General features: G+C 40.1%; 1 protein-coding gene across 2 annotated transcripts; it reads right to left on the bottom strand.

Annotated features, from left to right (window-relative positions):
* Window positions 1-50,725: 50,725 nt before the first annotated feature.
* HACE1 (HECT domain and ankyrin repeat containing E3 ubiquitin protein ligase 1) lies at window positions 50,726-129,332 on the bottom strand. Of its 2 annotated transcripts, none has more exons than XM_063443549.1 (24): window positions 129,073-129,332; window positions 123,918-123,972; window positions 123,298-123,387; window positions 118,524-118,628; window positions 113,313-113,388; window positions 112,596-112,727; window positions 109,966-110,048; window positions 108,724-108,820; window positions 106,976-107,077; window positions 105,464-105,570; window positions 99,693-99,939; window positions 89,891-90,234; window positions 89,095-89,163; window positions 87,918-88,005; window positions 86,836-86,947; window positions 86,658-86,755; window positions 82,924-83,011; window positions 82,367-82,516; window positions 76,398-76,594; window positions 66,957-67,088; window positions 62,669-62,767; window positions 60,963-61,033; window positions 54,592-54,705; window positions 50,726-51,461 (listed from the first exon to the last, which is right to left on the bottom strand). In XM_063443549.1, exons 1-24 carry the CDS (start codon window positions 129,146-129,148, stop codon window positions 51,359-51,361), a joined length of 2,835 nt encoding a protein of 944 aa, XP_063299619.1. In that variant the 5' UTR covers window positions 129,149-129,332; the 3' UTR covers window positions 50,726-51,358. The 2 variants fall into 2 exon arrangements, with proteins under 2 accessions (XP_063299619.1, XP_063299618.1); XM_063443548.1 differs by having other exon boundaries at window positions 99,789-99,939; window positions 129,073-129,243.
* Window positions 129,333-144,179: the final 14,847 nt, after the last annotated feature.

Raw genomic sequence — 144,179 nt, 5'->3', positions numbered from 1 at the left:
GTCTAAATAGCGCTCAGACCCAACGAATACAGCCGAATCGCCACCGGGGTAAAGTTTTGACTGATCACACACATTATGGCTGCCCAAATTAGTTCCAGAAGAAAAGTAGTAGCAGTCAGTCACTTTCGGGAGTTCAAAAACGAACAAAATATCGAGCGATTCCCCTGGCTCATAGGTAGCGATTATTTGTCTAGTTATAGCTCATACCTTTTCACCAAATAGTGCTCTCCTGGCTTGTCGGGAATAGAAGCAGGCGGCGGTACAAAGTTACGGGGTTCACAAGTTAGAGTGTCCGGCTTGGAATTTTAGACGCTTGATGACCAAGTACCGCTGCCTGTGTTCAGGAGACAAGATGCACGCCGTTTGCCAGTGCACAGGTCTTTCGGTAATATGAACGGCGGCTGCCCAGAGACCACTTAACTTTGTGGTAACTCTGAAGATAAAAAGCCAGGGGGTGGTCTGCATTCAGTAGACAAAACTACTGAATAAAGGGGAAAATAACTTGGGCTTAGGAGATTCATAGGGTTTCAGCGTAATTTGTTACAAGTGTGCACTAAAACAGGACTCTACTCGATCGATAAATACCTCCCCTTCAACACACAATTCCTCTCTAGCAAGAGGGAGAGCATACACCAAAGTTACTCAATGTTACTTAAGCAAAAAAAACTAAAAAACAAGAGATATCAAATGACAGGGGTTTTTTTAAGGGAGGGAGCTATGCGAAAATTTCCAGTTTTTTTACCCCCAAAGAATGTTCCTTCGTAGCAGCCGAATCATTATGCAGATCTACAGACTGACTCACCAGGCAAAAGAAAGAGTGTGGACGATTGGAATGCTGAACAAGAACATGTGGAAAAAAATTAAATCAGAACCCAAAATACCAAAAGGAGGGCCAGCATCTTTAATGAACCTGGCATTTCATTAACACAGGGTGAAATAAATATATTACAGAAACTGAGAAAGACATGAAGTTTTATACTACAATTTTGATTTATGCATTGACTTGAACAAATTTGTCAGAAAACTAACAATTAAAAGGCACTTTTTAAAGGCTAAGAAGAGTAATGCTAATAATCAGCAGGTTAATACATTAATATTATATAAATATGAGGAGGATTTGAGGAAAGAAAAATGTAAATAAAGAAAAAGAACTAAAACTATTTTTTTAAATAGGAAAGATATTGATTTTCAGGAGGCACACAAGGATAGGTTTGTTATCATGTCTACAGAATACTATAAACAACAATACAATATATTGGAAGATGGGGAAACTTACAGTCTATTAAAAAGGGATCCTACAAATGGATATCAAAAGGACTTAATAATTTTATTTAAAAAAGCTGTTACAAATAATTTAATCTCTCACAATAATTTCACATTTCTATATAAGGATGAGAGGAAGCCTTCAGGGAGATGCATCAAAAGTGGTGTTAATTTGCTCACAGCTAATCTCTCTGCATTTGTACATATTCATTTACAAAAATATGATACATTTTCGTACATCAAAGATGAAAAGCATGTACTACAAGATCTCAATAATATAGCAGTTAGGGTTAATTATAGGTGGGACTGATTGGATATCTCCTCTCTGTAATCTGCCAGAGAGTATGTAGGAGGATGAGGAAGGATAAGGATATAAAAGAGAAAAGTAGCAAGTTTATTTTGAATTTAATTAATGTAATCTTGGAACACATTTTTTTTGTTTTTGCTAGTCATTAATATTTAGAGGTGATGGGCACCACCATGAGTACCAGATTTGCCCCAAAATATGCTAACCTCTACATGGGTGGTTTGGGGACCCCTTGTCACCTGGGGGGGCTTAAATTATTATTTGGGGCCCCCACCCGCCGCTCAGGGGTGGGGGCCAAGGGGAGGACATTAGGTCCCCCCCTTATTGGTATTTAGTGCCCCCACCCACCGCTGAGGGGTGGGGTCAGGGGGAGGATATTAGGTCCCCCCTATTCTAATTTAGGGCCCCCATCCACCGCTCAGGGGTGAGGGTCAGGGGGGAGGATATTAGGTCCCCCCGTTATTGGTATTTAGGGCCCCCAACCACCGCTCAGGGGTGGGGGCCAGGTAGGATGACATTAGGTCCCCCTCTTTATTCTGATTTAGGGCCCCCACCCACCTCTCAGGGGTGGGGGCCAGGGAAGAGGACATTAGTTCCACCCCTTATTGGTATTTAGGGCCCCCACCCACCGCTCAGGGGTGGGGCCCAGGGGGAGGACATTAGGTCCACCCTATTCTAATTTAGGGCCCCCACCTGCAGTTCAGGGGTGGAGGCCGGGGGTAAGCAATAGGTCCCCCCTTCAGGTTAGAAGCCCCCACTCGCGTGGCACGGGTGGAGGCTCAGGAGGGGGGAATTTTTTGTGGGGTTTTTTTTACAGTGAGCAGCCACAGGCGGTATAGCGAGTAGGGGCATAATTTACGAATACTAAGGAATCTTTACTTAGTATTAGTAAATTTGGCTTAAAGACCAATTTAGGTCTTTCAGTCTTTTAGTAGATAGCTCCCTAATACCGTGGGAATTAGGGAGTTATCTACTTATTCTTTCCTGTCATTCCACTGACTGGCTAAGTAACTTACATTTTATATGAATGTGTGTTACTTGATTGTTGCAAGTGTTGCAAATGCTTACAGCTGAATCTTGGCTATGTTTGTATACTTTTTATTTAAACTTGTATGCAGTGTAACATTCTTCATTCTTTCACTAGGTAAGTATATTAGAACTTAGGCAATACTGTGCTTCGGAACTTCGGAACTTTGACACTTCAGAGCTTCAGCAACTTCGGAAATTCTGCAATTTTGGAACTTCGGCAATTCAGCTTTTCGGACATTCGGAAGTACCCGAATGTCCGAATTGCCCGAAATTCGTCCGAATTCACATTCGGACCGAAACGAATTGCACATGTCTATTATAGAGGAATAATTACAAAACACTATGAGAATAATATTATGAGTTGTATAAAAAAACATGATGAATTTAAGGAATAGTATAAAATCTAATACTGGCATGAAAGTTTTTTGTTTTTTTAAATATTCACTTGTGAAGATATGGCAATAATAAAGTTATAGGGCAGGCTTGATTGAAGTGGGTAAAAGAACTGCAAATAAACTGTAAAAAAATTTTAAACGCTAATAATGAGAGTGACTTAAAAAATATATGTAGAAAAGCCAGACCTTTCAGATATTAGAAGATGCCCACCTGAGATGAGTGAATATTAGAGAATGGAGAAATAGAATGTACCTAGTCAATTGACTAGGTACACATGTGCGTTGCGGGGTTATTCAGGGGACAAGTTGAGGCGTGCATAGCCTTAGTCGCGAGGGCATTCAGCAACGGCTGTTGCAATGTCCTAGTGAACTTTCCATACAGGGGTCCGCGTGGACAGTGCTCTGATTGGAGTGCTTGTCCGCGAGGGTGCTCTGGAGCAGGAATTCTTTTATATATAAGGTGCCTGAGGTGATATTTGGCGCCAAGAAAAAAGAAGAAATAATCAACTGTGGAGCTGTTTTTCTTTTGTTCTCTTTACAGCAAGTTATTTTTATTTTATGTGTGAATAGCTATGGAGCATTTGATGGAGGAAGTTAAGAGGAGGGCATTCAGCAGTGGAGGTGCTGAATTGCTCATGCAGTGTCTTTTGACTGCCCCTTCCTCTCAAATGGATTCACGTCCACAGGATTCTTTATTGGACATTATAGAGCCTGAGGAGGAGAAAGCTGCTAAAGGGGAAGACTCTGAGGAGGAGCATCAAACATCTGTATGTTTGAGTGACAGAAGTTTACTTCATGGAAGAAAGAAGAGGATTTGTAAATCAAGAGTGATTTATTCCCCATCATCCACCAGAGGGAGCAAGAAATATAAAGCTGCAGGAAAAAGAAAGAAGAAATCTTGTCAGGTGGCTGAAATGGGGCAAGTAGCGGTCATTGAAGTCCGTGAGCAAGCTGGCACCTTGCATACTACGCCCTTGGAGGGAATGGACAATTCGACTGGGGAGTTCTGCTATAGGGTTTCTCTTGGGGGTTTTATTTCAGGCTATTCAAGGTAAAGCTGGTAGTCCAGCTATGGCTTGGCTGCATGATAGTTTAAAGTTGTCAAATTCACCTGCAGGTGTTAGTTTAGTTAATAGGTCTGACAAGAGCAGTACGCCTGTTAATGAGTCTTGTTTGAAGGAAGCTTTGGCATGCGAAGCTTCACCCCTTGGTTTTCATTTATGTAATTGCATGAAACAAAAAATATGGAATGATGAATATATCGATTTTCTTTATTGCCAGCCTCTAAGGAATTTTTTTTAAGGCAAGAAAGAGATAAGGACTGGAAGCCACCTGTACCCTGTTCCTTTAATAATTGTCTTCAGGTGTTTTGTATTTTTGCTAGTGTTTACTGTGAACGTCATCCAGATAAATCTAGCGATCTTTTTCATCATTTAGACGCTATATTAGAGGCTTTCAAAAAATTTCAGTAGTTTGGCTTGGTTTACCTATGACAAAATATTTCGTCAGAAATTATCAGTGCATAAGAATTTGAAATGGGGTATGAAGGATGTTGGTTCTTGGGTAATCATTATGCTACCAAGCAGGATTCCTCAGAATCAATAGAGACCGCAGACTCAGGCGAGTGGGTTGCAAATATGCCCGAGAGGTGTTTGTTGGTCTTTCAATGAGTCACAGTGTAAATGGACGAATTCTTGCAGGTTCAGACATGAATGCTTTAATTGTGCTGGGAGTCATCCGTCCTTTCGGTGCTTTAAGAGGCAGGGTGCTACTGCCAGGGAACAGATTTCTAAAAGCATGGACCCCAGTGATCGTGCAAAAGCTGCTTCCTTTATTTAAAATGTTATCCAGACCAACAGACAGCACAGCTAATTAAAGAAGGTTTTTTTATTTGGTGTTAGAATTCCTGTTTGTAGTTCATCTGTTCAGTTTGTTGAAAATCTTAGTTCAGTTAAGTTGAATAGTAGTATAGTTAGAGATAAAATTGATAGAGAAATAGCTTTACGGAGAATTGAAGGCTCGTTTTCAGTTCTGTCTTTTTCTTATTTTAGGGTGTCTCTGCTTGGTTTCGTTCCCAAGAAAGAACCTATAGACTAATTTACTACCTATCTTACCCGAAGGGTACATCATTGAATGATGAGGTGGATACCTCCATTATTTCTGTGTCTTACACTTCCTTTGATGATGCGCTGCAATGGGTAAGGAAGTGTGGTCAGAATGCCCTTATGTCAAAGGTCAGCTTTTAGGTTACTTCCTATACACCCTGACTGTTTTGGTTCATTGGGTTTTCAATTCGAAGGAGTATTTTACTTTGACAAATGTATGCCTATGGGTTGTTCTACTTCTTGTTTTTATTTTGAAAGTTTTTCAGGTTTTCTGAAATGGGTCCTTAAACAGGTTTCGGGTTTACAGTCAGTTATTCATTATTTGGATGATTTCCTTTTTATAGGGAAAGCTGAATCTTCAGATTGCTTTCATTTACTACATATTTTCATGTCCAAATACAAAAAGAGAAGTCCTGCGCTTAAGCAGCAAGGACTACAACACACATCAGCCCCAATACATAGTAAAAACCAAAGAAAAGAAAAACGTTACCTGCGCTTTCTCCTTAATCCCTATGTATATTTAGACAAATGGAGGTCATTTAGTTGCTCCAATGGCCATTGGAGGGAATGCCCGCCTGCCAACGTCAAGGCAGACCCCCCTAAGCGGGTCCTAACACTGACCCTTCAGCCTGCTTCCTTGAGCTTCTGGCAAAGATATCTCTAATGAGACAGAAAGGGGTATTTTTTATATACACCCCTATACTTATTAACCCTTAATAGGGAACACATGGGATGGGTAGCAGCATTGTAACCAGGCTGTGAGATACAAAGTAAATACAAATACAAAAAGAGAAGTCCTGCGCTTAAGCAGCAAGGACTACAACACACATCAGCCCCAATATATAGTAAAAACCAAAGAAAAGAAAAACGTTACCTGCGCTTTCTCCTTAATCCCTATGTATATTTAGACAAATGGAGGTCATTTAGTTGCTCCAATGGCCATTGGAGGGAATGCCCGCCTGCCAACGTCAAGGCAGACCAATGATGTAGATTAATTTAGAAATAAACAAATATGTTTAAATGTCTATCTGTTCCTGTCCAAATCTGAGATGATTAAATTGCGTATACGCAGAAGTAAGTTCACACTGACACATGGAGTTCAGGTTAAAAGCACTTCAGAAAATTTAATGGCATCTGGTTAGAAAACGGGTATGCAGACCCTTTTAAAGGCAAAATGACATCATCATTGAATATCAGATAATAACAAATAAACATCATTAATTGGATTAAATGTTAAGTGGCTATATCAGTGTCCACCCATCAATATTATTAATTGGCTCAGGGATTTGAGTGACTAGCTAGGTGTCCTCCCACCGGGAGGTGGTATTGTTCTGGACACGGGTGTGGACAGATGGCTCAAGCGCCATCTTTCCCAGCATGAGGTTTACTTGGTGGAAAGGGGGGCTTGGGCGTCATTTTACGTAGTTAGTGATGTCAGTCTTGTGGTCAGGTGCAAGGTTCTTTTATGAATAGAACATTTCATTAGTACAGTGTTCTCATGGCCTTGGCTCTGGCCTTGGTTATACTTTGTTGCATGTTACAGGAGATTCAATAATTCCGGAGTCAGCTATGTCTTTTTAGAAAATACAGTCTCTATTCATTATACTAAATGCTGTTAGGAAATTCTGTCATGTAATGTAGACAAAATGGAGGGTTTGTCATAATGTGAGGTTATGTGAGATTAAAATGGAGTTAGTACAATAATTCAATACAGGTGCAATAAAGATTTTTAGATAATTCTACATCAGTCCCCCCTATGAAATGTTAGATTCTAAAAAAGATAAACTTTATTGGTTAGTTCCAGAAGACAGGTTAGCCCAAAGGCACAAAACCCTATGAAGTAACGGTTCTTAAAGTCTTCTTAGTTCTTCAGAGGGACATCATAAAATAGACAAGCTTACATTACCATATGGACCTGTGTTATCTGGAGTATAGGCACAACAAGTCATGGTGACAGGTAAACGTTGTTGGTTGCAATAGATATAATAAATGCAAATCAAAATATTATTATTATTAGCAGTGACGGTTGGGAAAATGGACTCAAACTTTCCTTTTACTGCAAAATCATCTGGTACCCCCCTTGGCACACCTATGGCATCAATATATATGTGTCAAACTTTCCCTTTAGAGGGGTGCTCCTCTTTGTGTTCTGAAGCATGAATGTGGTGTGTCAAGAGTACCTTGTCATGTATTATGTGTATGGACATAATAACCTTGGCTAGGGCACATTTGCTTATGCATTGTAGTATTAAACCTGTCCCACGCTACATCAGCGTAGGTGGACTCGGATCATTTAGTCAATATTAATATCACCACAAACTCAGGATGGGCAAATAATCCTGAGGAAGCTTGCCGTTTGGATCTTTTTAGCTTCACGAGGTCTCCTTTTGGGGTCCTCGGCTTTCCATCGATGGCAGTTGGTAAGTCATTTTTCCTTTAGAGTCAAAAGTGTGTCAAAATCAACGAATGTTACTTCCCATGTTGCAGAGAGTCTTGAATCTGGAACAATGAATCCACTGAGTGATCTCTGCAACTTTCACAATGCACTATTGGGTATATGGTCTTGGTTGTCACATTGATGACCGGCTAGTGCATATTTGACCCAGCAGCTCTTTGGCACCTGGATATAGTCACTTGGATTCTTGAAAGGGGTAGTGAGAGTTAGCTAGGTGCTTTGGATTCTCCTTCTCTTCTGCCTGAGCTGTCCTTGGCACAAATGACACAGGATCGGCAGTAACTGATGATTAGAGGAGTAATTCTAGGTGCTTTAGAGTATTTAGAGATCAAAGAGTTCATGAGGGTCTTGGATAGGTATAAAGTTCCATGGGCCCACTGCCCAGTACATGTTTTTGGGTAAACAGAACTTGAGAGTGTTGGAGTACAGCCCGTCTTCAAGGGTTGCCCCTTTCTGTTTTTCCAGCTTTGTATTTCTTCAGGGTCAGCAGCTGCTTGTCATTCTTTCAGAAGCTTGAGATCTGTGGGTAGGATCTACATGGTGAGTATAGAAGTTTCTTCAGCGGACACCCTTCTGTCCACTTCCCTTGGTGCACTTGTGGCTTGGTTGGCAGCTTTTGGTCAGCTGAGTGGTGCTTCTTATCTTCCAGATTGATCCAAAATAATGTGCTGCACCCAGGGCATATCTTGAGTCAGTGTAGGTATTGGCATGTCTTCCTTCAGGCATTTTGTATGCCACTGAGAAGGCTGTCAATTCAGCGTCTTGAGCAGATGTGGGTGAGGAAAGTGAAGATGCTTGACGTACCTGATCTTCTGTAGCAACAGCAAATCCAGTATGGTACCTTTCCTCTTTATCCGCAAACAGAGTGGAGTCAGGATCTGGTAAAGCTACTGCATGCTCTGTTGAAAGGTGTCTTGTTTCTTCTTTCATCTGTTCAAAGCAACCATGAGGAGCAGTAGAAGAGGTTTCCTCACCTATTTCTGTGTGAGATTGGGGGGTATTTGTCTTTCTATTTACAGTTCTCTTGCTGACCCCCCTCTGTAGAGAGTTGTAAATTGATTGTTCATGTTTTGTTCTAATGAGTCAGGTTCCTTTCATGAGATTTCTGGGGACTTAGTGAAGAAAAAACATGAGGGACAGCCACCTCCCTTACAGGTGTCTTACTTCCATGGGAATCTGGGTCAGGACCGCACTATTTCCTTGAGAGTGCCCAAAACAGTTCTTTCATGATGAAGTGCACCTCCACCAGTCTGAATAATGTGTGGTATTCCCCCCTGGGAAGTGGCGGAAGAGTGGCCAGAGCAACTTTTCTTTAAAATATAATGTTGTCAGGTAGAGGCAGAGTTGTCTATGAGCGGAGGAAATTGGTAAGGAATAAGAAGGGAGGAAGCATATAAAGGATATAGATATGGTAGTGGGGGGATGGAAGAATGAGTAGTGGATAGAGCGAGAGGGGAAGAAGGTGGAGTAGGAGGAGGAGGAGGTGGAGTAGAGGGAGGAGTAGAAAGAGGAGAGAGGAGTAAGAGCAGGAAGAAGGAGTAGGAGGAGGAGAAGGAGGAATAGAGGAGAAGTAGGAGGAGAGAGGAGAAGGTGGAGTAGAGGGAGGAGTAGGAGGAGGAGAAGGAGGAATAGAGGGAGGAGTAGGAAGAGGAGGGAGGAGTAAGAGCAGGAGGAAGGAGTAGGAGGAGTAGAGGAGAAGTAGGAGGAAAGAGGAGAAGGTGGAGTAGAGGGAGGAGTAGGAGGAGGAGTAGAGGAGAAGTAGGAGGAGAGAGGAGAAGGTGGAGTAGAGGGAGGAGTAGGAGGAGAAAGTGGGAGGAATAGAGGGAGGAGTAGGAAGAGGAGAGAGGAGAAGGTGGAGTAGAGGAAGGAGTAGGAGGAGAAAGTGGAGGAGAAGTAGGAGGAGAGAGGAGAAGGTGGAGTAGAGGGAGGAGTAGGAGGAGAAAGTGGAGAAGTAGGAGGAGAGAGGAGAAGGTGGAGTAGAGGGAGGAGTAGGAGGAGAAAGTGGAGAAGTAGGAGGAGAGAGGAGAAGGTGGAGTAGAGGGAGGAGTAGGAGGAGAAAGTGGAGTAGAGGGAGGAGTAGGAAGAGGAGGGAGGAGTAAGAGCAGGAGGAAGGAGTAGGAGGAGTAGAGGAGAAGTAGGAGGAAAGAGGAGAAGGTGGAGTAGAGGGAGGAGTAGGAGGAGGAGTAGAGGAGAAGTAGGAGGAGAGAGGAGAAGGTGGAGTAGAGGGAGGAGTAGGAGGAGAAAGTGGAAGACTGTAGGTGAAGGGGAGGGATCGGTGGAAGGAGTAAGTGGGGGTGGGCAGGTAAGGGAGCAGACAGGTGATGTAGCAATGGAGGATACATCAGAAATCAAGACTAGGTAGAAATGCAATGGAGGCTGCGAATAGCCCATGTACAACAACTATTAACTGGCCCTATGCTTTCCCTAGAGAAAAATAATAAAAGGCTAACATGCTCATCTTGTCTGCACAGGCCTCGAACGTTTCACTCCGTGGGTGTCCCGCAGTGGCTAGCCCACCACATCTCCCACACCAGACTTGTGCCCGTGGAGACAGACGCTATCCCTGACTCTCGTTCTTTATTTTATTAATTTATATCTAACATCTCAAAATGTAATTCCTACTTATATCACAAATATACATTATCACAATTTTATGTCTCGCAAATGGGATAAAATTTATTCTACTCTTCACTGATAATGTATTTTTAAAACATACAAAATAGACAAATAACATTGTCTTCTGCAAAATAAATGGAAAAGATAATGGAGATTTTGTTAAGCTTATAATTGGCTATACATTAATTCACATTTCTTGTTCTCCAGTTTCTGGCTGTTAATGACAATGTACAATGTAATAGAGCTAGCAGAATGCTTGGTTGCATAGGGAGAGGTATTAGCAGTAGGAAGAGGGAAATGCTCATGCCATTGTACAGAACACTGGTGAGACCTCACTTACAGTACTGGATACAGTACTGGAGACCATATCTTCAGAAGGATATGGATACCTTAGAGAGAGTTCAAAGAAGGGCTACTAAACTGGTTCATGGATTGCAGGATAAAATTCACCAGGAAAGGTTAAAGGATCTTAACAGGTATAGCTTGGTGAAAAGACGAGACAGGGGAAATATGATAAAAGCATTTTAAGTACATAAAGGGAAACAACACAGTGAAAGTGGAGACTATATTTAAAAGAAGGAAAACTACCATAATAAGAGGACATAGTCTCAAAAATAGAGGGACAAAGGTTTAAAAATAATATCAGGAAGTATTACATTACTGAGAGGGTAGTGGATGCATGGAATAGCCTTCCAACTGTAGTGGTAGAGGTTAACTCAGTAGAAGTGTTTAACCCCTTAAGGACCAAACTTCTGAAATAAAAGGGAATCATGACATGTCACACATGTCATGTGTCCTTAAGGGGTTAAGCATGCGTGGGATAGGCATAAGGCTAAGCACTTGCTGCTAGTAACAGATCTAGAATTAATACACTATAATGCCCAAAAGTCTCAATTCCTATGCATATGCAATAATAAAATATCTGGGCTTACAACAAAAATTATGTTAGTCAGTCTTTTAATCTTGGAGGCAAACATTATCCAGTAAAAAAAACAGATTGGAACACACTCCCACCTTATTCATTTGTTAATAGTTATGCTTATAATGTTAACTGGTTCCTTTTCAATTAGATCAAAACATTTTGAAACCAATCCTTAATTGTATTACCATTTGTTCAAGAAATCTTGGTTTATTAGAACTTTCTTTTAGTAAATGTTCTTTAAGATAACCCTTCTTCCAGCATGTTATCAATCTTTGTATACAAAGGTCAAACACACTTGTTACTTACACGTGAATCGATACACATATATATTCTATCTACATATTAACCATCACTTGTCACAGACACTTTCCTGATATAGGGAAACTAATAGCAGGATTATTTTAGTAATTGTAACTTTTTTGTTCATAATATGTGGGAATTAAGGAAGACAGCATGTCTTTAAGATAGGATGAGCATGACACAATACATGGGCGGATATGACCTCACTAATATGGTAAGGGCAGAGTGAGGGCAGGAGGAGGCGTGGGTACTAAGGACAACCTTCTTTTGTTCTAGGGGCCATCTTCTTTTAGGGCATTTCAGCTTGCAGTAGCTTAATAAAAAATAAATCAGAGAAGCAACATTCTGTTAGGCAAAATGAAATACTAAACTATGGACAGACTTGACGGATTAAATAAGACAAATGAAAACATTATACATTTAACAGCCCGTGAAGCTTTGAAATAACATGGTGCAAAAATAAACTCACGGGATGCAACTAACCTCCCCCATCATTCACCAGCTATTAATCACCCAACACGTCCAAATACATATACAACGCCACGGAACCTGCTGGCGTCACACAAATGGCAACAACAACAACAACACACAAACCCTAGAAACCTCCTATACGACACATCACTCCTATGTAAGTAGCAAAATACACAATTAGAATATTTTCTAGCAAAAATTCCATTGCTAAGTCTTATCAGTAGTTCTGAATAACTCCCTTCCCCCCCGAACCTCCGTCTCACAGAAGGCAAGGAGAGAGAGGCGGGGGAAGTGGGAGTGAGACTGCCAGCAGAATCTCTTTAACCATGTCAATGCTGTACAGTAACAAGACAGAAGGATAGCCACGTTACAGTTATTGCAAAAGCAAAGAGACACAAAAACACAACATTTAGTAATACTCTCAGTGAAACTCAATACAAAACCCCCACCCTCTACCAGGGTAATGGCTAACACAAAATACAAAAACCCCACAGCATTTAAGATTGGATGGGGATGGTGACCGTGGTCAGTTACATTTCGGTCATTACTGACGGGATGATGGGAGTGGTCACCTCCTGGACGCCATGACAGGGCTCTGGCTGGGAGAGCTTCCCAGTAACACAATTATTATAATATACATACATTCTTAACCCTTTGTGATCTAGTTCTTCCTCAACCCAACCTTCCTGCTGAATAGCTCTTGCTACTCTGTACCAGCATTATCTGTAAGCTTGCTTTCTTCCCTGTCAGCAATCCACGCCAGCTTTCTGGCTGCAATCTACCACATGAAGGCACAGCAATTTTACACACTTTAGCAATCTCTATCTTCAACTAGATCACACGCGCTAGCCAGCCCTTATTGGGCTTTTCTAATCCCTGTTCCCCTCCCCCTATAAAAGGCGTCCCAGATATAGAGGAAAAAGGTTTTAAACAGAGTGTCTACAATGGTGGACTGCCACTCGAGAGGGGTGGGTCCCCCCAAGTGCGTCTTCCCAAAACGTAGACTAGTCACTAATTGGAGCGAGGTGAGAAGTGTGTGACCAATCACTTCTCTCACAATAGAAATAGGAGAGGATAGTGTATATAACTCAGGAAGTATAGAAAAGGTAAAAAAGTAAAGTGAAATTTTAGAGACAGACACAGGAGTTTGAATGACTCCCAATTTAAACAAAAACAACAATACAATTGAAATACAGTGCATGCATCACAGTTCAAATAAAATCAACAGTAATCCCTTTCCTTTACTCGTGTGACCAAAGTCACCTCCCTCAACCTCGTAGTGTCCCCGCTCGGAGAACAACTTTCGTAAGTTTCACTACCAGCGGCCAAGGATAACGACTGACACCGTCCCGAAATCCATATGCCTCCCTCGTTACAGCAGTCCACTAAGTGTGGCCACCTCTATCCTCACCCTCGTAGTGCCCCTATGAACCCACTCATAAGTCTCACTACCCCGTGGTGATGGAGACAGCAATGCCTGCCCGAATCCACACACCACAAATAACAATTGGAATGGCTCCAGCTCAGCGCTCAAAGCTGGAGGGTACCACCTCTCTGCAAGCAGAGCTATGTGCACAATGAGGCTAGCTAGGCTATCAAAGTGACACCAGAAGGATCCCCAGGAAACTATGAGTCTACACAATCTCCACAGATCCAACACCCCTCTTTTTCCTTACAGCCACAGCCACGAGGCTCCTAAAAGAGGTAAACAGGCAAAGAAGACCCCCAGGAAAACTTCCACAGGTCCACCCCCCTTTTTCCCTACAGCCACAGCCACGTGGCTCCTAAAAGGAGTAAACAGGCAACAGAGGACCCCAGGCAAAACCCCCACAGGTCCACCCCCCTTTATCCCAAAAGGGGTAAACAGACAAACAGACAAACAGAGGACCCCAGGCAAAACCCCCGCAGGTCCACCCCCCTTTATCCCAAAAGGGGTAAACAGACAAACAGACAAACAGAGGACCCCAGGCAAAACCCCCGCAGGCCCACCCCCCTTTATCCCAAAAGGGGTAAACAGACAAACACTCTACCCGGGCACTTAAGCTAAAATAGGCCAATACAAACACACCCAGGCAACACATAGACTAAATGCAGGTAAACAAGTGAGTAACAAGACACCGGGCAAGATATTACCTGTCTTTGATGTCCTCCCGGGAAGCAGTCACAGACACGTGGACGGGTCAATCAAAGGGGCCGGAACATACCGGTTAGGCTCTGCAGAAGTCTCTACCGTGTAATCGGAGGTGATCAGTCTCCCTTTCCTTCCCCCAGGATTCCCCCGTCCAACAGCATCTTCCTTAGGACGGCTTACCGGCCAGAGGCCATAGCCCGATGCCCCACGTTCTGGGCACCAAATTGATGTAGATTAATTTAGAAATAAACAAATATGTTTAAATGTCTATCTGTTCCTGTCCAAATCTGAGATGATTAAATTGCGTATACGCAGAAGTAAGTTCACACTGACACATGGAGTTCAGGTTAAAAGCACTTCAGAAAATTTAATGGCATCTGGTTAGAAAACGGGTATGCAGACCCTTTTAAAGGCAAAATGACATCATCATTGAATATCAGATAATAACAAATAAACATCATTAATTGGATTAAATGTTAAGTGGCTATATCAGTGTCCACCCATCAATATTATTAATTGGCTCAGGGATTTGAGTGACTAGCTAGGTGTCCTCCCACCGGGAGGTGGTATTGTTCTGGACACGGGTGTGGACAGATGGCTCAAGCGCCATCTTTCCCAGCATGGGGTTTACTCGGTGGAAAGGGGGGCTTGGGCGTCATTTTACGTAGTTAGTGATGTCAGTCTTGTGGTCAGGTGCAAGGTTCTTTTATGAATAGAACATTTCATTAGTACAGTGTTCTCATGGCCTTGGCTCTGGCCTTGGTTATACTTTGTTGCATGTTACAGGAGATTCAATAATTCCGGAGTCAGCTTTGTCTTTTTAGAAAATACAGTCTCTATTCATTATACTAAATGCTGTTAGGAAATTCTGTCATGTAATGTAGACAAAATGGAGGGTTTGTCATAATGTGAGGTTATGTGAGATTAAAATGGAGTTAGTACAATAATTCAATACAGGTGCAATAAAGATTTCACCCCCCTAAGCGGGTCCTAACACTGACCCTTCAGCCTGCTTCCTTGAGCTTCTGGCAAAGATATCTCTAATGAGACAGAAAGGGGTATTTTTTATATACACCCATATACTTATTAACCCTTAATAGGGAACACATGGGATGGGTAGCAGCATTGTAACCAGGCTGTGTGATACAAAGTAAATACAAATACAAAAAGAGAAGTCCTGCGCTTAAGCAGCAAGGACTACAACACACATCAGCCCCAATATATAGTAAAAACCAAAGAAAAGAAAAACTTTACCTGCGCTTTCTCCTTAATCCCTATGTATATTTAGACAAATGGAGGTCATTTAGTTGCTCCAATGGCCATTGGAGGGAATGCCCACCTGCCAACTTCAAGGCAGACCCCCCTAAGCGGGTCCTAACACTGACCCTTCAGCCTGCTTCCTTGAGCTTCTGGCAAAGATATCTCTAATGAGACAGAAAGGGGTATTTTTTATATACACCCCTATACTTATTAACCCTTAATAGGGAACACATGGGATGGGTAGCAGCATTGTAACCAGGCTGTGTGATACAAAGTAAATACAAATACAAAAAGAGAAGTCCTGCGCTTAAGCAGCAAGGACTACAACACACATCAGCCTCAATATATAGTAAAAACCAAAGAAAAGAAAAACGTTACCTGCGCTTTCTCCTTAATCCCTATGTATATTTAGACAAATGGAGGTCATTTAGTTGCTCCAATGGCCATTGGAGGGAATGCCCGCCTGCCAACATCAAGGCAGACCCCCCTAAGTGGGTCCTAACACTGACCCTTCAGCCTGCTTCCTTGAGCTTCTGGCAAAGATATCTCTAATGAGACAGAAAGGGGTATTTTTTATATACACCCCTATACTTATTAACCCTTAATAGGGAACACATGGGATGGGTAGCAGCATTGTAACCAGGCTGTGTGATACAAAGTAAATACAAATACAAAAAGAGAAGTCCTGCGCTTAAGCAGCAAGGACTACAACACACATCAGCCCCAATATATAGTAAAAACCAAAGAAAAGAAAAACGCTACCTGTGCTTTCTCCTTAATCCCTATGTATATTTAGACAAATGGAGGTCATTTAGTTGCTCTAATGGCCATTTAGTTGCTCCAATGGCCATTGGAGGGAATGCCCGCCTGCCAACGTCAAGGCAGATATTTTCATGTCCATTGCTCAACAATTTGGCATTCCCTTGGCAAAAGAAAAGACAGTTTGGCCTGGCACATGTTTGCAATATTTAGGAATAATTATTGATTCTGAGCGAATGGAGTTTTAATTGCCTGAAGATAAGATTGTCAGAATGAAACACAAAATTTCTCATTTATTAGATGTTAACAAAACATCAGTAAGTAAATTGCAATTTGTTTTAGCTTTACTAAATTTTGCTTCAAAAGTAATGCCAATGGCTAGAGCTTTTTCCAGACATATGTCAAGAGCTATAAGTGGTTTTAAAAATCCACATCACCATGTTAGAGTTTCTAGACTGATTAACGAAGATTTACATGTATGGAATTACTTATTATGCTACTTTAATTGTTCCACGATTTGGCAAAGTGATTTTGTATCCAATTGGGATTTGGATATTTTCGCGGATGCAGCTGGGTCTCAAGGCTATGATATATATTTTCATGGTAGATGGGCAGCAGCTGGCTGGCCTCAGTCGTGGGTTAATTATGGTTGGACAAGAATGATTACTCTTTTGGAACTATCTCCGATAGTCATAGCCCTTGAAGTTTGGGGCTCTGAATTAGCTAACAGGAGGATTACTTTTCATTGTGACAATTTAGGGGTGGTTTGGGTAATCAATTATCTTAGGGCAAAATGTATCCCGGTGATCAATTTATTATACGTGTGATTTTTATTTGGTTGATAAATAATATATGGGTAAATGCAAAGCATGTAAGTGGAAAAAGTAATTGTATAGCTGATGCCTTGTCCCATTTTGACTTCAAGTCTTTCAGATCCCTTGCACCTATAGCGGACGAAGTTGGAACAAGGTTGCCAGAACGCAACGGGGAGCTAACTTCACCCAGAAAAGCCAATTGCTGGGTTTATGGTTATCTACAACCACTGGGGGCGAATACTTGAAGGAGTGGGAAGAATGGCAGCAGTTTACAGTTAATTTAAATAGGGACGCTACTGACCCCACTATACAGGATGCAATTCAATTTTCTTTTAAAAGAGCCCTATTACGCATTTCCTTTTTTCTTAAAGTATAAGGGAAGAAGTCTGTTTTTAAGGTATTCATTATTCAGCAAATGTTAAAAGGGGCCTGGTTAAAGAAAGCACCAGTCCAAGATGACAGGTCCCCTATCCATTTTCAATTATTGGGTGATTTGCTAAATAATTTGTGCTCCATTTGTAAAGATGCATTTGAGACCCAACTTTTTACTACTGTTTTCCTTTCTGTTTCTGCTAACAAGTCTTGCCATTCGGGCATCCAATTTAAGGGCATTCATTTGCAAGATTAATTTTTAAGAATTTTATTAAGAAGATCGAAAACTGACCAGCAGGGGAAAGGTCAGTGGGTTCAGTTATGAGCTATACATCATTCGTTATGCCCAGTTAAGGCAGTCAGGGTTTATTTAAGTATTCATCCAAAAGGTCAAGGTAGTCTTTTGATACACCGATTAGGGGTCCCTCTTTCTAACTTTCAATTTCGAAAAGTTCTTCAGTTATCATGTAAAGCAGTGCTCCCCAACCTTTTTATCGCCGCGGACCGGTAAACGTTTGATAATTTTTCCGTGGCCCGCTTGTTTTGATTTAATAATTTTAATTTAATTGTATTTAAACATGCCTTTAAAATAAAATACAGCTACACCAAAAAATTACTATAAAGTGATTTATTTTATTTAACTCACTAGAATGCCAAATCAATAAGAACCCTGAGCTTGTTTCTTTGCAGACGGTGTGTGTATGGGGGCAGTGTTTGTAGTGTGTGTGTGTGGGGCAGTGTGTGTAGTGTGTGTATGGGGGGCAGTGTGTATAGTGTGTGTATGGGGGCAGTGTGTATAGTGTGTGTATGGGGCAGTGTGTATAGTGTGTGTATGGGGGGCAGTGTGTGTATGGGGCAGTGTGTATAGTGTGTGTATGGGGGGCAGTGTGTATAGTGTGTGTATGGGGGGCAGTGTGTATAGTGTGTATATGGGGGGCAGTGTGTATAGTGTGTGTATGGGGGCAGTGTGTATAGTGTATGTATATGGGGGGGAAGGAGGGTAGGGAGGCTTTTTTTTTTAAAAAAATTAATAAAATAAATATATCCTTTATGTCCCCCCTCCCTTCTTACCTTTACTGGGAGGAGGGGGGACATCTTTCGTTCCCTGGTGGTCCCAGTGGGGATTCCCTGGTGGTCCTGGTGGTTAGAGTGAACTCTAGCCCGAGCTCCTGGGCTAGAGTTCACTCTCGCGAGATTTGGAGCGTTGCCGTGGTAACCGCGGCAACGCTCCGTGCTCGCGAGAGGAGGACCCGGAGGAGCTGCAAACTCCTTATGAAAACTCAAGTTCTGAGCTCTGATCTCCCTCCCAGTTCCGCAGGCACATTGCAGGGCTGGCACTTGGGCAATGTCAGCCCTGCACTAGCCGGCAGGGGGAGAATCTTGGGGGGGGCAAGTGCCCCGCTTTCCCCCCCCCCCGGCGGCCCGGTACCGTTTGATCCACGGACCGGTACCGGTCCGCGGCCCGGGGGTTGGGGAACACTGATGTAAAGGGCTGGGTATTAATGATAAGAGGATTACATCTCATTCGTTTAGTATAGGTGCTGCAACAGAGGCTGTATCACATGGTCTCTCGAATGAGGCGGTTAAAAAAGTTGGTCGATGGTCAGGGCCGGCCTTAGGCATTTAGACGCCCTGTGCGAAAAATCTTCACAGCGCCCCCCCCGTCATCCATGTATGCTGTAATGTTTGTGTTGTCTGTGTATGTGATAGTAGGTGTGATGACTGTGTGTGATATGTATGCTATGTGTGATATTTGTAATGGGTGTATTAACAGTGTGTGATATGCGTGTATTGGTTGTATGTGACACACACAGAGTCAGACGGCCATACACACACACACACACACACACAGACACACAAAGGCAGACAGTCTCACACACACACACACAGACACACACAGGCAGACAGTCTCACACACACACAGACACACACAGGCAGACAGTCAGTCATACACACAGACACAGACAGTAATACACACAGATACACACAGAGGCAGTCAGTCATACAGACAGTAATACACACAGACACACACAGAGGCAGACAGTAATACACACAGACACACACAGTCATACACACAGACACACACAGAGGCAGACAGTCATACACACACACACACGCAGACAGTCATACACACAGACACACACAGGCAGACATAGGCGTGCGCAGCCTATTGCATTAGGGTGTGCACCCTAAAGCACAAACACACGCCGCGTGTATATGTATGTGTGTATTTATATATATATATATATATATATATATATATATATATATATATTTATTTATACACACACACACACTGCTGTGTGTGTGTGTGTGTGTGTGTGTGTGCGCGCGTGTAAGGGCGCTGTGTGTGTGTGCTGTATGTGTGTGGGTGTGGGTGCTGTGTGTGTGTGTAGGTGCTGTGTGGGTGCTGTGTGTGTGTGGGTGCTGTGTGTGTGTGGGTGCTGTATGTGTGTGTGCTGTATGTGTGTAGGTGCTGTATGTGTGTAGGTGCTGTATGTGTGTAGGTGCTGTATGTGTGTAGGTGCTGTATGTGTGTGTTTGCGCTGTGTGAGGGTGCTGTATGTGTGTGGGTGCTGTATGTGTGTGGGTGCTGTATGTGTGTGGGTGCTGTATGTGTGTGGGTGCTGTATGTGTGTGGGTGCTGTGTGTGTGTGGGTGCTGTGTGTGTGTGGGTGCTGTGTGTGTGTGGGTGCTGTGTGTGTGTGGGTGCTGTGTGTGTGTGGGTGCTGTGTGTGTGTGGGTCCTGTGTGTGCTGTGTGTGTGGGTGCTGTATGTGTGTGCTGTATGTGTGAAGGTGCTGTATGTGTGTGTGTGCTGTGTGAGGGTACTGTATGTGTGAAGGTGCTGTATGTGTGTGTGTGCTGTGTGAGGGTGCTGTATGTGTGTAGGTGCTGTATGTGTGTGGGTGATTGTGGGGGGTGGAGGTGGGGGTACATGACTCAATATCCCCCCTCCCTTCTTACCTTATGTAGGGAGGGGGGATTCTTGTTCCTGCTGCCTTCCCTGGTGGTCCAGTGGAGGTGAGGTGAGGTGCCGTTTAGTTAATATCCCCCCTCCCTTGTTACCTTATGTAGGGAGGGGGGACCATGCTACCGCCATCCCTGGTGGTCCAGTGGAGAGTGAACTCTACCCTGCGGGGCTAGAGTTCACTCTCGCGAGATTTGAGCGTTGCTGCGGCAACGCTCAAATCTCGCGAGAGGAACCCGGCGGAGCTGCTGGCAAGAGCTCCGCCGGTCCTCTCCTGCCTCCCTCCCTGCCTGTGGGTCGGTGGGGAGGGAGGCTGAGAGCAGAGCCGGCGCTCGGACAGCGCCGGCTCTGCATGAGCCGACAGCGGAGATCCTGAGATCTCCCCTGCCGGTCTCAATACATAGGCGTGCTGCGGGGATTAGGGTGTGCCCAGGCACACCCGGCACACCCCGTGCGCACGCCTATGCAGGCAGACAGTCATACACACAGACACACAGAGGCAGACAGTCATACACACACACACAGACAGTAATACACACACAGAGGCAGACAGTCATACACACAGACACACACAGGCAGACAGTCATACACACAGACACACACAGGCAGACAGTCATACACACAGACACACACAGGCAGACAGTCATACACAGACACACAGAGGCAGACAGTCATACACACACACACAGACACACACAGAGGCAGACAGTCATACACACACACACACACAGAGGCAGACAGTCATACACACACACACAGAGGCAGACAGTCATACACACACACACAGACAGTAATACACACACAGAGGCAGACAGTCATACACACACACACACACACACACACAGACAGTAATACACACAGGCAGAGAGTCACACTCACCTGACAATCACAGTTACCTGTGGAGGCAGTGCAGCTCCTGGTGACTGTTTGGTGGGGAAGCAGGGACTCCTTCCTGCTTCCCCTGCATCAGTTTTCCGGCGCTTTTAGCTCCGCCCCCGCCGCACGTTAAGCTCCGCCCCCGCTGCAAATTTAAAAAAAAAAAAAAAAAATTTTTTTTTTTTTTTTTTTTTAAATCCCGGCCGGCTGTGCGGCCGCACGGCGCCCCCTGCTCCATGGCGCCCTGTGCGGCCGCACAGCTCGCACACCCCTAAGGCCGGCCCTGTCGATGGTCCTCGAGCAGATTTAAAATTTATGTTAGACCTTAATGATTTTTTTATACTGACTTGTTTCTTTCTGTTTCAGATACGAGACCTGTGATTATATGGATAGTAGGCCATTCTTTCATCCACTGGGCACATAGAAGAGCTGTGGAAAGGTCATATGGCGAGAACTTGAGTTTTCATAAGGAGTTTGTTTTAATTTATTGGGTTGGTGTAAGGGGTCTATTAAGGGACGATGTTTTTAAAATTTTACAAGGCTGTTTTGGCCAAATTCCTTGGCCACATGTTATTATTTTTTATTATGGTGGTAATGATGTGGGCCAGGTTAAGTCAGTAGTTTTGTTTCATCAACTTAAGGATGATGTGCTTCATTTTAAGCAAATGCTCCCAGACTCACTAATTATTTGGTCTGAAATAGTCCCAAGGTTAATTTGGTTGTGCAATGCTAAGCTTAAAGCGTTAGAGAGAGTTTGGCGCAAGCTTAATAAAGCCATGGAGAAATTTATGCCATCAGTCTGTGTTTTTTCTTTTCGCCATGTTGACATTGAGGGGCAGTGCAAAGGCTTGTTCATAAGAGATGGTATTCATTTATCTGATGTCAGGTTGGATATTTTTGATAACTATTTACAGTACATGATTGATAAGGCTGTGGTCTGGTGGGGTGGGCTGCAGCATTAGTTGCATGCTGCAGCGTGTGGGGTTGAGGTCACCTGCCTAATTTAACCCCTTAAGGACACATGACATGTGTGACATGTCATGATTCCCTTTTATTCCAGAAGTTTGGTCCTTAAGGGGTTAAAGGGGGTGGACTAGCTGAGTTTCGTTTTCATTATGGTTAAGTTCTGGCTAATAGGGCGAAACTATTAGTTTAATCTGTGTTTAATCTCTGGGGATTTAAAGACCAGAGATGTTTGGTTAAATCTCTGGGGGTTTAAAGACCGGAGATGTTTGGTTACAATTACATGTTTTAAAGTAAATACGTTATGTTTATATCATTTGTAAACTCAATAAAATACCACAGCCTTTTCAGCACACATCTGAGTCTGTGTTTTATTATTATGTTTCTGTGCCTTATTATGTTATGTATTACTTACTGTTATTATGTGTCAGTCAGAATTAACACCTACTGAGCACATGCAAGTTAACCCTCCCCCCTATGTAGCACTTTCAGGGCCATAAATGTGCCCACCTCCTGGACTCAAAAGGGTTAACAGAAGGATCCAAATTTGAATAAACAAAAATTAATTCATAATGAAAATCCAACAAACTATACTGCCTCACCAAAAAATATTTTGGATGAACTGAAATAAAAAAGAAATTTGAAACTAAAGATTGCCATTTAAAAGAGCTGTTTTAAATGTATACTGTTTTTTATGCAATGAAAATGTCACTGGTGTAATATAATTTTTGCAACTGAAAATATATCCTTTTTTTTTCAGTGGTGACTAGTGTGCAAAACAGATGGCAATCAATCTGTTTTGTATTATCATTTTTATTATTTTTACTGTCATTTTTTTTTATACAGCCAACAACAACAGTGCTTTAAATATTTGAATGGGAATATACACATAAACATCAAGTAATTAAAGGGACACTATAGTCACCAGTGCAACTACATGTATTCCTGACCCTATAGTGTTAACACTAGCCCCCCTGGGCCCCTCATGCCCCCTCATGCCTCCATAAATATAGTAAAAATCTTACTGTTAGACTCAGGAAAAACAAGCAGTCTGCTGACATGTGATAGCCTGATCCAATCACAGTGCTTCCCCATGGGATTTGCTGAGACTGACAAGGAGGCAGATCAGGGGCAGAGACAGCATGATTCAAACACAGCCCTGGCCAATCAGCATCTCCTCATAGAGATGAATTGAATCAATGAATGTCTATGAGGAAAGTTCAGTGTCTACATGCAGTGGGAGGAGATACTGAATCACAGGATGCTCGTGCACAGCAGATCTGAGTGGATGGAGGCATATTATGCCTCCAACTCCGAAGTCCCTCTGGTTCACTGTGAGTGACTGCAACTGGAGGTGTTCCTAGCTTTCAATATAAACACTGTATTTTCCCAGAAAATACAGTGTTTACATGAGAGAGGCTGCAGGGAGCTATAGTTATCACCTGAACAACCTCATTAAGGTAAAGTTGTTCAGGTGACTATAGTGTCCCTTTAATGTCTTCAGAGTCAAGAGGTAAAGAAAGCACTGCTCAAATAAGCTTACAATCTAGAAGGAAGAGGGATATAAGAAGTCAAGAAGAATATGTCAGAGTTGAGAGGAGGTTGATGTGTGCATGTAGTTGAAACAACACTGTGGGCACGAGAAACAGTACAGCTTAATGTAGTGGTTCTCGGACATTAAACCTGTCCTTGTAGGCTTAGCATTTTAAATTATGCTTTTTCTGAAAAAAGGCAATGTTTACACTGCTGCCTAAGGCCACCTCTCTTGGCTGTCACTCCAGCTGCCACTAAAGGGACTTCCTGGGTTTGGTCCTGCAAAGTCTGAAGGACTGATATTCATCGTCTCCACGCTCAGAAATCCTCATTGAGCTGTCTCAATGTATCTCAATGAAGAGATACTGATTTGACACACATGCGCATTAGCTTCCCAATGCTCTCAGCATTGGATTGCTGAGATCATGAGGACTGATGATCTCAGCTGGGGAGGCAGGGTTGCGATGGCGTGGCCAGAGCGTCATGGGCTAAAGAGTGAGTAAATCTCTTTATTTCTTTCATTTAGCGGGGTCAAGGAATCTAAATAGTTATTGGAACTCTATAGTGTTTGGATTACACATTTGCATTCCTAATGCTATAGTGTTCATTTTAACTTGTGAAACAAAAAGGAGTGTGGAAAAAAAAAGGTAGACTGGAAAATTAAACAGTGACGCAAAGTGTAGAAGCACTTTTTCTTTAAAAAAGTACAGGAGGGGGGCGTGGCCTGGCAGCGCGCGAACCTGGGTGCGTAAGCTCCCAGCTCTGACGAGGGTGACTACTTACACCGCAAATAGACGAGCATAAACTGCCTTACCCAGCATGAAAACTGAGCGGTAAGCTGCACAGACCAACAATGTCCATACGGACGGCCAAAAAAACTAAATTGCGCCCGGCAGAGCTACAGATTACATCGCTCACACCACCCAGGAACCGGGCCCAAGATGGCGGCGGAGGCCCCACATCACCAGCAGCATGCTCCGATCGGCGCGACAGCACCTCTATCTCCCTGGGGAATTCAGCACCAGGCTCTGAATCCTCACTGCACAGAATGCTGCAGGAGCTGCAACACAATCTACAAAATGAATTCAGCAAGCTTGCCCGAGATGTTAGGGCTGATATCAAAGCCATAGGGGAGTGTACAACTATATTGGAAGAAAAAACTGAAGAAATCATAGAGACCCATAATAACCTAGTAGAGGCCTATGACTCCTTTGGAGCTAAAATCGGAGGATATTAAGCCAGCGGAATTAAAAGACTTCACCATAAAATTATTTAAAGCACTGTGCCCGGATCTTCCAGAGGCAGACCTGCATCTGGATCGTATACACAGGCTTCCCAAGCCACGATTCCTTGCAGCCTCCGTGCCGAGAGATGTACTCACTAGAGTACACTATTTCACTTCTAAAGAAAGTGTCATGAGAGCAGCAAGACACAGGGATAACATCCCAGAGGAATACGATGGCATACAACTCTTCACAGATCTGTCGGCAATGACATTAGCTAAACGCAAAGAGATGGCACCGGTCACCAAAGCGTTAAGGGATGCTGATATGCCTTACAAATGGGGCTACCCCACTCGGATTATTGTCAGGAAGAACGGAGTGGAGCACCAAATCCATACTGCCAGTGAAGGCGTCCAACTTCTCAAAGATTGGAACCTGCCCGTCGCACCCCAAGAGATCGCAGACCCGCCTAGCAAGCAACGCAAATAGCCTACAAAAGTGTCCAAAGACTGGATATCAATGTCTAAACACAAATGACAAGGACTGAGTTACAAAAAAGGAAAACAACAAAAAAAAAATAATAAGAAACGAACATCCTTGCGGTTGCCGTTCTCTACCATAGACCTGGTTCACAGACATAGAGATGCGTGAGCATATACATACATGATTGCAGATGTTGTTTTGTTATGAGTAGAGATTATGTCTTGTTTTTATTATTTTATTATTGTAATGTCATCTTACCAGACAGGAATGTTATAGGTAAGCGTAGCATTGTATGTAGCCAACCAGCCTAACATTCTCACCCCCAGCTTACCACAAGAATGTGAGATATCACAAGGGTATTGGGCAGTTTCTCAAGCCTCACGAACACCCCCCCCCTCTTTGGCTCTATAGAGCCGCGAGATCAGTTCTCGTTCACAGACGGAAACCGTCTGTACTCCATGTTGTATATAGTTGCCACTTGGCTATCTACCCTTCCCCCCCCTCCTCCCTCCTCAAAGCTCACCTATTTCAGGCTACCCACCAGAAAAGTCCTTGACTGGTAGGGTAAACGCGCAAAAAAAGATAAGACAATACGCCTTGCCTCTTTCTGTACAAATGCCAAAAAAAGGTTATAAATATACACTAATAACTTCCAAATTGGTGCGATATACGCATAAAAGGATTAGGGATACCATCAATGTATCACATAAATGGCTCTAACTATTCTCTCACTCCACACCAAGGGGCTTAATTCACCTCATAAAAGGAGATTAGCTCTAGCCGAAGCAAAGAAAGTACAAGTTCAAGTAGCTTTCTACCAAGAAACTCATTTTCTCAGGAACAAAATGCCTAGATTCTCGTCTAAATTCTATCCTATTGGGTACCATGTAGGATACTCAAAAAAGAAGAGAGGCGTATCAATATTGGTCAGTAAGGATGTCTCCTTCACGCTTCACAAGAAAGTAGTGGACAAAGAAGGGAGATACCTTTTAGTACAATGTCAGATTAATAACGAACCGAACACGCTTCTGAATATCTATGGCCCTCACGATAACCAATGTACATATTTAGACAAAATAATTCTGCTCATCCAAACACATACATATGGTAAACTGATTATAGGGGGAGACAGAAATTTCTTCTAGATAGTAACCTAGAAACTACATCAGACACCACAGTGTCACACGCCACTGCTAAGAAACGATCCGCCATTACACACCATGTTAGGAGCCACATACACAAAGCAGGCCTATTAGACATCTGGAGAGTGCTACATCCTTCGGAAAAAGACTTCACTTTCCACTCCCAGGCGCACAACTCATATTCTACGATCGATAGATTCCTGATCCCTCACTCCTTAACTCCGATAGTACAGAAAACAAGCATTGGACAGATAACATGGTCAGACCATGCACCCATAACCCTGACGATAACAGAGAAATTCCCAAACAAGGGCCAAGGATCCTGGAGACTTAAAGAATCCTTATTAAAAGACCCCCAAATTGTTCAACACATTAGAGATGACATTAAAACGTACTTCAACATAAATTGCTCAGGAGACTCAACTGTTGACACGATATGGCAAGCCCATAAGGCGGTCATCAGGGGTTCGCTGATCAAATACGGCAGTTATGCCAAAAAGCTGAGAATGGCTAATTACGATAACCTTCTCCAACAAATCATGGTCATCACACACGCCAATAAACAAAACCCCACACAAACACAATATGACAAGCTTCGAACACTACAAACCCAGCTCAATGAGGTGGAACTAAACAAAACCAATCATATCCTACAAAGATACAGACACAATTTTTTTGCACAAGGCAACAAATCAGGGAAAATCCTCGCCTCCAAACTTAAAATACGTACTTCCCACTCACGAGTGGAATTTATTTTATCCTCAGATAAGCGCAAACTGATGAACCCCCAAGACATTGTGGAAGAATTTGCAAACTATTATAGCTCCCTTTACAATTTAGAGAAACAAAAGTCTACTCACGTCCCCTCGGGAACTCAAATTCAACACTTCCTGGCTGACATTGACTTACCTAAACTCACGGAAGCAGAAATAGAGACCCTTACTCGCCCCATCACTAGCACAGAAATACTAAACATCATAAATAAATTGCCCACACACAAATCCCCAGGACCGGATGGCTTTACCAATGTATATTATCAGACTTTCTCCGACCTACTGTTACCTCACTTAACAGACCTCTTAAATCACTGTTTTAAAACAGGGTCTATGCCTCCAGACATGATGCTAGCACACATTTCCACACTACCCAAACCTGGTAAACCAGCAAATTTATGCCAAAACTTCCGCCCAATCTCTCTCCTCAATAGCGATACGAAAATCTACGCTAAAGCTCTAGCCGAACGTTTGAAAGACATTCTCACCCGAATAACACATAACGACCAATCGGGTTTCGTTAAGAACAGACAGGGGTCGGACAACACTAGGAAAATCCTCAACATACTGGCCCATATGGAAACACATAAAATGGAAGGTCTTCTACTGGCGCTGGACGCAGAGAAGGCCTTCGATAGATTGAATTGGAGGTACATGGAGCAAGTTCTCCTAAAATTTGGCTTCCCCGTAACATTCATTACGGGCGTACTGGCCCTGTATTCCAGCCCGGCAGCTAAAGTCTCCAGTGGCGGCTTCTTATCGAACCCCTTTAAAATCACAAACGGCACGCACCAGGGGTGTCCGCTGTCCCACTTGTTGTTTGTGTTATCCCTTGAACCGCTAGCATACACAATCCGCAAGAACACAAACATCAGGGGAATACAGATAAAGCACGAGGAATACAAATTGGCCATGTTTGCGGATGATGTCCTAATATCCATGACTCAGCCTATGCAATCCCTACCACATCTCATGCGCACTTTACATAACTTTGGACGAATCTCGTATTGCAAACTGAATCAAGCTAAGACCCAAGCACTCCCAATCCGACTGCCAACCACAACTGCGGCTACATTGAAAACCCACTTCTCCTTCGACTGGAGACACTCTCACATCACATACCTAGGGGTCAAATTTGCTACTACTCCTAGGAGAACAGCCATGCATAACATATCCACACTCCCTCAAATGTGTAAGCAACTTTTACATAAATGGAAAGATGTGCAGATCACATGGCTAGGCAGGATTAATACTGTCAAAATGATGATACTACCGAAATTACTATATGTTTTCAGAATGTTGCCACTACCTCTCTCACCCTCGCTGAGCACTCAAATTCAGAAATTGTTATCGTTTTTTGTGTGGGAAAATAAAAAAAACTCCCTATCCCTGCTGCAAACCCCGGTTAGCTTAGGAGGACTGGGCTTCCCTAATGTTCTACAGTACCATAAGGCTGCAGTACTAGAAGCAGCTATTAAATGACATGCTCCAAAAAATACACTACAGTGGGTTGACATGGAGAATGAATACGGTAACGGAAGCTCAGCTATACACTATATGTGGACGCCTAAATGCCTACGAGACAAATCCCAAGCACTATTACCCCTTACCAGGGCCACCATCCAAGTTTGGGATCAGTTACACCGCTTGCAAGCGACTAATAACAAATTCCTAAAATGGGCACCTATAGGGGCGCTACAATCTATATCTCCATGGTTATCGTTAGTAAAATGGTCGGAACTGGGAATTACCCATATTAATTACCTATGTTCACAGAGGGACATCATACCCTTTCCAGTTTTACAAGCCACATATAGTCTCCCACCATCCTTCATCTTCCCATATGTTCAACTAAAGAGCATAATCAAAGAGCGAGTAATACTTACACCACAACTTGCAGATAACTCCAGCAAAGAGAGGTTGGCGCTGTATGACAGATGCCGTAAGGCCCCAGTCAAGGCCCGCTCCCTATCCCTCAGTTATGCAGCCCTAAGACATAATAACACGATGCCAGACTTCTCCTTTATGGCACAGTGGAATAAGGAACAAGCTATTCGCTTTACTAAAGATCAGTGGTTGCAATCAATCTTAGCGCTAAAAGGTATCACATCCTGCTACTCACATGTAGAAGCACACAAAAAATTGATTTATAGATGGTATCTCACACCTGATAAACTTAACAAAATATATCCACTGTCCTCAGCACAATGCTGGAGGTGCGAACAGAACAGAGGTACAATTATTTATTTTATTTATTATTGCCATTTATATAGCGCCAACAGATTCCGTAGCGCTTTACAATATTATGAGAGGGGGATTTAACTATAAATAGGACAGTTACAAATAAACTTACAGGAACAATAGGTTGAAGAGGACCCTGCTCAAACGAGCTTACATTCTATAGGAGGTGGGGTGTAAAACACATTAGGACAGGAATTTACAATCAAATAAGGTGGGCTGCCCTTTTGGAGAGGGCAAGAGACAGGTATGTGAGGTAAGGGTTAGTCTTGGAGGCCATAAGCTTTCCTAAAGAGATGGGTTTTAAGGCACTTCTTAAAAGATGCAAGACTAGGGGAGAGTCTGATGGCGGTAGGCAGGCTATTCCATAGGAAGGGAGCCGCCCGCGAGAAGTCCTGCAAGCGCGAGTTGGCCGTACGAGTGCGGACAACGGACAGGAGGTGGTCACGGGCAGAACGGAGAGACCGAGAAGGGACATACCTATGGATCTGTGAGGAGATATAAGAGGGGCTAGAGTTGTTCAGTGCTTTATAGGTGTGAGTTAGTACCTTGAATTGACTCCTATAGCATACAGGAAGCCAATGTAAGGACTGGCAGAGGGGTGAGGTGTGAGAGAAACGACTAGAGAGGAAAATCAATCTAGCAGCAGCATTCATTACGGACTGTAAGGGTGCAGTACGGCTATTGGGGAGACCAATCAGGAGAGGGTTACAATAATCCATGCGGGAAATTACTAGAGCATGGACAAGCTCCTTGGTAGTATCTGGTGCAAGAAAGGGGCGGATGCGGGCTATGTTTTTAAGATGGAATCTACAGGATTTGGCAACATGCTGGATGTGAGGCTCAAAGGTGAGACCAGAGTCAAGTATGACGCCAAGACAGCGCGCTTGCAAGGATGGACTGATGTTGGTACCACAAACTTGGAGGGAGAGCGAAAGAGGAGGATCAGTATTAGGAGGAGGAAAGACAAGGAGCTCAGTTTTTGAGAGATTGAGTTTCAGAAAGCGGGAGGACATCCAGTCAGAGATGGAAGAAAGGCAAGCAGTGACACGTTGCAGGACGGCAGGGGAGAGGTCCGGGGAGGAGAGATATAGCTGGGTGTCATCAGCGTACAGGTGGTAGTGAAATCCAAAAGAGGTAATAAGTTTGCCAAGAGAGGCAGTATAAAGAGAAAATAGAAGGGGACCAAGGACGGAGCCTTGGGGAACTCCAACTGAGACAGGGCAAGGGGAGGAGGTATCATTAGAAAAGGAGACACTGAATGAGCGTTGGGAGAGATAAGAGGAAAACCATGAGAGGACAGAGTCACAGAGACCAAGCGATTGAAGAGTTTGAAGAAGGAGAGCATGATCAACGGTGTCAAAGGCCGCTGAGAGGTCAAGAAGAATTAGTATGGAGTAGTGGCCTTTGGATTTAGCTGCGATTAGGTCGTTAGTAACTTTGATAAGGGCAGTCTCTGTAGAGTGGAGAGGGCGGAAGCCAGATTGAAGAGGGTCAAGGAGAGAGTTGGAATTGAGGAAATGAGACACACGGGTGAAGACAAGTCTTTCCAGAAGCTTTGAGGAAAAAGGGAGCAGGGATATGGGACGGTAGTTAGAGGGGGTGGATGGGTCGAGGGATGGTTTTTTTAGTATAGGTACTACAGTGGCATGTTTAAGGTCAGCAGGGACGATGCCAGAGGAGAGCGAGCAGTTGAAGATGTGTGTTAGAGAAGGCACGAGACAAGTGGAGAGAGATCTAATAAGGTGAGATGGGACAGGATCGAGCGGGCAAGTGGTGGGGCGAGAGGAGCAAAGAAGAGCAGCCACCTCTTGGTCAGTAGCTGGGGAGAATGTCTGAAGGGTAGGAAAGGCATGATCTATGTGTGATTGAGAAACAGAAAGGCAAGGAGGGGAGAATTCTTTCCTTAGCTGTTCAATCTTGTCAGTGAAGTAACATGCGAAGTTATCAGCAGTAAGGTTAGTTTTGGGGGTGGCCACAGCAGGGCGAAGAAGAGAATTAAAGGTGTGAAAGAGACGCCTGGGGTTGCGGGAACATGAACTAATGAGAGTGGAAAAATAGGACTGTTTGGCAAGGGCAAGGGCTGCACTGTATGAACACAATATGAATCTATAATGGAGAAAGTCTGATTGTGTACGAGACTTCCTCCAGGAGCGTTCAGCACAACGGGAGCATCTTTGCAGGTAGCGCGTTGATTTAGTATGCCATGGTTGGGGGCGGGTCCTCCTCGAGGTGCTTGTTTGGAGTGGCGCTGCAGTGTTCAAGGCAGATGTAAGAGTAGAGTTATATATGGAGATGGCCTGTGAAGGACAGGAGAGGGAAGGGATGGACAGCAGTTGTGAATCAATGTCAGCTGACAACTGTTGGAGATCAAGAGAATTAAGGTCCCTCCTGAGTTGAGGGGGGTTAGGCTGAGGTTTTTGGGTGAGGGGGTATGTGAGAGCAAATGATAAGAGGTGGTGATCAGAGAGTGGATATGGAGTGTTGCAGATATTAGATACTGTACATGCATAAGTGAAGATTAGGTCAAGGGTATTACAATGAGTCACATATGGTGGCACTGCCACCAGACGATCTGTAACTCCTTAGGGGTCCTCCGGGGTAAGATCACACCTGAGATAGGTCTATTTCTGCTAATACCTATGACCACCCCTTACCAAGATGGACAGCTAATGATCATTGTAATCATGGCAGCACGTAATCTCCTAGCATATCACTGGAAGCAGAAAGAATGCCCACCGTCACAACTATTGTATAGTAAAATACGACAATACCTTAGGTATGAGCAATTATCTACAGCTACGCCTAAACATAGGAATGCCACACACAATAATTGGCACAAATGGATAACTTTTGACCCACTGTCAGTACCATAGCCTAGAACTTACATCCCACATAGGCGCTGGACAACCAGATAGAAGGGAGGAGCAGTATAGAAGACCTCACGATAATAGGGAGCAGCACAAGTAAACATATGTATACTCAGCAGCAACAATGACCAAAGGGCGACCACCCTCGATTGTAGGGTCGAATTGTCCAACCTTCGATGGAGGAATAACCTGCAGGCAATCCTGCAGCTGTGCTCTTTAGACAGGAGTCGTTCCTCAATAACACATTCACCTGTAACACTATACTGTTAGGTATGGTATATAACTAGAATGCCACTAAATACAAAGTCAGGACTTGCAAGTTCTGAAATATACTGACATTGTGAATTGAAATGTATTGGAGTATCATTTCTTTGTTGGTGTGTACTTACCTGTTACCTTTTGTCCCCCACCCCTCTTCCTTTCTATACCCCAATTGTTATGAAAAATTCAATAAAAGTACAAATTGAAAAATATATATATAAAAAAAAAAGTACAGGAGGACTGGTGTAAACAGATCCCAGGGGATGACTAGGTTTTAAGGAACATCTTAAAAGATAGATGGAAAAGATAATTAAAAGACCACATTCAAGCTGGAAATAAACTTCTACATCGTCTTTTAACCAATAGTGTCTCGCTTTATAATATGCAAGTCAAATACAGATTGCAAAAAAAAGGGAATAGATCCTACGTTGGTATAAAATACAACCTATACCAGTATATACAGGGATGGGAAAATAATTATCGCTGGATGCATTTTTTGCCATCTTCAATGGTGTTTCAACAAAAGTGTAAATACATTGACTTATATATGGCAGTGTTCTAGTGTCAAAAAATTAAGAATGTGCTTTGAGAAGGAACTGGAGTCCTTACATTTCCCTTGTACCATTTTTTTGTTAGGTCATGTGTTATTAATCTTCCTAGGTGTATGAAATATATATTATGTTTCTAAGCACCAAGCCAGATATTATAAAATGTTCAATACACTATTATTGTTTAGAAAGAAACAGATAGAGAGAGTATGTCAGATTGCTAATAGATGGGGGGTAACCCCTACTGAATAACAATGGGAAAAAAGGGGGAGTAGAAGTATACCTGGAGGGTACACTAAATTGAAAAGTGCACCTTCAGATCACTAGTACAATAGTAGCAATCCATATTTAAATAAAATATAACTTTTAATAATCAATAAAAGTGAAAAAGATAAGCACAATAGCGCAATGGACGGAAGTTAATAGTAAAAGGAGAAGGGAAAAGTGATAGAAATATTAATCAGAAAATGCCATATTCATCCAATTCTGGCAAATGTAATTAGAGGAATGGGGGGTTAAAACGTGTTTAGCAGATTTGCCCAGCGTTTCCACCTCATTCCTATTGTTCAGTATCCAACTCACCCCCAACTCCTCTAAACTAAAAGTAATAATAAATAAAAATCTGACGTAAAATAGTGATTGCTACCTAAACGTCTAAACTTCCATCCTACCGAAGTCAAAGTAAAATAAACTAAATAAGATTTAAGAAGGTGGCTGTATAAATATCGAGAAGTCACAACTGCAGCATCGTCCCTGTCTGATACCTCCACCCTCCACTAAGCTAGTCCCGACGCGCGTTTCGCCGAAAGTCGGCTCTTCCAAGGGAGTTGGATATCAAGTGATACTGAACAATAGGAAAGAGGTGGAAACGCTGGGCAAATCTGCTAAACACGTTTTAACCCCCCATTCCACTAATTACATTTGCCAGAATTGGATGTATATGGCATTTTCTGATTAATATTTCTATCACTTTTCCCTTCTCCTTTTACTACTAACTTCCGTCCATTGAGCTATTGTGCTTATCTTTTTCGCTTTTAAAATTGATTATTAAAAGTATTATTTTATTTAAATATGGATTGCTACTATTGTACTAGTGATCTGAAGGTGCACTTTTCAATTTAGTGTACCCTCCAAGTATACTTGTACTCCCCCTTTTTTCCATTGTTCAGTACACTATGTTACAAACTTTGGAAATTACATTAACAATGTGCACTTGCCAGAATTTTTTATTATTATTATTTCTGTATCTGTGCTGGCAATGCTACTTAGGAAAGAACATTTAACATAGGGTTATTCTTTAAACTATACAAAGAATATAATATATTGAGCTTTGTATGTGCTTCCGTGTACTACCCATGGATTGCAGTGAGATGTAGAGGGCTTCTTTATTTCTTTCCTATTTTCTTACCTGTCTAGTTCAGGAATTGCAAACAATAATTTGTCAACAAAGAGCTATAGGATAACCAAGTGAGGTCCCCGGCATCTACCAATGAACAATGGAGCCGTTTAATTATAGATCCCCAACCTTCAAGATGACTTTTTGTTTTTTGTCATTTTTGTTTTCTTATATATATTCGTTGTTTTATAGTTGTAGCCTTCAAGTGTTTTATTTATGAGTCTAATTGCATAGGCAGAACATAAGGAATTAAAGTGTTACTCCTACCAGCATGACCAATTCTGCTTATAGAAGTTGTTATAGAGGTAAGAATTTGTATGTGCAGAGTTTGTGCTGGAAATTATGCATATGTAGTAATATTTGACTTTGTGCTCGGAGCTAGTTATACCCTCGGCACACGTGATTTAGGCGGCCCGGAACTGGTTGCCTAATCTCAGTTCTGAGCAAAAATTATGTCTTGTCACCAGGCATGAATTCCATGAAATCTTTCAGACCTCCCCACCATTTTTACTGGACCATGAGAGGGTATCTGTGAATCCAATGAGGGGAGTTTTGCCTTGCTATGGATTCTTCCATGTACGTTTATTGTAATTTATTAAGGATTTTAAAAAATAGACATATAAAGGCCAACTAGGGCCCAATAGGACATTATTAAGTAAAAATAACAATTAGCTGAAAAGGTTTAGAGTAATCCTTTAAGGTTATCAGAAACAATAATTTAGCATAATAGAATCCGTATATGGTAGCTGTATGTCATGCACCATTTTATAGTTTTTATCAACAAAGTGAGGGGAACACTAACAAAATGTGTCTGTAGCGGAGAGCTGATTTCTCACAGCTTAACTCCACTAATATATCCAGAGGATGCAGGAACAAGTAATAAATCCAACAGGGTAACCAGCACAATCAGCAATATAATCCAAGGATATCCCATCACCTTTTCCCAATAACTGGACGACACACAGTATCAGGAGTAGAACTGGCATTTATTGGCAACATTCCTGCTTTTATGAGATTCTCCCATGCAAGGGAGGGATTTACAGTAATTACCCATTGCACCAATCATAGAGTCGTTACCTCCCACACATCTCCTCCCCTTGGCTTAACAGATGATACAATACTGTACATATTTTTCCACACTTTCTGGATGTACCCCAAATATGTATGCTATACCTTTAAATATGGTACCCCATATGGTAGCCCTGATCTGGGTGAGAAACATATCCAAAAATCACCCAGATCAGACCAGGGGTTCGGGAGTTATATGAAGGTAAAGTTTTGCCCGACCGCATGGAAAAAGATGCCTAAAATAGTTCCATAAAATCTGGCCCTGCGGTCGATCTCTGTTCGTGCCCCAAAACTCCTGAAATGCTATATCACACATAATGGGGTCGGTAACCGGATGAATCCCCTAGTTCGTGGGATTCATCCTACCGAACGACGGGCCGTTCGTGGGTTTCTTTCGGTACTTTCTGCCGTCCTGGAGGTCTTAGCGGTATTCGGCTAGTCGAGTGTCCGTTTTGAGTTCCAGACACTCGACGACCAAACACCGCTGTTCGGGAGTTTAAGATGGCCGCCACCACGTGTTCGGCTAACGAAATGGCGGCCACCCAGGAGACATGCAGTACATTCGTATGAACCAAGGGAATAAGAGAACCGATCAGGGAGGTAAATTACATGCATAATGTACATCAGGGTGGTCCGGGTGTTCGGTACTTTGTTCGTATACCGAACAAAGTATGTCCATAGATAGTGCAATGTAACTCTGTGTGATACAGGCATGAAAAACTCTCTGCAGTGCCAACAAATAAAACAATAGGGGGGGACAGCCAAAAAGGGGTTCCGCTACAGTGTCTTAGTCCTAAAGAAGATCATACATGTGATCATTTACTCCAGCTGTGACTTAGTCATTGTGTATGCACTCAAAATATGAGCAAAACAAATAAATATATATAATTAAATGAAAAACTTAAGAAATGTATATATATTTATACACAATAATTATGTTCAATGAGGCTTATTGAAAAAAAAGTTGAATCAATAGAAGAAATGCTTTATTCCCAAACAGTATAACAAACCCCAACAAGTACTGAAAGATGTCCACTGTCCACTCTGGTCTATGTGTCTTCAAGCCATCCTTAATTGGGGAATCAAATAGGGAGAACTCCTCTATGAGGGTGTGGGATGTAAGAAGAATGTTGCTCAGAAATAATTAAAACATAAATAAAATAATTTCACTCATGCAGCAGAAAACCTTTTACCAACTCTGTAGAAAAAAAAAAAAAAAGCATTGCCTTAACAGCCATGTAATAATGAGTAGAAGTATAACTAGCCCCACTTGTGCAGTAAATATAAATCTGGCTATGCCTATCCACTATAACAATAAGGGTGCAATCAAGTCAGAGCTTGTGGTTATTTGGTAATGGGACAGAGATTGTGGAGATTTTGGTAGGTATTTATGGAAGAGGAAAATGTGATTAGATGAAGAATAGCCCCATGGTACAGTGCCATTAAACAACAACTATTTTGTGAACAACCAGCACAATTAGGCTTACAGCAAATTAGCAACCAGGGGTATTCAGATTCAGGAGGGGAATTGGGAGATGGAAGATGAGAAGGGAAAATTTGGAAAGAATGGGTGGGGAGCACAGGTAGGGTAGAATAAGCAGAAGTATCACATTGATCTCAAAATACACTTAAATAGTCCAGCTGAAGTTGTTCATCATCAGCCTTGAGGCTTAATCAAGATGAAGGGAAAAACACAATGTATGTCGTATTTTCCCATTTAGTAAAGTTGGATGTTTCCACCTGTAATTTCTCGCAAAGTAGACGGTGCACAGGTGTGTATACCATTACCTCATCAGTAAAGGATTAAGGTGCAGAGAACCAATAAACATTTACGGTGATATATCCTCATATATCAATATGTAGGGAGTTTGTCTTCTAACCACCAATTTGATTTTCATATGGAAAAGTGAAGATACAAATCTTTATGTAAACATAATAAGGGGCAAGTAGCAGGTCCTCCTTTTAAAATAGCAGGGAGTCATCAGTGTGCAGAACTAATACGCATATTATGGAAGGGGCACTCCCCCTGGGAAAAGACAGACACTATATTATACCATTTCCACATGGTAAAAATGGCGAGGTCAATTGAGATGGAAACACTTATGTGGAGTAGTATTGAGTAGGGCTGCAGTAGGTAGCTTCACTCCTTGGGGGACTGTAAACTGTGGCTTTTTTCGGCCTCTCCAGCTAAGTGACTGTGGCCATGGATTGGACCGTTGGGGTAAAGGTAAAGGGCTCTATGGGTTCTGAATTTATATCTCCATTACAAACTCTCATTTATCCCTACCTTCTCCTGTCCGTCTCTGGCTATCTCCTCATATAATGCTACCCTCACCTTTGCCCTGGAAGCTGCAGCCCCACTCCAAACATGCACCACAAAGAAGACGTGCCTCCAACCTTGGCACACTAAGTCGACTTGCTACCTGCAGAGATGCCCCCATTCAGCTGAACAATGCTGGAGGAAGTACCGCACCTTGTCAGACTTCCTACATTATAAACTAATATTGTGTTCATACATCACAGCCCTCATCCTTGCTAAACAATCCTTCTTTGCCTCCCTTGTTAGTTGATGATCACAAAATCCAAGGCATCTCTTTAATACCTTCAACTCTTTCCTTCGCCCACCTCAAGCCACCCCCCAAACTAACCTTTAAGCCGATAGCCTTGCATGCTACTTTACTGACAAGATTGAACAGCTAAGGAAATAATTCTCCCCCCATTGCTCCTCTCTCTCTTGCAACCACACCTGAATCATACCTTCCCTACCCTAAAGGCCTTCGCCCCGGCTACAGAACAGGAGATGGCTGCGCTTCTCTTCTCCTCTCCCCTCGACCCAACCACCACCTGTCCGTTTGATCCATTACCTTCCCACCTTATCAGATCTCTATATCCCCTTGTACTATCCTTAACACACATCCTAAACAACTCTCTTTCATCTGGGGTTGTCCCTGCTCCCCTTAAGCATGCTACTGTTGTACCCATCCTAAAAAAGCGGTCTTCCCCTTTCAACTATCGTCCCATATCCCTGTTTAATTTTTCCTCAAAGCTTCTAGAGAGACTGGTCTTTATTCATATGACTCACTTCCTAAATTACAACTCCCTCCTCAATCCTCATATGGCTTTCACCCCCTCCACTCTACAAATGACTTAATCGCAGCTAAATCCAAAGGCCACTACCCCATACTAAGGCTTCTTGACCTTTCTCCTGCCTTTGACACTGTTGACAATGTCTTCCTTCTCCAAACTCTTCAATCCCTCGGCCTCTGTGACACTGTGGTTCGCCTCCTATCTCTCCTTTCCTTTCGCCCTGTCTCAGTTGGAGTTCCCAAGGGTCTGTTCTTGGTCCCCTTCTGTTCTCACTTTATATTGCCTGTCTTGACAAACTCATTAACTCCTTTGGATTCCGCTACCATCTGTATGCAGACGACACCCATACTGCTAACTCGCGCTTGCAGAAGTTCTCGCGGGTGGCTCCCTTCCTTTAGAACAGTCTGTCTACCCCATCAGACTCTCCTAGCCTTCAATTGTTTAAAAAGTCCCTCAAAATACATCTGTTCAGAAATGCTCCCAGTGTAATTTATCTATACCTATCCTTATCTGTCTCTTGCTCTCCTAAAAAGCAACACTTCACTCTCACCTCCAGTTATGCCATGTTGTGTATTTGTACCCCACCTCCTCTAGACTGTAAGCTCATTTTAGCAGGGCTGTCTACCTTTTGTTCCTGTGTCACTGTTTAATTGTTTCATTTATTGTAAATGTCCCCCCTTTCATAATATTGTAAAGTGCTGTGAAATTAGTAGTCGCGATGATCTCTCACATAGGTCCTACTGGAAGTGGGGATGGTTCTTAGTAACACACTATATCCCCACTTCCTGTGGGGCCAATGTCTCCGATCTCAGTGCTCAAGGGCAGGAAAGGTCTTATTAGTTGAACATTGAACAGTTGAACACTTGTTTTTGGGAATAAATCAGGCAGTTTATGTGTGCAATTATAATTGGACTTAAAAGTCCACAAAAAAGTTCCATGGTGGGGGGAAGGTCGTTGTCTCATATTAGTGAGCCCTATATTAGTAAGACACAAATGTCTGGGACCACTCAATATTTGATTTAAGAGGGTTAATAGGCATGTAGATATAACTTCTGCTTATGAAACTTGGGGTGGTCTAACCCTCAAATTAAAGCCACCTGATAGGTAAGAGAGGGTGTGTGTCGTGCAGAGGTACCTAACCTCTAAGTCACTCAAGAGTCTAAGATTGGAATGTGGGCCCTTACTTGTGACAGTAAATCCCAATGAAGGAGTGACTACACAATATATAGACAGCAGAGTCCCTAACGTGTTAAAGCAAAATGCTGTCCATGGTGATCAGAGGCTGTGTGTGCAGAATGCCTGCTTGAAACACTGCACATTTAGAGATATATGCACTTTTAGTTGTACCCCCACCACACATGATTTTTGTAGACTGGAATTCTATTCAGGACTGCCAAAAGTCAAGTTAAGTAACCCTTTAAAGGAACACTCCAAGAACCACAAACACAACAGCATTCTGAGCTTAGTTGAGGGAGAGAGCTTACAGGTATCACTGAGCGGTAGCAGAGCCTAGGTAAGAAGTTTCAATCTTTCTAAAATAGTGTGACTACTTACAATTCTTGTGTTGCCAAGCACTTTAGGCACTATAACCACTATAATGTAATGTAGTGGTTATGGTGCTTGAAGTGTTCCTTTAAGAATATACTTTCCAAAACTCTGGGAAGAGGTAAAGATGAAAATAATATGAATTCATTAATGGTGTAATGATGCCAACCTCCAAATGATAAAACAAATAGGAAATAAGTGATGATATCCTATAAATTAAACTTGTTAACAAAGCCGTATTAGTTAAAAGCAATAAAATTTATAATGCACAATGGTTAGGAGGAAACTAAAAGAAAACTGTGTGTATATAATAGACACGTAGGTAAAGGAGTGGCATGCTCAGTCTGCATGTATTGGTAAAGTAAGTACATACACCAGGGTTTATAATAACTAATAATAATAACTAGTATTTTTATAGAGCCTTTCTCCCAGTGGGACGCAAAGCGCTTTTCAGCGCACGCTCTTGGAATTAACCAAATCAGCAGCTAAATAGTAATATGTTATGTTATTATTACCCGTTTGGTCTGCAATCTATGTAAAACAGCCTATATTATCTAAAAGGAACACTAAAGATACATAAATCACTTCAGCTTGCTGTATGTCATGTTTGTGACAGTTTGAAAAAGAGCAGATTTTCATAGAAATCGGCACTATTATAATTGGGGGAAGACAATTCCTTTGCTGTCGATCAGACAGTGAAGGAGATTTTCTTCAACTTCCATTGAAGCAGCAGGCACATTAAAGCTCACTGACATACAGAGGAAAACTGCAAACGTGTGCGCATGCGGCTATAGCACAGAGAAGTCAATGAGAAGCCTCTCACTGGTGCATTACCCAGTAGAGACTGAACGTGAAAGAGGGGTGGGCTTGCAAAGGAGGCAGACAGGAGGCCTTTTGCAATAATTCTTTTTTTTCATATACCATCAAAGCATGTGGAAAATGCTTACGAACACCAGACCGATCCTGACCTATAAAGATACAACTCACAGACAGACATTTCAAGCCCCAAACTGCTATTTAAAGTCATCTCCCAGGACCCCCAAGGCTACCCAACTCTGCTCTACTTTAGTACTCTCTTTTCTTATCCCACCTTTTAGACAGATAACAAGAAAAAAGGGAAGAGCCTAGTTCACATACGGGCTCGGCCCTTCAGTCAGTGCTCACACACAGGCTTGGAATTTGTTAAACTAATCGCTGTCAGTCCAAACAGCCACTTTACTTCTATGTTATTGCTGTTTTATTATCCTTCAGTTTATCTAAAAAAAAATGTAAAACTTTGGCAACTAGAATCCAGAATCAATCTGCAGGGGGAAGATATAGACCAATGATCCTTGTTATCTCCAGACAAGAATGTAGAAAACTATGTATGATTATCGCATGTTACGTTTGATTTCCTACACAAATCCAGAATATTGTGTTCCTTATAACTCTGCCTCCTTTTATACGTATCGTTATGCATTCTATATATTGCCACTGCAAAAATAAACAATCAGGAAAAAAAAAACATAACATTTTCAGTGATGGCTTCTTTTAAACATCGTTAAATAAGATGTTGATATGGTAACATTCACATCAAACCATTTCCAGATTTCTTTGAGACAATGAAATTACATAATTGCTACTAAATCAAAAATGTTTTATTATGATATTGTCTTGCACACGATGCACATAGCTAATCATGCTGCATTGTTCTAAAATGTAGCATTAGATACACAACACATCTTCACCCTTTGAAAACAATGCTTTATAGCTCAGCATTTTATATATCATAATAAAAGTTAATGAGAGCTCATGATCTATGATCTGAAAACAAAGCTTTCCTCTTCCTATGATAAAAACACCCACCCAAGTTTGTTATGCCTCTAAAGGAGAAAGAAAAATGCAAAGCAATTAATCATCCTAAATTACAAACTATATAAAGTTATTGTGTCTCAACAGGCTTGTAATAGTTGGAAGTTAATATGCTGCAGGTGTTTTCCAAAACTTAAGCTGTTTAGGACACCATTATTAAATGTTATCTTAATTAATGCAGATGACATTGCAGTACAGCTTAGAAATTGGGCTATATAATTTAACACGGATGAACAAATTAATTAATTTTTTTTTGCGTGTACACATTGTTTTTTTTAAATTTCATTAGCTTCATCATATAATAACTGCTCTGAAAATTACACGTATTATTATTATTGGCAGTTATACAGCGTCAACATATTCCGCAGCGCATTACAATATCATAAAGGGGGGAATTTAACAATAAATGAGAGAATTACAAAATATTACAGGTACAATAGGTTGATGAGGACCATGCTTAAACGAACTTTCAATCTAGTGGAATTCCATTGTTCAAAAGTGCCCTGTTACATTTTGAAATGTGTGATGTGTTGCAGTTTCTGTGAAAGCTTACTTAATGAAAGTCAAATACGACAATAGAAGAGACATCAGAACGACAAGGGCAGGGCCCAATACAAGGAAAGAACCTACAGTGCAGCCTGCACGCACTCGGATACAATTATGCTGTCAGCTAGACCCTGCTTGTGGTTGAATATTTCCGTTAATAATGGGACCTTTGATGATCTTTCTCTATGGCGCTAGGCTACATGTCAAGATCGGTCTCTAGAATATATCCTGATGCATTCTCGCTGTATTTATAGGAAACAGGTGCCAGCATGGAGTTTTTGCCCAATTCTTCTAACCAATGTGAACTGCCCAAAAATAGGAGACACGCTTAGTTTTAGCTGAAACCATGATTTTGAGGGATATGGAAGTGATCAGTTTAGTTTACCTTGTAACCCACTAATATCTGTTAAAGGAACACAAACTTGTATTCCTAAAGCAATAGTGCCCTAGTCCCTAATTAGATTTTATTAGACTGAGATGAAGTGGTATGGGTGCATTAGTGGTCCTTAAAAGAGATTTTTGGTAATTGTTTAAAAAAAAAACCAAAAAAACATTTTAAATATTTTATTTCTACTCAAAAAAGTAAAGTGCAAATTAATGATTCCACGGTTATTAAAGTGAGAATTTAAGATGAATTTAAAATGTAGAGCCAAAGTACTTTGTATTAGTTATGGTGATATTGGGCTGTGGGCTTCATCGAAATGGAGACAAGGAAATAAAAAAAGGGTGTGCCAAAGAACAATAAAAGAGAACAAGACAGTATAATGTCTGCAATAGGTAAAGTCTGCAATAAAACAAATCACATAAAGACCTAATAAAGGTAGGTTAAATAACTAAGAACTCACAGTTAAAACAAAAATAAAGTCCAGGTGTTGAAGGTAACGTGCCTTCTATTAAGATAACAATATAATAAGTCTTATCTTGAAAAAAAAAAGCACAGCAGATTACTTGGATCTGGAGATATGAAATGGTGGTACTACAGCATTGTGGGAGCCAGGTAAACTCAAGGATATAATCAAGAGAAGACAATAGTGCTCTCTGTAGAACTTCTGCATAAGACAATAAGCGAGCAGGGTGCCTTAAGTATTCCCCCTTGTTTATTACACACTACACATACGAATAGGAAGGATATTTCTCCTCTCCAGAGAGAGCCGAGGAGAAGCTCTAGGCATCACATTTGGTAACTCCTGTGATAGCTGTACACAACACAAAATGATCAACTGGTATGCACATAACTGATAGCAGCAGCAATACGGCTTCTATTGGCTCACGGACCCGTTCAACTCATCACAAAGGCTATACACATACTGCAAGGCTCAAAATTTCCACTTGAAAACTTAGCCCTGGCGATTAGAAATTAATCCCTGAGATGTGTGCCATGGATCCTCCAGACTTGCAGAGGCAGCTAAGTTTTAGGGACTGGCTAGTAGTTAAGTACTTGATTTTAAATCATGCATACTAGAATTACTTCATATCCCCAGGGGTGGGTGTGGATGCCCCAGACTAGAGCCGCAAGAGGGCAAGTGAATAGTGCCAAGACTCCAAAATTCTTGATGTCTAGTAGTGGGGAAGCAGGGCCCTCATCCTGGTTCCGTTCTGCATGCGGCTGTTAGCAGGCAGCGGGGTGCTATACTTCGACCATTGTAGGTTCCTCCCTGTGAGACCCTGGTAGATGATCAACATGCTTTGTTCAACACCTCTCCCCCCTATCATTTCCTGACATCAGTTTCATGAATACCACTAATCTGTTGTTTTTCTAACTGAATTCAATTTGGCATAATACTTATCAGCCTGAACATATGAATCACTGTTCCCCATTACAAAAATAAAGTGGGTTGAGTAGCTTCTATCTGCAATATAGCCTTCCAGAAAATACCATCTTCCAGCAATTTATCATCTGAAAATATCTGCAATCAGAATTGGCATTAATAGTTCTTAATGTTTTCCATGTATTTACCTCAAATGCTTGTTTATGCTGTTGTGGCATGTCATGCTTGTTTGTATTATCTTGCACGCTAAAAATAAAGAATAATAATAAAAAAAAAAAATAATTCTTAATGTTTTATATTTCAATACATTTGTTTAAAAAAATATAACTTTATAACTGTACTGAATGTATTGTTCATGGTCTTTAGGTTATCACTTAAAAGATACAAATCATATAATAATCCTCCAACCAAATAAATAACATTTGCAGTCTGGATGTAAAAAATACATTTATAAAGCACATATTTTCAGAAGGCATACTAAATTGAATTATACAGTAAACAATAAATTAACTGATTCTCTTTATTCCCCCACTTTCCACAGTTCAATAGTTTTAGCTAGTGTATTCATATTTAATAAGGTATATAAAATATTTTGATAACATAGTAAAGTGTACAATTAAAGGCCTGCTTGACTAACATTAGGATTCTTTTCTTTCATGAATTCGAGAGAAGCAGATGTGGTTTCTATATTTAAAAGGGGTTCAAAAGCTGAACCAGTAAACTACAGACCCATGAGCTTAACACCTGTGGTTGGGAAACTATTTGTAAAACTGAAATCAGTCAGTTAAGACAAAAAAAATGTGTTCTTGGATAGAACACTGGCTTAAAGATAGAATGCAGAGAGAAGTAAATCAAAAATTTTCAAATTTTCAAGTTTTTTGGTGTTTATCCAAAACTTTTTGGATCTAACTAGGGAACAACTAGTAAAAAAGTAAAACTAGTAAAAAAAAAAAAAAAAAAAATCTTGACCCCAGAATGACAAACAGATTGCTCCGTGGATCAAGAAGGTATTACCCTACATATTAAAAATGCTATACCTGAAAAGTAAATTGTTGCAAGTATTCAACCAGTTGCTGTTTAAACATCTGCAAAGATCAACTCTTCAGGCAGAGAATTCCCCATCCTTATTGTTCTCACTGTAAAAAATGTTTTCTTTGCTTTAGTCTAAATCTTCTTTCTTCCACTCTAAATGTATGACTTTGTGTCCTATACATAGTCCTGTATAGAATCATTTCCAGACAATGGTTTGTATTGGCCCCAAATATATTTGTATAAGGTTATCATATCCCCTGTTAGGTGCCGTTTTTCTTATTTAAACATATTTAAATTTGTTAACCTTTCTTCATAACTAAAATGTTCCGTTACTTTTAATAATTTGATATCCCGCCTCTACACTTTCTTTAGTGCCATAATATCCTCCTTTAGAACAGGTGCCCAAAATTGCATGGTTTATTCAAGGTGTGGTCTTACCATTGATTTATAAAGAAGCAAAACTATATTTTCAATCTAAGAATGACTGGCCATGACAACTGTCATTGACATTGCACAGTGTTGCCTAGTTTGAGGTCTATAACAATTCCCAAATCCTTGCAGAGTGTTGTTATCCATAATTCACCACCGCATGCAAAGTTTAGTGTTAAGCGTGTATAAGTAATGTACCCCTCCAGATGTTTTGGACTACATTTCCCATAATGCTCTTAGGGCCATAATGCTAGCAAAGCATCAAGGGAGATGTAGTCCAAAACATCCGGAGGGCCGCAGATTGCCCACCCCTGGCTTAGGGTGTACATTGCTTATACACGCTTAACACTAAACTTTGCATTTATCTTCTTTATATTTCACAAGCCGTTTGAGTGCCCAGTCCCACAATCTATCTAAATCCATCTGCAGCAAAGTAATATCCTTCTCATATTGTATTAATTTACAGAGTTTTGGGTCATCTGCAAACACTGAAACATGACTCAAAGTCTATTTCATGATCATTTGTAAATGTTAAATAGAAGTGGTCCCACAACAGAACCCTGAGGGACAGCACTTACCACTTTAGTCCAGCTTGAACATTTACCATGAATGACAACTCTCTGTACTCTATCCTTACGCCAATGTTCAACCCAAGAACAAGAATTTTCATCTAGACCAATTTTTTTTTTTTGTTTGAACATTAACCTAATGTGTGGAACCGTATCGAACACCATGGCAACCTAATCTATACTTCTACTTACTTCTTCTTAGAATGTCATTAATTAGTTTGACATGACCGATGTTTCACAAAACCATAAACAGAAAATAGAAAGAACGCCACTGCAGGCACTCAAAATCCAAAGGAGCTTTAATTGGCACAAAACAAAAAGTAACAAACGGTGGAAACGTCGTACCACATTTATAGTGCCCTCCTCTGTTGCCATCACTGCCCCTCCCTCCCTGATGTGTAGTAGGGGTTAAAAAATGATGCACCTAAGCGCTGGTTAAGGCTCCACCTCCGCTCTGCAAGCGCAGCACTCGCATTGGGACTTCCCCTATAGGAAATGCTTTTCTATGGGGTTTTGGGTAACGATGGAAGTCCTCATGCATAGAGTGAGGACATCCAGCATCAGTTAGATGACCAAAAGTCGCCTAACCACCCGGATGTCCCTCTAGACAGCCGCTAGAGGTGAAGTGAACCCTAGCTGGTAATTATTGCAGTTTCTCAGTTTCTGTAATTACCATTGCAGGTTTAAGGGAGCTGGGACACTGCACCCAGACAACTTAAATCAGCTGAAGTGGTCTGGGTATCTATAGTGTCCCTTGTAAATACCACTCCACACCTCAAAAGCACTTCTATGTGAAATCAGCACTTATAAATTAACTAAGGAATTCCCCCCCTGGCTGTTTCCCTAGTTAATCTATAAAAGTTAAGGCTCTTCTTGAGTGTGCCTGCCTCCCCATCCCTCACAGACCAGCTTCTCAGCTCCAAACCTCATAACAGATGTGTGCATGTGCACAAGCCAGCGTGTGCGCGCACACACACACAACGGTGCATGTGCGTGCATGTCGGTGCCAAATCAGAAGTGGTTACTTCCCTGTGAAGAGACTGAAAATAATGGGAAGGCTTTGCAAGCTCTGAAGATATCCCCCAAATGAATACATGCATTAAACATTCATGCATGTATTCACTGGAGATGTATCTACTAAATAGTGTTACTTTTTTAACCTATGTGGGCAGTGGAGTGCTTCTTTAAGCTCACAGGTCTATCATTTCCAGGCAAAGATTTTGAACCTTTTTTGAATTCAGGAACCGCATCGGCCTTTCTTATTTCACTAATTTCCACACAGCTCCTTAAGTACTCATAGGTGAATACCATTATGCCCCCAGAGCTTTGCTTAATTTACCTTCCTTTCGTCTCTGCAGCACTTTGTCTTGAGTTATCAATCACAATTTGCAAGTTTTTTGCAGTAATCATTTGCATTTCTCTTGCCATAGTTTCCTCAATATACAGAGGAAAAAAAAAGTTATTTAAAATGTCTGCCTTTTCCTAATCTTTATTAACTAACACACTTATCTCTGTTTTCAGTGCAGCTACACTTTAATTGTGTTCTTTTTTTTTTTTGAGAATTTATGTACTTGAGGTTTGGGGGGGCAGGTTTTGCTGTGTTTGGTTATCACTTTTTCATTTTCTAGTTTAGCCAATCTAATTGCCTTTTGGAATTCATTATCCGCTTCCTTATATCTTATCCGATTTCTTGGTTTACCTTCCGCTAAGCAACATTGGTGCAATTTTGTTTCTTTTATATGTATTACCCAACTGTACATACTGAGATTGTACCTTTATAATATTTGTTAGAAGCTATACACTTTATTATTATTTGGTGTTCTTTCCCCACACTAAAGAGTTAATGCCAGTAACTCTGTTGTAAAGCTGCCCTAATCTTATTGAAATTGGCCTTTTAAAAATCATGTTTCACTATACCCCACGTGTATTTGCTTTTTTGAGTTTATTTTAAAAGACTCCATATAGAGATCACTATTTCCCAAGAGCTCCCTTACTTGAATGTTTGTCAAAAGATCAGTTGGTGCTTGTACCAGTTGTGACATGGTGTCATTTAAACACATTCAAAAACCGTATTCCCCTTGCTGAACTACTAGTTCCTCTATCCAAATTTATGTTTCGATAATTAAAACAGTCTAACAATAACGTGTTACCCAGCTGTGTAGCTTTCCCAATTTGCTCTAACATTTATGTTTAATGTTTATAAATGATCTTGAAGACGGCATTGAAAGTCATCTGTTGGGGTTTGCAGATTACACAAAACTAGGCAAGAAAATACAGTCTTTACACTTTATATTATATTTACCCAACATATTTCTTCTCTACAGCGCGAGATTTGGACAATTTGAGGAACTGGTCAGGCAAATGGCAAGATTTAATACAGACAAATGCAAAGTCATACGTTTTGTAATAGGAAACCCACAAGCCACTAATACATTAAATAAAAAAGCACTAGGGAACAATTATAGATAAACTAGGCAACAGTATTCAATGCTGGTAAGCTAGTAAGCGGCTTTTGTGTATAAAAAGGTTTTTATATATATATTTTTTTATTGATGTGATCCAAATATAATTTTGCCTCTACAAATCTATGGCAAGAGCCCCACTGTCAATATGCAGTGCAATTTTTGGTACCAGTTTTAAAGAAGATTATTGCAGAACAAGATGAAGTGCATATGTGAGCTGCAAAACTAGTGGGGGTGGAAAACATTAGATATGAAATAAGGCTAAAGATGGCACTATACAAATATATACATGGTCAGTACTGACCGCTATGCTAACATGTCCATTGAAGAAAGGCATTTTTGCTTACAGCAGAGGAAATGGTTCTTTACAATAAGAACAATAAAGATAGAGTTTCAATTTGATTTGATCAGATTTTATATATAAATTAAAAACAAAAAAAACTCTTGGATACTTTTTTGCATAAACAGAATATTTAAGGATATAATTGATATGTATTTAAACAGATTGTTGATTTAAGGATAAATCTGATTGCCGTCCAGAAGTAATTTTGTTAACAGAAGTGGCTACAATTGTTTTGTATTCTTCAGGGTTGAACTTTATGGACTTTCATCTTTTTCAACTTACACAACATTGACAGACAGATAAGAAAGACAGCAGTAACCTGAACATTATATATTACAAGCATGTCACTGCTGGGATCAACTGATACAATATACAGCATACTCCATACTACAAAAGCTTTAAATCTTAGAGGTTATAAATTCACCTGAGGTAAAATAATAGTGAATTAGTTACAAAGCATGATCATACGTTATATAAACATGCAACCATAAACTGCAGCGTGCTCGATCTTATCAGCTGATCCCAGTAACAGCCTTACAACATATGCATGTTTGTGAGTGTTGGTCTTGTACTGTACTGTATAGTGGAAGCTTGACCAAGTTCAGATTAAATGTTCTCCTCTTCTCACAGGTGCATCATTACAGGACCATGTTAACATTTTCATTTAAAGAGATGCCAAGTGGATTGATACCCTCATAAAATAACGTAATGCTTTTTTTATTTAAGATCTGCTAAAATGTGTGTGCTTTGTAAGCAGTGGTAGACTAATGCATAGTTTATTGCTATTTCATAACTAAACCCCCATTATTTTATCCAAGATCAGTGGCTTAATAAACGTTAAAACCTAGCTTAGAATGGTGTGTACTAAATGTTGTATATGTTTTGCTATACATATGATAAATAAATTAGTCCATTTTAGAACAAACATGAAAAAGTTTTAGGATGGTAGAGAATGGAAAATAAAAACCAAAACAACAAAAACAAATGCAGGAAATCATTAAACCTTTGCTATAAAATACAACCTTGCTTTATGGCTGCTCCTAAAATGTGTTGATTGGAGACAGAAAGCATTGTGCTGTATATGGTCTTTTTTGTTTATTCATCAGAAGGCTCATAAAAGACCACTCCAAAGAAATGTGTTCACACCAATTATCCTCTCAATTTAATCTGACTTAAGCTTGGTGCTTGCTGTTCTTATCTTTTCAATTAAAAAAACCTTCATGGCTGCAGAACGGCCTGTTTGGTATGATTTGTGCTCTCCTGTCTTGCTGCAGATCATTAATGTTGTATATTAAGGATACACAGCAAGGAGAACTGAATTTGAAGAAAACGGAGTTAAAGACCACTTATAAAATGCTTCATATATTTCATCATGCCGATTTGTACGAAAATACATCTGAGATACGTTGCACAAGAAATTTATAATTTAAAACAAAGGCAAAATAGATGTGACATAAGAAAGAAAACTATCCCAACATAAATTAAATATTGTGATTATTTGTAATAATGAACATTAGATATGTCAACGAATAGACAGAAACGGAACCATTACAAGAAATACCTGTGTATTTGCAAATGCAAACACGAGATAAAAATGTCAACAGCGGTGTGGTAAGATTACAAAACAAAATTTGCTTACAGCATATGTACACAAACAGTTTAAAAACAGAAAATATATAAAAAGATATGTAAATACACCTTTGATTTTTATAACAGCATTTTATATACTGCCCAAAACAGACAACCTTCAAATGTTTGCAATGTTAACACACACACACACACACACACACACACACCTCTTAAAACAAAAACAAAAAAGTAAGGAACTAAAAACAAATTGTACAAGTAAACCATGGACTGAACATATATCGAAACAATGAGATAAACAAAGCTACCCTCAATCATAAGGACACATGTACCCTATTTTTCAAACTGCACCTATAAAAGGAAAACTGTGATTCTGCAGAAAGGAGTTTTTTGTCTTTTGCTTCTGAAAAATCACACATCCGCAAAAAATACTTAATCTAGGAGAAAATAGGTACTTTACAAATCTCTGAAAGTCAGCCCTACCCGTGGGCTGTATCTACACTTTTTTTTTTTTTTTCTCTTGACAGTTTTCTAAATTGGTTCTGCCACTCTGAATTGTGCATCAGTAGTCAGATGAGTTTCTTTCTGTCTTTATTACGCCATTGTGTAACCATAGCTTCCACAGTGCAAAGCCACAAGCAGTCTGTCCTTAAGGATCTCCTTACTGGGATATTCAGGTAACTTAAGCATATTGATACTGGAAAATATAAAGAAACAGCATTGTTGCAGAGTTAATAATAATATATATTTTTTAAAAGATACAAGACATGTCCTTGTTTCACAACAGCAAGTAAAATATATGGAAGCTTAAAGGGACACTATAGTCATCAGAACAACTACCCCTTATTGAATTTGTTCTGGTGAGTAGAATCATTACCTTCAGGCTTTTTGCTGTAAACACTGCGTTTTCAGAGAAAATGCAGTGTTTACATTACAGCCTTGTGATAGAAACATAGAATGTGACGGCAGATGAGAACCATTCAGCCCATCTAGTCTGCCCAATTGTCTAAAATACTTTCATTAGTCTCTTATATTTAAGATAGCCTTATGTCTATCCCACGCATGCTTAAACTCCTTCACTGTATTAACCTCTACCACTTCAGCTGGAAGGCTATTCCATGCATCCACTATCCTCTCTTCACTGGCCACTCCTCAGATGGCTGTTAGAGATCCTTCCTGGGTCATTGCTGCCTAAAATGCATCCAAACATGCAGTGTCTCCACCCCTTGCATGCAGACACTGAACTTTCCTCATATAGATGCACTGATTCAATTCATCTCTATGAGGAGATACTGATTAGCCAGGGCTGTGTTTGAATTGTGCTGACTCTGCCCCTGCTCTGACTCCTTGCCAGTCTCAGCTAATTCTATGGGGAAGCATTCTGATTGGATCAGGCCACCACTTCTGATTATGTCAGCAGGCAGGTCAAAAGGAAACCAGGACAAGAACAGCAACTTCAGGCTTGAATACAAGTAAGATTTTACTATATTTAGGGAGGCAAGAGGGGGCCAGGGGGACTAGATGGTGGTTTTAACACTATAGGGTCAGGAATACATGTTTGTGTTCCTGTCCCTATAGTGTTCCTTTAATAAAGAAGTTCCATACTGTTTATTTTAATTATAAATAAGATGTTAAAAAAAACAATTTAAATTAGCAAAATATTTGTAGGTATAATATTTTAATTGCATTAACACTTCTGAAATCCTAGTGGTGAATTAGTCTTCAAGCGGAAAAATATGTTAAAAGTCTCAAAATGTCCCATAACTAACGCCCTTGTTTAATATTTTTGGATAAACTTTTTTTTCTACACATAAAATATCAAAATATATCACATAAAAAAAAGATATCAATATAGCAAGATATTACAAAAATAAATATTTTGTATAATAGCAAGACATTTCAAAAGTAATTTAAAATCATTTGAAAATCTTATCCAACAATATTAAATCAAGGTCTACTTCTTAAAAATGTTAACAGTTTTATTGACAAAGTAGGTTCTGTAATCCCCAAGGACTGTGTGCTATGCCGTCCTTGGGGACCTGGCTCTAAATGCCGGCGGGCAGCATGGTACATAAAATATAAATAATTAAAAAATATATGTGTGTAATTTTGTTTTAACTGTATTTTGATATTAACATATGTTAACAAAATACACGTTGAACGAAATTATATATATATATATATATATATATATATATATACACACACACACTTATTTTAATTCTACATATATATTTATGTAATATTTTTACATAATCAAGTAATTTTATTAATTACAATTTGAGGGGCCTGCCTGATAACCCAAGCAGAAAGTCCAGAGAATTTTATTTGCCAACACTATATTTAAACATGTACCTTTCCAAGACACCATAAAACCTGTACATAGCCGGTTCTGTTTAACTCGGGAGACTTTGCTGAACACAAATATTAGTGTTTCAAAACCGTAAAATGTATTACCAAGATATCATCAGCAGTAAAAATTCAGTTTTTTTTTTTCATTTTTCACACACAAACGGCACTTACACTGACAATATAATTGTTGTGATATGTTTTACAGTTTGGAAACACTAATATTTGTGTTCAGCAAAGTCTCCTGAGTATAAAAGTACCCCTCATTTACAGGTTTTATGCAGTTTTCAAAAGTTAGAGTCAAATATAAGGCTTGTGTTTCAGTTTTTTCACGTTAAAATTTGTCAGATTGGTTATGTTGCGCTTGAGACCATATGGTAGCCCAGGAATGAGAATTACCCCCATGATGGCATACCATTTGCAAAAGTAGACAACCCAAGGTATTGCAAATGTGGTATGTACAGTCTTTTTTAGTAGCCCCTTTTCACATACACTGGCCTAAATTGACATTCAAATTAGTTTTTTGCATTTTTCATACACAAACAAATATTAACGCTAACTTTGGACAGCGTTTGTGACTAAGTGGCTACTAAAAAAGACTGGACATACCTCATTTGCAATACCTTTGGTTGTCTACTATTACAAATGGTATGCCATTATGGGGGTTATTCTCATTCCTGGGCTACGATACGGTCTCAGAGGCAACGTAACCAATCTGGCGAATTTCAATGTGAAAAAAATGAAAAATGTAACATACTCTATTTGACCCTGTAACATCCCAAAACACCATAAAACCTGCACGTAGGAGGTACTGTTTTACATGTGAGACATCTCTGAATACAAATATGTGTATTTTATTGCAGTTAAAGCAAACAGTTTTATGACATTCACGGTTAAAATGTCATGCAGAACTAAAAAAAAAAAAAAAAATTCTTGATTTCTCCCATAATGTTTTATATTTTATTCAAATTAAATTATGTTTCATGGCTAAATATTTGATGTTAAACGAAAGCCTTATTTCTCCTAAATATAATGATATATAATAAGTGTGGGTGCACTTAATATGAAAGAGGTGAACAGACATATAGTCAAATTCCAAGTTTTCTTTACGTTTTATTTTGATCAAAATGTGTACATTTTCAGTCCTTACGGGGTTAAAACAAACAGACCCAGAACACTTTTTTTTTTTTTCTCAAGCCTTTTAATGTTCAACCAATGTTATACCATATCAGGTATATGTAAATGGTAACAAAAGAGGTTTGTCCTGTATGGACAAAATGGGCACAAAAATCTCTAGTCCTCTTATCACAAAATCAATCATACTCTGTGTCCCTTCGTGTTTATACTGTAGCAGGTACAATAAAGTTACATTTTTATTATCTTAACTGGACAGAGACACGGAGAGGCCGAACTAGAATAAATATATATAATTTTTTAAATGTTAGCGGATATATTCTTTTTTAACGTTACTACCATACCAAGTGCTTGATGTTGGAAGTAGATTTGATGTATAAGCCACAGCTGCGATTGTGAAATTCTGTAGCCCACTTCCACCCATGATGTATGCAAAACCGCCATGAGGTACCCTAGAACTGCAATGAAAATGTCAAATCAATCATGACTTACAAGATATGCAATTGAATGTTTTATTACAATAACAGGAACACATGCACTGTTGACATGAAAGCACATTATTGCAGCTACATTTCATGTGTAAAACTGAAATTTATGAATAAATGATGAGAAATTGTTTCAAGCAAGAAAAAGAAAAAAAAGCATTGTAAATCAGTCAACTAAGAGCAATAACTGACAATACTCGGCATTAATTCCCTGAACAGATTATCCCTCCCACGAATGACTCACTAATGTTATTAAGCAGTACCTACAGCCTAGCTCTCATACAATACACAGCAAGAAAAATATGTATATGTATTTTGGTTTTATTTTGCCTCTAAAAATGTAGCAGTAGTGTATTATCATTAAAGCTAAGGTTCTAATTAGAGTATGTAATCTTAGAGGGGGCGGTCACTTCTTTGGGTATTAGATCAGTGAATAATCCACTGATAACTTATGTTAACCTTTTTAATATAACAATTATATTAAAGATTTAGCAAATGCCATAACACTTAAGCCATGCCAAAGGATGCGTTAAAAAAAGAGGTAGAAATGTTTCCATTTCTATTTCTCCTCTTCTCTAATTTGTTTCTGTGCTGACTGCCAGATGTAAAGGGTGACGCTTATAACCATGACTGATGAGGAACCAAAATGGAGGCACACAGTTGCAGAGTAAAGAGGCGTGAATTTCTACATTTAATTTTGCTTTACATGCCTCTCGTATAGACACTTGTTAATTATAAAGGGTAAGTAAATGTAATATTAAATTTAATGTAAAGTTATTCTAAGAATCCTTACTTGGGTATCATTGACTCCTCAATTTGAAAAATTGTATTTAAAGAAAAAACATTTTCAGGAAGTATTACTTTACAGAGGGTAGTGGATGCATGGAATAGCCTTCCAGCTGAAGTGGTAGGGGTTAACACAGTGAGGGAGTTTAAGCATGCGTGGGGTAGCCATAAGGCTACCTATACGATAAGGCCAGGGACTAATTAAAGTATTTTTAAAAATTGGGCAGACTAGATGGGCCAAATGGTTCTTATCTGCGGTCACATTCTATGTTTCTAAAAATCTTGGGCAATGACAGTTCCAGTTTAAAATGTATTATACCAGTATTATCTTCTAACTATATAAGAACAGAAACCTCTGCAAACTTTTGAGCATTCCAGTTAATGGCAATATTGAATGAAAGTACACAACATAACTGACTAGCTAGAACTGTTCATGCTAATGCACGAAAAGAAAGCATGCAAAGGGACCAAGAGATGTCCAAGATGGACAAAGGGACCTAAAAAGAGAATAAACTGGGATTCCTAGAAATTAATGAGGGAGGCATTTTAATCTGAAATGGTAAAGCGGCAAAAACAATTAATAATAAACAAGAATAAAAGTTCACAAACAAACTTGTCAGTAACACCAACATTTATGACAAAAACGCAAATTTAATTTTGTTTTACATAAATTAAGCAAATGATCACATTCAACAACAAGCAAGGCTCGTTTGTTCAATTATTACATATACTTTATGTTAACATATTTTGTGTATTTGTATTATTACTGCTTTATGTAGGCCAATCACTGTTCTCATTGTATTCTTGTTTTACAATAGAGTAAAAACCGCGAAAAGTTATGCAGCTATTTATTCTTAACTTGGCTAAGGGAATGTGTGCCATGGGGTTTCAGGACGCCATGGTGTAATGACAGGTCATTGTCCCCGCCCACTCCGAAGCTGTCATACTCACCTCACCCCATCCAATCGGATTAACTGCCCAGTTACGCAGGTAGTCCCCTAACATCCATTTGGAATCATGTGATTACAAATACAATGTCGCATCCAATTAATTTAAGCAGGTGCTGTGACATTGTATTCTGCCGCTCGCTTTCCTCACTTGAATCTGAGTGTTACCAAGTTAAAGAAAAGAGGGGAACAATAGTTTGCTTTAATCCCTTAACTGGAAATAATCAAATATTGATCAGCGCTAACAGACCACAAATAACGGCAGCTCACCTATGAAAATAGAGTTCCCTCTTAGACCCCACACAACAAATAGAGATAAAAAGAAAGGAAAGAGGTAGTGCCTATAATTAAGAATATTAAAATATTAAATAGTCCAAATGACAAACTGTTGATAGTAGATCCTAGACCAAACATAACTTGCGATCCAGTGGAATATAAAAAACAGAGAAAAGAACTCCAATGGTACAGTATATATGTAGAAACTCTAAAAAGATATGTATGAATGACATTTTTATTTTATTTTTTTTTAGATCTTCAATCCCTCTATGTCCCTACTATTTTTGTCACACCGGTTCGGATTCAAGATCTAAAAAAAAAAATTAAAAAAAAATTGAAAAGAATAAATCTAGAGCTCAAAACGTACTGTAGTACTAAACTTTGCGACACCACAAACGTTTTAAAGTAAAATATAATGAGAAAAATCATGTCAGATTCCTTACAAATCCGTACTGTCTAGATAGCATCACATCAAAAAAATAGATATAAATATTCTATAGAAAATATAAAGGCTGATCTCAACAAACATTAAGAGTAAGTGTATTGTGTACTTGTTGACTGGGATGAAAGGGATATGGTCATGAGTTTCTATTATTCTATTTACATTTGAATACATCCTTGAATGCTATAAAATATTTATTTAGGTCAATATAGATGTAAGTCTGCAAGAAAAGAAAAGCATAACTTCTTTATTCTTACATCCTTTATATAGGATTTGTGTTAAGGCAAACTTTTACTTGTCACTGTGTCAACCATTTCCCATGGGCCATGTTTGTCCACTTTACTTACTGAAAAAAAAATGCTTAAAGGGACACTATAGTCACCTGGACAACTTTAGCTCAATGAAGCAGTTTTGGTGTATAGAACACGCCCCTGCAGCCCTCACTGCTCAATCCTCTGCCATTTAGGAGTTAAATCCCTTTGTTTATGAACCCTAGTCACACCTCCGTGCATGTGACTTGCACAGCCTTCCATAAACACTTCCTGTAAAGAGAGCCCTATTTAGGCCTTCTTTATTGCAAGTTCTGTTTAATTAGGATTTTCTTATCCCCTGCTATGTTAAACGCTTGCTAGAACCTGCAAGAGCCTCCTGTATGTGATTAAAGTTCAATTTAGAGATAGAGATACAATTATTTAAGGTAAATTACATCTGTTTGAAAGTTAAACCAGTTTTTTTTTTTTATGCAGGCTCTGTCAATCATAGCCAGGGGAGGTGTGGCTAGGGCTGCATAAACAGAAACAAAGTGATTTAACTCCTAAATGACAGTGAATTGAGCAGGGAAATTGCAGGGGAATGATCTATACACTAAAACTGTAGCTGAAGTAATTTAGGTGACTATAGTGTTCCTTTAATAAATAGCGCACTTTTACAAAGTCATGTTAGGATTTCAGATGGAGAGGTAGAAAAGAACATCATGATGAACCAGAAAAAAATAATATTTGTGAGCTTAATAAAAGAAAACCAAAGGTAATTTGTCAATACAATTTACTGTGAATTTCACACACTGCTCTGAGCTCTTTCCAAACGGATTAGTTTGCCCTTGAAATTATGAGCATAAAACTGTACAAATGCATAGGTGGCCAACCAACCGAGATCTGCACAGACCTCGCTATCATTGAAGACTTTGGGTATTAATCAATTTTCTTAGCATAGTGAAGAAAAAAAAAATCTAATAAAATGCTGGAGTTCATACAACTTTGGCTACATGTTTCTAATCCATGATCTCCATGGGAAAAAAAAAATTGTCAAGTTTTTCAGGGGGGTGGGGGTGGAGAATAAATAAAAATGAAAAAAATAATAATCACACAACAAGCAAGTAAATGTTAAAATAAAAAAATATGAAGTTTCCAAATTCTGTTTTTCTTCTGTTTTGCAATGTCAATAATCTCTATTACAGGGCTTGAAAAAAGTATTTCAAATCAAGGAACCAGTGTTTTGTTTTGTTTTGTTTTAGCTAAAGAAGTTTAATTTTCAATAAGAAAAATGCAATTCTTAAAGGGAAACTATAGTCACCAGAGCCACTAAAGGTAAATGTAGCTGTGCTTGTGTCTATAACCTGTCCCTGTAGGTTTTTCAATGTAAACACTGCCTTTCAGAGAAAAGGCAGCGTTTACATTGCTGCCTAGTAACCCCTCTAGTTACAGTAACAATGTGCAGCACCTATGTTCAGAGTTTCCATGCTCTGCATGGAGGAGCTAAATGTTCTCAATAGAGGTGCATTGATTCAATGCATCTCTATGGGGAGATACGGACTGGCACAGCATGGTGTTTTGCTGCGCATGCCCAATATCCTCCCTATGCTTTCATATAAGAAAGCATGGACTTAGCTGAGATCATAAAGATTGATGTTCTCAGCCATTAGGGTGGGAACAGCCGTGGCAAACTGGCACGGCATGGGAACAAAGGCGAGTAAAAGCACCTTTCTCATGCAACTGGAGGGGGGAGAGTACCTAAACAGATACACTCAAAGACACACACACACACACACACACACACACATTTTCTCACACACTCGCAAGGTGACCATTTTATTTTAATTTGAGTCCATCCTTTGGAAGAGCTGAAGTGGATGTTTTACCTGGGCTGCTCTCTAATCTTCCTGCAGTTCCTCTCTACTCCCTTGCGCGCGCTCTCTCTCTCTCTCTCTCTCTCTCTCTCTCTGCTGTGATGCCTGGGCCGGAGTGACATCCTATTCTGGCTCCTGGCATCATAAAACAGCACGCGAGTGAGTAGAGGGGAACTGCAGGAAGATCACTGCTCCCACGCACGCCGCCTACAATGTTTCCATGCTCCCGCAGGTGGCCGGCTCCCATGCTCCCGCGGGTTGTAACCTTACCGACAGGGCTGACAATTCCCTGGGATTTGTCGAGCCTTGCTCTAGTAGTATAGATCATAATCTCTGAGGTATGCTAAAGAATATTAAAATGGTCATTCTAAGATTAATACATCTCAGTGTACTGGTTATGCCAATAACATGTGGGCACTGTCCCATGTTTTTCTGGTCAAACCATTTGTAAGCAATTTCACAATAATGGAACTCTCTTCAGCACACAGCAACCACTGAAAATAAAAATCCCCTCTCTACTACATGTTGACCAAAAAAAAAGAAAGAAAGAAAGAAAGAAAAAAAAAAAAAACGACATTATGTTTTGCCTATTAAGACATTTGTCACGAACAGCAAGAGGGAATGGCATTGTTCTTTATTTGGGCGCAATGTCTTGGAGATAACTTTGTGACAATAATTAGCTCTTTTGTCCTGCCTGCAGGACAAGTACATTCTGCACTGACTGTAAGGTTGTGACAGAAAACCTATTGAAATGTATTATTACAGTATGTTGTGCACTGCAAAGATTCAAAGTCAAACAGGTCTGTGAGTCAAATCGTAAGTATATATCTACATTTGGCAAGCAGAAAGAGAGGGGAAAAAATAAAGAGAGCACAGTGAAGGTGTGACTTATTTCTCCAAGATGCCAGCATAGTTTCCCATGCCTCCATATGCATAGCACTATATTGTTTCATAAACAATTTAACCATCAGAAAGAAGGCAGTCCTTTACTACTCTGAGGCAAATGTACAGCAGGAGACAAAGACATCCAAGTTATGCTATAAGACATTCAGGAATCATAAAAGCCACAATCATAAATGTATTTGTTTTACCAGATCCATTGAATTAATTTTATGGTCTGCAGCCAAGGGAAAGAATGTTTGATTTTGTCACTGAAGTGGTACTAAAGGTATATTCAAAAGGAGATGAGATTGTAATGAATAAACTGCAAATGCAGAAAAAGACTGCGAGCCAGGGAAAGGAGTCATATTTACTCGTAAAATAAAAATAAAAGAACAGCTAATGATTAGGAAGCTGGAACCGAGTTTTCATTTTTTTCAAGAGTTTGATCCACAATGATTGGCAAAAGCCTTTTCTATTTATTTTCAACAATTTCCTCGAAAGGTGGGTAATAAATAAAATACTTAAACCACTTTTTCTTTTTTTTTATTTGCGGTGCGAAGTTGAAAAAAAAAATGTAAAAAATAAAAAAATAAAAAAATGGAGTATGTAATTCTTTAATTCCAATTCCTGGAAAGAAAAAGCTTATCACTGCATCTACATAGTGGCAGTTGAAACGCAGCATGAAATAGCATTGTCCCTATTTCGTCTATAATCTGCTTGTGTAACTAGATGTGATTTGCAAGGAAAATCATTCTCTGAATGTATTACTCACCTGCCCGTTACAAATTGTAAAAGCAAAACTCTCTCTTCCTGTGTTAATTCTTGCACCACTTCCCAAAACCACTGTAAATGAAAATATAGCTGATGTAATAAAGATATCTTGGGTAAAAATTGACAATTGATATATACAGTATATGTGGGACAGCCTGTGCATAGTAATTTACCTTTAGAGCACATCAAAACAAGGTTCAATTACATGGCTTGTAGATTTCATCATCATCATCATAATTATATCTAAATATTACTAACCAAGATACATTATGTGTTTGGTTAGGAGTTCTATTTGTTATTACACCCAGATTAATGGAATTTGTTTTAAAGACATTGGAAATAGTACGGTAATTCTCAAAACATGCAAATCTGAGATCCTACTGCTAGAGCTCCTCCCACTAGGCTATCTCACTGTCTAAGAAAGCAGTATCTATTTTGTTCTCCATCAACAATAAATTGCACATAAAGCAATCGGTAGGTCATTAATATATTTTGTAACAAATATTTTTTTTAAAGTTGCAATGTTCCTTAGTTGCCTATAGTACATATTGTTGCTCCAGTTTTTATCTGTCATAAAGCAACACTCTAAAGCTGGAATATAAGTGCAAATGTGCAAAATTCATTGCCCTGCACCAATCAGCATCTCCTCATAGAGACGCATTCTCTCTCCATGCAAAGCACAGAGAAATCGAACATCAGTCATGCAAAGATTGCCAGACCAATATTTTTGACAGTGATTGCCACTAGAGGTGGCATTAGGCAGCAATGTAGACACTGCATTTTCGCACTATTTACACTGCAGGGATAGTCTTTATGCACCCAAGCATTAAAGGGACACTTTAGTCACCCAGACCACGTCAGCTCGTTGAAGTGGTCTTGGTGCAATGTCCCATGTCCCTGAACCCTACTACAGTGGTAATTATTGCAGTTTTTGAGAACTCCTCCTGGTAGAGAGCCACTTTCGGAATTGAAACAGACCTTTTGTCCGTTATCGGACGCGCTCACGCTCTGCATGAGGACCGCCAGCATCAGATTTTTTTCCCCCCATAGGAAAGCATTAAATAATGCTTTCCTATAGGGAAATCCTAATTCCCGTCGGCGGGTGAGGACCATGGGCGGAGCCTGACCCAGCGCCGAAGGACATCAGCGTTGGATTTAGGTAAGTGGCTGAATGGGTTTTAACCTCTTTAGCACCGCAGGAGGGGAGGGAAGTGCCTATAGTGCCAGGAAAACAGGTCCCCTTTAAAGAGACACAAGCACCCACACCAGGTCCCTTAATGCTGCAAAGGTAATAATTGCTGTTTTTAAGAAACTACAATAATTACCTTTGAGGGTCCAGCGTCACCCAAAATCCCATAGAAAGCATTATACATGCTTTTCTGAGGGATAAGTTCTAATGTGAGCACGGTGATTGCCGCGCATGTGCATTAGGGCTCCAGAGACCAAGCCAGAGCCGAGGGACATCAGTGCTGGAATCCGGTAAATGACATAAGTGGTTTTTAGTCCCTTCTGCACCCATTTTTTGGGGGCACTATAGTTTCTCTTTAAACTGTAGTGGTTCTGATGCTATGTTCCTTTAAGAAAATAAATAAAACTCGATAAACTAAATTTATCAAATAATATCTATGTCCAGAAGAAAAGCAAATACTTCACAAACCGCATATACTTTGCAGACAATATTTTTTTCTCAAATATGTGTAGTTTTACCTGAATAATGTGATCGTGTCTTTCATAGCCACTCGTATATTCCGTGTTTTTCATCCAATCATTAACATCAATTTCTGGCATACCAGACAGAAGTAACTCCTTAAGAGAATAAAAACATCATTAGCCTTTTATTAAGGAGCTCGGACTAAAACATTTTAAAACAAGGTGTTCTGAAACATAAAATACTTAGCCTAAAAGGGCAGTTTTCATCAGTTTAGCCTATGCTAAATTATTATGAGCATTGTGTATGACTGACAAATCAGAAAAATGTTCCAACTGTTTATCATGTATACAGATTTCAGTGGCACACTTTATTTGAAACAGAATGCTGATGGATGAATTGTTTGTGTTTGTTAATGTTGATTCAGATGTAAAAATAGCAAACCTTTTCATTGAATTCATAATGTTAAAACACAAACAAATAGTCTTCTAATTAAAGGGACTATAGTCACCCAGACCACTTCAGCTTAATGAAGTGGTCTGGGTTACTGAGAGGGTAGTGGATGCATGGAATAGCCTTCCAGCTGAAGTGGTAGAGGTTAACACAGTAAAGGAGTTTAAGCATGCGTGGGATAGGCATAAGGCTATCCTAACTATAAGATAAGGCCAGGGACTAATGAAAGTATTTAGAAAATTGGGCAGACTAGATGGGCTGAATGGTTCTTATCTGCCGTCACATTCTATGTTTCTATGTGCCAGGTCCTCCAGGTTTTAACCCTTCAGATGTAAACTTAGCAGTTTCAGAGAAACTGCTATGTTGCAGGGTTAATCCAACCTCTAGAAGTCACCAGCCCAGAGGGAGCCTGGCGCTGTCTTAAATTAATTGAAGGGGTTTTAACCCCTTCAGCGCCAAGGGAGGGTGGCCCTAAGGATGATATAGCGTCAGGAAAACAAGTTTGTTTTACTGACACTATAGTGATCCTTTAATACAAACATGTATATTTTGAGCCAAGACAGACACCAACTCCTGAATTCTTCAGGGCACATTGGTTCCAATCCTGCCTCTTCATTAGATGCCAATTTTTTAGAGAGTACATCACTGAGCTACAAATTAACAAGGCCTTGTCAAACATCACATATGAATTAACACACAACTGCGCTATTTTAGAATGCAATACAGTGTGAGGACTACAGACAGCGAATGGGAGTACACAAAAAGCACATTCTAAGCATAATGCTTTGAGTACAGAACATAGGAATAAAACCTGAAATGGTGCTTGTCAGCTAAAATAACAGCAAGGGATTTCTGCTTTAAACTAACAAACCTCTTCAGTTCTTTAATTGCACAGTACACCTTTGCACTTTTGAAAGCAAACTCATTTATAAGGAAAACATTAGATAAAATGCAGATAATAAGAGCAAACAATTAATAAGTATCTAGTTGGTCCCCCCTCCAGTGACGGGCGTGATATTCTCCAGAATGGCATTGTGAAATTAAGAGACATGATTGTGCATATTTATCTGTTCCTAGGTAATAATGTGTATCTTTGCTATGTGCAGTGTGCAATAATGTTGGCTTCCTATCTCGCAATTACAGAATGGCTTATTTGCTTTGGAGCTCTTCACAGCACATTGAATTTATTTACTCAGTAGATTACTTTTAGGAGACAATTGAAAATAAGCATAAAAAGATAATTGCAGATAATACATTGTTGGTAGCAGTGTATATGTGGTTGTAGTTTCCAGATGAAAAAAAACAACAACAAAAAACACACAGTTTTATCATTTAAGCTAAAAAATAAAAAAATACCTAGACAAACAAGTAGGGGTTTTGCAACAAAACGTCAGTGTTTAAGGGCCATAATTTGACCATTAAATTACACATTTCACAATTAGTGGGTTGGTTGTATCAATTTGGAAATGAAAAATAAATGGTATGTGTATCTTTTCAGACCAGAATCCATACTGCTATTTCTTGCTGATTTGTTTTATGATTTGAATAGTTCTTTTTTTATGTTGTCTCTCATACCAGCGTGTGTTGTACCTGTAGAGATTTTCAAATAACATTTATTTCAAGCTCAATAAATCCTTTGAATCGTGTGGAAACAAACGCAAAAAGAAGTGCTTATATACTCATTAAAATTGGATTTTGTATTATGGAAAATTATAGAACAAAATTTAAAGTGCAAAAGTTCAGCCTTCTTTAACAGCTTACTCCAACCGTCACAGCCACTACAGTTTGCAGTAGTGGTAGTAGTGCCATAGTTCCCCAGTAACGGGCCAAACTGTTTCACATCTGCCCTCTTAACTGGATCTCTGCCAAACGTCAGATGCCGATCCTGCCACTTATTGATTGGCAGAGAGCATCTGCTGATACCCGAGTAATGCTGCAGGAGGGGGAGTTCAACTCTGTGTGTGCAGTGTTTCGGAGCAAAATGCTGCACATACAGACTCCAAGCACCATGAACACTTCCAATCACTGAAGAGGTCATGGTTCCTGGAGAAACCCTTTAAAACAGAATATAAGGACTTGGACAATCACACAGTCTAGATACCTCTTACACCCAAGATGGTGCAACAAAGATTTTGGGAGCTTTCAATAGGGGGAATTAAAATCTATATCCATAAAATCACGCTTAGAAGTTTGAAATTGTATTCTGATTACAATGAAAGAGAAAACATCAATGTGTCGTATGTTTATAAAAGACTCTGTGTTCACTGGACAGCTACAACATACACTGCACAACCACTTGTAAAAAAAATATGTATCTACTGTAATGGTGGTTTACGTTTAGCGCTAAAAGCAATACTCCAAGTACTATTACCACTACCGCTTATTGCAATGGTTATGGTACAGTAAAGCTATGGAAGCAGAACCTTTTTGATGAACCGGTTGTACCTCCTTGTCTTGCAATTTTACAATAGGAGAATCCAACTCATTGTTTGTCCAAATTCTTGTGCTCTTCTGCTGAATCAAAACAGGTTCATGGAAGAGAATCTGTGGATTCAGCAACATCAAAAGAGACTCCTGCACTTATCCAATACCCCAAAGCTGTGCATCGTTCAGTGTATACTGCAAGATCACACCACACAATATTTCAACAGATAATTCAGAACAGAACAGAGTTCTATTTTCTATTTAAGAGGATAATATACCGTATATACTCGAGTATAAGTCGAGTTTTTCTGCACATTTTTTGTGCTGAAAAACCCCAACTCGACTTAAACTCGAGTCAATGTCTGTATTATGGCAATTTACATTGCCATAATACAGACAAGGGGCTGTGTAGGAGGGGGCTGGCAGAGAACGTTTACTTACCTCTCCTGCAGCTCCTGTCAGCTCCCTTCTCCTCCGTGCCGGTCCGGTCAGCTCCCCTTTCAGCTCCCAGTGTAAGTCTCGCAAGAGCCGCAGGGTCAAAGCGCGGAGCTGACCGGACTGGCGCGGAGGAGAAGGGAGCTGACAGGAGCTGCAGGAGAGGTAAGTAAACGCTCTCTGCCAGCCCCCCTCCACTGAACTGCCAATGCCACTGGACCACCAGGGAGTGAGAGCCCCCCTCCCTGCCATGTATCAAGCAGGGAGGGGGACGGAAAAAAAAAAAAAATATATATATATATATATATATATATATATATATATATATATATATAAATAATAATAAAATAAAATTAAAAAAAATATTAAAATAATAATAATAAAAATGCCCACCCCCCTCACCAAGGCTCTGCAACACATACAAACACACACACTGCATTCATACACTGCAAATAAATATTTAATTAATATAAATTTTTTAGGATCTAATTTTATTTAGAAATTTACCAGTAGCTGCTGCATTTCCCACCCTAGTCTTATACTCAAGTCAATACGTTTTCCCAGTTTTTGGGGGTAAAATTAGGGGCCTCGGCTTATATTCGGGTCGGCTTATACTCGAGTATATACGGTAAGTACCAAAACACCATTAGTTTCAGAAGGCAGTTTTGCTATACAGATCATGTACCTGCGTTCTCACTGCTCAATTCTCTGTCATTTAGGCGTTAAAACACATTTGTTTCTGTTCTAACCTCACTGCTGGGGCATGATTTATATACCAAAACCACTTCATTAAGCTTGTTTTGGTGCTTAGAATATACCTTTAACCAACCATAACCACTACAATAAATTATAGTGATTTTGATGCTTGGGTGCCCTGTGGCCCAGCTCATAGTTAGTATTGCTAAGAATCTTGTCTTCTGCAGTAAGTACTGAAAAGTTTTCTTAACAGGTTATTTTTCTAGTTTAATACAAACTAATGTATTTTGTATCATTACAATTAAAAGGACTTTGAAACTCTGAAATAATTCTGCTTACCAATTCAAATTCATCAAAAAGCTGTATTAAAGCAGGTGGTATAAACATGTGAAACCCTTGCAAAAACCCATTGATCTGAGGCTGGATTGCTCTCGTCATCCGCAGTTCAGTAACAAGCTGAACATATTCTGCCTGCAATAAAAAGGAAAAAAAAAACAATAAATTAGAAGGAAAATGAGACTATCCATTCAGTGCGGCCAACTTTGATTTCCCAGGAGCCCTTTCACCACGCATGCATGTCTACACATATATTTCTATACATATGTAGATTTTTAATCTTACTTTATTACAAACTCACTAACACCACACAGAACAGTGCTGGAAATTAATACACGGGTTTATGAAATCCCTGGTTCCTGAATACAAATGACTCTTTCTTTCTTCCTACAGTCAGCCACTAAGCTTAAATAGTTGCTGTATACAGAGCATTACATTAATGCACGTAACATAGTATTTTAATCGTTTTTAAATACCATTTCAAATTACTGAAAGACACAAATGCATCCTAAATATTGTATTAATAAGATTAGTTTAGTGGAGGGACAAACCTTTAAAATAATTAGTGTAAGGGTACAGTGCCACCTAGTGGAAATCAAAGTAACAAGTTAATTGAAAACGCAGACAGAATGAAAACATTAAAGGGGAACGGTTTGTTGCAAGGATTTATTTTTTTTAAATGTCATACTTATACACTATACAAATCAAATGTGCAGTTTTGAGGTGTGAAAACTAAAATAGAAATTAAAAGGGACTCTTCAGTGCCAGGAAAACATATCCGTCCACGCTCCTCCTCCGCCGTCAGGGGAGACCTAATGCGCATGTGCGGCAATGGCTGCACGCGCATTAGACCTTGCCCTAGGAAACCATTATTCAATAGATGCCTCATGCATAGTGTTCTAAGAACACGGAAGTCCCTCTAGTGGCTGTCATAGACAGCCACTAGAGGTGGACTTAACCCTGCAAGGTAAATATTACAGTTTATAAACACTGCAATAATTACACTTGCAGGGTTAAAGGGTAGTGGGAGTTGGCACCCAGACCACTCCAATGGGCAGAAGTGGTCTGGGTGCCTGGAGTGTCCCTTTAACACTCTTTGCACCCTGCAACCTGAAGCCTTTATTTTAGTTCCCCACCTTGCAGTCAGCATAGAGAGCAGGAGAGGATAAATAAAAAGTGTTTCTCCTCCTGATTTGCAATCAGTACAAAATAAAATCACTGATTTGTAGATATATCCTAAATGAAAACCTGAACACATGCGATTAGTTTTTTATTGGGGTATACCTAAAAACAGCTTGCAAAAGCTGCAGTTCTCTTGTCTGCAGCATTTGCAAACCCTCCCTTTTAAGCCCAGCCCAGACTTTCTGTAGCTGTCCAATCACAGACTTTCCAGGTTAAAATGATAAATTAACTATGCTTAATAATAGAAGCATTAAGTACTACTGAAATCTGCACAATTTGTAAAATTAAAAATAAAATAAAAAAAAGGGAGGGGGGGTCGGGTGGGAGAGAATTTAAAAAAAAAAAAAAAAGGACACACCACCATTCACACAGATTTTCAGCAATCTAAAGTGACCCTTTAAGGAGATTAGGGATTCATAATAAAATGCAAAACTAATGGCATCTGCCAGATAGATAATACAAGCTTGCCAAGCATCTTAATTGACTTTTTTTTATATTTTTGTTTTTTAATGAAGATACGCACAGGCACGTCCTGGAAGTAACCAGCTGCAGTGAGCCATTAGTGAAAGTCACTGTTTGGTGAATGCCCATACTATGCAAGATCTGTTTTAAGAAGGTAGCGTAAACCTGCCCCTATAATGTTACAGAGTTCACAGAGCTGCTATAATGTTTGCAAATCACGGACTGCAACTATAACACAACAGGATGAGGTGAAAAAATAAAATAAAAAAAATAAATAAATAAACAGCCCACTCTTTGCACCGTAACTTATGCAAGAAGCATGAGTGGGTTTTTTTGTATGTTCTTTTAACCCCTTAAGGACCAAACTTCTGTAATAAAAGGGAATCATGACATGTCACACATGTCATGTGTCCTTAAGGGGTTAAAATCAACCTTTGTACATGTCAATGGCCCAGATTTGAGATTTCGTCTCTATGAAAGAAATCTTTGATGTTGTGAAAAAGAAATGCATGAATAAATAATGAAAATATTCAAACAGCCGGTTGTGCGAAAAATAATTCTATCGCGATTATACACAGTGGATAGTGAATGCAAGAATGGTTTTGGTTATGTATATCCTAAGCTCCTTAGTATTAAGAAAGTCAGCGGTTCAGAAAGCAGCACTGCAAGTCCCATAAGAAATGAGGAATTACTTAGTGGCTGCATCTCCTAATGCATCTATGCACCATGTGGGATTTATTATGCAAAGAAATGTATGCAGGCTTCTATCATATTAAATTGCACATCAACATAAAAATATGGAGCCAAAAACATCTTTGAGATTATGAATGAAATTCCACCGTTTGTAATATTTTAAAACATGCAGCATTGTTCATTCGAACACCTTCCTCTACCTGGCTATTAAGAAGTTTAAAGAATAAATGTGTTATTAGTTCCATCTTATGTGTTCATGTAGAAAATATACAAATTTGTATAAGCTGTTAAAGGGAACCTCGGGGCACCATAACAATTACATCAGTAAAAAGTCGTTATGGCGCCAGGAGGTGCCTGGTGTCAGTTTATCCTTAAGAGGCTTAACCCTAAAGACTTATCTCCAGCACCATTAAGTTATGCCCCTGTCCTTCCACCTCTCTCAGATTCTTCAAACAAAGCCTCAGGAAGGGGCACCAGCCATAGATTGGCTGAGGGTGTTAGCGGAAGCTCTAAGCCAAATAGCAGCTCCCCATTCGCAAAACGGCTTGAGGAAAAAAAATAATTCTCAAGCCTTTTTTATGATTAGGGAGGGGGGGAGTTCACACAAATAATAGCTGATCAGCATCTTGTTCAATGGAGTAAAATTATCCCCTTTTAGATGTGTCAAATGCCACTCTACATATGTAAATAGATTTTTTTTTTATTGTGTTTAAGAGTGTGAGACATAGGCATTACATGAATAAAGGATTGAATGATAACAGACTTGACTAACATTCATGTAGAGCAGGAACGTCCAATTGCTGGCAAAGAATTCAGGGAAATAGAGGCCAACATCATATGGCTTTTTACATATTCTAAACCAGACTTGTACATTTAAGCCATGCCCGGACAAATCCATTCATCCGAGATATACTTGTGGAGCCTTATTCAATGAAGGTAAATATCGGACAAATTAAGTAGTAGATTAAAGACATTTGATTTATCCAGAACATCTGGAACAATTTGTACCACAAATCTATTTTAAACTGCATGGAAAAAAGCAGTTGCCCATATAGCTCTACCAGTGAGCTCTACTATGCTCAGATGTTTCTTGCACCGTCTTTACTCTTCTGCCTGCACGTGAATAAATGTTGCCATAATATTAAACTTTCGTATTCCTGTGTGCAATATACATTTATATTTACATGGTAATGTTATTAAGATGTTCCAGAAGACATACTGAGAGGGGAAAGAAAAATATGTTTGATTCTGATTACATAGGAACAAAAACTAAATCAAACCCGAACTTATTTCAAGCATTTGTCAGAAATATACGAAAGAAGGGACATTATATGTAGAAAGCTTTGACTCTGTGAAATAGAAACGAAATAGCTTACGTTAAGCTACTACCATTAAAAAAAAAAAAAGAAAGAATTATATTGAAAAATGGACCAAACGAAATGGAATGATTTATAGGCACGATATGTAATTCACAATTCCACAACAAGTGAAAGCCCTATTTCTACTTCCCAGTGCTGTTTTGTAGAGTGTGCGTGTCTTGCAGATGTATGCATTTCACAAGGTAAAAAAAGAAATTGCTGGAGCATCCCCGTAGCAATTGTAAGGAGGTCAGCATTTTGTAGAATAAAGAAAAACATGCAGCACAGGTTTCCTATTTGGATTTTCTGCATGCACAGAACATTCATCCTGTAACCGATTTAAACAAGTTTCACCTCCCCTCCTCCCCCCACTATTTTTTTTTTTTTTTTTTTAAATCAATCGATTTTATTAGGTATGTGATTAACAAGTAAATTAGTAAATCATAGGATGCAAAATGGTTTTCTACATTCACCACTAATTGAGCGGCTGTCTAAGCCAGAATAAGCCTAGCAATTAAATCTGAAGTCTTATCTAAAAATGATATCCTTGGAGTGAAGCATGTACTTATGTGCCTTGTTGTCTAATTTACTTTGCAGTGTGTGAATTCATTTTGCTTAACCCTTTATATGTCAATGACTAGATATCCCTACAGAGCTAAGCCTGCTAACAGTTGGTGCCATTAAAATAAGCAGTTTGTGGTCTCCCAGTTTTAAAATCTTTCCTCCCCACTGTTAATTCTTGAGGTGAGATAGATTAAACATAGTGCACTGTCTCTGATGCAGCTCTAGCACAGGGGATCAATTATCACGATGTAAGTGTTTTAATAATTTTAAGGTAACAAACTAATATCTATGCCAATGTTTCTTCCAGAGATACTCTTTGCACCAAATACACCAGATTTTAATGTAGTGGGTTTGGTGCACATATTATATCCCTTTAATTTGAGAAACAGCAAAGGACTTTACATTTGGCGTTTTCACATACAACATGACGACTTTGAATAGTGCTAATGATTCTCTATGACAGACATGGCCAAAGTGCAGCTTTTTAGACGGCCCAATGTGGCTCACAAAACTTTTCAGGACTGGTGCTACCATAAGGCAGCACAGGCAGCCTTAGGGCTCACGGTCCCGGTTGTACAGGATCTGGCTGAGTGGCAAGAAGGGAGCACACTGCACAGCACTCCTGTCCTGACTGTTATTCCTTGTAGCGTGTCCAAGCCACGGACCAAGGAAGAGGAGCTTGTTTCCCCTCTACCTGATCTGACAGGAAGTGTGCGCACTGAGAGCACTGAACTGCTTCCTGCCAGACCGTGTGGAGGGAAACAAGGCTCTGCAATGATACACGGAGGAGGTAAGCTGGAACATGGGGAAGAGGGAGTAAGACACTCGGGAAATGAGATACATATTGGGGTCTGGGGGAATAAGACACATGGGAGTCTGGGAGAATGAGACACATGGGGGGGAGGTAATGAAGCACATGAATGGAGGGGTTGGAAGAAGACACGTGAGACAATATTTGGTTATGTTGAATAATCCAATAAATTTAATTGTGGCTTTTGAAGATTTCTAAATTTTAACACAAGACTCTTACAGATATGAAGTTTGGACATTTTATGAGATGCATTAGATGGTCAGATCTCGCTGACAGTCCTACATGGTCATGTGTTCTCAATGCTACTCTTCAAAGCATCGGGTTATTTCTCAGAACTGACAACTGCAGAGGAGAATTGGGTAGCAGTGAGGAGTCTGTCCCAGTGCGGTCAGTTTTAATTAATTAATTTATGGGGGTGGGACACACACACACAACAAAACACACACTCAAAAGGGGGAGGCAGGTTCTAAAATTATACGCAACACACCTATTATTTTTTGCAAATGGAGCTTGGCAGACATACATTCAGCATAACTCCTTTATTAAACACTTTCTAGTGTCTAAGGGGATCCCCAAAGCTCTAATGGAGAGGCAGTAAGGAACTTACTTTCTTTCATAAACATGATGTGCTTGGTCAAACTAAAGCAAATGACTTAAATAGCAGGGCTGAATCCACTTTCAAATGTTAAGTATGAAGAACATTCCATCTCAATGAGGACATTTAAAAACCAATAGCGTTTTTACAGAGGTTGTACAAAGATCAGAGTTTATTACATTATTCAATCTGGTCCGTGGAAAACACCAAATGCGTGCCTGCTTGTGATTCACAAACACTTAAAGGGCAGTCTGAGCTTTGCCAAAATGATAGAAAGGCAAAACAGAATTTGCAAGATCAACAAAAAGACAGGGGAGGATTGGTAATAATATGATAATAAAAAATAATAATAATGCTGGGTAACTGTAGTGAGTCATATTTAAATTGGCAAAATGCAATTCTTCAACTCACTGGTATATAGTCCCTTTTCATTGTGGTTGTGTGTGTACTGTGTCAACGTATGTTGCCACCAGAATAAAACGTGATGTGAAACTTTATTATAAACCATTTATCACTACAGGGGTGGTGGCGGTTGTACGATCTGTCACCAAAAACATCTACATGTCTGTGATGCAATACTGATGGTCAAACTGTTTGTCTCACTGTGGTCAGTGGAAGATAAAGAGCAAAATAGGCCCGAGCAGATAATTATGATGGGCTTAATTACGGATTACTGATGGAAAATACTGAAGCATCCATACCTCTAAAGTATCTTTAACGCGTGGGACAGCCTGTTTCCTGCCAACTTGCGTTAATTATTTGGTATTTTCATTATTAGTACACCAGTGAAAAGCCCGTATTACTCAACTTTTATACCTTTGAAATCTGGATATTTGAGCAAAACTACTTTTGGACCGGTTCATCCAAAACATATATTTCTTTTAATTCTCTCCTGAGAATGAATCTATCCGACCATGATTTTACACGTGGAATTGTATTCACCGAGTCTAGGAAATCAGAATGTGAAGGAGTTTGTTGCTACAGCTCACATCAGATGTAGTACGTCAGTGGCGTATGTGGGATTTACTGCCATAAGAGATGCATTTGCTAAGCATACTTGTACCACCAAGCAGATGCATGAAAGTTGACAGCCAGTTGGTTGCCAAATGACCATATGCAGTTTCTTGCAGGCAAAATATATATAAATATATATACACACACACACACACACACACACACACACACACACATACATACATACATACACACACACAATTCGTCTTCATAAGAAAACATCTCTCTTTAAATAGACATAGCTAAAGTATTCCCTTGTAATACCCATACTATCTGTGGCTATACTATAGGTTTTAGAATTTCATATAGTTGTCTGTTCAGTTTATATTTTTTAGTTACTAACAAATGTATTATGTTAAAATACAGACAAGAATTACCTGATGGAGAAAAACCAAAAACAAAACACTAGATACAGATACATTACGGACAAAGAGGGAGAAACAAGGGGTGTGACTAGAGGTGTGGTTGTTAAAATAACAAATGCAACTAAAATGTAATTTAGAACAACAACAATAGATCTTATTTACGGATGTTTATTACTAAACATATTAATTGTAGTTTAAATACACATTATTTTGAATATTATTGCTGTGGAGCTCTGTTACGTACACTCTCAGGCACACTAACAATACGGAGCTCCTAGAAAAGAGGGACATAAGGATTTGGGCCCAATAAAGAGACACTTGGGAGGTATGCCTTATGCAAATCATTCTCTTAAACCGCTCAACTGAATATATATATATACTTATCTAACCAACCCAGAGCGCTCATTTTGTCACCTGTTTTAAGAAAGAAAGACGCAGCCCAGCTCAGTGCCCAAAGTTAGCTTCAAATCAACTCTCTGATGACCAGTCAATTCACAATATATTTGCTTCCATGCAATCCTTCTAAATGTCCACCCTCCTCCACTCCCTCTGCGTGAAAAAAAAGGATTCATCTGCACGAGAGGGGAACAGTCATGGCCTATTATTTTCATATTGCATTGTGGTACCTAATTTTAAACATCATTGATAACTAAATGACTGAACAATAACTAGATCACTTCATTTTGGCACAGCTGGCAAATGCATACCTATTTTAGACAAACTTCTACAGATCCCTACACACTAGTCTTAACTTTCAATTGTGCAACTAATCCTATGGAAAGTCTTTAATGTAACGCGTTCTTTTTCGGTTGTGGGTGGTTCAGGAATGATGGCGCGACTACTTGGTTTGGCAGCAGAATCATATCAGAACGGAGATACTGTCACTATGGCAGAAATAAATGCCAATCATCACTGCTAAAAGGATTAGATTTGTCACTAGAAAGGTTAAATACACAGTCTGCCACTGGGTGATGACTCTACTATTTTTCCAGTTTAAAATGCTATATGTATTTCTTACTATTCTATCTTGCCTTTTAGAACAATACAAGATGCACAATAGACTGTAGAACACCAGGATGTTTGCATGTGTGAATTTCAGCAGTACTGGCAATCACTGTAATGTATCACTTTATAAAAAAAAATTAGAAAATGGGTCTATGGAATACCATATTAAAGATCAAAAAGAACTGAAAAGTCCGGACAGCACAAAACAGACAAAAATAATAAGTAAATACAAATGGGAAACTGTGGAATAGCCTTAAAAGTGGACGAGCAAAGGAAAGCACGGTAAATTATATTTTTAATGGTCAGGGTATGAAAGAGAGAGAAGAACAAATAAATCACTAAACAGATACAATGATTTGGTATGTCTTTTTACTGTAGAACATTCTAATAAAGCCACTAGGATATGTCCATTAACATAAGGGAGCATTAAAAACCGCCATTCCATGATGGGCAAAATTTAGAACCACTTCTCCCTGTAAGCAACAAACTCTGAATATCTATGAAGTAGGGAGTGCATGCAAACTGCATGGAATTTTCATGAAGTTTATCTAATTTTTATGAACATAAGGAATGTTTCACAGATCACGCATAATTTATGACAGCAAATTTCTCAGCATCTGCACAAACGCAAGAAAAATAGTACCCTCGTCGTAACCCAATCTGTGGTGTTAAATCAACCAGCACTTCAATCATGTGCCATTATTATATTGTACAGACAAAACGTGGAGATTTACTGAAACATAAGGCTGATTTCCTACCATTACTACCATCTATGTATTTGTCATAATAAAATGGATGTTGGTAATTAACACTGTGTCAGCGACCACAAACTAAACATTTTTCTGCTGTTCTTCATTTCAACAAATAATAGATAAGAACAATTTGCGTCGCAAGAATTATTCATTTTATGCTGCCAATATATCTAAGCTGAAACAGAGTTAAATAGGTGTGCAAACAAACATGTTCTACTCACTACACAATCACCTTCACAAGGAGAAATTACAATGGAAACAGGGGGGGTGGGAGGAAGGAAAGAAAAAGCCGTTTCATTCACAAATCCCTTTTATCTCCCTTAAGTGTTAGAGGTGAAAGCAGAGCATCTCACAGGGTTAAAAGGGAACCAATTACAATACAGTTCAAAATATACAGCCCAAATGCACTGCACAGATTAATAGTAATTGGAGTCATTGTGAAGGAAGCGATTTAGCACGGTTAATAATATGATGGATTATCAATGTCGCTGGCTAATGGTAGCATAGAGATTTCTCAAGATGTTGCGTTTTCTAAACAGATACTCTAGCCATGTGGAGAAAAGGCCTGCTGGTATCCTAGCATGAATTGGATGTTTATAGTGACAGTTTACAAGCACATATTGGCACCACCCTCATCACTCACCTTGTTCTCTTGAGTAACAAGTATGCTCATTCCACCGGGTTTTAAAGGCACTTCTTCCATAGCTCCAAACACATCTGTCTCCACAGAGAAAGTAAGTTCCAAGCCGAGGTCACTGATGTCATTATCTAAAATCCACTGTAAGTTTTTTGCATATTCTGGGTCAATAGAGGCCACGTCTTGGTAATTTACAGGGATACCTGCAGTATTAAAAGCATGCAGATTTTTATATTAGTAGGCGATTTCTGCTTGGCCTTTTAGCAGTCTACAGATTTCTTGTACAAGATCGCCTTCTAGAGGCACAATGAATTAATGCAATGCAGCAACTGCAAGGGTGATTTGGTTTTATCTGTTATGAATGGAAAGCCTGATTTTTTTTCCACACAAATGGATGGAAAGTGTGTAATGTGATATAGTCGATGAAAATATTTTCGTTTCTCCCCTGAGCTTGGTTCATTTAATTATTTAGTCGAACAAAATAAATGCAATATTTAACAGAAGCAAAATCAGGACGACGTAGACTATTTTATATCCAGACAGGGCTGAGCATCAGACCATCCTTGAAGATGTGAAATCTAAAAAAATGATCTGATACTTTGCTCTGTCACAATTACTTAATCAGGGATTAATGGCTTATGTGGCTACTCTGCAATATTTGGTTTGTTCACTGGAAGAGCATTAAGTAAATAAATTAGGATTGTCAAGAACTGAAGTAAAAGAGCCTCACACAGTTATACAGTTGGAAGGTAAATGAGATGCAAAAGGCAAAGACATTTCCAAAATCAAGACAGAATGTCTTTCACAACCTCATAGGCACACTTAAAAGAAATAAATAAAAAATAAAAATTCAAAAAATGTGGCAAGACTAATAGACATTCAGGCCAGAGAAAAAACGAATTTTTAAACCGTTTATATTTCTAATAATTAAACTATGCTTACAAAAATTTCAAGTTACCATAAGGACCTACAACATTTCTGTCAGACCAGTAGAATGTGTCAGGATTACTAGATGATATAACACGTAGAATTATATCACACATAGGAATAAAGGTAATGGCCAGACTTAACGTACCAGAGATTAGTCAGAATACTTGCCGAGGTCAGGGACACAAAAGGAGACAACGATGAGGGAAAGCCAAAAGTCAAGGATACCAGAAAACAAGTCAAACGAAGGCAAAGTCAATAACCAGAAATAAACGCTCAGGAACACACTCTCAGACAAATACAAAAAGAAAAGAAAAGGAAGAGCCACTTGTAGGAATAGTGATAGATACTGGGAGATTTGTGAAAAAATGGGGGATAACCCCTATATGGTAAATTCAATTGGGAAAAACAAACAAAAGCAAACTAAATCTCCACAGTCCTAACTGTGTGAGAGAAGGTATTACAACTTAACCTTTATTGCTCCAGTAAAATAGGTAATAAATACACATAAAAAGCCATGTTTAAAATAAACTTCATATATAGAAAAAGTAATTATAAACAAAAGAGTTTTTTACTTTAAAGGATAGTTAAATACTGCTAACTACACATAGTGCCTAAAGTAGTTATAGTACTACATAGGCAAATGGTAGTACCTAAAGTAGCTATAGTACTACGTGAAAGAATGTAGATATGCAGAGAAAAGATATTAAATACTCTCAATATGTAGGACTAAAATATTACTCAAATAGTACCTATTCGTCACTAGAAAGTAGACAGGGAAGGAAGATATTAGATATACCTAATCTGGATATGTAGTACAAACTAAAGTGCCTTCGAGGGCACCCCTTACCCAAAATTCTATCCTCCCACTAGTACCCCACCTTGCCCAGATACATATGTAAAGCAGCCTGGCTAAATAGCTTTATATCGCCCCTTATATTGATTTACATAGACACGGTGCAGAGGATTCTAAACGCTTAAGCCTCTATAGATCTGAGGCTAAGCAAACTTCAGTGGAAGCTAGATCAGATATCGCTGGTGGTAGCAAGGTGTCCGTTCCACGTTCAGATATGCGGCAATAAGTCGGCTGACATTCTACGGTAAGTGGACAGCTACCAGAGCCCCTGACGCACGCGTTTCATCAGTCAGCTCATCAGACAACCACTAAGGGAAACCACAACAGGCCAATGAGGAAAGGCAAAAAAGGAGTTTAAATAAGTCTCCTCTATATCCGATTGGCTGTACCCAGCCTCTGACCCCGTAACGTGCGCGCACGTCCTTTTCCGTGACGTCATACCCACGCCGATGTCGTTAACACTGCGGGTGTATGTGGGGCTACAAATTGGCATGGTTCCGCAGCAGCCGGCGTCCTTCAACATGCCGCAGGATACTGACACCACATTACAGGTCTGCCGACCAGCATCTCCACCAATGCCCGGATGGTAGTGATCCCCAGAGACACCACAATGTGAGGATGCACACGTAACAGAATGGTAGCATGTTGTAAGGTCTTCTTGAATAAACAAAATACTATGGATAGTTCTGCAAAGCCTTACTCTTATTAAATGCACAGCAAATTTCAATCTACTAGGAAGGGGTGCTATGCTTATATTTTTAAATTGTAAGTGGATTTAGAATGGTTTTAAATGAAATAACAGTACTTCACTATTATAGCTATTCTTCCTCTTCCTTTGTCCGGTCTGGGAGTGTGGAATTGTGGTACACGATCAGTGGATACACCTCCATCCTAAAGTTTAATTGATGTGAGTTGACAGCAACAAGCCATCTGTTTCTACGTCTTTGTGAGTGCATTTGTAGCAGAAGCTAGCACTTAAGGTTTAAGTTAATATAGTAAGAGTTTTTCTTGTTATATTTTTTTACGAGGTATAGCTAGGTAGGTGGGACATTAACTTTTTATACCTTTTATGGTTTTTGTTTATATTAAAGTATACTTTTAAAGTTACTTGTTATATTCATTCTTTTACCTCCTGGATCCTGTATATCCTTGGTGGGGATTATACCACCTAAGCTGATCATACTAGAGCAGGTTACATGCTCTAGCAATTGTAAGTACAATACTATCCATTACTTATACTATTACTGGTACTTACTTCACCATTGGCTGCTATTTCCTTTTTTTGCATATACCACGAATATTGCACTTTGGAAGCACCTGTATGTACCACAACAACATATCCTAAGACGGGGATTGTACCGTCCAAGCGCTTCACCGCTGAGCTCTGTTATAGCTCATATAAATGTGAGTGGATTATATATAGCTATACTCACCACCGCTAAAACAAATTTTACTACTGTATTGCACTATTGTTTTTTATTCTCTGTTTTATTCCGAGGTTCGGTTTCTTCTGGATATACTTGAGAACACATGTATGTATATTTTGCACATATAAAATACTAGGCGCGGGATACACTTTTCTTTTGTTTCTGTACATTATCCACAAGGTTTGGGAATCCTTGTTTGTATACTGCTGCCTGTCCATCATTAACTATAGTGAGCGCCTATTATCCTATTTTTTTCTCTATAGCTAGGTAGGATCTAGAAAATAGATTTTTAAAAGCTAACAAATGAATATATTTTAATATACTATTGCAAAGCATTACAAAGAACAGCAAACATTGGGCTGAAAATCCTGTTTGCTGAGTTGACCTTATATGAACCCTTTTTCATTATTAGTTAAAATACACAAGGTGAAATCCGCTTTCTCAAACAGTCAAGATTAAAAATAAATGATATCCCGCTTAGTTTCTAAACACAACTTTCACTGGAGGTAGGTGAAGAATCCGTTGTAAAAGAAGTGAAAAAAAAAAAAAACAAACAGAAAAAAAACCCTTTAAAATATTGAGAAAAGGGGGGGCGGGGCCTGACAGCTAAGATGGCTGGTCGCATATTCTGAGAGCTCCTGCAAAGACAGGCATGAATGCACTAAAATCGAAGGTTATACCCGTACTAGCGGCACAGGGGGACCGAGAACGGATGCTTGGCACTAAGACAAACCGACTGATACCAATCCGGCCCCGGAGCACCGCCGACATACCGGTACCAGACATGCGGCCTATTCCGGAGCAACGCTTGAAACCCGGGGGAGGCGGCCGATCTCCCGGCTCAGGAAGAGCTCACAATCAAGAGCGTGCTGCTGACCTGCTACCCCCCCCCTCTGGACCGGCGGGGGACATCCCGGTCCTCGCTGGGGACGATTATCCCCATAACAGCGCCTGACCGATCACCAAAACCCTTAGCCAAACGAGACGACCAGGGCCTAACCAAAATGGCGGCTCAGCCGCGGCCCAGGCCCACACGACTGACCTCTCAGCCACCTAAACACATGTGGCAGTTTGTAGAACGGATAAGCACTTACCTCTGGGCGATACATAAAGCCCGACGAAGGAGCTACATGCTAGCGTTGAAGGAGGCGATGGCGTGGATCCGCCCGGCTACCCGACGCCAACTGCGGGGAACCCCACCCCGCACTCTCCGAGCGAGCCCGCGTCGGAGACTAAGCCGACACTCAACAAGACGGGAACCGGCGACGAGACCCTCGCATAATGGCACTCATGGCCTCAATCATCCGAAGAGGATCCGCCGGTGCTCCCAACCAGCCTCCAACTCAGTAACTCACTCAACCCTGCACCAACAAAGTGCCTGGCAGACACCCCAGATACCCAGCCCAGGACAGGATAACCCTGCCAGACGCACGGTCTGGGAGGGACTCAACACCCCCCCACAAGGCTCCGGAGCTCTACGCTTCCTAGCACTGAGGAATATACCTGAGCAGCAAAGGCCGACGCAAGCAACATGGCAGCAGGACACTGCACACCCACAGGGAGGCATCGGGTAAAGTGTCTGAACCGTACAAATTCAATGGACACCCACGATGATAACGGACATTGGCATACATTCCCACAAAACTAATGCTATATTTGTTTTCTTCCTGAGTTAGAAACTGCTAATACTGCTAACAATGCCTAAAATTATAGCCTTACCAACATATATATGCTCCACTTGTGCCTATTATGCCCTAGCTAACATGTGGACCCACTAGCGAAATGCATAGAAACCTAGGACCTGGGACTTAATCCCATGTAACTTCCCCGTGTTAAACAGAGTGCTAGTCATTATTTTATGCAGGTCACGTCTATCACCCCTCTTCCTTGTAAAACGCTGATTGCTATACACTGACGAGACATGCAGCAAACGTGATATAACAACTTGTTTATCTCTTAAAAAATACATAAAAATTGAGGCATCGCAATTTAGGAATGTAACTTGATTTTGTTGACTGTTGTATCTACCCTATACTGTAAATCTCTCGTACATATCCTCCAATTTCTCTTCTGTACCCCATCTTATATGCCTTTAATAAAAATAAGATTGACAAAAAAAAAAAAACAGGTTGCACTAAATACTGTGTGCATTAAGTACAATAAAACAATTATTTTGAAGAAAAAATAAAAAAAAAAAAAAAATATTGAGAAAAAAGTTTTCATTGTTAAGGATTAAAATTCTTTTAACAACACTAGGCATCTTAATCACTCTCAGTGGAGCACTGAAAAGCTTTTAACACCGAAATTAAAAGACCTTTTTATAATTGGTACTTTTTTTTCATCTTTTTTATTACCCACCCGCACGTTAACATTTTTTTTTTTTTTTTTTTTTAAAGGCCCTTAATTGTGTGGCATACAGCTAAACTATTAAAGCAGCAAAGATTTTTTTGAGTTTCATAAACAAGCTCAATAAAAAAAATCCAACATTTTTTTTTATTTTTATTTTAGTTGGAATATGCATGCACTGCTCTACCCAGAGCCCATTCCTTTGGCGCCCACTCTCCACATGTCAATAGCCCTCCCTTTGTCACTTGATGACGCCTTCTACCATTCTAAGCATGGGGAAAATAACTATCCAGTTCCTTTAACTGTTATGTAAATTTATACTTTGGATACTACTTTTTAGCAGTACACAGTGATAAGTTGCTGTAGTTTTAAGATAGGTGTGAATAAACATTAGAAAAAATCAAAATGTTGAAACATACCAAGAATATGCTTGTAAAATGACCGGGTGAAATAAATGTTTACTAGTTGTCTGTGGTACAGTGCTAAACCCAGGATTTCACCAGCAAATCTAAAGTAGTTGAGATGATCTGGATTGACCGATGAGTTGCTATTTGGCTGGAAAGTTGCTCCTTTTAAGACACAGAAAAGACAAAAAAAAAAAAAGGAATATACATTATAATACATCATATGGTCATGCCCCAATCCACAAAAGTCATAACCAGCCTAATTCAGAATACAGTAAAAAGTAGTTCTACACTAAGTAAGGCAGCAAAATCATGCAATTGAACAAGCCTTAAATGTAATAACTTAAGAAGACTAAACCTACAGATATTCACCAATAGAAGTACAGACACCAAATACAGAAATACAATTCTACTGATAGAACAATGCATTTTCAAATTTACATTTAATAGATGTCTTACTATGCACAAAAATAACAAACACCTAGTGGGGGGGGGATTTAAAAAAAAATAAAAAAATTTGTATTTTTTAAATCCCCTTCATTTAGGTTGCCATTACTATTTTTATCACTTACCATCTGCTGACTGTGTGAAGAGGGCATAGTCCGGATTAATAATTTCAGATGACAATATGTCAAACCACTCTCGTACTACACCTTGGCCCTGCAAAACATACACATTTACTCAATAGATTGTCAGGGCTTTATAGTTAAGAAAACAGTCTCTCTACAGTACTTTCTATTTTAATCAATGACATAATCCTTTAACCCCTTAAGGACACATGACGTGTGACATGTCATGATTCCCTTTTATTCCAGAAGTTTGGTCCTTAAAGGGTTAAAGGAACACTATAGTCACCCAGAACACTTTATCTCAATGAAAGTGGTCTGGGTGCAGCAGCCCTGTCCTTTTAACTGTGCAATGTATATCATTGCAATTTTAAGAGAAGCTTGAATGCACGCAGCACTTGACGTGCAAACGGGTTAGGTCCCCAGGGCTCCTGTAGGAGGAGCATTAGATTAGACTACCGTGGAGGAGGCCATTACTTGTCTGCGATGATTGCGGGATGCAAAAAGGTATGCAGCACCAAGGAAGCCTTGGCACAAACAAAATAAAAAAAAATTATTATTAAAAAATGTTGTTGCAAACAATATTTGTAGCTGTGCAAAGATAGGGCCAGGGGCACTTTAGTGTTCAGAGTACAGGTTTGCATTTCTAATGCTATAGAATTCCTTTAAAAATACCATGACCTTCAAATGAAAAGTTTATTAAAAGAAATGGTTGGCCAACTAAAACACGCAGGTCCAAAATGGAAATCACACAACAGCTTTAAAATCAAAGCCAATTATTCTCATTGAGGTTTATCTACATTGAATCAAATCACATTAGTCCATAGCTTATAGAACAAACAAACCAATAAATTACAATGCATGCCTTAACCTCCCTGGCGGTCAGATTACGTCAGTATTTTTTAATGTTAAAGCGGTACATTGTTTTTACAAGGTATTGTGGTTTTTTTTTTGTTTTGTTTTTTACACCATAGGGACAAGGTAAGTGATACGACAGTGTAATCCCGAGCGTGGCTCTGGGTTACCGCTTTTGGTACTGAAAATTAACCCAGAGCCGTGCTCGGGATTTCCCGCCAGGGAGGTTACTATACACTCACACTAACTTATGGCAACATTAAGATAAAAATAAAATGCTGTGAACAGGAATACTACCGAAGACACAAATTATCCCTTTTAAGATAAAAAAAAGGAAAATAACTAAAATGTTTATTTCAAGCATCATAGTCACTACAGCGCATTACTAGTAGTACCATGACACCGTTTCCCAGTAAGGGGGCAAATCACTTTCACAACTGTGTGCCTCTTACCTGTGCCCCCACTGTGCACAATCTCCCTTCATTGCTGATGAACCATATCAAAGTTTCACAGAGTTACAAAAGTCAGAAGCTGATACGGCCACTCATTCATTGGCTGAGGATGACAACTAAGCTCATTCAGCCAATAAAGGAGTGTCCGTGCACAGAATTTACATTACCTTGAAGGGTCATTCAGGCCGGCTACTGTAGCTTCCAGAGGTGGAGTTACGCCTCCAGCAGCAAACCTAAATATGTATCTTTATGTGTAGGGTTTCATTCTGAAACACTCATCACACCATGACAACTTAAGTGTTCTGCACTTGGGTGACACTTTAAAAAGGCCATATTTAAAATATAATTAGATCCAAATAAAATCTTACCCAAAATAAAATGTAAAAAAATAAATACATAAAACAAACTTTACAGAAACCATGCAGACTTAATGTAAAGTGGAATCAAACAGTAATGGCACCCTTTTCTTGCAGTAGATACAATTAATATCAGGATTATTCTTAAAGTGTAATATTTTCTAGTGGAATCTTTTGTGTAATAGATAGACAAAAATATATACAATTTATCAGATAGCTAGATAGAAGACCACCTCGAACTTGCCTATGATTAGCCCCATGAAATTTAGAACAACTTATGTTTTCAAACTTTCACTGAAAGCCTTAAAGGGAAACTATAGTGCCAGGAAAACAAAGTTGTTTTACTGACCCTATAGCTCCCAAAACTGCCCCATGCCACTTTAAGTCTTTCGCCGTGCCGATACTATTTTTTTTTTTTATTGAGGTGTGTATGTTGACGTATTATTTATGGGTTCTGTAGTTGCTTTATAATGCTGCATTTGTGCATATGTGTGCTGTGATATTGTGCATGCTCATTTGTAGTTCATGGTATCCTGCATGATACCTATGAATGTGGGCTGCTTTTTGAATTGTGTATGGTGGATGATATGTCACATAGTGTATTTGGTGGTGTGTGTATGTGTGGGGCTGCTTGGGCTATTGCATGTGAGAGACTGTTTGGGGGTTGTGTGTGTGTGAATTGTCAGTGGTGTTGTGTTTAGTGGGACTGTGTTTGGTGGGATTAAGTGTATGTTTGTGTGCGGGCTGTTTGTATTATTTGTATGAAGAGGGGGGTTGTTCTGTAGCTCTGTTCATATCTAGTAGTGTGGGTGGCTTCCTTGGGGACCATGCTGACCAGGTGCAGGTCAAGTGCATTGCCTGTGATAGGTGCTGCAGACTTCTCTACTACAGTGTGGATTCCCATTCACAAGTGTGGGGAGGAAGTGATCTAAGATCACTTCCTCTAAGTGCTGCAATGCGTAAATTGAGGATTGTCCCTCACCACCTTTTTGCACTAGCAGATATCTGAAGTTGCACTGGGACTGCTGATAGTCCAAAGCCTGTTTGACTCTAGCCGCCTTGAGTGCCGGTAACCAGTACTTTACCTGGGCTTAATTACCCCCATCCCTACTGTTCCTGAAATCAATAAAAAAATCTAAATCCTCCCTCTCTGGCATCACATATGCAATGCATTTGATTGGATCAAACAACAGTTCCGATGACATCAGATGGGGAGTGGAGAGCAGCGCCAGGAGCTTTGCTCCACACCTGGATTACAGATGAGGCTAATGAGACAATCCAGGCACCAAAACTTCATCTAAATGACTAAAACTGGTTTGGAAAAAGTACGCTTCTTTCCAAGCCAGTTTAGTAAATGGGGAGTGTCATTGACTGGCTGAGAGTGCGAGCTAACTGCTCTCAGCCAATCGGCGGCGCCCCTGCCCGGCAGCACTCTGTGCTTCCTGAATCTGAAAATACAGAAGCAGGAAGCTACTGGGGGCTGGGATTGGACATTGCTACAGGAGGCAACTTTGGCGTTAAACTGTCCAAGAATGGTGTCCAAGAGGGACTCTAGGAGCCTCCTGCATCATACCAATAATTTCATTCAGATGAAGTTGTTTTGGTGCCTGGGGTGTTACTTTAAAGGGAATCTCCAGTGCCAGGAAAACAATCTGTTTTCCTGGCACTGCAGGTCCCCTCTCCCTCCCACCCCACAATCCCCGGTTACTTACCTGAGGCAGCGACGATGTCCTTCGCCGCTGCCTCCTTCTCCGCGCCGCTCCTCCTACTGACTCCGTCGGCCGGTGGGTGAGACTGATCTAGTAGACAGCCACTAGAGGTGGAGTTAACCCTGCAAGGTAATTATTGCAGTTTATAGAAAACTGCAATAATTACACTTGCAGGGTTAAGAGTAGTGGGAGTTGGCACCCAGACCACTCCAATGGGCAGAAGTGGTCTGGTTGCCTGGAGTGTCCCGTTAAGTCTTTTTTCCCAGGTTTAAAATCTAGGTCTTAAAATGAGTTGGTGTAGCCGCTTCCTGAATAGAGATAAGATTATATACATTGAAACCTTTTCGCTCACACAAAATTAGACATACCATGCCTTCTTCTCCATGGAAACGCACCGCGATCCCTTGCTTAAGTTTTTCACAATCTGATTTAAACACCACATCACAGCTGCTCCTAAAAAGAGAATCTAAATATGTAACAATAATTAATTGCACTCTCTTAAAGACTAAAATAACATTTTAAAAATTTTAATGTAACACACCATACCTCTGTGCACAAGCAGTATGTCATTCTCATTCACAGGTCTATGCACCATATCAGAAGCCGGCTGTCCTACGAGCAAATGTTCATAAAACCATTCACATCGCTCCTTAAAAGGCTATAAACAGAAAAGAAAGAAGGGAGGAGGGTTTTCCCAAAACAGTTGTTAAAATTAAAACTCCATACTGTTACTGAAGCAGTATGTTAAAACAATTTGACGGGATTATGCACAATATGTTCGTTCTAGTATAAAAGACCACAACACTAATAAAGCATAGCCTGCCAACTGCTCCTGCTTGGATCTCGAACTTACTTTGAATCTTTCAGAATATCAAACGCAAAATATAAAATCCAATAAATAGATATACATAAAAGAAGATTGTCATGGGGTAAATTAATTTGTTTTCTATGAAAATTACCCCCTTAATTTATTTACTTATTTATTTTAGATAATGGTAAAAACATTCAATTAATTAACAATTTTTGGTTACTATCTCAACAATCTGGAATGAATATTGATTTTATTTTTTTTATAAATGCATTATATACTAGGTGTACAGAAACATTTTATACATACTGCCCTTTGCATGTACCGGATATTATATTAATGTATATGAAGACTGTACTTGGTTATCAACAATCTGCAAAAATGATATTTCCTCTGACTTTTGTTCAGAGCAGGCAATCAGAGGATACATATTCATAACTTTATTTCTACTAAATTTTCTACAAAAAAATGTGCACACCATAGAAAACCCTAGCAGACATACAGATACTCTGAAAGGCATAGTGTTGATTCTATTCGCTTAACAAACACCCCTTTAAAAAGCCTTCATAAAACGTGAGTTGGGAGAGTTTTCTGAAGGTTTTAAGATTATATGATCAGACCAAAGCAGGGAATCTACACCAGAGGAAAAAAATACTAAACCAATAGATAACGTATAAAGAAGGAAGTCAGGGAGGTCTTTTAATTTGTTGTACAATCTTATGTAGGATCACAAATTGAAGACAGATAAGAGCAACTCCAAAATGTAATTATATTAGAAAATAGATTTGGGGTAACACACATTTCTTTTTGTTAAACATACCTGTGCTTTTATAATGTGCATAAATCTTGACATCAGTTCTGGGCACTCCAGAAGAAAATGAAAGTGATCAAAAATGATTTTGGGGTTCCTGAAATAAAGAAAAGTTTTTTTGTTTAACTTTTTATTTTAGTGAAAAAGTGCCTTTGGGGTTCATGAAGTTCCCTGTGAAGGGACTCTCCGGGCACCATAACAACTTCCACAAATGTTCATTTATTTATTTATTTTTTTCTCCCTTTTCTGACTAGTGATCTAGTTATAATCCGATTAGAAAGTAGAAAAACAGAGCAATCCAAGTCATTTCCAGAGTTTGGGATAAAGCGTCCAAGACCTGCTTACTCAATCATTGCAATTAAGTTGTTATAGTGCCCCGAGTGGCCCTTAAAATATAGATCATCCACAAATAAGGCCTCCCTAAGCGCCAAGGGTCCCAGATTGCACCCTAATTCCAGATATAGAGAAACAGGTTTATTCTAAGGGATTCTAATTCTCTTTTAAAATAGTGAGATACATGACCCACTTCCATTGTGCTACAAGACAAATATATCAAGTGTAGCAATGGTATTAAAAGGTTAGTACATATAAGATGTGATATGTGGTCCCACCAAATAGTGCACAAGGCAATGTACCTTATCATTGTGGCATAATTGGCTAAATCACATAAATTCTATAATTAATGCATGCTGCACCGTGCACCCCTTTTGATGTCCTGACCTTGCAGCACATGGCCGGTTTACCCAGGTGATATGCTGAGCAGTTACAAAAGCTTTGTTTGGCATGGGAAGGCATCTCTGACTTGAATCAATGTACAGGACAATTACAGGGAAAAACAATATAACCATTACAGCTACAGTCTATGGGAGCCATCCCTGGTTCTCTATCAAATAGTTACGAGGACCGTGTTTTTTGTTAAATCGCTGCCGAATGGTTTCTCAAAGAACTAGAGGCCACAGCCCAGAGACAATAGACATCAACCATTACATTGAGAAGTAGTAGTTATGCTTCGTAATGCACCATTTTAAGCAAATATTGACAAGGTATTTGGAGGTGAGATTTTTTGTTGTTGTTTACAACCAAATTAAAAATGTATGCAACATTGTATACTTGCTATAATATTAAGTCAATTCTATTATACCTTGGGAAGGAGTGGGTGTCTTTGCTTTAGCATTAGCATACCTACCTTGTAACAAAACATTTTAAAACTTCATCATGTTTGCAGACAAATTCAATGAAACGCGGTGATGTCATTCTAAAACAAAACATAGATATGAATAAGAAATTGATGCCGTGTATTCAATCTCCGTCTCTAGATTTCTGGTTCCTCAACATAATGAATTGCTATCAAAAGGTCAAAATTGCACTTGATGCCTTAAAATTATAATGTACACAAAATATTTATATATGTTAACATATACACATAAAGGAATGCCACACTGCCATTTCTTTTGGGATGTTTAAGATTTATTTTTGGGGGTATGGCTCAAATGTGCTGCACTGCAGTATGTGAAATGTTAATATTACTTGTGTCACAGCAGCATCAACAATACCTTTGGAATTCATGGACGAAACAAGTTAACTATAAAATTACATATACATATTTACACACCTATTTATCCTACAGTTTTGAGGAAAAAATAAATATTTTCTTTATTATGTGGAAATACTTTTTGGGGGAAAATATATAAACAAAAATCAACTTACACATGATTTCAGTTACTTCTCATTTTATTTTAGACTATAAAAAAATAATAATAATAATAATCTGTAATACACCAGTGGTTTATTTGTATGCACATTTACAGATTCCATACAGAAGTATAATTTATTTTTCTTTGCAAAAAATAAATAAATAAAATAAATAAAAGCTATTCACAAAAATCTGAAACACTAAAGTCAAGGTTTCGTTATGGTTACAATGTGAAGATTAAGCATTAAGGGAAATGATGACCTTTACACTGTTAACTGAAAACACTCACCCCTGAGGCATTTGGCAAGAGCACATCATGTAGAAAGCTTGAATGACAGCGCTCAGTCGATTTGCTGTCATTGAGATAACATCCTGACCATCTGCAACAGCATCCTGCTTCCCAGTAGCATCGTAGCTCTCAAAGTCTCCAATGCCTGGTGATATGGATAGATGTTCTTGGCTTCCATTTGTACCAATGGCTGATTGATGAGCAAGAGGAATATCTTGTTGATCCAGTGGGTTTTGCTTAAGCAAAATGCAAGCGATGTTGGTGGAGTCCTTCTTGTTTTTAGACAGTTCAGTGGCTATAAGCACTAGCCATTCGTCTAAGGAATGCCAAAGTAATTCTAAAGGCTGAAATGAATAACACAGAACTTAAAATAAACTATATAATTCAGGTTCTCTAACCAGCAATTGGAAAACAGAAATGAGAAAGTGTCCAATTAAAAAGCTGAAGTACAGGATAGAAGAAAAGCAATATGGATTTGTATTCTTCATTTCAAAGCATGCAGTGAAAGTATATTATTTTAATTTAAAAAGGTGGAAATACTGAAAAATGTACTGAAACCTTTTAGAATGGAAGAAATAAATGAATCGTTATCACAACAGAATATGATGAAGGTACCATGTGAGAGATCTTGTAATAATTTGGAACTATGATAAACCCATTATGGGTAAAGGATGATAGCAGTAACAATGCAATCACTGAATTCACTTAATATCTGCACGTTTCAGATGGTAGAGGTCCAGAATAAATGTGTGAAACTAATTTTACAAATGCTTCATAAATCACTTATATTTCTGTTGCTGGAAGATGGCCTTTTATTAAATGATAAATGCTGATTGCAGAAAAAAACAGACAAAGGCAGTTTCAGCATTAATAACACCACTTTATATATGTATGTGGCGCCCAAAAATGCAATACATATATATAAAAATTTAACATAAAAAAACGAAAAAAAAAAAAAACACTGCACTACACTGAGCAAATGATAACAATATTCATATACACAAAAAGTGTTGTGGATTTAAGACCCTTGCAAAGAAGGAATTTATGAATCAAGATACATATATGGTTGTAGAAAAGTAAATACTGTAGGAGACAGAAAGATTGTCTTTGCTAGATGAAGAGATCACAAAAATGGGGATTGACAAATCCCAGAAAATGTAAACACTGGGGGGGCGGAGCTAGCTACTCAGAACAGACGCAGCCAGAACGGACGCACATGCTGAGAGCTCCAGAAAGAGACCCACTAAATACAAGCATACCTAAACTTAGAGCACTCCCAAAACTACCCAAATCTAACCTGAAGTGATGGGGAAAAAAACAAAACTCTGCAAAAGCAAAGCAGCATCCTCCACCAAAAAATATCGGTGCCCTGCTCCGAGACACACCGCTGCTGCGGCCTTCTAAGATGGCGCATGTCTGCTGACAGACTAAAACAGATTACCCTCATCATGGAAGACAAAAAGTAGCTGTGCTGGAGGACTCTAAGCAGCAGCACAACCTAAGGCTCCGCGGAGTTCCCGAAGACATCATAGACACAGAGGTCCCACACTATCTTCGAAGGCTCTTAAGCGCTATGCGCTCACCATCCAGGGCAAAAGTTATACAATTCGACCACTACTACAGGATCCCCAAGTCTCCCAAAGCTCCGGCCGAAGTGCCACGAGACCTGCTACTGAGTTTCCAGCTACTTCAGAGCAAATAGCTCCTACAATCGTGCAGCCGAGATTTACCTACCTATCATTTTGAAGGCGCAAACCTCTCCTTTTTTATCGATCTTTCCAGAACCACAATGATCTGAAGACAATCCTTGCAAATGGCCGAAAAGCTACTAAGAGATAATGGCGTCAGATACCGCTGGGGACCGGGACAAAAGCGGTCAGTGGAGCATGGCGAGAAGCGACTATACCTTACACAAATTTCAGAAGCGGAACGATTTTTTAAGACACTGAACCTGCCAGTTCTAGAAAACACACCGAGACTTAAAGCAACCACCTCCACTGTATCTCCCTCCTCACCATGGGACGTAGACCACATCCGGCCATTTTACCCCAAACAGAAGCAGGCCATAGTGACACTGCCACCCAAAACCAGAAATTCGCGGCACACTCACTCACAGCACCTAATGCGGTTGTTATGTTAGCGATAGAGTTAGCTCCAACTCCGATTTTCCTTTTATGTTCATTGAGAACTTTTATTTTTATCTTTTAACATTAATCACCTCACAGTGCTGGTTACTGCAAGGCATACACTCCTTTTTCGGGACTCTCATTCCCTCCCATTTAATGCGATTCAATCCGATGATCCTCCATAATCCACCTCACAATGTGCAGGAATAATGTGACATCATGCTATTTTTTATGTTTATATGTGGCACACTTTTCCTTCCATTTTGCCTGCACTTAAAAATGTAACGTACCGTCCTGGTACTTGTATGTGTGACCCAGACACGGTTTGGAACTGGGCTTGACAAATCCCTGAGTTGGGTTGCCACAGCGACACAGAAATGAGAACCAAGGCAGCAAATTTGTGCCTGTCAGGAAAGGGAGATCATTTGAGATTCTGTTAATTTAAACCATGTGATACAGTTGTTACAAAGAGGCCTGATTTGTATTCTCACTTATGTGCAATAAAGCTATTTATTTTTCACCCTTCAGGTTTTAGAATGTGTTTGCACATACAGTTTAGCACAAAAACAGATTGGTGTATTCCCTGGCAAAGGGGAGGGCTTGCAAAGACTGCAGACAGCAGGTTTGCTCTTAAAATAAAGTCACTCAATACGCAAGTATCCCTGCCGAATTGCACACGCAAAAAAAAAATAATTATATGCACAAAAGAAAGACAATGGAGGAGATTTATCTATGCAAAACCAGGTGCTCTTCTGAGGCAAAGTGCTGAATAAGATCTATTAACAATGAAAGTCAAGTTTTCTTTTTCTCCAAACTACAAGATCATCGCGTCCTGGTACCGAACACCGGCGCTCCTCCACAGGATCTTCCCGCCAACCCCTCCAACTTGTTGGAAGTGCCAAGAGGAAAGGGGCACGTTGATCCATATTTGGTGGGAGTGCAGCGCTCTTGTTCCCTACTGGGAGTTAATACGACAAAACATAATTGACGTCCTGGAAGAGATACCCGAGTGGAACGCGGCCCTAGCTCTACTGCATATTTCACAAATGCCGATAGCACGGTATAAAAAAAAAATCGATCTTACGCCACCTACTCAACGCTGCCAGGGCTCTGATCCCTATATATTGGAAAAAAACAGAGACCCCCGGTGTGGAGGAATGGATACGCAGAGTGGAGGACATTCAGGGGGCAGAGGCGATGCAGGCATCTCTACTAGGCAGAGGGGACAGACACGCAGAGCTGTGGCGCCCTTGGTTCGCATATGTGTCCAGAATTCGATAGGGTGGCACGGGGGGGGGGGCCCGGACCCTCGGGGCGGACCCCGCGTCTCAATTCAAAGTTCAATACCCGCAACCTTACCCTTTTCCCTCTCCCTTCTTCTAGGTCACGACTCTTGTGACTATAATACACTCACCTTCCATACCACATACAAGCACTTACATTTGATTTTAATGAAAACAAGCCACGATCACACGACCAGAAGAAAAACAAACAAGACACACTACCACTGTAAATGCTACCCATGGACACACATTCAGATACGGCAGAATTGAGAGCAGACATACGGCACAATGACGGAGAGGGCAGCTTGGACAGGGTGCACATGAAACCCTACCAGACCTAATATACCGGGACATGAGAGCAGCGAATACATAGGCAACTGACATGACGCAGGCCCACTACGTACATATCACGTGCGAGGCCACCCGTCATAGGTCCTCATACAGAACGTGGACACCCATAAGCGACAGGGAGAGCTCGTAGACGCTGTCTACTACAAACGAATTACATAATACATATGACGTTGGGACAAAAATAAAAGTTGGCCCACAACACTGCTAATATGCTTACAGAGGGCCATAAGGCGTAAACATGTCCTGAAATTATGTTTGTTACTACTGAAGGCCTGCGAGCCTAACCTCCCCGTTCTACTCCCCCTACATGTCTTGAAACGACGTTTGTCATTACCAAAGGCCTGCGAACCTAACCCTCCTGTTATATTTTCCTTGGTTGTATTATTCCAAAAAAAAAAAAAGAGGGAAAATGAAACAAATCGCAACAAAATAATGGAGCTCTGCTACTTGGAATGATGATTTATGATTCAAACTGTCCCATACCACATTTGTATGTCAATTGTTTTTCATGACGGCCTGCGAGCCGACTTGTTATCTTATCCTACAACCAACAAATAAAGAGATTTACCAAAAAAAAAAGTTTTCTTTTTCTCTTTAGCGCTTTGCAACAAGAATTTGAATGCTAAATCTTCCCATAGTATGAACGTAAACTCTAAAACAGACAAATACCGGTAGTTCAAATGAGATTGATTCACTTAATTGGATCATGTTTTTGGTATTATAAACAACAACAACAACAAAAAAATTACTTTTGTAAAGAATTTATGATATTTGAGTGGTCATATTAGCTTAAATTCTATGAAGATGCAAAATAATGAAGTATTGCCGTTTCCTGTAATAGCTTTTTTGTTGTTGTTTACAGTAAAAGTAAAGCATTTCTGACCACCGTAAAACAAGCAAACTAGAAAAACTGTAATGCAATGTAGAACAAATCCAGTGTGTCATAAATCTTCCGTGGGATGGGAGAATTGGAAAAGAAACAGGAGTTAAATAAAGAGCTAGTATGTAAGGGACGAGGGAGAGAGGTAACTGGTAAAAACGAATACACAAGTCGGCGTGTTGTTGATATACCCATACATTGACATTATGGTTGTAGTGTAAAATGTATAGATGTAAAGTGTAAAGTGTAAAGTGTAAAATGTATAGATCAGCTTGATGGGAAGGAGCAAAGTACTCATATAAAACTGCTGTAGTGTGCCAAGAAATCCCAATTCACATTTAATCAATTAAATGGAATGGTCATGCTGTGCGAAGTGATGTCCAACTGGCGTGCATTAATGGAATTCTTCATGGTGTGTTATAGAGTAACTGTAATTCATTATTTTATTTAAATTGTTCACATTTCTTGCATTAAATCATGTATACAACATTTCAAAACATGCTGGAGAATGATTCTTTGATGTTATGTATTTTACTGTTTTGAGTGGATATGTTATTTGTGCAAATATGCGAAGCAGTTTGCTGCTTTGTTTATTGCAGGGTTTGGACCACTCTCTGAGTCAACATCCCACATAAAGATGGAATTAATGCCTGCTCCTATTTTTTCTCAACACAGAAGTACCACCAAAAATAAAGATCTCAAATCATCAAAAACCTGGTAGAACTCATACTACACATAACTACTTCAGCTTCAACGGCATCTGCTTACAATCAATGGGAGCGCTATGGGTACTAAATGGCACAGCAATATTCCTGGAGGTTTATGACTGAACTAGAACAGTTTATTAAAATGTATTGGGAAAAAAAACAAAAACAAACTACAAGCCTTTCCAAATACTACCATTACATTGAGGATATATGAAAATCTACTTCTCTGCACAATATGTAGTATTTAAAAATGGCACTCTCAAAGCATTTATATACAGAAAACCCACAGACAGATGTAGCTACTTATACAACTCAAGCTTTCACCCACTGGATACCAAAAAGAGGCATCATTCACAGTAGGGATAGACGAATATTTCTCCAGAGCCAATGCCGCTTATTGGTCACCTTTCAGGCTGATTGTCGATAACTGGTGCCGATATTCTGTACATTTAACATTTTTAAAAAGCAATACAATTTCTACGTAAATCTGAAATTAATTGAACATGCTGACAGCAATCAAACTCCTATCTCTCTCAGGAAGCCAGCACATATGGGGATCACTGAGATCCCAGCATGTACAGTGCTGTTACTGATAGGAGTGTGATTGCTGAAAGCAAGACAGCATGGGAGAGGTGAATAAGTTATCAGTAATACTGGTTAAATTACAAGACCGATACTGATAATCAGTAATATGTTGAATAGCAGTCCTAATAATCAGCAGAATCTGACCTAATCTGATACAAAAACTGTTTAACACAGAGCATAGGTCTCCACCTTGCAATAAACCACACTGCAAACTGTGTCCTCATATCTGCCCAAATAACATAGCCACTCACAACTCTAAAACACATACCATCAAATGATCCTGTACGTCAAGAAATACTGTATACATGATTGAATGCAAGAAATGTGATGGAGAAACCATCAATCAAAATTAAATTAAATACATACAGATACTCCAACATGCCATGAAGAAGTCCATTACTGCACACCACTTGGACACCGCTATACACAGCATGACCATTCCATTCACGACCTTAATAATCAATACTCAAATAGAACTACAAAAATACAATGGAGAGGAAAGCATTTAAGTCCAGAATTATAATTTCTTCAACACCAATGATAATGGATTAAATGTAGACAGGGGCTTCATGGCAAACTACAGAAGTTTTAAGAGTACTTTGCACCTTCTCATCACATACACAGGCTTAACCCAGTATATAAGTTTCTCGCCCTCACATTGGTTTTTTTCCCCCCCACGTCATCCATCCCAGGGCAGATTTACAACAACCTAGAATAGTGTTTTGATGGTTTAACCTTTGCATTACAGCTAAAAGATCAAAAGCTTGCTCCTTTTGTTGGTCAAAAAAACACAAAACTGCAATACCTCATTATTTTGCATCTTTATAGAATTTAGCAGGTGGAAGGACATTTTTTTTTTTTTCAAACCACACACGGATAGTGGTAAAAAAAAATCTATGCTATACTAAACAATTAAAAAAGCAAAAATAGGGGTCGGGGCTTGACCTGCAAGCTGAACGGTCGCATGGTGGAAGAGCTCCTGCCACACAGACTGTTTATAGGGAAATGCTCACAGACTTCATGCCTAAAACAATACCGGGGTACGCTACCCATGATGGGGGCACCCTGGTGAATCACTCGATGCCAAACTCTAGTGTTTCCCGCAATCGAGAACCCATGGTGGCAGGCCGCGGCCTGCGGTGGACAGAGCTGGGGGGGACGCCCGCTCCCCTCGCCCCTACGCCGGAGGCACCAAACCACGGACTACCTGCTCCCCCCCCCTCAGGACCGGTGGGGTGTGATCCCGGTCCAACCTCTCCAGGCAGTGCAACCTCACAGGCAACCCCTAGCCAAGCGGGCCCATACAATGGAGGATGCCGCATGCAGAAACGACTATTGCCTCGAATGGCACCCCACTCTGACCAAGCTGGATGCCATATTCAACGCCTTCTGGGCGCACCTGGCTAATAAAGAGCGGCATACCAAAGCCCCAGTGCACTCACCTGATGAAAAACCAGCATCTCTCCACCACAGACGCACGGGCATCCACCCAAAGGGACCTAAAAGATGGCGCAGAAAACGAAGACTCCCCCTGCTGGCACACAAACTGGCGGGAAAGCGCCACGCAGTAAAGCCAGCTCGAAGTGGCCTACAAACACCCCCCAGACCCGGCATGAAGCCGCGACCTGCAAAGCAGACAACAACAGACAAGCCTGCTTCAAAGCTCCGAACCCGCTCAACAACACGGAGAGCCCCAGAATACCGGAGAGAAACTCTACTTACCCACTTCATCGGAACAGGCCCCTACAGTAACAGGCGGGCGAGACAGTCACTGGAGCTCCTTACTCTGCGCCTTGCTGTGCCCCGGCAGGACTTCCAAATATACCAGACACCCTTCTATGCGCTGGGTATAGGATGAAAGAACTCACGGGAAACAGCGGGGGTACATGCCCAAAGCCTCTGTTATAATGGACGCTATCCATACCACACTACAGCCTCCCCAACAGAGACTAACCAACGACATAGCTCCCAAAAGTTTTATTCTATTCTGTTTGATCGCCTTCACCTTTTTAACATCCTGTTAATAAGTTTATCAGATATGTATAGTGCCTCACTACACGCATCAGGCATCCCCACTTTTCACCTGTTGCCTATTAACCTTAAAATGACAAGCCTGCCTGCCTGGCAAATTTCATGATTATTTTTCCTCATAGACACTCGAGACTTACAAGCATACATCACACAAACAGTAATAGCACACAATGACCACCATGTATAATTGTACATATAGGACAAACTTGATTAATCGATGTTCAAGCTACTTCACTAACCATGTGTGCAACTATCTCACTCGTATTCAAACCTTACTAAAAAATGTGCCGATTCATCGAAATGGAACAAATCAATAGTTTAAAGAGTTTTATATAACATGTAACAGGTTTCATTATGTCTTTTATGCATTCCTGCATCTGCTCACTGCGACAGTGCAGGAAGATCTGTTAACATATGCACAACAAAAATAAAGAATTAAAATTAAAAAAAAAAGCAAAAATAGCAAACACAAAATAAAAAATTAAATTCCAACAATGATATAATATACAAAACTAAAATAAAAATTGAGTAATTTGGTGGTTTGAGCGTCACAAAAATCTACTTTGCATTTGTAAGAAACGTGAAGAAACAGAACGAGAAGTTTCTTTTACAGTAGAATCATATCAAAGTGCCCCCTCATTTTTATACGAGATGGTAACCATTATCAACTGCAAACCAGAATGTTATGTGGCTCAAATCTTTGCCAATTCTGGCCCTCCATGGTTTTAGTGGTAATTATAGTTGTACAAGAATTGCTCAGTATTCGTTCCTGAAAAGCCATTAAGTGGTCAAGCTACTCACGAGCCGTTGTATGGTGTGTTCATGAATTGAATTCTCCATTAACTGTTTCACCTTCTAGTGGCTTCCAAAAATAAAATGCTGCATTGCAGTGATATATAAAAAGAGTTAAACTAAGCTGCTGTCTTGGGACAAATGGGATGGAGGAATATATCAAAACACTTGTATGGTGTACACATGGTGTTTTATGCTTTTTTCCTGAAATTATAGAATATCATGCTGAATTCCCCATCTAACTTCAATATCTTAGGTTTCGTGAAACACTTCGACTGTAGAATTAAGGCCACACCAACCTGCTAGGTCTATAAAAGGGGGACAGTGTACAACATACACTGGGAGTGCCATTATGAAATGCTTAAGAATTAACTACACTATTAGTGTCTGTTCAAACGCTTGCTTCCGCAGATATTGGTTGTTGTGACCAACAAGAATTCATTCTTGGAATGAGACTTGTGGAGTTTGAGTAAACACTGATATGAAACAAGTCGGATCAAATTCTACAAGAGTTTGTTAATTAGTAATCTGCAATATCCCCCACCCCCCTGTCAATTGTTTTTAAGTATTAAATATTTAATATCCATAATGCATAAAAAGGAGGTCAAATTAATCAATGAGTGTTCCTCTAACATCTGAATTACCTTACGTTTGGGCTCAGGAATACATTTTTGAATAATGGGGTTTCATCATGAATTGTCAGCTCCACTCTACAATAACTGAATGAAACCATTGTCCTAACTTTGCAGATTTATTTATTTTTTATAAATAAAATTAAGAAACACAAGGAACTTCATAAAATATTAAGTATGAATCCTTAAGTGTGTAAGTATTATGTCAAACTAAAAAAGGGAAGAAAAAAAAAAGAATGGACAACCTTTTTAAATCAAGTACATAAGTGGGAGAGGATGGTAAATTGGTAGCAAGGAGGAGGTTAATAGCGAAACGTAAACCAATCTATAGGCTAATTGAGCCAGAGGGGGAAAGAAAAGGCAAAGAAGATGAATTGAACTTAAAATTGATATGCATGATATCAACAAAACTTACGTCCTGTTCAGAAGGGGGTTGATAAATGTGTGCATGCTTTGTCATATTCATCTCTTTAACGTCTATCTTCCTAAAAACGTCATATACTTTTCTGACCTTTAACACCTGGCTTCTGGGCGTTTTGTTTCCGTTGTAACCCATGTCGTTTCCGTTACTGGGAGAAGAAGGTCCAATCCGGAAAACATGGCAAAATATCCTCACGATCCGCAGCAAACTCTTCATCTGAGCTTCGTAACTACTAGATATGCTGTGGAGGAAACACTTTATATTAGATTTACAGTGAGTTATTTTTTATATTGTGGTTATCCCAATAAGCTCTATTCAAGTCTAAGACTTTGTCAAATAGCATAAAAAAAAAAAAAAATTATATATCTCATTTAACTCAATAAAACCCAGTTACCAGGATAGTCAAGAGTCAAATGTTCTTATGCACATCTTATGATGTGAATAGTAAGCACATACTTACTATTCTCATCAATACAGTTATTCATTCTGTATGAGGATGTTTTTGTAGCTATGGGAAATGGTAAATTAGGCCACATTGACACCAACACGGACTATACCTGAAGTTTGCTCTGAGAGTTTTCCCACTGAGTCCACAATGATTTAAATGGGAAACAATTACAGGAATTTAATGCATTTGCTCCAAATCAGATAGGATACTTCCCAAATAGCAAAATAAATAAATATTAAATGAAAAACAATTACATGCATTATGGATGCATAGTGGTATGCAAAATGAGATTCACACACTAATTTCCAGAAGCCTAGATGCTTCCCCCCCCCCCCCTTTGCAAATAGCTTGACAATATACCTCTGTTGTGCTTTAACAGATCACCACTGAAACATCAAAATAAAATGTCATTCAATAAGAACAACAGATAAATAGTGTTTGTTTTGTTTTATCCCAAACCAACAAACTAAATATACTATAATCTATTTGTGTAAAATGTAGAGTATCCTGCATAATGAACCATAAGCTAAACTAACTATAGTAAATGCAGGGAGAGCTGGATTACTCAAACATAAGATTTAGCTCAATCTACAAGAGAGGAATGTGTATGATGACTATTTATTACAATTACAATGATAATATCAGACCTCAAAATAATCAATTTGTAATATATAATAAATCTGGATGGAGAGTTAGCTCAAAAAGCAAAGAAAAAGGTATATAAAAAATAAATAAATAAATAAATACATAAGTAGGCATCCACGGGCTTTTTATTACAAACGCAGGAAGTGGACCTGCGTTACAAGGTGGGAGCAGCCTTTTGCTGAGGACTAACTGCACAGCTTAAGCAGAGTTGGGAGGCCTGGATACAGTGGCATAGAAGGCAAGGAAATAAAAAAGCTAGAATATAGGTCATCCATATGTATGAAGGAGGGGGGGGGGGGGAAACACATTCACATAGCAAAATATAAGCCCGTAGGTATGAAATATGCATAAAGTAATCCAAAAAAATATTATTGGCTCTGTATGTGTGAACCAGCTCACATTATAAGATCTCTCATCTTAACAGAGTGTCCTACACAGGACCCTGCAAGGGAACTAGTGTTCTCAGGACCCAGCTTCCTGTTCCACGATGGCAACTTTAGACTACGCAAAAGGTCCGCAGATCCTCCACAGCCAAAAGTCAGAATGGTGTCCCCACTGTGCACCACTAGGGTTCCCAATGCTCCCCACCGATATGCAGAATGGTAGATCACCAAAGACTTTCATCGAACAATTTCCTACAGTGACGTTGGGATGGTTTCTGGAGCGGGCCATCATGTCCCAAGTGATAGCAATTATATGCCTGAGTGCATCTGCAGGGGCAGTAGGACCCTTCTCAATCCTGAAAAAAGAAAAAAAAAAAATCATCTTCGCCTGTGTACCCAAAAATACTTGCACCGGCCCTGCCTCTTGGTACTCCATATCGCCAATGTGTCAGCTTAGTCCTCCTTTCTCCGTCTGCACCCCAACAAAGTCTGTTTCTAGAGTTCACGTAGGTTGAGCAAGAGCTTTTTAATGTCCCCTTTTATGAAGGACAAAGTCTCCGTGTCAGAGTCTGTCATCTGGTACACTCCGCTTAGGGCCTCTGATTGGGACCATTGAATTCTGATTCGCTGAAGTCTTGTGGCCTAGAGGCCGCCATATTAAGCTGTCGAAGGACAAACATATCAGGCAGGTGGGAGCCCTCTGAGTGAGCTAAATTTCAGTGTTTTTGCCCAATCACTCTGTAGGGGGTGATCCAAGTTTTTTTTGCCCAGCAAAATGTTTTCAAATACTGTGGAAAACCAGTCATTATCCAAAATATGGACACAGAGCTCCACACAGACATGTCTGGTCATTTGCACAGCTAGCCACTCCCTACCCCACACATGCTAGCTACAGTTATTTTTCATGATTTTTTTTTTTTAAATCTCATCTCCTAGAAGACAGATCCACTGTATATTTATTCAAATCAAACATAAAAATACGAGGTAAAGCTTTGTCTAGTGTCTGTGGCAGAACCACGGCTTATTCGTGTGTTTTTCCCCTTCTATTTTGTATATTGTGCCGTTTCCCCGTTTGGGAGCGTCCATGCGAACAGAACCCATTCATCTCCCGAACGGGAACTAACCCGGTGCCCCATTAGAATGTACTCACCAATTACTTAGAACGGTCCCACCAATAACATAAATGTGAAACCGCAAGGGAAGTAATTAATGAGTGTTCACCTGGGAGGCAAAGACACTAGGTCCCTTTTCCCACGCCTTAGCTCCCAGGCACAAAGGATCCTGGGATGAAGACCCGTCTGTTTGTGTGGAAGATCCCTTGCAGGGAGTTATGCATAAAAGCCGTGTGTGGCACAGTAAAATCGTATTGTACTCCCAGAGCGGTGTGTCGTCCAGTTACTTGGGGAAGTGGTGTCTTTATACTTTAAGTGGTTCCAGAGTGGCTGAGGGAAGGAATTATCAGAGGTAACCGGTCAGGTTACCCGTGGTCCGATACAGTGTTATTTAGTAAATAACAGATCAGGTGGAAAAGAAGCAATGTGTTTCTTGATCCTTATGGACATTTCTGTCCAATAAAAATAAAAATTGTTCATAAAAATTTATGATATACCATGGAGAAGGAGGGGTAGAGAGGAAAGTGAAAACCCGCTGTCTGATATTCATTATCCACATGATCATCATTGGCCGACTATGTTAAACTATCAGAATGAGTTGATTTGCCAATAAATTATGTTAATGTAATTTCGCTTTATTATAACTCACTCATTTTCTTCTGATCCACTGGGACCCGTACTGTATTTATCGCTGCTGATCTTGTCTGTGTCAAACACAATATTGTAACTTAAAAAAAACGAATGCATGTTTTCATTCTATTGATATGTGCCTCATGTGATTAAAGGGGCAGTCTAAACACCAAATTATATTAATAAACCTTAATAATGCATTTTGCTAATCAAACCAACAGTTTTGAAAAATGGCACAGTTTACATTTTGGTATTTCATTGAATCTATCCTGACTGAAATAAATTCAATTATTTAATCTATTTTATGTTGAGTCAGTAATCAAATATCCTAATGGTGACTCTGTGTGCGTACAATGCATCTTATAAGGAAACACCGGATTGGAGTTGATGACTTCCCCACAAAAGGGTCGGGCTGGAAAGTTTTATGGCTATTTTAACCCCTTAAGGACCAAACTTCTGGAATAAAAGGGAATCATGACATGTCACACATGTCATGTGTCCTTAAGGGGTTAAAGGGATATTTTTTATTTTTGTTTTGCTTTTAAAAAAACGAAAGCAATCCATTAAGTGAACACATCTAAAATTATATATATTTTTTTATGTGTTCCTCAAATCAAAATATTTAAAAGAAAGGTGAGCAAAGAAGTTGAAGAATGCATAAAGTAATAACCTCAGTAACAGTGGTAAAAAAAGATGCAGGCCCAGCTGTATCTTTTCCAACAAATATTACATTTCCCATTAGTCACAAAATACACTGACAAGCCACAACATTAAAACCACCTGCTTAATATCATGTAGATCTCTTTTGTGCTGCCAAAACAGCTCTGATGCATTGAGGAATGGACTCCACAAGACTTCTGAACACGATCTGTGGTATCTGGCATCAAGACACCAGCAGATGCTTTAAGTAAAAATTGGAAAGTTAGGGCCTTCTTGGATAAGATTTATTGTTCCAGCACATCCCACAGATGCTCAATCGGATTGAGATATGAGAAATTTGGAAGCCAAGGCAACACCTTGAACTCTGTCATATTCCTCAAACCATTCCTGAACAAATTTGCAGTGTGGCAGGGTAGATTATCCTGCTGACAGAGGCCACTGCCATGCAGCCAAAGTGCTGGTCCATGCCTCTATCATCTTTCACCTTGAGAACTGCAGTCCGCTTCTTAGTGGTCATACGCATTCCCAGGTGACCCCATTACAATCTACAATGAATGTAGCGGCGAGGCTCAAACTTCCGGTCTACCCACACTTCCCATGCCTCCCCCCTCTGACAGTCCGTACACTGGCTTCCCATAAAATAAAAGGCTCAATTTAAAATTCTGGTGCTTGCTTACAAATCTTTACATAACGCTGCTACTTCCTACCTGTCCTCACTATACAAAAGTATGTCCCGTCCAGGGCCCTATGTTCTGCCAAAAAGCCCCAAAGAGCTACGCAGCAAACTGTGACACACTGTGTGTTCTTACAACCTTCTATCATGGTCATCATTACATTTTTCAGCAAATTGAGCTACAGTAGCTCTTCTGTGTGATCAGACCAGACAGGTTAGCCTTTAATCCCCACGTGCATCAATTGGGTGCCCATGACCCAGATGCTTTTTCACTGGTTGTCCCTCAATGCACCACTTTTGGTACGAACCACTGCATACTGGGCTACAGCCAACAAAACTTGCTGTTTTAGTGATGCGCTGACCCAGTCATCGAGCCATCACTATTTGGCCCTTGTCAAAGCCACTCAGATCTTTTTGCTTGCCCATTTTTCTGCTGCTTCCAACACATGACTGCCCATGCTGCCCAATATATCCCACTCTTTGACAGGAGCCATTGTAAAAATATGATCAGTGTTATTCACTTCAGTGGTTTTAATGTTTTGGCTGATCAATGTAAGGTGGGCTCTCTCAAGGTGTGTATTTAAACTACACACACACAAAGAAATATTGGGTACACACTGAAGTATTTGTGAAAAACTTAACAGCACAGTAACTTACAATCTAGTAACACGCATATAAATGTGGTCTATTTAACATCTATGTAATCAAAGTCATATCTAAACCACCTTACAAATATTAGTAACAAAACAATCATCCAAAAGCTCATCCGATTATAGTTTATACTATGAACAATCAATAATCATATATTGTACAATATTTAAATGGCGAGTGAAACTTTAAAGGACCTCAATTTAATGAAGTTGTTATGGTGTGAAGAGGTCCTGCAAAGAAATAAAAATAAATCTCCCATATGGATTCCATGAAAAAATGAGCATCTGTCATTTGTGATAAGTAAGTAACCAAATCCAATGCTTGAATTCATATAGAATCACACATGTTTCAGTCAATCACAATGTCCTGTGCTGGACCATTGCAAAATTTCACAAACCATGACACTGGCTGGATGATCTGAAACACAGAACATCCACGAACATACTAAAGAACGAGTCTACCTTGCATCCAGAAAGAGAAAGAGGAATGATATTATTTGTACAACGTCTTCTCAATTTTTGGGGACTGCTATGCATGACAATACCTCACTACATCAAACTTACCTTAGAAGTTTGTGGCCATTTGTTGTAGCTACTTCAGCGAGACTCGTTAGTATCCTAAGGTACTGACTTTCACTCTGTTGTGACAAATGCTCAAGGACCTGGCGCAGCTTTAAAAAAAAAAAAAAAAGTTAAATACTTTTATATACAATATTACATATACAGTTCAATATTTGCTGTACCAGCAGTTTATGTGTAAAGAAGAGCGATATACACGGTAAGAGTATGTAAAAAGTAAATCTACATTATAAAATGTAAATATATATATATATATATCACTTAAGATTATATTCCTAAAGTACTTGGTGCCTCCTGCCACCTTCACTTTGTTTATGCAATTTTAAGCTTGCGTATCTTTCAGCTCCTTAATGTGCCTCTTGTTTATTCCCCCAAATGTGTTCACCATTCTTGTATGACTATCTACTCCTCAGCAAAATAGTGCAATGTTCAGTTACACGCTCACCCTACCAGCCATTTACTCTCCTAAAACATCATGGCATACGCATTTCCATTCATCAACCCAAATCCTTTTCCCTTTATGTCAAAGGTGAATTTTTAGCATAATGCAAGGTTTTATTAAATCCAGTTTTACTTGTAATTAATGGTTATATCTCAAATTTATATTATTTGCCAAGATTGCATTATGGCATCACTTACTGGTACCACACACGTGCATGCATGCATGTTATTAGGCACAGCAGTCCCAGCTGGATGAGTGCAAAACAAACAAAAGTTAGGCGCTCACTATAAGAGACAGGCGGCAGTTACATAAGCAAGGATTCCTAAACCTTGCTCGTAAAAAAAAAAAAAAAAAAAAAAAAAAAAAGAAAAAGAAATAGGGTAACCGCGCCACGTATAGATGGTGAGTTAAATGGTATGGATAAGATATAACCCTTTAGTGCAATATACAGAATTAAAAGACTTGCATATGTATACAGGGATTTTTTTTTTTTTTGATCAGCCACAGGAATCTCAAAAGGATATAAACACAGACAAATAATAGTGCAATATAGAAAAACTATAAAAGTGCATAAGAGAACTCACTCTCACTTTTGGGAGCTACTGAGAACGCTGCTGTAATTGGCAACCAACACTTCCACGCCAATTGCAGCAGCGTTAGTAAAAGTTAGTTCTCTTTAAAGGCACTTTTATAGTTTTGCTATATTGAACTATTATTTGTCTGTGTTAATTTCCTTTTGAACAAAAATATATTACCTGTATACATATGTATGTATTATAATTCTAAATGCTGCAGTAAAAAGTTGTAATATTTTATCCATACGATTTAACTCACCATCTATACAAGGTGTGGTTACCCTCTTTTCGCTTTATTGTGTTACTAAATGGATAAGTGCTGACCTGAGTTAAGTGCTGGTCACATAAACATGGTAAATTAGTCATATAAAAATATAGATTCTAGTTTTGTCTAAAGGGCCAAGGATGATAATTTTATTCTGGTTTTACAAACATTAATAATCACAATTGTTAAAAGCAATTACACAAAGGCAACATTACCATATCCTCTTTAATGTCATCATTCTGAGTCATTTGGATTAATGTCTGGAATAGCCGTGGATGATGCTGTATAAGTATATGACAGGTTTCACCATAACCACCCTTACAAAAAAAAACAAAAAAAAAAGTATATGAAAAAACAAAATATCAGTTTAGGTACATGGAAATAAAATTAATTATGTTAATGTAGCACTAACTATGCTCAACTGATATCTTTGAACAGCAATACCACCTTCAAAAATCTCTCATAGCCAGGAGAGGAATTAGTAGCTATGCATTTAAACGGTAAAGCGATGTTTCTGTGTGCTCTGAATTAGAGCAGGTGCGTGGTCGTTCTGCGCTACAGGTTATAGGCTGGGAAATATAGTAAGGCATAAGACAGAGTAAGTAACTGGAAGTTTGTCAAGGCAGCGGGGGGCAGGCCCCACCACCAGGTTCGGGTTGTGCGTAATCGGGGTAAGCAGGTTCGGTGAAGTGGTGAGCTGCCGGGCGTACCACAGGCTGCACCAGACTGAGGGTGGCGTCAATCATGGGATTGCCGGTTCTTAGTTCAGTGAATAAGGCTCCACCGAGCAAGAGCCGGGAGGGAATTGTACCTCGGGAATGTTGTGTTTTCATGGTTTTAGGGCTCGGGCAGGCACGTCAATCCACCATTCTGTGCAAATGCACTGCCTGGTATTATGTTATCATGGGCGGCAGCCCCGTACCCCCTGCCTACTTCGGCCACTCCAATACAGTCCTATGAATGCGCGTCAGCCGTTCGTCCCACACAAACCGGCAAATGGCTGTCTGTAAGGTCCGGAAGAATGTCTGCGGGACTGTTGTGGGTAACATCAGGAAAAGATACAGCAGTAAGTTCATCTTGACCGCGTGAATGTGGCCGAACCAGATGTATTGTGTTGACCAGCGTTGGAGGTCCTTCTGTAGGGTTGTGAGGAGAGGGAGAGAGTTCATCTGGTAAAGTTGTGTGAGGTCGTTCGGCAACCATGTGCCTAGGTAGCACAATTTCGTGTTACACCATGTAAAGGCAAATTGAGTGCGGAGACGGTTGGCAAACTCTTCGTTCCTCATTACGGGCATGGCATCAGACTTATCTAGGTTAAGTTTCAGGATACCTGGTGGTAGTCCTGAAACGCCCATGACAGGTTGGGCACAGAGATCAGTGGTAGTTCCAGAAAGAAGAGCATATCATCCGCATAGGCCGCCACCCAATGCTCCTCGGTGACCATGTGTGCCCCCGTTATGCCCCCGTCCCATCTGACCGCCTCCAAAAACGGCTCATGAGAGAGGGTAAACAGGAGAGGGGAAAGGGGACATCCCTGCTGGGTCCCATTACGTATGGGGAAAGGTTTTGTCAGGGCCCGTAGATCATTAGCATTTTTAACTGTACTTTACTTATACATTTCTACTAAAAAAGTGTGAAGATAAAGCCATACGGATATTAATGCTGAATTACAGTGACAAAAACAAATTTAAATGCTGGTTTTATTTTAAGTTTAGCAGCAAGGTCACCAAGCAGTGTATATCTCTGTTTATAAGAAGTGACACCATCACAGTATATGTCATAGAAATAATTCTTTATATGTGCTTGAAATGTATTATTCCAAGTGCAATAAAATGAGCATCATTAGGGTGGTAATAACATCAATACCCCAAAGAATTTACTTGGATGCTAGCAAATGTTCAATGTACCTTTCCTGGTTGAATACCTCAACATTATCATCAGATACTCCACTATGAATTGCTACCTGCACACAGAGGTCCAGAGGTGTGATGCCATTCTTATCTGGAAGATACTTGGCACTTCGCAGTAGCAGAATCTGTGCTGTATCCCTCTGGCCATGACTGTGTATATAAAGGGGGAAAAAATAATTTATACGGTAAATTGAGCATTATCATTCATACCGGTAATCTAACTACCGCCATATAAATAAACATATTTTTATTTTCAATTGTTTTTTTAGGTGCAGACTTTCGGTTTCACAAGAAATTAATTCCAAGTTATCTTATCATGTACTAAAAATGTTTTCTGCAATTTCCTTTTTTTTCACGAAAGTAGACACGAAAGTAGACACTAAAATCAGTTAAATGCAATGAGAGATAAAAGACAAAATACTAGTAAGATCTAAAATTATAGGGCAAAAAACAAGCTTTTTGCTTCCCCCATTATATCATTTTTAAATGAACAAACATGCACACATACATTGAAAAATAAATAAATACATTTTTAACAGCACGTGTTAACATTTAGTAAATAAAGAACAGTTTAATTGATTTAGAAATTAGAAGCCATTTATTTTGCTTTCTAGATGGCAGGGCAACTCCCTTTGCACCCAGGGATCATTATTTGACCACCATTCACCTTCGAGGAGCTAAGTCAAAGGTTCATGCCATGATTCATGGGCAAATCTGCAAAACAATGGTCTACGAAATATCCCGCTACACTGATCATGATTATCAGAATTTCGTCCACCAAGAAAAAGATTCAGGAAAAATGAATCAGACAAACCAACAGAGCACAAAAAATGACCAATCAGTGTAGTGCATAATATAAATATCCTTCGCCCTCTTATTGATCTGCGATTAAAACATTTACATCAATTACATTTCTTTCCCATCACTCATCTTTTTTTTTGCCCTATAGTTCATAACAAAACAAATCTTAAAGTCTAGTGATTACTATACATTATTACAGGATCTGACTGACAGACTCTCTCTAAAATGTGGCACTCATCATTTAGGGGTAAAAATAAATAAAATATGACACTCAAGCTCTCTATTTCACATAATAGGCAACAGTAGATGCTGCACACAAGCAAGACATCAGCTAACATCACATCTAGGATTGAGTCTTAAATGTGTTGTTTGTTGCTCTCACTACTGAGATGTATAGGTTACTGCAAAACACTTCAAGATAAACCATTGTTTTGTACATATGTATTAATAGCATTAAATGATATAATAAGTCCCTGTAAGGAATAAAATCTTACCTGCATGCAAAATACAGTGGTGTAGCTCCTGAGACATTGGGTCTGTTTATATCTGCACCACTGTCCAACAAGCACAAGACAGTCTATTTAAAATAATGAAATAGATGTCAACAAAATGTAATGTTGATTTGGCAGTTTTTAGAGATCACGTGTACTGTATAACAGTATAGTACAAACTAAACAATGCAACTACAAGCCACAAGATGGCAGCATACAAAAATATATAATTATAGACTCTGTGAAAGTCACTGTAATTATGTTAAGACAAGATTTCTTTCAAGTAAACATACGGCTTTAGTATATACGCATTGGCATGGAAGGATAACCAGCAAATTTCAAATACATAACCACACATTTGTCTGTTGGTTGTACACTAGGCATAAAATAAGGCATGTACTGTATCGGTCACAAAAACTTCACATTTAGTGGAAGCACTCGAAAAGAAATCTTGAGGTTTTTGGGGGTTTTATTTTAGGACATATCCCCATGCAGAGAAAACCTGCTAAGAGATGCCAGTTCTGAACGGAATGATCTCATGCCACTCCGTTCCAATACCCCATAATCGGTGCAAGCAGCCCCAGCTAGGGAGTTTTGACATGTGTTGTGGTTGCTATGGGTGGAGAGCAGAAGGACCTATGTGGGAGACCTCTTTTGCTCTCCCATTCTCTCAATTTCTTAGCACTGAGTGTCTGCTAAGGAATAGAGACAAAAGGGAGAAAAAATATTTTAAATAGGTTTTTCTCCCAGTCTATACATTTGCTAGCAAAACTGGATTTAATGCTCTTTTTAAAGAGCTAAAGTTGTTTTGGGGTGACCTTTACATTTGAAATTCACTTTAAATTCTCCCTAGTAAATAACCCTGTAGGTGTTGGATAATCTCAACACCAATCTCTGGAAATACAATGTCAGGAGAATATACGCTTTGGTTTAAATAAGCTTTCCAACTAAGTTAGCTACACAAATTTTAGTTGACTTTAACGTTGACTTCTGTACAGGAGTCGTTTGGAAAGTTTTTTTAATAGTATTTAATCATTTGGGAAGTTTTTTTTGTTTTGTTTTGTTTTTTGTTTTGTTTTTTAAATAGTGGCCATTGTGAGAGAATGGGTTAAATGTAAGGGAGTCAAGTAAGCCAATAGAAGAAAGCATATATCATATTTCTCAGATACATATTAAACCTGATATACAGGTTTGAAAGCCTTAAAAAGAACAAACAAAACTAGATTTGTTAATGACACAACACATATTTTACATGGGAGTCCCTTATCCAGCAACATTAGTCCCAGCTTCTTATTTAACAAAAAAACGTGCCTCGGTGCTGTATTTAAACATGCTTTTTTCATCCCTTATTTTCAATATGTCCTCATACCACCATTTGCTTATAATATGTGGCCTTCTGAACATTATTATTATTTTATTATTTATATAGCGCCATCAGATTCCGAGGCGCTGTACAATGGATGGACTAACAGACATGTAATTGTTACCAGACAACTGGACATACAGGAATAGAGAGGTGGAGGGCCCTGCTCAATTAGCTTACATTCTAGAGGGAGTGGGGTATAGTGCAAAGGGTAAAAGTAGGGGTACAAAGTAGGTTGTTAGAAAAATATTCACTGATAGCTTAGTAGGTAGTTTTTGACAGTTGCAGGAGAGGAGTCATGAGGGGTGGGGGATAAAAACCTGCTAACAATTTAATTGATATGCTTTCTTGAAGAAGTGAGTTTTCAATGATTTTTTGAATGAGTAGATAAGAACAAGAACACATTTCTCTTTTAAAAGGGACACTAGGCATCCAGACCACTTCATCACATTGAAGGGGTTTGGGTGCACTGTCCTTGACCCATTAAACCTGCAGGAAGCCAGTAGAGGCGTTTCCTGCTGTATTATAGTGATTCCCTCTGTGAAACAAAGCTATGTGTCCTCATGTTGTGCATGAGGACATTCAGCATCTTCAAATCCCCCGTAGGATAGCACTGATACAATGATTTCCTTTGGCAAAGGCCTAATTCTCGAGCGGCACTAGCCAAGCATTTCAATAGGTTGAAAAGATGAGTTTACTCACCTTTTTCCAGCACTGCACGGGTCTGTTGCGGCTGGATTCGCCTCCTTGGCTGAGCTCACCAAACTTTATGAACTAAGCCAATCCAATGCTTTCTCATAGGAAAGCATTGGGAGGCTATCGCACATGCACGGCAAAACACAGCTATGCACCAATCAGAATCTCCTCAGAGATGCATTGAATCAGTACATCTCTATGGAGAACGTGCAGCGCCTCCATGTAAAGCATGGAGACAATGAATGTAGGTGCTGCACATTGTGCAGCACAGACCCTGGAAGCACCTCTAGTGGTCATCTGAGGACTGGCCACTGGAGGTGTTCCTAGGCACCAATGTAAACACTGCCTTTTGTCTGAAAAGCCAGTGTTTACATTAAAATGCCTGCAGGCAGTAGCCACCAGAACTACCAAAAGCTGTAATTGTTCTGGTGACTATAGTGTCCCTTTAAATGAATACTAAAAATATAGCTATAATATACTAAAAAAAACTAGCTATAATTACTAAATTACATAACTGAAGATTATTCAATAATATAAAAAAAGTGTTTTAAAAAGTAGGTAAGAATCTACGCACTGTTTTATGTCCATTTTGGCAGGCCACATGCAATGCGGTCTGTCCCATTGCATCTTCAACATCAACATTCGTGACATGTTGGACAAGGTCATGAAGGAGTTCAGTTCTGCCATTCACAGCAAGCCAGTGAATCTAATTGGGAAAAGAATGGTCAAAATTCTAATGATTAAACAAATAAATAAATAAAACACAAGGCACAACATTTTGATTAAGGTCACAAATATACAAGTGGAACACTCCTACAACTCTGAAAAATACTAAATAACACCTTTATAAAATGTTTATATGTTCAGAACCACTCTATATTGATGGGAGATCTGAAAAGCTGTCTGCCTTAATATAAATCTGTAAATCAGGCGTGGCAAACAAGCAGTTCTCTAGCTGCTGAACTACAACCACCATAATTTCTTAGCTTACCAAAATATGGCATTGGTTTATGGGAGAAGAAGAGCTGATTGTTACTTATTTGCAAACACTAAATTTGCACCACAGAATCCAAAGCAAATCCTCCTTAAATGTTGTGGAACTAAATTTCTCAAATTTGGAGTTAAACAGTGTGACGAACACACGCAGTCCAATTCATGGATGTCAAGTTATGGCTTGGCCAATGCATTACACCATATACCAGACTGATGCACATAGACCCTGATTGATGACAAAAGGAACAAACTCCTGGAATAATGGCAATTCTATCCAAGGTGCACAACCCTTACTTACAGCTGTGAGTCCCTCGTTGTTGCAAATGTTGACATCTGCATTGAATTCTAACAATTTACTCATGCATTTCTTCTGCCTGTTAAAAAGAAACAAAAAATAGTGGTGAGAATTAGTAATCCATAAAAGAAAATCTATGAAAAATGTTTACATTAAAAATTGTCTATCTGGATCATACCATTACTATTTGTATTATTACTATTATACAATTGCAATACTGTAATATTTTGGACTCTCAAGTGTTTCTATTCCCTTTAAACTATTTTAGAATGGGTTTTAGACTTGGAGTAATTGAGTGACACTGTGTTTGTGAGAACATTGTTACTATCAAAATATTCGAATATATAACATTTTAGGAAAAGCTCAACTGAAAATCGGTGAGAAGTATTGTGGTATAAAATGTACTGGATGCAGAGTAACTAGAGTCTCAAACGAAAATGAAAGTATGGCTACAATATGCCAGAGATACCCCTTATCCCAGAAAGAATAGGGGAAATCTTAAGTCAATTCCGGGTACTAGGTGGGAACTTAATCGTGGGTGGGTGCCCTGTGCAACATATAAAAGTTTAAACTTATATCCTCTCAGGGAAAGTAACGCTTGTAGTCAACTCCGGCGTCCCTATATTAGTAGAGGATATAGTGGTAGGTCAGCATCCTAGTATAAAACTAGTAAAATACGTGTAACAGTGTCTGTATAGAGGTATTCAATTCGGGTGCTAGTGGTTACAGTGTCGTCTGTACTAATATCCTGAGCTGTGCCTTAAAGGGCACAAAGCTTCTGGTAAGGCTATGGTAGTACTCGATGTACTGGGCTCACATAAGCACCTGAATACCGGTCGGAGTAGATGTAGCAGGGTTAGCAGAGCTGTGCTGCCTGGAATCGGCTGTTCTAGGCTTTACCTATGATAAGCACCTAAATAATCAGTGAGTTAACAAAGGCACCTAAATGGTTAGCAAAAATAATGCTTACTGTAAAGGGCTATTCTAGGCTGTGCCTTCGTGGGCACCTAGCTCTGGCCGTGCCGATTAATAAACCATACAGTTAACGGAAGATATCACCTGTGCCTTCGTGGGCACCTAAATGGTTAACAAAATTCTGTTACCTATATGTCATCAGCAAGATAATGAATACGGCACAAAACTGTGTTGTTGGAAAGTAGCACAGCTTACATTTTACTAAACTTCTCACTTAAAATACATGACACTATTTATTTTGCACATGGTTTTATTAGTGATTCCCCAATTGAGTGCACTTCTGCTGCAAGTGCTATGCGGTAACCCACTCTGTAAGAAGCCTCTGTGGCTTTTTCATTAGCATTTTGACATTTTTTGCTAATAAATTGTTTACTCCTTTGATACTCCTTTAGCTTTCGCTTTAAAAAAAAAAAAAAAAAAAAAGTGTCTTTATCTTTGTACTCTGCGTGGTTTTGCTCAAAATGACAACGTCATTTAGCAGGTGCTAATGAATGGTTTGGCAATATTTTATCGCAAAGTATTTCTGGCCCTTGTGAATCCAAATGACAAGTAGCTGTCATCATAGTTTATTTTCTTTATTTGAGAAGAAGATTGGCTAGCATTGTGTGCTTTTCTTTTTTTGACTTGTCACTTGTCTCTGCTATTTGAGGAACAGTAGATACAACTATTTCGGGCGTGTTTTCTGGATTTTAAGTTGTATATTCTCTCTCGGTTTCTATAACTGCCCAACAGGTAGAAGCAGTAATATTTTTTTCCTCTCAAGAGTTCCCTGCTTTAACCAGCTTTCCAAATTCATGGTTGTTTATTTGTGTAAAAAAAAAAAAAAAACTTTGAAAAATACAGATCTCACAACCTGACTGAAAAGGATGTGGATTTTGAGAACGCTCTTAGAAAGAATTGAACTTGAGCAGGATTTTTAAGTTAGACTTGGAGCAAAAAGATTTGAACAGTTAACAGTTTTTTGCCCTAGCAGAGATTTTCTATGTCCCTACCTAGCAGAAATATTTTGAAATTCACTACAAATGTTTGTTTATTTTTTTTTTCCCCATTTAATGTGGATATAAAATGGAAAACATTATCAATAATTTGATGTCAAATTAGAGCCAATGAGGGGAACGGAGCCTAACTGCCGAGCAGGTCAGACGTGCTGTAAATCAGCACCTGCACAAAGCGACTAAATTGGGGGTAAATACCCCGAAAACAGACATGCTCACGAGCCGGAGGGCACACGATTAGTCGGGGGAAACCCGAGGGCATCAAATGAACATACAGGCGAGACTTACCCTGCCCGGGAACCTGTACAAAGCACATGGGGCCTACCTGCGACTGAGCCAGGGAGAGAGACGGCCGCTCTCCTGGATGTTAAAGCCAAGTACCAACCCCTCCGTGCACTTGCCTCCTCCCCCCCCTATGGACCGGCTGGTCATCCCGATCCACACTCGACTCCTATAGCAATCAGCCCAGACAGCAGCACAAGCTTGACCTTACTACGCAAAGCTGCAGGCCCTCACAGGAAGTACCTAAAATGGCAGCCGGCAACGCGACCCGCATGGCGAACATGAAACCGACACCAATGCCACAGAAGGAACCCCTACAGAGTCTAGAGGCGATACTGAACCGCTACTGGGACACACTCATCGAGCGGCAACACGCAGCCCGAAGCATGATACCTGCACCACCGACAATGGGGGAGCAGGGCCGCAGATGGTGGGGAGTGAGGGGAATATCCTTGGGCACAACGTCGCCTCAGCTACTCACCCACACGCAACCTAGCCCACCAGGGCTGCAGGCCAAAGGGCAGAGAGCCTAGAAGCATCGTCCACACTGGTGGAGGAACAAGAATCTCAAGCAACAGAAAAAGACCAGCTCCTCCGTCACTCCCACACGTGTAGGAAACCCAGGCCCTAGCGGTAGCAGAGTTTGTGGCCGGAAGATGCTGGCCTGCACGCCAGCCTGGGGCTGGAAGGACACCCTCATTGACACCCACACAGCGGCAGGAAGCAGAAACCCAGTGCGGGACATACACTGCTTCTACAAAGAGGGCATCGGGTGAAAGAGACTGACGGGGGCCTCGTGAACCCGCAGCAACGGGACATTGTCATAAGGCTGGCCCCTCCATGCCATAATAGAGAGACCGCAGGATCAATTGGGCGTGTGGACACACTTGTGGACACTGAGCTGAACATTATGCATGTCTCCTACCCTGCATCGCAGGTACCATGATAAACACAGTTACAGCTCACACACACACACACACACTAGACCAGGGAGATAGCTCAATCCAAGCAATATCACAAAGGGTATAAAAGCTTATCACATCAAGAAATCACACTGTTTACTAAACACAAGTCAAGTGCAGCTCTCTCAGAGTTATTTACCTGAATACCAATTAGCATGCTCCACGCTACATTAACAGACAGCCGAGCACGACAACACATCACAGCTTGTATCTAGCCTGCTCAGCACACTCTATAACCCTGACACACGTCCTCTCCATACACACATATTGAAAACACTCCAATGTACTTGATCGACTAACCTAAACTTGTTCAAAACAACACAACCTTCAAATTACAAAACTGTGCACTGTTATCGTTTGCCCCACTGTTACAATGTCTTGAAATAAGCAAGTGGAATGCCGTTGGGGTACCACATGCATGTCTGTTAAACCCATAAGCACTGCAAAAATAAAAAAAAATTCTAAATTAGAGCCAATGACTTGAAGGACGTGATAGTCCAGTGTTCCCCAACCAAGGGGACCACCAACAGTCCAGGATTTATGTATTTCCCTGTTTTGTTCCAATGGGGATACTGAAAAACCTGGACTGTTGGTGGTCCCTGAAGACTGGGTTTGGGAACACTGCTTTAGTCAACAGAACAACTACAGCTTAAAGGGAAACTCCAGTGCCAGAAAAACGATCCGTTTTTCTGGCACTGGAGGGTCCCTCTCCCTCCCACCCCCCAATCCCCGGTTACTGAAGGGGTGAAAACCCCTTCAGTCACTTACCTGGGACAGCGGCGATGTCCCTCGCCGCTGTCTCCGCGACGCTCCTCCCAGTGATTGCGTCGGCCGGTGGGCGAGACTGATCTCGCCCACCGGCCGAGGAGACATAATGCGCATGCGCGTAAATGCCGCGCATGCGCATTACGTCTCCCCATAGGAAAGCATTGAAAATCATTTCAATGCTTTCCTATGGGGTTTTGAGCGACGCTGGAGGTCCTCACACAGCATGAGGACGTCCAGCGACGCTCTAGCACAGGTTTCCTGTGCTAGAACCCAGGAAGTGACCTCTATTGGCTGTCTAGTAGACAGCCACTAGAGGTGGAGTTAACCCTGCAATGTAATTATTGCAGTTTATGAAAAACTGCAATAATTACACTTGCAGGGTTAAGGGTAGTGGGAGTTGGCACCCAGACCACTCCAATGAGCAGAAGTGGTCTGGGTGCCTGGAGTGTCCCTTTAATGTAGTTGTTCTAGTGAGTATAGTCACTCCATGTAGGTTTTTAAACTTACAAAATTTTCAGAGAAAAATGCTCCCTACGGACACCTGTAGTGACTACTCTTCAGACAGCCATTAGAGGTGCTTCCTTCGCAGTGTGCAGTACCTTCATTGAGCGTCTCCATGTTAAAACTTTCCCCATAGGGATGCAATGATTCAATGCATCTCTATGAAGAGATACGGATAGGTCAGGCAGGTTTTCAAGCCCTCCCTTGCCCTCTTGACTATCTTGGCCAATCCAAAGCTTTTACTATGGGATAGCTTTGGATTGGCTGAGGTCATCAATTCTAATTATGTCAGCCAAGGACGTGGATCAAGGTCAGGGCCAGTGCAGCGACAACGCGCTGTAAATAAGGTACGTTTTCTTACCCTTTATGGGAGTTAAGGGGAGGGGGATCAAGCCACTTAAGTGGTGGTTTAAACACTATAGGGTCAGGAATACACATTTGTGTTCCTGACCATTTAGTGTTCCTTTAAGCGTAAATGAAACAATGACTTCTATTGTACATATACACACACACACACACACACACACACCATCATCATATCATATTCTGAATTACTGAATGGACAGGGTCAAATATACAACTCATGACAGGAACAAAATATATTTTTTTACATGGATTGCATTTAAATCGAAACAGATTTTGAAATCATAATACTGCACTTTTACATTTTCTTCTTGTTGTCTACTTAGTGGAATACATACTTTTTACAAGCTTCTTGAAAGAAACCTTACCCATTTCTTGCAGCCAAGTGAAGAGGTGTGCATCCAGAAATGTCCTGATAATTTGGATTGGCTCCCCTTTTTAAAAGCAGAACCAGGCATTCTACAGATCCACAGCTGGAAAACAAACCATATGTATAAAAAGCATTTAATACATTAAATCCATGTATAAAGGCTGACAAAGCCAAACAGGCTGGCGGGGAAATCTGAATATCTACCCCAGAGGGCTAACAGGGGTCCTAGCATGACCAGTTGCTGACAAAGCACTTGGAGAGGGGGTGGAATTTTACCGCTTTCCACCTCCCTAGCTTTCACATTGTGTGTAAGTTTTCAGCTAGTGCCAACCTAGCAATCATTGTTGAGCTTTAAGGAGCAGCGCTGTGAGGAAGTAACAGATCACTTGCTCACAGTGGCTGTGAAGGGGATCCGTGGAAGAGTTGGGCAGCAGCAGGAGCCGCAGCCATAGCCCTCTACCTGAATAGTCCATTATCTACTGGAGCCCAGGAAAACCACCCTACATCAGTTAAATGGTAAGCAAAAAGGAGGGTGGTTAAAATACCATAAATGTCTGTTTCTGTGTATCTAGCATTGTGACCGTGTGTGGCAATGTGTAACCGTGTACTTTGAGGAGTGTGTACCCATCAGTGTATTAAATTGTGTGTCTTTGGCAAAGGAATGTGTTGTAGGTGTCTGTATGTATTCCTTGAGTGTGTCTGGCATGCATGTGTGAGATCTACACAGAGCCTTGCAGGAAGCCTCCCCAAAAACAAATATTACGGATAGCCCAGTAGCAAACACAAAGCTTCACAAGTAGTCCACCACACACACCACCGTCTCCACTTGCAACTTGACAAGTGTTCCCCACAAATACACAAATCACCACACACACAGAAGGACATACAGCCCATGCACATAATACCACAAACCGCTCATGCATATGCTTAATCTACATACAGATACATAAAACCCTACAAAATAGCCGCGGCACTCATACACATCACATGCAGAATGAAGCAACATGCACTCACATTCATTTTTTTTTATTTGACCGGCACTCCAAGTGACTTAAGAGTCTTGTTTTGGCACAGCAGCATTTAAAACGCTGCCTACCCCTGACCTAGATCATGTTACAGAGGTAATAATGGCTCTTGTATTGAAGTCGTTCCACAATCGGAATCACTATGTATTCAGTAGAACTAGCTCAACTGGTTGAAGTGATGTATATGAACATAAACCCTCCAGTACTTTTGAAACGGTCAGTTGTGTTGTTTAAAATACTTTTCACAGTCATGTGATAGTTTCCTATAGTTTTCATTTTTAGAGCAATAAGATTGCTGCATACAAAAATTACACAAAGCAAGGAAATAATTGCTAATTTCAATGAAATGTGAATTTTACACACTTGTAGGGGAGTTAGGAAAAAAAAATGTAAAATTGTTTGGCAATTTTATGCTGAATGCCATATAAAACATAAATTTTCCTGTCAGTTTCCCAAAATTTATGGTGAACCGCAAACTGAAGTATATTCCTGTTTTTCTACAAATACTAATTAAAGCAGCTACTTTTAAACCACACTGAAGAACTGCTAAAGAATTTGAGATATATCTCTCTCTCTCTCTCTCTCTCTCTCTCTCTCTCTCTCTCTATCTATCTATCTATCTATCTATCTATATATATATATATATATATATATATATCAAAGCATTAAAAGTTCAATTTTTCCAAAATAATATCAGATCTCTACGATAACGAATCGTTAAACTCTTTTTCTAATTTACAAAATAAACATGGTCTTCGTCCTCAAGAAATATTAATATTGGGATAAGGCAATTTATTTCTACAGACTTGCCTAGACACTCAGATATAATAGATACTCTACATACCGTGTTTCCCCGAAAATACGCCCTACCCCGAAAATAAGCCCTAGCTGAATTTTCGGGGTGGGCTGCAATATAAGCCCTATCCCGAAAATAAGACCTAGAGAGCGCTCAGACGGCTGCCGCACTGCCTCACCTCCCCTTCCCTGTAGTGTGGCCGAGTGTGCACTTCCTGTCAGTCCGGCCGGGTCGCAGACCGGAGAGGAGCTCGGCCACGCTACAGGGGAGGTAAGGAGAAGATTGGAGGGGGGAGGGCGGGAGTATTACAGGGAGGGAGGGGGGATAATATTACAGGGAGGGAGGGGGGAGAGTATTACAGGGAGGTAGGGGGAGAGTATTACAGGGAGGGAGGGAGGAGGGATAATATTACAGGGAGGGGGAGAGTATTACAGGGAGGGAGGGGGAGAGTATTACAGGGAGGGAGGGGGGAGAGTATTACAGGGAGGGAGGAAGGGGGGTGATATTACAGGGAGGGAGGAAGGGGGGTGATATTACAGGGAGGGAGGGAGGGGGGTGATATTACAGGGAGGGAGGGAGGGGGGATGATATTACAGGGAGGGAAGGGGGATGATATTACAGGGAGGGAGGGGGGATGATATTACAGGGAGGGAGGGGGGATGATATTACAGGGAGGGAGGGGGGATGATATTACAGGGAGGGAGGGGGGATGATATTACAGGGAGGGAGGGGGGATGATATTACAGGGAGGGAGGGGGGGATGATATTACAGGGAGGGAGGGGGGATGATATTACAGGGAGGGAGGGGGGATGATATTACAGGGAGGGAGGGGGGGATGATATTACAGGGAGGGAGGGGGGGATGATATTACAGGGAGGGAGGGGGGGATGATATTACAGGGAGGGAGGGGGGGATGATATTACAGGGAGGGAGGGGGGGATGATATTACAGGGAGGGAGGGGGGGATGATATTACAGGGAGGGAGGGGGGGATGATATTACAGGGAGGGAGGGGGGGATGATATTACAGGGAGGGAGGGGGGGATGATATTACAGGGAGGGAGGGGGGGGATGATATTGCAGGGAGGGAGGGGGGGGATGATATTGCAGGGAGGGAGGGAGGGGAGAATATTACAGGGAGGGGAAGGTGAGGGTCTCTGGGGGGGTTACACAGCGCGGACACCGGCTGACAGACTGGCTCTAAGTCCTACCCTGAAAATAAGCCCTAGTGTGTTTTTTGTGATTAAAATTAATATAAGACCCGGTCTTATTTTCAGAGAAACACGGTACTAAACAGCTTTATTCAAAAACAATTGCTACAATTGGTAAAATCCTTGATAAGGAAATGGTTTTAAATAAATGCAAAGCTGTGTCTAATTGGGAGAGAGATTGTGCTATTACTGCCCCTTTATGAGCAATGTTTTAAGTTAATACAAAGATAGTACCGGTATATGGTTCTTATAAGTCTTGAAAAGTTTTGCTCCAATCTAGAGAACTATTGCTGGTGATGCCAAAACCATCTGTGTACACAAATGCATATGCTTCTAGTAAAAGATTTAAAGAACTGCAGGTATACGGACTTTTCTCATTAAGTTAATTTTTTTTCCCCCCTTTCTATATTTATTATATATATTTTGTATTTGTTATGTTTTTTTTTGATACAATTCAAGGTTTATGACAGTTAAATGCCTGCAGGCATTAGAACACATCCTGCTTCAGATTAAAACCTGCTAATCCTTCCCATAACTCACTCCAAAGCAAGAGAAACAGAATAGAAAAGGATAAAGTAAAAGTGCTGCATTCAGTAAAACTAGTTCAACAACAATTAAAAGGTCAATGCAGATTCTGCATCCACCTAGATCCTAGTTTGTTTTTTGTCAGACTTTTATGCCACAAAAGAGTACACAAGTGTTCACAATACAGTATTGATTCACTATACACCCTCCAACTGTACAGGGGATTAACCAAAGTTTCTTTTGCAATGTATGATCATGACATACAGGTCCTAAATTCCACTTAAATAACACCAAACCCAAGTCTCTAACCTAGAGGCACAATTTCAAGGACAGACATACAAATCATGACCTCTGATCAGTAGAATTTTTTTTTTTGGTAACCTACAGGCTGTAGCATGCAATGTTTGCAGGGGTTAATTTACAAGTACCATGATATTGGTTTGAAAGGTTTGTATTCCACATTATGTCTTGTTTAAAACCTTGAAGGAACACTATATTGTTAGGAATACAAATCTTTATTACTAAAGCTATAGAGCCCTACTTGCAGTTAAGATGTCGTGGAGAAGCAGGCAGTGGGCCCAAGGGAGTCTTGGCACTGGAGAAAAGGTAAGTCAATTAAAAAGAAAAACATTTTGTCTGCTTTTTACAGGAAACGGGGGAACCTTATCAGCAAGTAAGGTTCCCCCGTTTACTGTAAAAAGCGGACAAAATGTTTTTCTTTTTAATTGACGTACCTTTTCTCCAGTGCTAAGACTCCCTTGGGCCCACTGCCTGCTTCTCCACAACATCTTGTGGTTCTCAAACTGATGGCAAAATCAATGTCCCTCACAGAAAAGCATTGGAAACTGATGCGCATGCACGGTGAGTGCTTCACATGCATCTAAATGCTTCTTATAGGAAAGCATTCAATTCAATGCTTTACTATGAGCTGTAACCTCACGTCAGTGAGATTTACTCAGTCCTTTTAGAGGAAGCACCTGTGTCTGGAAGACACCCACTAGAGTTATGTTTAACCCAGCAATGTAAACATTACAGTTTCTACTTTCAATGTTAGGACCATTACAGCCAGGAACCTTCATTGAGATGAAATGGTCTATGTGACTATAGTGGTCCTTTAAAAGAAAGAAAAAAAAAAAAAAAGACTTGATTAGCAATGTTGAGTAAATCAATCTAAAAAAAAAAAAAAAAAAAGTAGTGAACATATATGACTCTTACTTGGCAGCAATATGTAGTAAACTTCTTTTAACTCTCCCAAATGCATAGTTGACATCAAACTTAGAATTTGAAAGCAGTTCCAACACGGACCTTTAAAAAAGGTAAAAAAAATTCAAATGAAAAATAAAAACATCCAAGAAAATGTAATTTATAAACAAATGCTACGCAAATATAATTTTTCAGTTACTTGTCTGTACTGTTTAAATGAAAACAGTGAAAATAAACATGTTATATTACTTTCACATTTGAGGTGTGCTTAAAAAAATAAAATAAGCTCCCCTTACTGTGGCTTCACTAAGTACACTGCTGAATTAGCCTAACATTGGGCTTCAAACCTAACCACCCCTAGATCTCTTAACTCATTACTGTATCCTGCACATAGGCTAATACATTTAAAATAACATGTCTGCTTTGACAATCTATTTCTCTGCATGCAATTGATATCTCTGAATATATTGCAAACATGCTGGATGTATATTTGCTAGCATGCTTGTTTCTAATTATTTTGATCGGCTGAATGTTTTTTACAAATTTGAAATAGTTCTATCTCCACTGTATTCTATACTAATGGTTCAAATTAAAAACTTTAAAATGTGACTTAATAAACAAAGAAAATATACCTGTGTTGATCAGCCATCACCATAGGCATTAAGGTGTAAACAGCGGTCTCATTGTCTAGGAAAAAGTAAGGACATTATATTAAATCAATTCTAAACTATATGGATATCAAAATTAAAAAAAAAAAAAAAAAATTGTATATATATATATATATATATTCTGGCAGTAAAAGAACAAAGAAACCTAAAACTTGTGTTTAGAAACACCATCAATGAAAAGATTTTCTGACATACATTATAATTTAAAAGATACACAATATGCACAGTATACTGCAACTGATGTCCCCTATTTTACCTTTTTTTAATTCCATAAACCTCTTTCTAGCAGAGTTTTATGGTATTTGCAACCAACAAGGTTAGGGGTTAAAAAGGCCACTCTAAGTAGAGTGGGCTTTAATGACGTTACAATGGCACGAAATGTCCTAACGTTTTGGTGTAAACAGGGTTAAATCCCTGCTCACACCAGAGAGACCCAAGTATCATTCAATGCCTGGGGCTCCCCTTTGTCACCTTAGGGCCATATTTAGTGCATATTTAGCTGCATAAAAAGCCCGTTAAGTGGAATACAAATCCTAACAGCTGGAACTTGTGATCAAGATTAAATTCATGTTAGCATCAGGGGATTCCATATGTCAACCTGGGGATTCCATAGGTCAGCTGGGGACATTTTTGGTGAGCGGTGCATAAAGTCATTTAAATCCACTTAAATAACCTGGAATGAGCCAGCGTGATCCACTGCATTGATTCTCAGGCTGCCAATGTTTAATGCTAGATCCACATATAGTAAGTACAGTTAAAGGGATACTATAGTGCCAGGAATACAGCTTTGTATTCCTGGCACTATAGTATTCCTTTAACTATCACTTCTCTGGAACTGCAATGTTTAACAGTGCAGGACTGGGTGCAAAAGGTTACACCTTACCCAGACCACTTCAATGAGTGGAAGTGGAAGTGGTCTGGGTACCTACAGTGTCCCTTTATATCATATATTATAAAAAAAAAGTTATACAGCACAGTGGTTCAACATTTGTACTACCTGATGTCATTGTACACTATGCTGTCTACTGCACGAGTCTAAATAAAGAATGTAAAAAATAAAATAAAAAGTTTTACAGCAATCTCTGTAATGGTAAAAGGGAGAACTTTTTCACTCCTCTTTTCCTCCCTGATTTCAAAACATCTTTTACAGTTTGTTAAGAAGGGAGAGGCTGTCCATTTCAGGACACCTGCTAGTTATAAATGGGTGGAATATATTTCTGGGGGGGAAAATATGTAGTCCTCTACAAGCTTCAAAAAAAATCTGGGAGTACATATATAGGCAAGTGGGGCTTTATGGCATACATTTTGCTGTAAATAATGTGTATACATTATTTTTTTAGTGAAAGGGTAAATAATAATGCAATAGCGCAGAACTATTAGTCTATGACCTAAATTATTGGGGAAATCTGGGGCAGTATAATTTACACACAATGAATATCGCTACACCTTTTATGATGACCTACATTCTGTGTAAGCCAAGCGGCTATAATTCTTGCGCCATAAATGCCTTTAGTCATTCCAGTCTTACTGACATTGTATTGTTTTACAAGTTCTTTGAATTGTAAATAACAAAGTCCATTTTCAGTTAGCAGTTAAACTGGGCCTCTGTAAGAACATGTTTACATCTGATGAGAAATCCCAATCCCATGGCTTTTATTCTATTTAAATTCAATTAGAGATTGGAAGTTATTCAGACCTCAGTTTTATTTATAGTAAACTGAAACAGGGAGGACAAGAACTGCAAACATCTACAGAGATCTGTAGAGGTTACTGTGCCTGGATTGTTCCTTTAAAAATACACAGTTTCCCTCCTGAGATTAGGTTTTGGATCCACCCCAGTTTCCATAATGACAGTATCATGAAAAGAATATGAACACATTGTCTTCAGGGCTGTATAATGTGAAAATGCCTAAATCTTAAAATGTGGTTTTAAAACATTTTAGCAGTAATACTGTGATCAACAGTGAAAGTGTTAAAATGTTTGATAATTTATTTGCTTTTAACCACAGTAAACTGAACATACAGAACACACCGAATCAGTGATCTATCTGCTGTCTGACTCAGATCAAAATGAGGAAAGAGGCAGAATGTATTGTCACAGCTAATGTTTGAAATAATTGGCTGTGACACTGCATCAGTGATCACGGTGACATCACATAACTGAGCACGGCAATTGGATGCTAAGGGGTTGCCAGGGATGTCCCCAACACGATCCGTCTGGGTAAGTATTCCTATAGGGAAATAAGGGGACAAGGATTTTAGGAAGTGTCAGTATGCCTCAACATGACATAATGACACATTAGAAGTCAGAAAAAGATTAACAAATGCTTGAGGAATTTGCATAGCATACAGCTATATTTTACTTCTTGTCGGATTTTCTGTTGAGCCTGGGAAAAAGTCAATCTAAAGTTAAATGTTTACTCCCAGGTAAGGAGGCAAACCATCGCTAAACCATTACTGAGAAAGCGGACAAGGGTATTTTTGGCATCATAGCCTCTATAGCAGGCCGTGGTGACTATGATACTTAATGTAACCCTCTAATAGAAAAATACTCGAAAACAGTACAAATGAACGTACCAATCACAATAACAATAGCATCCATACCCAGTTTTTCTGTCACAATGTTGAGAAATTTAACAAAGGACCAAGTCATTGCTGGCTCATATAGCCCATCCTCAGCCACACTAAGCATAAATTACACTACCACATTATCACAGCAAAAAAGACTAAAATAGCCAGTCTGTGAATATAGCTAATAAATAGGCTACTTTAGCCTCAAATGTGTCATGTGGATGTCTGTTTACTACAATGCAAAGTTTTGTTAACCAGGTTTAGGAGAGACTTGCGTTACAAACTCCTAAGTTCCTAAATTCTAGAAAATACTTTTCTAATAGTGTAACAAAACAAAAACATGCAGTATTTTCCAATTATGAAGCAGAAAGAATTGTTTATCATCAGAAACAGGACACTGAAGATAAAAATAAATAAACTGCTCAATCCAACTCCAGACTTTCAGGAGGTATACAGTTGGATTTATTTCCTACCAAAATTCGGGAAGGATGTAACAAACCCCTTGAACGTTTCATTCCTCCCAACATGTTTGTGCCCTGTAAGATTACTTGTACAGGTACAGTCCTCCACAAGGTACACACGGCGGGTATGTGGTGGGTGTAAACACAGAGTTTATGGGGTGGGTGTGTGGGAGGGTTGGTACACAGAATGATCAATACACTAGTACTGCTTTGAAATTTTTTTTTCAAAATCTGACTTTTTTTTCCTAATTTACTTCTTTCTAGTTTCATGGAGGGGTTACACACGGCGGTTTTGGTGGGGGGGGGGGGGGGGCGGCGAAATTAACATTGCCACTTGTGCCTGGAGAGGACTACTTCCCTGCCTCTTGCCATGTGATTATGGTCCCTGGGAGGTTTGGCCCTTTAAATACAGTAGTTGGGCATAATGGATTTTTATTGTGCTGCTACTGGCCCTTTAAACACAGCGTATGGACTTCTATTGGACTGTGTATGGTCCTTTAAGAACTGTATGTGGGCATATTGGGACTTTTTGGGACAATGCCCCTTTAAGACGGTGTCCTCAAACCTTTAATATACTGTGTTCCAGGCTCCCACTTGGTTCAGTAAATGGGGTTTACAGAACCAAGTATTACACAGGCGGACCACCCAGAAGTGGAAGCGTGTATGCAATTTACCTCCCAGGCTGGGAGGTAAATTTCAGTGTGAAATAGACCGACCGCACAGCCCAAATCTATGGAACTGTTTTGGGGATGAAAATGTGCTTGCGGTCGGTCATAAAGGACTTCCAGCTAACTTTTTAACCCCTGGAAGGAATTGGCTGAATTTTGGATGTGTGTGTAATTAAAGATTGTAGATTGAATGTATATTTTTAAAGTTACAGTACATGTGTAAAAAGTATTTTTCCTGCATGTGATAATTACTTTAACCCATTGTGTACAGTAATTATATCACAGACAGAGGGGAGGATTTGTGTGTAATTGCTGGGAGTGTTTTACTATAAGGTACGTATTTTATTGTTTTTTTTACAAAACCCAGTGGGCGGTACTATGTGTGTAGAATGGGCATAAAAGCAGAGCGTTTTCATTAAAAGCTTCAGTTTTTCGTCACTCTCAATCTGAGTCCTGTCTCTTATTGGGGGAATCGGCTACAAGGGATTGCTATGCTCCTCATACTCTCTTGCTATAATCACTGAACTCTTGTAAGAGCTGTTCTGTTCCTGTTACGCTCTCTGAGGAAAGAGAGGTTCACCCACTGGAAGCTGGATCCTGGCCTTGAGTCCAGGGTGGGTGAAGACAGCGAGACCCCGGTGCAGCTGCATCGCTGGAAGTGGGGTCTGCAGTGCTGATGGTGTTGGTTGGATTCCTCAGCGAGCACTAGGAGCATCGATTGGTGGAGGTACTCAGTCGGAGTGCCAGCGTAACGTGACAGGGGGTTACACGCGGCGGTTACGGTGGAGGGGGTTACACGCGGCGGTTACGGTGGAGGGGGTTACACGCGGCGGTTACGGTGGAGGGGGTTACACGCGGCGGTTACGGTGGAGGGGGTTACACGCGGCGGTTACGGTGGAGGGGGTTACACGCGGCGGTTACGGTGGAGGGGGTTACACGCGGCGGTTACGGTGGAGGGGGTTACACGCGGCGGTTACGGTGGAGGGGGTTACACGCGGCGGTTACGGTGGAGGGGGTTACACGCGGCGGTTACGGTGGAGGGGGTTACACGCGGCGGTTACGGTGGAGGGGGTTACACGCGGCGGTTACGGTGGAGGGGGTTACACACGGCAGGTATGGGGTGGTACACACGGGGGTATGGGGTGGTACACACGGCAGGCATGGCAGGGTACAGTGCACTAAGCTCAGTTTCAGGACACTCTTCAAATTATAAGCACTGACCATGATACCTGACCCTATTCACCCATTTCTGATTGGGACCCAATCCCTCACTCTCTGTCTAAACCCAATCTAAACCTGTAACCTGACAACAGGGCAGTGGGTGCGGGATGGAGGCAGTGAAGGGCCACAGTGGGCAGGTACCCTGCATGTCCATGGCTCTCTCACACTAGGGGCCCCCTGACCATGTCCCCAGGGTACCTTCAGGCAGCTCCACGGTGCGGGCTCTGCGCAGGGAGCGGGTCAGTCGGTTGAGTTGCTCCATGGCTCTCTCCATTCTAGGGGAGCTCAGTCCCGGGACACAAGCGGAGCCCAGCAGTCCAGCCAGGCTGAGGGAGGGAGAGGAGGACCGGCCGAGGAGGTAGTGGGCAGCTCGGTCACAGCCGCTCCCTGCCTGTCCAGGGGCACAATGTCCAGCAGGAGGCGCCCGTGCACCGCTCCCCGTGCCAGCTCGCACCGCACGTCATTTCGGGTAACGGCTTGTCATCCATCCAGAGCGGCGGCTGTCATGGACTGGCTCTGGCTGTGACCTGGCGCTGGTCCTCTCCGCTGTCACAGGAAGAGGGTCCTCTGACCTCCCAGCACTCGGCAATTTCCGGAACTCCGCCTTCCGTGTGACGTAATCAGACAGCCCCTCCTCCTCGATCAGATTCTGAGCCGTAAACTACTTTTACCAGTGTGTGTATGGTGGGTCGTAACCCCGCCCATAAAATACAAACACCGCCCTCAAGCCTGCTAACTCCGCCTCTCTCGTCATAACTTCTTCTCATAAGACAATATCAGGATTCCACCTCCCTCTCTCCCCGCCCCCGGTCACAATGCTCCGCCTACCTGATGCTGATAATACAATGTCTGGATGGGTGTGAACTCTCCACCTCCGCCCTGCACAGCCTGTTACTATAGTAACAGCCAGCTATGTCCATATACACTGCATGAATCCAGTAACAGTCATTGTATACTGTGTCCATATACACTGCATGAATCCAGTAACAGTCATTGTATACTGTGTCCATACACACTGCATGAATCCAGTAACAGTCACTGTATACTGTGTCCATACACACTGCATGAATCCAGTAACAGTCATTGTATACTGTGTCCATACACACTGCATGAATCCAGTAACAGTCATTGTATACTGTGTCCATATACACTGCATGAATCCAGTAACAGTCATTGTATACTGTGTCCATACACACTGCATGAATCCAGTAACAGTCATTGTATACTGTGTCCATACACACTGCATGAATCCAGTAACAGTCATTATATACTGTGTCCATACACACTGCATGAATCCAGTAACAGTCATTGTATACTGTGTCCATATACACTGCATGAATCCAATAACAGTCAGATTGCATACTGTGTCCATATACACTGCATGAATCCAATAACCGTCATTGTATACTGTGTCCATATACACTGCATGAATCCAGTAACAGTCATTGTATACTGTGTCCATATACACTGCATGAATCCAATAACAGTCAGTGTATACTGGGTCCATATACACTGTATGAATCCAATAACAGTCAGATTGTATACTGTGTCCATATACACTGTATGAATCCAATAACAGTCAGATTGTATACTGCATGATGAATCCAATAACAGTCATTGTATACTGTGTCCATATACACTGCATGAATCCAATAACAGTCATTGTATACTGTGTCCATATACACTGCATGAATCCAGTAACAGTCAGATTGTATACTGTGTCCATATACACTGCATGAATTCAGTAACAGTCACTGTATACTGTGTCCATATACACTGCATGAATCCAGTAACAGTCAGATTGTATACTGTGTCCATATACACTGCATGAATCCAGTATCAGTCATTGTATACTGTGTCCATATACACTGTATGAATCCAGTAACAGTCATTGTATACTGTGTCCATATACACTGTATGAATCCAGTAACAGTCATTGTATACTGTGTCTATATACACAGCATGAATCCATATACACTGCATGATGAATCCAATAACAGTCATTGTATACTGTGTCCATATACACTGCATGAATCCAATAACAGTCATTGTATACTGTGTCCATATACACTGTCTGAATCCAGTAACAGTCATTGTATACTGTGTCTATATACACTGCATGAATCCAGTAACAGTCAGTGTATACTGTTTCCATATACACTGCATGAATCCAGTAACAGTCATTGTATACTGTGTCCATATACAAAAGGGTAATAAGCGCTCTCTTCTCAAGGGTGAGCAGCAGTTCACCAACAAGGTGTTCCCTCTACCTTGTGATAAATGGACAGATAAAATAGAAAGGTGCACAGCGCTAAAGATCAGAAATTGTACATACGTTTAGTAGAAATACTGGCCAGCGGAGTAACTTAAAAAAAAGGAAAAACAAAGATACAAATAATGGTACAGTATGTATGAACGATATAATTCCACAAGAACAAAGGTGTTATATTCACACTCACACTTTGAGGAGCTATATCAGCTCGGTGTTAAGAGCTTGGACGGAATAATCCCCGTCTATGGATTTCTTGAGGTTCCAGATCGTTGGTGAGTTTATAGGTGTAAGTATTCGTTATATGAAAAACAAGAGTAAAATACGCCACATGGTATAGTACGTAAATATAAAATATTGTAGTAAGAGTAGATGATCCTACTTACATATACTAGAGCAACGACCTGCTCTAGTTTGGAGAATTTCAGGTGGAATAATCCCCACCTCGGGATATAGTGGACCCAGGTATAGCAGCAAAGCAGTATTAAATAGTAAAAAGTGAATAATACACTATAAAACCAGTCCTGTATAAAAGTCCAAAATTCTTCCTCACTTGACGCGTTTCGCCGAAGCTTTCACTTTTGAGAAAGCTTCGGCGAAACGCGTCAAGTGAGGAAGAATTTTGGACTTTTATACAGGACTGGTTTTATAGTGTATTATTCACTTTTTACTTATTGTATTAAAGTATATATAATTTTTAAACCATCCAGTCATTTTTTTTTTGTCCTCCTTCCTATTTAATACTGCTTTGCTGCTATACCTGGGTCCACTATATCCCGAGGTGGGGATTATTCCACCTGAAATTCTCCAAACTAGAGCAGGTCGTTGCTCTAGTATATGTAAGTAGGATCATCTACTCTTACTACAATATTTTATATTTACGTACTATACCATGTGGCGTATTTTACTCTTGTTTTTCATATAACGAATACTTACACCTATAAACTCACCAACGATCTGGAACCTCAAGAAATCCATAGACGGGGATTATTCCGTCCAAGCTCTTAACACCGAGCTGATATAGCTCCTCAAAGTGTGAGTGTGAATATAACACCTTTGTTCTTGTGGAATTATATCGTTCATACATACTGTACCATTATTTGTATCTTTGTTTTTACTTTTTTTTAAAGTTACTCCGCTGGCCAGTATTTCTACTAAACGTATGTACAATTTCTGATCTTTAGCGCTGTTCACATTTCTATTTTTACTGTGTCCATATACACTGCATGAATACAGTAACAGTCATTGTATACTGTGTCTATATACACTGCATGAATCCAGTAACAGTCAGTATATACTTTGTCCATATGTATTGACATACCTCCCAACATTTCAAATGGACAAAGAGGGAAACGTTTACAATTTTAGGGGTGTGAGTGGAGGTGTGCCAAGAGCAGGGCTGTTCTGAGAACTTTCAGTGTCCTGTTATTATGAAACAGAGGGTGACCCCTTCCTGCTGACTGCACTGCTGAACCTGCAGCGTCTTGTTATGTTCATAATGAGGGTGACCTCTCCTGGTGATTGCAGTGCTGTACTTTCAGTGCCCTATTCTACTCATACTGAAGGTGACCCCCTTCTGCGGACTATAATGCTGGACCTGCAGTGTCCTGTTATGTTCTTAATGAGGGTGACCCTCTCCCGCTGACTGCACTGCGGTATTTACAGTGTCCTGTTATGGTTATAATGAGGGTGGTGACTCCTGCTGTCTGCACTGCTGGATCTACAGTGCCTTGTTATATTCATAATACGGCTGCCCCTACTGCCGATGGCATTGCTATACCTACAGTGTCCTGTTATATCCATACTGCGGGTGACCCCCTCCCCTGCTGGCCTATACTGCATGGTATGCTTGTGCTTGTTGGGTGACCCACTCTTGCACGCTTGGTGACCCCCAGCTGGCCGCACCAGGTACCACTCTGACAGTTAAAAATAGAGGAAAAGGGTTAGCGCTAAAACCAGAACAAGGCTGCAACTTTAAAAGGGAATCCCTCAAAACCCTTAAAACACAATAAAAAAAATTAAGAAGTTAAAAGCTGCGCCACTAGAAGAGTAAATAAATAGTCCAGATAAAAGGGAAAGTCCAAATAAAATAAATAAAATCTTAGCTGGATAAATCTTCTTTAGGTTAGATAGTCTATATAATACTGGATGGGGAACGATGTCCTTTTCGTCCTTCCACAGGTAAGTCCAATAATATGAAAAGATAAAACAAATATCCAAAATAGTGTAATTCACTAAAGTGTGACAAATGAAGTAATAAAAGTATAGCACTCACATTTAAAAGAGCTATAGCTAGCTCTAGTGTGGAACGCGTACAGCGGTTTAGATCCCCGCTTGTAGGATATACTGCAGCTTATTCTTATCTTCAGAGGAAGAATGCCACTCAAAGAGAATAGAAAGACACAACCAATAGTGTTCTCTGTTTAAAATCTCCTATTTTAGATATATTGATGATCTCTTTATTATCTGGGATGGTCCAGAAGATGGTCTTATTTATTTTATTGATAATCTTAATATTAATAACAGAGGCATTATTTTAACTTACGAATATAGTAAAGAACAAATCAATTTTTTAGATCTGAATATTTTTATAAAAAATGGACAAATACATACCAAGACATATTTTAAGAAAGTCTGTGTAAATACTGCAATTGAGAAATCTAGTTGCCACCATCAACCATGGCTGGATAGTGCTCCTAAGAGCCAAATTCTAAGACTACGCAGGAATTGTTCAGAATTAAAAGATTTTAACGAGCAAGCAGATTTAAAAAAAAAATAATTTTATTGAAAATAATTATTCCGAATCAATCTTAACAGAAACAATCAATCACATTCAACATAAAGATAGAGATGAACTTTTAACATATAAAACTAAAGATACAGGTGAATCTATGTCCCTCCCCATTATTTTTGATTTTAATAATAAAAGTGGAAATATAAAAAAGATTATAAAAAAACACTGGCCCATTTTAAAACAAGATGACACCCTAAATAAAATTCTACCAGAACGTCCTAATATAATATTCAGAGGAGCTCCCAATTTTAAATCTCTCCTGACTAAAAATGTTACTAGAGAAACAAAAACTAAACCCTCTTTATCCCTATTTCCTAAAATTAAAAGGTTTCTGCAAATGCAAATCATGTATAGTTTGTAGAACTACCGACTCATCATTACCATCTAAAATAACTGAATTTACCTCTAAAATAGCAAACAAGGTTTACAAAATTGATGATTTTATCAACTGTACCACAAAAAATGTGATTTATCTGCTGGAATGCCCTTGTGGCCTCCAATATGTTGGAATGACCACAAGGTGCTTCAAAACAAGAATAAGCGAACACTGCAGAAACATTAAAAATGGATATCTGAATCATTCAGTGTCCAAACATTTTCTCACACATAATAAAGACCCAAAAATGTTAAAATGTATGGGTATTAAGAAATGCTCTGTCCCTTGGAGAGGAGGAGACATAAAAAATATCTTGTGACGAACAGAAATGAAATGGGTATATGAACTTAAGACTCTGATACCCCAAGGTTTAAATTCAGACTTTGATTTGTATAATTTTATCTGATATGTTGTGCCTTTTTATTCTGTTTTTTTCTATGGTATCACCAGTTTCTATGGTTCTCATCTATATAGTTTTATCTTATGTTTTATTTATACATATGTGTTATTATTATTTCCTGTTTCCACCTAGTTATTTATATATTCCTTTTGCTCTTGTATTTATTTTATCCCTTTCCACTATTGTTTATTTCCCAACTCTTAGGTTCCCTAATCTGATCGGCTGCAGCTACTGTGCTAGCCGATTTACATATTCCCCGCCCATTCTCCCGTCACTGGTGGCTAGTGTGTGTCCCTCCTCCCCTTCTAGCCGTCTATCTGATTATGCGCACCCGCGCGCGCACGCGCTTGTAAAGACTACATTACCCACAACCCTTTGCGGCTAGCAGACCACGTGACCGCAATCTTATACAAGTTGGCGCTATATAAATGGCAATAATAAATAATAAATAATAAGTTATTAAGCGAAGCAATGCTCGTTTTTGATGTTTGGCACTTGTATTCAAGTGCCATTAACTCCTATGCAAGACTACTAGCATTAGAAGTGTATTTTATATGTTTTTATGTATGTTACATTTTATTTCAGTTTCTTGGAATTTGATTGGCTAACCCCTGTTTTAGGCGCCATTTCCTAACATCAGTACCCCTATTTAAAGTCACCCTGCCAGGTTATATGTTTTATTCCATATTGACAAAGCCATTACAGGCGAAACACGTTTATGGACATTTTAATTGTGTATTTTATATATTAAAGTTTTTTTTTGGTCACTTTTTCGTTTGTGCCAATAATCTTTATATACACTTTATCCTTTACCTGGCATTTTCTACCTTCTGACTCCAAGCAATCCTTGGTGGGGATTATTCCACCTACGCTATCATCAAGGGGCAGTCAGCCTGCTCCACTCTTGTGAGTACCATTTTATTCATTTATTTTATATATTTATTATTTTAAACAGAGAACACTATTGGTTGTGTCTTTCTATTCTCTTTGAGTGGCATTCTTCCTCTGAAGATAAGAATATGCTGCAGTATATCCTACAAGCGGGGATCTAAACCGCTATACGCATTCTACACTAGAGCTAGCTATAGCTCTTTTAAATGTGAGTGCTATACTTTTATTACTTCATTTGTCACACTTTAGTGAATTTATTACACTATCTTGGATATTTGTTTTATCTTTTCATATTATTGGACTTACCTGTGGAAGGACGAAAAGGACATCGTTCCCCATCCAGTATTATATAGACTATCTAACCTAAAGAAGATTTATCCAGCTAAGATTTTATTTATTTTATTTGGACTTTCCCTTTTATCTGGACTATTTATTTACTCTTCTAGTGGCGCAGCTTTTAACTTCTTAATTTTTTTTTTACCACTATGACAGTGTTACCTCTATGGCAGTGATACAGTAACGGCTGACGGAGCAGTTTTCCACGCCCGGAAGGTCTCCAGGCCTGGCTTTGTGTCGCCTTGGTGGGCTCACTGGCTTAAGTCCTCGTTGCCCCACATGGTTACGCTCCATTGACCACCCTGGACCTCAGGTGCTCGAGGCTCCGACTCAGCGATTCCCTCTGCTCTGTGGTTTGGACTCCGCACATAATAGACCTTGGAAGGGCCATGGCGCTCCCACCGATGAAGAGGGAGCTGCCTGCACGTTGAACAAGATGTCCAGTTTTCATGGATAAGTCCGGAAAAGACCCCACGAAGACCTAGAACAGGTTTGCACTCTGCCCAGGACTAACTGCTGGATGTCAGTGCACGTTGACACAGAGGTTCCTCAGGGTGGATGACGCTCTACAAAGTGGAACACCGGTGAATGCTAACTCTCCTTCATGAATGGGCCCAATGGTCCATCTGTTTGTTTGTAAGGAAACGCCGATTTGGTTTCAGTTTCAGGATCAATTTTGTTCTCAATCTGTATCCCCTCAATGCAGGAGGATAAATAAAAAGTTAAGATTTGTTTGATTTAAATTATTCACCTCATTGGAATGGCAGACTTAGTTCAGTGTAATAGTTGCTATGCATTTGTTTCACGTTTCCACTTTTTGGAGGTTTGGTTGTTGTCTAATCTGTAGACAGTTTTCTATCTTGCTGCAGGAGATTGTATTTTTGAAGTCTGAGATTTGTACATTTTCTGGTAAACAAACTCAGGCTGGAACTGCTGCAAAGCCACTGCCGCAGAGACATACTAGGAATGGCAAATGGATCACTGTAGGATCTGGTAGACTTAGAGTTGTGGATAAAAGGCATATTGCACAGTCTGTTGCTCTACATAATTCATTTTCTGCACTTTCAGAGTGTAATGGTGTTATGGAGACAGGCACTGAGGCTAGTGGTGTTGTGGAGAGAGGAACTGAGGCTAGTGGTGTTGTGGAGAGAGGAACTGAGGCTAGTGGTGTTGTGGAGAGAGGAACTGAGGCTAGTGGTGTTGTGGAGAGAGGAACTAAGGCTAGTGGTGTTGTGGAGAGAGGAACTAAGGCTAGTGGTGTTGTGGAGAGAGGAACTAAGGCTAGTGGTGTTGTGGAGAGAGGAACTAAGGCTAGTGGTGTTGTGGAGAGAGGCACTGAGGCTAGTGGTGTTGTGGAGAGAGGCACTGAGGCTAGTGGTGTTGTGGAGAGAGGCACTGAGGCTAGTGGTGTTGTGGAGACTATGGTGAGGCCTAATAGAAAGCAGTTGTTGTTGGGGGATTCCATCATAAGAGGTGTGGAGATGGACAATGGTGGTCTTGTGAGGTGTCTTCCCGGAGCTACTGCTCACAGAGACAGGAGACGTATCTGTAATATTGTTAAGCGAGCAAAGCAGGAAGGGGAATTGGATGTACTTGTCCATCTAGGGACAAATGACTTGGCTTGCAATGAGGTTTCAGAGGTTAAGGACGTTTTTAGTGTTTTTGCCAATGATATACGGCAGGTTGCTTCCACACTGTCATTCTCTGAAGTTCTGCCTGTGCATAACACTCAGAACGACAGGCGGATGCGTATTAGGGACTTTAACTTGTGGCTTGGTGAATGGTGTCGGGAGCAAGGATTTGGCTTTATTTCTCATGGTAGCTCTGTTTGGAATGGAAATAAACTGTACAAAAAAGATGGTTTGCATCTTTCTCAAAAGGGAACAAATGTTCTCAGTGAGCAGTTCAGAGGTTTTGCTAGGATGTATTTAAACTAGGAGGGGGGGGGGGCAAAAGGGTGATAAAACATCAATCCAATTGTCCCCCAAAACAAGGACAGAAGGTGCCTGTAGAAAGTAGGTTAAACAATGATAAGCTTAGAGTCATGTCTACAAATGCTCGCAGTTTAGGGAATAAGATCCATGAACTTGTGGCAATAATGGCAACTGATAGTGTAGATTTAGTCGCTGTTACTGAGACATGGTATAATGAGAAAAATGACTGGGACATAGCAATACCAGGGTACTCTTTATATAGAAAAGACAGGGAAGGCAGGAAAGGGGGAGGGGTGGTCCTGTATGTGAAGGATAGCATAAAATCTAGCCTAATAAAAGTTAGTGAGGTGAACATAGAGTCAGTTTGGGTTACGTTAGAATTTGGTAATCACACAGTAATTCGTGTAGGTGTGATTTATAGGCCCCCAGGACAAATTGAAGAGTTAGATAATCTACTAGTTGAGGAAATAGCTAAAATGACAATGAAGGGGGAAGTTATCATCATGGGTGACTTTAATCTTCCTGATGTGAATTGGAAAACAAAAATAGCTACTTGTGCCAGAAGCACACATATTCTAAACTCCCTACTGGGATTGTCTCTAAAACAAGTCGTTGAGGAGCCAACTCGTAAAGCGGCCATACTAAATTTAGTGTTAACAAATGGAGATTTGGTATCCGATATTACTGTAGGTGAAAGTTTAGGATCCAGTGATCATCAGTCAGTGTGGTTTAATATAAGAACAGTGACTGAGTCACACCACACAAAAACAAAAGTTTTAGACTTTAGAAAAACAGACTTTTCTAAAATTAGAATATGTGTAAAGGAGTCATTATCAGACTGGAGCAATTTAAATGGCGTCCAAGAGAAATGTGATTATTTAAAAGTTGCACTACTGAAGGCAACAGAAAATTGCATTAGGCTTGTCAGTAAAAGCAAAAAATTCAAGAAACCACTGTGGTACTCCGCAGATGTGGCCAAAATAGTAGAAAACAAAAAGTTAGCATTCAGTAATTATAAAAAAACCCAGAGTGAGGATGACAGAATGATAAGATTAGGCAGAAAGAGGCTAGGCAAGTTATACGAGCTTCCAAATCGCACACAGAAGAGAAAATAGCAGTCAGTAAAAAAGGGGGAGAAAACTGTTTTTTAGATACATAAATGAGAAAAGAAAAGTAAAACAAGGATTAGTTAGATTAAAAACAAAGAAGGAAGGTATGTAGAAGAGGATAAAGGTCTAGCTGACTGCCTCAATGAATATTTTTGTTCGGTATTTACAGATGAAAATGAAGGAGAGGGATCTCAGTTAAGAAAAAGGATAAATGAGTTATTTATTACACGTGAGTTTACAGAGGGAGAGGTTCTAGTTCAACTGTCAAAAGTAAAGACAAATAAGTCAATGGGACCTGATGGAATACACCCAAAGCTATTAAAAGAGCTTAGTGGTGTACTTGCAAAACCATTAACAGATTTATTTAACCAATCATTGATAACATGAGTAGTCCCAGAAGATTGGAAGTTGGCGAATGTTGTGCCCATTCACAAGAAAGGAAATAGGGAGGAGTCGGGCAACTATAGGCCAGTAAGCATTACTTCAGTAGTCGGGAAAGTGATGGAAACAATGTTAAAGGATAGGATTGTTGAACATCTAAAAACACATGGATTTCAAGATCAGAGACAACATGGGTTTACTTCAGGGAGATCATGCCAAACTAATCTTATTGATTTTTTTGATTGGGTAACTAAAATTATAGATCAGGGTGGTGCAGTAGACATTGCTTACCTAGATTTCAGTAAGGCTTTTGACACTGTTGCACATAGAAGGCTTATCAATAAACTGCAATCTTTAAGTTTGGATTCCAATATTGTTGACTGGGTGAGGCAGTGGCTGAGTGACAGGCAACAGAGGGTATTCGAGTATATTTGAAGCTTGGGTTTGTCACCAGTGGGGTACCTCAGGGATCTGTACTTGGACCTATTCTCTTTAATATTTTTATTAGTGATATTGCAGAAGGTCTTGATGGTAAGGTATGTCTTTTTGCTGATGATACTAAGATATGTAACAGGGTTGATGTTCCAGGAGGGATAAGCCAAATGGTTAATGATTTAGGTAAACTAGAAAAATGGTCAGAGTTGTGGCAACTGACATTTAATGTGGATAAGTGCAAGATAATGCATCTTGGACGTAAAAACCCAAGGGCAGAGTACAGAATATTTGATAGAGTCCTAACCTCAACATCTGAGGAAAGGGATTTAGGGGTGATTATTTCTGATGACTTAGGTAGGCAGACAATGTAACAGAGCAGCAGGAAATTCTAGCAGAATGCTTGGTTGTATAGGGAGAGGTATTAGCAGTAGAAAGAGGGAAGTGCTCATGCCATTGTACAGAACACTGGTGAGACCTCACTTGGAGTATTGTACGCAGTACTGGAGACCGTATCTTCAGAAGGATAATGATCCCTTAGAGAGAGTTCAGAGAAGGGCTACTAAACTTGTTCATGGATTGCAGGATAAAACTTACCAGGAAAGGTTAAAGGATCTTAACATGTATAGCTTGGAGGAAAGACGAGACAGGGGGGATATGATAGAAACATTTAAATGCATAAAGGGAATCAACACAGTAAAGGAGGAGACTATATTTAAAAAAAGAAAAACTACCACAACAAGAGGACATAGTCTTAAATTAGAGGGACAAAGGTTTAAGAATAATACCAGGAAGTATTACTTTACTGTGAGGGTAGTGGATGCATGGGATAGCCTTCCAGCTGAAGTGGTAGAGGTTAACACAGTAAAGGAGTTTAAGCATGCGTGAGATAGGCATAAGGCTATCCTATCTATAAGATAAGGCCAGAGACTAATTAAAGTATTTAGAAAATTGGGCAGACTAGATGGGCCGATTGGTTCTTATCTGCCGTCACATTCTATGTTTCTATGTTTCTATGTTTCTTTTTTTTTTTTTTTAATTCTTTATTTTTGGTAAGTCGGTGTGGTACATTATACATTTGTTATGATCACATACGCAATACATACAATAAGAAGGTCATCATAAACATTCACTGTGTTGTAATGCTTTGACCCTGTGAGAGGTAGCTTGCGTACTGATGACTTCGGTTTAATTCGTTCTAGAGTCTTTTTAACCGATAACACAAACAATTAACAATTTAACTGTTTCCAAGAGAGTTATTATGGTTGCATTTGTTTTCTATCGGTCTACCTCCGCTTCGTAGACTTGTGCCTTTTGTTTAGGCTTACTCTCTGGAAAGTCTATGAACTAAGAGATATTAAAGAGAGAAAGAGAAAGAAGAAATAAAAAAAAATAAAAAATAATAAAAAAAAAAAAAATGTGCTCCTTTTGTCTTAGCCGCTGCGTAGCCTCCTGGAGGTTTGTTGGCCCAGCGGGAGCCCCATCGCCATTCCGGATTCCTGGATCCCATGGCCGTTGTGTGGACCTTAGGGTGTGCGTTGGTCGTGTAAGTGGGTGTATGCTATCCCTATTTCCCTTCCCTCTCCTAGTCTTCCCAGTCCCCCGCCAGCCATAGCTCCCATATCCTTTCGTGTGCCTCTGATCTGAGCTGTTAGTCGGTCCATTACGTGGGCGTCTTTTATCTTATCGATAACTGTATCTATCTGGGGGGTATCTGGCTTGAGCCAGCTCTGTGCCATTGTTCGTCTGGCTGCTAGGGTGATTTTGTTTAACAATTTTTGTTCCTTCCTGGGCCAGTTGTCTATTGTTCTAGACAGGAGGAACACCCATGGGTCTATGTTTATTTGTCGTTGGAATACTCTCTCCAGCAAGCCCTGCACTCCCACCCAGAAGGTCTTTGCTTTGTGGCAGTCCCACCACATGTGCTTGTACGTCCCTTTATGTCCACACCCCCTCCAACACAGGTCGTCTGGAGATTTGTGCATATGGTATAATTTTACCGGTGTGGTATACCATCTTAACATGGTTTTGTATGCTTGTTCCTGTTGTGTGACGCATATTGATGTAGCCTTGTTTGCTTCCCAGATTTCTCTCCATTCTGTGCCCTCTAGAACCTCCCCCAGGTCCGCTTCCCATTGTGTTGTGTAGCGGAGCTCACCCCATTCCGAAGTGTTGGTGCTTAAGTGGGCGTATAAGGAAGTGATAAGTCCCGACTGGGGGTTCTCTCTGAGGCACATCTGTTCGAATCTCGTTAATGTAGTGTGAGCTGCTGTCTTAGCTAAGGTGTGCTGTGCAAAATCTCGTATTTGCATATTTCTAAAAAAAGTCAGCAGGCTTCAGTCTGGCCTTTTCTGCTAGAGCCTCAAATGTTACCACCCGGCCGCCCTCATATAGGTGTATTGCTCTCTGCAGGCCCGTCTCTTCTATGTTTTTATAATCGTGTGCTCGCATTCCCGGGGGGAACGCCCTATTTCTTAGTACGGGCATCATGGGAGAGGGTGATGATGTTAATTTATATTTCAGGGCCGTTGGGTCCCACACCCTAAGGGAATTTAGGATCGCTGGGCATTGTGTGCGGAGGAGCGCCCTGTGTTCCCTCGGCAGCCATATGTAAAATTGGGGTAGATCTATTCCCATCATTCCTGACTCGAGGTCCACCCACCTGTGTTCCTCTGGTGTTGAGTGCCACATGGCTATCTGAGCCAACTGTGCCGCCAGGTAATAATTGTGTAGATGGAGCAGGCCCAGTCCCCCCCTGTCTTTGGGGCGATATAGTACATGCCTAGCCACTCTGTGTCTTTTGTGCTGCCATATAAATTCCCCTATTGTTTTCTGTAGGGGTGCCAGGTCCAATTTAGTAATCGGTATGGGCAGTGCCTGGAAGAAGAACAATAGCCTAGGTAGAATGTTCATTTTTATTGTGTGGACTCTTCCAATCCATGAGATTGGTTTGTCCACCCATTTCCCCAGGTCTGTTAGGAGCGTCTTAAGAAGGGGAGTGTAATTAGCGGTGTATAGTTGTGTTGGGTCTCCAGTGATCTGTATTCCCAGGTATTTTATAGACTTTGTGGCGATTGGGATGCAGTGTTCGTCCCGTATGTAGTAAGTGTCAGCGGTCGTCATGGCTATAGGGAGTGCGTTTGATTTTGAGAGGTTAACTTGGTATCCTGAGAAGGCACCATATTCTGTCAGTTCGTTAGTTAGGACCGTCAAAGAGCTTTTAGGGTTTGTGAGAGTGAGGAGTATGTTGTCCGCATATCCGGAAACGTTATATGTTTGTCTCCCCACTGTAATTCCCTCAATGCGGTGATTGGTGCGAATGGCCTGTAACAGGGGCTCCAGTGAGAGCACAAACAGCAGGGGCGATAGTGGGCAGCCCTGTCTTGTACCGGTATGGAGGGGGAACTGTGTAACCTTTGTCCCTGTAATTTTGATTTGAGCTTTTACATCTGTGTACATTGCTTTTATTATCGTTAGGTACGTCTCTGGGAAGTTTAGGTGTTGTAGGAGAGTGAATAGATATGGCCATTTCACCCTGTCAAAAGCCTTTTCGGCGTCGAGGGAAAGGATTAGCGTCGGGACTTTGGCCTTTGTTTGGGTCCATATTAAGTCAATGTTACGTCTGGTGTTCTCAAATAGTTGGCGTCCTGGAATGAAGCCCACCTGGTCTGCATGTATCAGTTTTGTTAGCTGTGGGGATAGTCTGTCGGCTAGTATCTTAGCTAGTATTTTGACGTCATGGTTGATAAGTGATATTGGTCTAAAGTTTTCGGGTCTTGTGGCGTCTTTCCCCGGTTTTGGTAAGAGGACTATGTGAGCTGTGGACATTTCAGAGGACTATGTGAGCTGTGGACATTTCAGTCCGGGCGCCCCCCCTCCGTTAAGTATTTGTACCATTTGAGCATGTGAGGTATCAGCTCCGTCCAGTATGTTTTATAGTAACTTCCCTCATACCCATCTGGTCCGGGGGCTTTATGTCCCTTGAGCCGTGTTATGGCCTGGTCTATCTCCTCCGCAGTTATCTCGTCCCCTGAGGCCGCCGTTACAGCTGGGCGTAGTTTGGGTAGTTGTAGTTTAGAGAGGTAAGTGTGTATGGCCTCTCTGTATAGTGTGTTTTCTGTGTTTTCCCCCGGGGTGTGATTGTAAAGGGTTTTGAAAAAGTCCGTAAATACCACTGCTATTTCTGCTGGCGCTGTTTTTGTATGGCCATTGTGGTCTTTAATCATGGTGATGTGTGCATGTCTGGGTCTCGGGCGTAGTGTGCGGGCCAGGAACGTGTCCATCTTGTTTGCTTGTTCATATGTCCTCCTGGACTGTGTTATGTTTCTGGCTATGTCGTCTAGAAGGGTTTCCCGTATGTGCCGTCTCACAGTTTTCAGTTTT

This window comes from Pelobates fuscus, chromosome 2 (assembly GCF_036172605.1).
Source record: "Pelobates fuscus isolate aPelFus1 chromosome 2, aPelFus1.pri, whole genome shotgun sequence".
NCBI lineage: Eukaryota > Metazoa > Chordata > Amphibia > Anura > Pelobatidae > Pelobates > Pelobates fuscus.
The sequence above is the reverse complement of the archived record's forward strand: the minus strand, read 5'-3'. Positions and strand labels throughout refer to the sequence as shown.

Coding starts and splice junctions, on each gene's coding strand:
- HACE1 (XM_063443549.1), bottom strand. CDS start 129,148: ATGGAGAGAGCCATGGAGCAACTCAACCGACTGACCCGCTCCCTGCGC. Junction 113,389..118,523: donor CACTTGGCTGCAAGAAATGG/GTAAGGTTTCTT, acceptor TCTTTTTAACAG/GCAGAAGAAATGCATGAGTA. Junction 51,462..54,591: donor CTTCCAACATCAAGCACTTG/GTATGGTAGTAA, acceptor TATATTTTCCAG/TATCAATATGCTTAAGTTAC.